Source organism: Oncorhynchus mykiss, chromosome 6 (genome assembly GCF_013265735.2).
Source record: "Oncorhynchus mykiss isolate Arlee chromosome 6, USDA_OmykA_1.1, whole genome shotgun sequence".
Classification (NCBI taxonomy): Eukaryota; Metazoa; Chordata; class Actinopteri; order Salmoniformes; family Salmonidae; genus Oncorhynchus; species Oncorhynchus mykiss.
This window is the reverse complement of record NC_048570.1, coordinates 2,125,011-2,269,189: the sequence shown is the minus strand read 5'-3', so window position 1 is coordinate 2,269,189 and position 144,179 is coordinate 2,125,011. Positions and strand designations below refer to the sequence as shown.

General features: G+C 43.2%; 1 protein-coding gene across 3 annotated transcripts; it reads right to left on the bottom strand.

The window, feature by feature from the left end:
* Nucleotides 1-69,295: 69,295 nt before the first annotated feature.
* LOC110525063 (atrial natriuretic peptide receptor 3) lies at nt 69,296-119,950 on the bottom strand. 3 transcript variants are annotated; one of them, XM_036979198.1, is made up of 9 exons: nt 119,795-119,950; nt 118,354-118,741; nt 99,637-99,759; nt 98,903-99,078; nt 77,908-78,043; nt 76,412-76,506; nt 74,302-74,422; nt 72,228-72,312; nt 69,296-70,194 (listed from the first exon to the last, which is right to left on the bottom strand). In XM_036979198.1, the coding sequence occupies exons 2-9, from the start codon at nt 118,682-118,684 to the stop codon at nt 70,083-70,085; spliced, it is 1,179 nt and encodes a 392-aa protein (XP_036835093.1). In that variant the 5' UTR covers nt 118,685-118,741; nt 119,795-119,950; the 3' UTR covers nt 69,296-70,082. The 3 variants fall into 3 exon arrangements, with proteins under 3 accessions (XP_036835093.1, XP_036835092.1, XP_036835094.1); XM_036979197.1 differs by lacking the exon at nt 119,795-119,950 and having other exon boundaries at nt 118,354-119,358; XM_036979199.1 differs by lacking the exons at nt 118,354-118,741; nt 119,795-119,950 and adding an exon at nt 106,455-106,641.
* Nucleotides 119,951-144,179: the final 24,229 nt, after the last annotated feature.

Below are 144,179 nucleotides of genomic sequence, written 5' to 3'. Positions count from 1 at the left end.
TGATAGTCTGGTTCAGGCATGAGACACACAAACAAGAATCCGACAAAGACAGGAGCAGAAACAGAGAGAGATATAGGGACCTAATCAGAGGGAAAAAGGGAACAGGTGGGAAAAGGGGTGAATGAGGTAGTCAGAGAAGACAAGGAACAGCTGGGGGAAAGAGGTAACCGGTAACCTAGTACGACCAGCAGAGGGAGACAGGGTGAAAGGAAAGGACAGAAACAAGACACAACATGACAGTACATGACAGTACCCCCCCACTCACCGAGCGCCTCCTGGCGCACTCGAGGAGGAAGCCTGGCGGCAACGGAGGAAATCATCGATCAGCGCACGGTCCAGCACGTCCCGAGAGGGAACCCAACTCCTCTCCTCAGGACCGTACCCCTCCCAATCTACGAGGTACTGGTGACCACGGCCCCGAGGACGCATGTCCAAAATCCTACGGACCCTGTAGATGGGTGCGCCCTCGACAAGGATGGGGGGGGGGGGGGGAGACGAGCGGGGGCGCGAAGAACGGGCTTGATACAGGAGACATGGAAGACCGGGTGGACGCGACGAAGGTATCGCGGAAGAAGAAGTCGAACTGCGACAGGATTAATGACCCGAGAAATACGGAACGGACCAATGAACCGCGGGGTCAACTTGCGAGAAGCCGTCTTAAGGGGAAGGTTCTGAGTGGAGAGCCAAACTCTCTGACCGCGACAATATCTAGGACTCTTAGTTCTACGCTTATTAGCAGCCCTCACAGTCTGCGTCCTATAACGGCAAAGTGCAGACCTGACCCTCTTCCAGGTGCGCTCGCAACGTTGGACAAAAGCCTGAGCGGAGGGGACGCTGGACTCGGCGAACTGAGATGAGAACAGCGGAGGCTGGTACCCGAGGCTACTCTGAAAAGGAGATAGCCCGGTCGCAGACGAAGGAAGCGAGTTGTGGGCGTATTCTGCCCAGGGGAGCTGTTCTGACCAAGACGCAGGGTTGCGAAAAGAAAGACTGCGTAAGATGCGACCAATAGTCTGATTGGCCCGTTCTGCTTGACCGTTAGACTGGGGGTGAAAGCCGGAAGAGAGACTGACGGAAGCCCCAATCAAACGGCAAAACTCCCTCCAAAATTGAGACGTGAATTGCGGACCTCTGTCCGAAACGACGTCTGATGGAAGGCCATGAATTCTGAAAACATTCTCGATGATGATTTGTGCCGTCTCTTTAGCAGAAGGAAGCTTAGCAAGGGGAATGAAATGAGCCGCCTTAGAGAACCTATCGACAACCGTAAGAATAACAGTCTTCCCCGCTGACGATGGCAGTCCGGTGACAAAATCTAAGGCGATGTGAGACCACGGTCGAGAGGGAATGGGAAGCGGCCTGAGACGGCCGGCAGGAGGGGAGTTACCGGACTTAGTCTGCGCGCAGACCGAACAAGCAGCCACGAAACGACGCGTGTCATGCTCCCGGGTGGGCCACCAAAAACGCTGGCGAATGGAAGCAAGCGTACCCCGAACGCCAGGGTGGCCGGCTAACTTGGCAGAGTGAGCCCACTGAAGAACGGCCAGACGAGTAGGAACGGGAACGAAAAGAAGGTTCCTAGGACAAGCGCGCGGCGACGGAGTGTGAGTGAGCGCTTGCTTTACCTGCCTCTCAATTCCCCAGACAGTCAACCCGACAACACGCCCCTCAGGGAGAATCCCCTCGGGGTCAGTGGAGGCTACTGAAGAACTGAAGAGACGAGATAAAGCATCAGGCTTGGTGTTCTTAGAGCCCGGGCGATAAGAAATCACGAACTCGAAACGAGCGAAAAACAGCGCCCAACGCGCCTGACGCGCATTAAGTCGTTTGGCAGAACGGATGTACTCAAGGTTCCTATGGTCAGTCCAAACGACAAAAGGAACGGTCGCCCCCTCCAACCACTGTCGCCATTCGCCTAGGGCTAACCGGATGGCGAGCAGTTCGCGGTTTCCCACATCATAGTTACGTTCCGACGGCGACAGGCGATGAGAAAAATACGCGCATGGGTGGACCTTGTCGTCAGAGAGGGAGCGCTGAGAAAGAATGGCTCCCACGCCCACCTCTGACGCGTCAACCTCGACAACGAACTGTCTAGTGACGTCAGGTGTAACAAGGATAGGTGCGGATGTAAAACGATTCTTGAGGAGATCAAAAGCTCCCTGGGCGGAAACGGACCACTTAAAGCACGTCTTGACAGAAGTAAGGGCTGTGAGAGGAGCTGCCACCTGACCGAAATTACGGATGAAACGACGATAGAAGTTCGCGAAGCCGAGAAAGCGCTGCAGCTCGACGCGTGACTTAGGGACGGGCCAATCAATGACAGCCTGGACCTTAGCGGGATCCATCTTAATGCCTTCAGCGGAAATAACAGAACCGAGAAATGTGACGGAGGAGGCATGAAAAGTGCACTTCTCAGCCTTCACAAAAAGACAATTCTCTAAAAGGCGCTGGAGGACACGTCGAACGTGCTGAACATGAATCTGGAGTGACGGTGAAAAAATCAGGATATCGTCAAGGTAAACGAAAACAAAGATGTTCAGCATGTCTCTCAGGACATCATTGACTAATGCCTGAAAGACAGCTGGAGCGTTAGCGAGGCCGAAAGGAAGAACCCGGTATTCAAAGTGCCCTAACGGAGTGTTAAACGCCGTCTTCCACTCGTCCCCCTCCCTGATGCGCACGAGATGGTAAGCGTTACGAAGGTCCAACTTAGTGAAAAACCTGGCTCCCTGCAGGATCTCGAAGGCTGAAGACATAAGAGGAAGCGGATAACGATTCTTCACTGTTATGTCATTCAGCCCTCGATAATCTATGCAGGGGCGCAGGGACCCGTCCTTCTTCTTAACAAAAAAAAACCCCGCTCCGGCGGGAGAGGAGGAGGGGACTATGGTACCGGCGGCAAGAGCTACAGACAAATAATCTTCGAGAGCCTTACGTTCGGGAGCCGACAGAGAGTATAGTCTACCCCGGGGGGGAGTGGTTCCCGGAAGGAGATCAATACTACAATCATACGACCGGTGTGGAGGAAGAGAGGTGGCCCTGGACCGACTGAACACCGTGCGCAGATCGTGATATTCCTCCAGCACCCCTGTCAAATCACCAGGCTCCTCCTGTGAAGAAGAGACAGAGGAAACAGGAGGGATAGCAGACATTAAACATTTCACATGACAAGAGACGTTCCAGGAGAGGATAGAATTACTCGACCAATTAATAGAAGGATTATGACAAACTAGCCAGGGATGGCCCAAAACAACAGGTGTAAAAGGTGAACGAAAAATTAAAAAAGAAATGGTTTCGCTATGATTACCAGAGACAGTGAGGGTTAAAGGTAGCGTCTCACGCTGAATCCTGGGGAGAGGACTACCATCCAAGGCGAACAAGGCCGTGGGCTCCCTTAACTGTCTGAGAGGAATGTCATGTTCCCGAGCCCAGGTCTCGTCCATAAAACAGCCCTCCGCCCCAGAGTCTATTAAGGCGCTGCAGGAAGCTGACGAACCGGTCCAGCGTAGATGGACCGACAAGGTAGTGCAGGATCTTGAAGGAGAGACAGGAGTAGTAGCGCTCACCAGTAGCCCTCCGCTTACTGATGAGCTCTGGCTTTTACTGGACATGAAGTGACAAAATGACCAGCGGAACCGCAATAGAGACAGAGGCGGTTGGTGATTCTCCGTTCCCTCTCCTTAGTCGAGATGCGGATACCTCCCAGCTGCATAGGCTCAGCACCCGAGCCGGCAGAGGAAGATGGTAGTGATGCGGAGAGGGGGGCAACGGAGAACGCGAGCTCCTTTCCACGAGCTCGGTGACGAAGATCAACCCGTCGCTCAATGCGAATAGCGAGTTCAATCAAGGAATCCACGCTGGAAGGAACCTCCCGGGAGAGAATCTCATCCTTTACCTCTGCGCGGAGACCCTCCAGAAAACGAGCGAGCAAAGCCGGCTCGTTCCAGCCACTGGAGGCAGCAAGAGTGCGAAACTCAATAGAGTAGTCTGTTATGGATCGATTACCTTGACATAGGGAAGACAGGGCCCTGGAAGCCTCCTCCCCAAAAACAGATCGATCAAAAACCCGTATCATCTCCTCCTTAAAGTCCTGATACTGGTTAGTACACTCAGCCCTTGCCTCCCAGATTGCCGTGCCCCACTCACGAGCCCGTCCAGTAAGGAGAGATATGACGTAGGCGACACGAGCAGTGCTCCTGGCGTAAGTGTTGGGCTGGAGAGAAAACACAATATCACACTGGGTGAGGAACGAGCGGCATTCAGTGGGCTCCCCAGAGTAACACGGCGGGTTATTGATTCTGGGCTCCGGAGATTCGAAAGCCCTGGAAGTGGCCGGTGGATCGAGGCGGAGATGGTGAACCTGTTCTGTGAGGTTGGAGACTTGGGTGGCCAGGGTCTCAACGGCATGTCGAGCAGCAGACAATTCCTGCTCGTGTCTGCCTAGCATCGCTCCCTGGATCTCGACGGCTGAGTGGAGAGGATCCGAAGTCGCTGGGTCCATTCTTGGTCGGATTCTTCTGTTAGGTGCATGAATGAGGACCCAAAAGCGAATTAACAAACAGAGTTTCTTTAATGATGAACACACGTGGGCTCAGATGGACAGGTAGATTCCGACAGGACAGGACAAGGTTGCAGCAAACACGATGATAGTCTGGTTCAGGCATGAGACACACAAACAAGAATCCGACAAAGACAGGAGCAGAAACAGAGAGAGATATAGGGACCTAATCAGAGGGAAAAAGGGAACAGGTGGGAAAAGGGGTGAATGAGGTAGTCAGAGAAGACAAGGAACAGCTGGGGGAAAGAGGGACAGAAACGGTAACCTAGTACGACCAGCAGAGGGAGACAGGGTGAAAGGAAAGGACAGAAACAAGACACAACATGACAGTACATGACAGTTGTTGAGTCAATAAGTATTCAGACCCTTTGTTTAAGCCTAAATTAGTTCAGGAGTACAATTCGACTTAACAGATCACATTATACATGTTACATGAACCCACTCTGTGGGAAATAATAGGGGTTGACATGATGTTTGAATGACTGAATAAATATTCCTCTGTCCCCCATCCATACAACATTTGTAAAGACCCTCAGACAAGTCTAGAATTTCAAACACAGATTCAACTACAAAGACCAGGGAAGCCTTTCGAAAGCTTCATTAAGAAGGCCAGTGAGTGGTAACAATATCAAATCCGACATTGAATATCTCTTTAAGTATGGTCAAGTTAATAATTATGCTGTGGATGATGTATTAAAACCACACAGACACATCAAAGATGGCCGTCCTTCTGTACTGAGCTGCAGGCCAGGAAGGAAACTGCTCAGGGATGTTACCATTGGTGATTTTAAAACAGTTACTTGGCTGTGACAGGAGGAAACTGAGCATGGATCAACAACATTGTAGTGAAAATAATAATACAAATGTACAGAATATAAATATTCAAAGTAATGCATCTTGTATGCAACAAGGCACTAAAGTAATACTACATACTACATCAACAAAAGTAAAGTGTTATGGTTGGGGGCAGATCCATAACTAAATCAGTAAGTGCCTTCTTACTGTCCAGCCTGGTGGTGGCTGCATCATGCTTGACATGGGCAAATGCCGGGGAGTTTTTCAGGATGAAAAGAAAACGTGATAGAGCTAAGCAAAAAATAGGTAAAATCCTAGAGAAACACCTGCTTCAGTCTACTTTCCAATCAGACACTGGGAGAGGAATTCACCTTTCAGCAGGACAATAACCTACAACAACAAGGCCGATTCTACACTGAAGTTGCTTATCAAGAAGACAGTGAATTTTCCTGAGTGTCCAAGTTACAGTTTTGACTTAAATCTGCTTGAAAAGCGTTGGCAAAACTGTGTAGCCATAAAAGCCCCAACATCTTGAAAACTGTGTAGCCATAAAAGCCCCAACATCTTGAAAACTGTGTAGCCATAAAAGCCCCAACATCTTGACAGAACAATGATTAAAATAAAAAACAGATAATACAATCCAGGTGTTTCTGAGAAATATACCATAATATATACTCCATGGATCTGTTGTGGCGGAATGCAAACTGTAGTGGGTCAAGGGTCAAGGGTCAAGGGTCAAGGGTCAAGGGTGTAGAGTGTCGGTGGAGCTGACATGATCCTAAGAAGACATGATCCTATGAAGACATGATCCTAAGAAGACATGATCCTAAGAAGACATGATCCTATGAAGACATGATCCTAAGAAGACATGATCCTAAGAAGACATGATCCTATGAAGACATGATCCTAAGAAGACATGATCCTAAGAAGACATGATCCTATGAAGACATGATCCTAAGAAGACATGATCCTAAGAAGACATGATCCTATGAAGACATGATCCTAAGAAGACATGATCCTAAGAAGACATGATCCTATGAAGACATGATCCTAAGAAGACATGATCCTAAGAAGACATGATCCTATGAAGACATGATCCTATGAAGACATGATCCTAAGAAGACATGATCCTAAGAAGCGGGTTTGAATGAATCCGTTTGCACTTCGACTTCGCTCCGGCCGATAATGTAGCGTTTCTCAATAAAAGTGCAAAACTGTAGGACTTGTAGTCATGCTGTCAACTTCAACAGCTGTTACGACACGTTGAGTAAAATGCCTTGAATAACTTCACTGATTACATATTTTCTTATTGCAACCCAATAGTTAAGAATTTGGTCAGTCAAATGATTAGTTTTGTACGTACTGAATTCAACATTCCTGTGTCGTCTCCCATTGGAGGCATTAGCATGGTTATGCTCTCATTTGACCTCATGCAGCTTGGTTGGTTCTGTTCAGATGAGACTAGACGGATTTACTCAGACCACACAGGAGAGAAGAGCCTGATCCCTTCAAGATGTTCCCCTCCCTCTCACGTCCATATCCAGCTACAACGTTTTCCATCTTGTTTTAGACTCTTTTCCACCCACCGGTAGCTGTGGAACATCTGTCAAAGCAGCAATAGGGTCTCGATAGTAAGGGGGCACAACGACAGATTTGTACCTTGTCAGCTCAGGGATTCAATCTTACAACCTTTCGGATACTAGTCCAATGCTCTGTAACCACTAGACTACGCTGCCCCCCAACAACAGAGGAGCTTCTTAAACGTTTACTGATTGTTATATTTACACTCTAGCTGACTGTGCTGGAAATACATTTAAATTCTGGAAAAGGGTTGTACTTCTTCTACTCTTCCTTTACCAATGAATGTAGAGTCTGGTCCTATTACTGATGACATTGATATAATGAATAAACATTTTATTTCTGCAGGTTCTCTCTTCGATAGAATTCAAAACCTAATCACTGTGACAATGTACTGGACGTTGATGGAAGAATTTTACTGAATCATTTTTGAAAATGTCGGTATTTCCCTTCTGCAATTCACAGACAGTGAAGTCCTTGATGTGTTGTTGGGGCCGACAATTTGGATCCAGGTCTTCTCAAGTGTACAGCGTCCCTTATTGTTGGTTCAATAACCCCCCACATCTTTAATGTAACATTTTTATCAGGAAATATTCCTAAAGTGTTGAAATCAGCTTATGTTTTTTGGCCAATACATAAGCGAGGTGATTGTTGTGATCTTGATAACCATCGTCCCACATCAAGGCGTTCTTGTCTAGCTAAGATTCTTGAATCCTTGGTGAATGTGCAACTTCATTATCTTTTTATCTGTGAACTGTATTTTTGAACGTACATCAATCAGAGTTTAAACCAGGGCACAGTACAGCAACCACGTCAGTCGTAAATTATATTGGATGTTTGAGATGAATTGTGCTGCCCTAGTTATAGATTTGTCAAAAGCTTTTGATACTGTTCTTAATCTTATTGATTAAGTTGTCTGCGTTAGTTGTCTGCGTTAGTTGTCTGCGTTGGTTGTCTGCGTTGGTTGTCTGCGTTGGTTGTCTGCGTTGGTTGTCTGCGTTGGTTGTCTGCGTTGGTTGTCTGCGTTGGTTGTCTAACTCCCCTCCTGCGTTGGTTGTCTGCGCAGGAGGGGAGTTACCGGACTTAGTCTGCGCGCAGACCGAACAAGCAGCCACGAAACGACGCGTGTCATGCTCCCGGGTGGGCCACCAAAAACGCTGGCGAATGGAAGCAAGCGTACCCCGAACGCCAGGGTGGCCGGCTAACTTGGCAGAGTGAGCCCACTGAAGAACGGCCAGACGAGTAGGAACGGGAACGAAAAGAAGGTTCCTAGGACAAGCGCGCGGCGACGGAGTGTGAGTGAGCGCTTGCTTTACCTGCCTCTCAATTCCCCAGACAGTCAACCCGACAACACGCCCCTCAGGGAGAATCCCCTCGGGGTCAGTGGAGGCTACTGAAGAACTGAAGAGACGAGATAAAGCATCAGGCTTGGTGTTCTTAGAGCCCGGGCGATAAGAAATCATGAACTCGAAACGAGCGAAAAACAGCGCCCAACGCGCCTGACGCGCATTAAGTCGTTTGGCAGAACGGATGTACTCAAGGTTCCTATGGTCAGTCCAAACGACAAAAGGAACGGTCGCCCCCTCCAACCACTGTCGCCATTCGCCTAGGGCTAACCGGATGGCGAGCAGTTCGCGGTTTCCCACATCATAGTTACGTTCCGACGGCGACAGGCGATGAGAAAAATACGCGCATGGGTGGACCTTGTCGTCAGAGAGGGAGCGCTGAGAAAGAATGGCTCCCACGCCCACCTCTGACGCGTCAACCTCGACAACGAACTGTCTAGTGACGTCAGGTGTAACAAGGATAGGTGCGGATGTAAAACGATTCTTGAGGAGATCAAAAGCTCCCTGGGCGGAAACGGACCACTTAAAGCACGTCTTGACAGAAGTAAGGGCTGTGAGAGGAGCTGCCACCTGACCGAAATTACGGATGAAACGACGATAGAAGTTCGCGAAGCCGAGAAAGCGCTGCAGCTCGACGCGTGACTTAGGGACGGGCCAATCAATGACAGCCTGGACCTTAGCGGGATCCATCTTAATGCCTTCAGCGGAAATAACAGAACCGAGAAATGTGACGGAGGAGGCATGAAAAGTGCACTTCTCAGCCTTCACAAAAAGACAATTCTCTAAAAGGCGCTGGAGGACACGTCGAACGTGCTGAACATGAATCTGGAGTGACGGTGAAAAAATCAGGATATCGTCAAGGTAAACGAAAACAAAGATGTTCAGCATGTCTCTCAGGACATCATTGACTAATGCCTGAAAGACAGCTGGAGCGTTAGCGAGGCCGAAAGGAAGAACCCGGTATTCAAAGTGCCCTAACGGAGTGTTAAACGCCGTCTTCCACTCGTCCCCCTCCCTGATGCGCACGAGATGGTAAGCGTTACGAAGGTCCAACTTAGTGAAAAACCTGGCTCCCTGCAGGATCTCGAAGGCTGAAGACATAAGAGGAAGCGGATAACGATTCTTCACTGTTATGTCATTCAGCCCTCGATAATCTATGCAGGGGCGCAGGGACCCGTCCTTCTTCTTAACAAAAAAAAACCCCGCTCCGGCGGGAGAGGAGGAGGGGACTATGGTACCGGCGGCAAGAGCTACAGACAAATAATCTTCGAGAGCCTTACGTTCGGGAGCCGACAGAGAGTATAGTCTACCCCGGGGGGGAGTGGTTCCCGGAAGGAGATCAATACTACAATCATACGACCGGTGTGGAGGAAGAGAGGTGGCCCTGGACCGACTGAACACCGTGCGCAGATCGTGATATTCCTCCGGCACCCCTGTCAAATCACCAGGCTCCTCCTGTGAAGAAGAGACAGAGGAAACAGGAGGGATAGCAGACATTAAACATTTCACATGACAAGAGACGTTCCAGGAGAGGATAGAATTACTAGACCAATTAATAGAAGGATTATGACAAACTAGCCAGGGATGGCCCAAAACAACAGGTGTAAAAGGTGAACGAAAAATTAAAAAAGAAATGGTTTCGCTATGATTACCAGAGACAGTGAGGGTTAAAGGTAGCGTCTCACGCTGAATCCTGGGGAGAGGACTACCATCCAAGGCGAACAAGGCCGTGGGCTCCCTTAACTGTCTGAGAGGAATGTCATGTTCCCGAGCCCAGGTCTCGTCCATAAAACAGCCCTCCGCCCCAGAGTCTATTAAGGCGCTGCAGGAAGCTGACGAACCGGTCCAGCGTAGATGGACCGACAAGGTAGTGCAGGATCTTGAAGGAGAGACAGGAGTAGTAGCGCTCACCAGTAGCCCTCCGCTTACTGATGAGCTCTGGCTTTTACTGGACATGAAGTGACAAAATGACCAGCGGAACCGCAATAGAGACAGAGGCGGTTGGTGATTCTCCGTTCCCTCTCCTTAGTCGAGATGCGGATACCTCCCAGCTGCATAGGCTCAGCACCCGAGCCGGCAGAGGAAGATGGTAGTGATGCGGAGAGGGGGGCAACGGAGAACGCGAGCTCCTTTCCACGAGCTCGGTGACGAAGATCAACCCGTCGCTCAATGCGAATAGCGAGTTCAATCAAGGAATCCACGCTGGAAGGAACCTCCCGGGAGAGAATCTCATCCTTTACCTCTGCGCGGAGACCCTCCAGAAAACGAGCGAGCAAAGCCGGCTCGTTCCAGCCACTGGAGGCAGCAAGAGTGCGAAACTCAATAGAGTAGTCTGTTATGGATCGATTACCTTGACATAGGGAAGACAGGGCCCTGGAAGCCTCCTCCCCAAAAACAGATCGATCAAAAACCCGTATCATCTCCTCCTTAAAGTCCTGATACTGGTTAGTACACTCAGCCCTTGCCTCCCAGATTGCCGTGCCCCACTCACGAGCCCGTCCAGTAAGGAGAGATATGACGTAGGCGACACGAGCAGTGCTCCTGGCGTAAGTGTTGGGCTGGAGAGAAAACACAATATCACACTGGGTGAGGAACGAGCGGCATTCAGTGGGCTCCCCAGAGTAACACGGCGGGTTATTGATTCTGGGCTCCGGAGATTCGAAAGCCCTGGAAGTGGCCGGTGGATCGAGGCGGAGATGGTGAACCTGTTCTGTGAGGTTGGAGACTTGGGTGGCCAGGGTCTCAACGGCATGTCGAGCAGCAGACAATTCCTGCTCGTGTCTGCCTAGCATCGCTCCCTGGATCTCGACGGCTGAGTGGAGAGGATCCGAAGTCGCTGGGTCCATTCTTGGTCGGATTCTTCTGTTAGGTGCATGAATGAGGACCCAAAAGCGAATTAACAAACAGAGTTTCTTTAATGATGAACACACGTGGGCTCAGATGGACAGGTAGATTCCGACAGGACAGGACAAGGTTGCAGCAAACACGATGATAGTCTGGTTCAGGCATGAGACACACAAACAAGAATCCGACAAAGACAGGAGCAGAAACAGAGAGAGATATAGGGACCTAATCAGAGGGAAAAAGGGAACAGGTGGGAAAAGGGGTGAATGAGGTAGTCAGAGAAGACAAGGAACAGCTGGGGGAAAGAGGGACAGAAACGGTAACCTAGTACGACCAGCAGAGGGAGACAGGGTGAAAGGAAAGGACAGAAACAAGACACAACATGACAGTACATGACAGTTGTTGAGTCAATAAGTATTCAGACCCTTTGTTTAAGCCTAAATTAGTTCAGGAGTACAATTCGACTTAACAGATCACATTATACATGTTACATGAACCCACTCTGTGGGAAATAATAGGGGTTGACATGATGTTTGAATGACTGAATAAATATTCCTCTGTCCCCCATCCATACAACATTTGTAAAGACCCTCAGACAAGTCTAGAATTTCAAACACAGATTCAACTACAAAGACCAGGGAAGCCTTTCGAAAGCTTCATTAAGAAGGCCAGTGAGTGGTAACAATATCAAATCCGACATTGAATATCTCTTTAAGTATGGTCAAGTTAATAATTATGCTGTGGATGATGTATTAAAACCACACAGACACATCAAAGATGGCCGTCCTTCTGTACTGAGCTGCAGGCCAGGAAGGAAACTGCTCAGGGATGTTACCATTGGTGATTTTAAAACAGTTACTTGGCTGTGACAGGAGGAAACTGAGCATGGATCAACAACATTGTAGTGAAAATAATAATACAAATGTACAGAATATAAATATTCAAAGTAATGCATCTTGTATGCAACAAGGCACTAAAGTAATACTACATACTACATCAACAAAAGTAAAGTGTTATGGTTGGGGGCAGATCCATAACTAAATCAGTAAGTGCCTTCTTACTGTCCAGCCTGGTGGTGGCTGCATCATGCTTGACATGGGCAAATGCCGGGGAGTTTTTCAGGATGAAAAGAAAACGTGATAGAGCTAAGCAAAAAATAGGTAAAATCCTAGAGAAACACCTGCTTCAGTCTACTTTCCAATCAGACACTGGGAGAGGAATTCACCTTTCAGCAGGACAATAACCTACAACAACAAGGCCGATTCTACACTGAAGTTGCTTATCAAGAAGACAGTGAATTTTCCTGAGTGTCCAAGTTACAGTTTTGACTTAAATCTGCTTGAAAAGCGTTGGCAAAACTGTGTAGCCATAAAAGCCCCAACATCTTGAAAACTGTGTAGCCATAAAAGCCCCAACATCTTGAAAACTGTGTAGCCATAAAAGCCCCAACATCTTGACAGAACAATGATTAAAATAAAAAACAGATAATACAATCCAGGTGTTTCTGAGAAATATACCATAATATATACTCCATGGATCTGTTGTGGCGGAATGCAAACTGTAGTGGGTCAAGGGTCAAGGGTCAAGGGTCAAGGGTCAAGGGTGTAGAGTGTCGGTGGAGCTGACATGATCCTAAGAAGACATGATCCTATGAAGACATGATCCTAAGAAGACATGATCCTAAGAAGACATGATCCTATGAAGACATGATCCTAAGAAGACATGATCCTAAGAAGACATGATCCTATGAAGACATGATCCTAAGAAGACATGATCCTAAGAAGACATGATCCTATGAAGACATGATCCTAAGAAGACATGATCCTAAGAAGACATGATCCTATGAAGACATGATCCTAAGAAGACATGATCCTAAGAAGACATGATCCTATGAAGACATGATCCTAAGAAGACATGATCCTAAGAAGACATGATCCTATGAAGACATGATCCTATGAAGACATGATCCTAAGAAGACATGATCCTAAGAAGCGGGTTTGAATGAATCCGTTTGCACTTCGACTTCGCTCCGGCCGATAATGTAGCGTTTCTCAATAAAAGTGCAAAACTGTAGGACTTGTAGTCATGCTGTCAACTTCAACAGCTGTTACGACACGTTGAGTAAAATGCCTTGAATAACTTCACTGATTACATATTTTCTTATTGCAACCCAATAGTTAAGAATTTGGTCAGTCAAATGATTAGTTTTGTACGTACTGAATTCAACATTCCTGTGTCGTCTCCCATTGGAGGCATTAGCATGGTTATGCTCTCATTTGACCTCATGCAGCTTGGTTGGTTCTGTTCAGATGAGACTAGACGGATTTACTCAGACCACACAGGAGAGAAGAGCCTGATCCCTTCAAGATGTTCCCCTCCCTCTCACGTCCATATCCAGCTACAACGTTTTCCATCTTGTTTTAGACTCTTTTCCACCCACCGGTAGCTGTGGAACATCTGTCAAAGCAGCAATAGGGTCTCGATAGTAAGGGGGCACAACGACAGATTTGTACCTTGTCAGCTCAGGGATTCAATCTTACAACCTTTCGGATACTAGTCCAATGCTCTGTAACCACTAGACTACGCTGCCCCCCAACAACAGAGGAGCTTCTTAAACGTTTACTGATTGTTATATTTACACTCTAGCTGACTGTGCTGGAAATACATTTAAATTCTGGAAAAGGGTTGTACTTCTTCTACTCTTCCTTTACCAATGAATGTAGAGTCTGGTCCTATTACTGATGACATTGATATAATGAATAAACATTTTATTTCTGCAGGTTCTCTCTTCGATAGAATTCAAAACCTAATCACTGTGACAATGTACTGGACGTTGATGGAAGAATTTTACTGAATCATTTTTGAAAATGTCGGTATTTCCCTTCTGCAATTCACAGACAGTGAAGTCCTTGATGTGTTGTTGGGGCCGACAATTTGGATCCAGGTCTTCTCAAGTGTACAGCGTCCCTTATTGTTGGTTCAATAACCCCCCACATCTTTAATGTAACATTTTTATCAGGAAATATTCCTAAAGTGTTGAAATCAGCTTATGTTTTTTGGCCAATACATAAGCGAGGTGATTGTTGTGATCTTGATAACCATCGTCCCACATCAAGGCGTTCTTGTCTAGCTAAGATTCTTGAATCCTTGGTGAATGTGCAACTTCATTATCTTTTTATCTGTGAACTGTATTTTTGAACGTACATCAATCAGAGTTTAAACCAGGGCACAGTACAGCAACCACGTCAGTCGTAAATTATATTGGATGTTTGAGATGAATTGTGCTGCCCTAGTTATAGATTTGTCAAAAGCTTTTGATACTGTTCTTAATCTTATTGATTAAGTTGTCTGCGTTAGTTGTCTGCGTTAGTTGTCTGCGTTGGTTGTCTGCGTTGGTTGTCTGCGTTGGTTGTCTGCGTTGGTTGTCTGCGTTGGTTGTCTGCGTTGGTTGTCTGCGTTGGTTGTCTGCGTTGGTTGTCTGCATTAGTTGTCTGCGTTGGTTGTCTGTGTTGGTTGTCTGCGTTGGTTGTCTGCGTTGGTTGTCTGCGTTGGTTGTCTGCATTAGTTGTCTGCGTTAGTTGTCTGTGTTAGGCCTTGGTACTGATGCCTGTTTGTGGTTTCACAATTATCTTAGTGACAAGCTATTTTGATAGATGGGGTTAAATCCGAATTTCTTGAAATACTTAAAGGGGTACACCAGGGTTTGATATTAGGGCCATTGTTGTTCACGTTGTATATAAATGACAATACTGTTAACATCTGTAACAGTCTACACAGATGACACAGTTATTTATTCCTGTGCCTCTTCAGTGCATTTGTGACTTTCAGCAGGATTTTGACTCAATACAAAAAAAAATCACTTACTGATGTTAAATTACAGTTAATTGCAAATTAAACCAAGTTCATGCTGTTCTGTAGGTTTTTAGAAATATTTGCAAATTTATAATAAAAAAAAAATAAACAGAAAAAACTGATTGAAATAAGTATTCAGACCCTTTGCTATGAGACTTGAAATTTAGTTTAGGTGCATCCTGTTTCCATTGAGATGTTTGTACAAGTTGATTGGAGTCCACCTTTGGTGAATTCAATTGATTGGACATGATTTGGAAAGGCACACACCTGTCTATATAAGGTCACACAGTTGATTGCGCATGTCAGAGCAAAAACCAAGCTATGAGGTCGAAGGAATTGCCGTAGAGCTCTGAGACTGGATTGTGTGAAGTAACAGATCTGGGGAAGGGTACCAAAACATTTCTGCAGCATTGAAGGTCCCCAAGAACAGAGTGGCCTTCATCATTCATAAATGGAAGAAGTTTGGAACCACCAAAACTCTTCATGGAGCCATACCGCCCGGCCAAACTGAGCCATCGGGGGAGAAGGGCCTTGGTCAGGGAGGTGACCAAGAACCTGATAGTCACTCTGACAGAGCTACAGAGTTCCTCTGTGGAGACTCCATCAATCAGGCCTTTATGGTAGAGTAGCCAGACGGAAGCCACTCCTCAGTAAAGGGCACCTAAAGATTCTTAGACCATGAGAAACCAGATTCTCTGGTCTGATGAATCCAATATTGAACTCTTTGGCCTGAATGCCAAGTGTCACATCTGGAGGAAACTTGGCACCATCCCAGCCTCATGCCGTGGGGATGTTTTTCAGCGTTAGGTACAGGGAGACTAGTCAGGATCGAGGGAAAGATGAACGAAGCAAAGCACAAAGAGATCATTGATAAAATCCTGTTCCAGAATGCTCCGGACTTCAGACTGGGGTGAAGGTTCACCTTCCAACAGGACAATGACCCTAAGCACACAGCTAAGACAATGCAGGAATGGCTTTGGGACAACTCTCTGAATGTCCTTGAGTGGCCCAGCCAGAGACCGGACTTGAACCCGATTGAACACCTCTGGAGAGAACTGAAAATAGCGGCGCAGCGACGCTCCCCATCCAACCTGACAGAGCTTGAGAGAATCTCCAGAGAAGAATGAGAGAAACTCCCCATCCAACCTGACAGAGCTTGAGAGGATCTCCAGAGAAGAATGAGAGAAACTCCCCATCCAACCTGACAGAGCTTGAGAGGATCTCCAGAGAAGAATGAGAGAAACTCCCCATCCAACCTGACAGAGCTTGAGAGGATCTCCAGAGAAGAATGGGAGAAACTCCCCATCCAACCTGACAGAGCTTGAGAGGATCTCCAGAGAAGAATGAGAGAAACTCCCCATCCAACCTGACAGAGCTTGAGAGGATCTCCAGAGAAGAATGGGAGAAACTCCCCATCCAACCTGACAGAGCTTGAGAGGATCTCCAGAGAAGAATGAGAGAAACTCCCCATCCAACCTGACAGAGCTTGAGAGGATCTCCAGAGAAGAATGGGAGAAACTCCCCATCCAACCTGACAGAGCTTGAGAGGATCTCCAGAGAAGAATGAGAGAAACTCCCCATCCAACCTGACAGAGCTTGAGAGGATCTCCAGAGAAGAATGGGAGAAACTCCCCATCCAACCTGACAGAGCTTGAGAGGATCTCCAGAGAAGAATGGGAGAAACTCCCCATCCAACCTGACAGAGCTTGAGAGGATCTCCAGAGAAGAATGGGAGAAACTCCCCATCCAACCTGACAGAGCTTGAGAGGATCTCCAGAGAAGAATGGGAGAAACTCCCCATCCAACCTGACAGAGCTTGAGAGGATCTCCAGAGAAGAATGAGAGAAACTCCCCAAATACAGGTGTGCCAAGCTTGTAGTGTCATACCCAAGAAGATTCAAGGCTGTAATCGCTGCCAAAGGTGCTTCGACAAAGTACTGAGTAAAGGGTCTGAATACTTATGTAAATGTAATTTTTTTTATATATATAAGCTAACATCTCTAAAACAGTTTTTGCTTAGTCATTATGGGGTATTGTGTGAAGATTGATTGAGGGAAAAAATAAATGTAATACATTTTAGAATATGGCTGTAACATAACAAAATGGGGAAAAAGTCAAGGGGTCTGAATACTTTCCGAATGCACTGTATATGTTTAATTATAGTAATATATAGTGTGTTTTATTATAGTGTATTTTATTATAGTGTGTTTTATTAGAGTGTGTTTTATTAGAGTGTGTTTTATTAGAGTGTGTTTTATTAGAGTGTGTTTTATTAGAGTGTGTTTTATTAGAGTGTGTTTTATTAGAGTGTCTTTTAATATAGTGTATTTTATTATAGTGTGTTTTCTTATAGCGTATTTTATTAGTATTGATTAGTCAGGTATTGGCTGCTAGGAGTGGTTTTAAACGGGTAGGTGGTTCAGTCAGTTACTGGCTGCTAGGAGTGGTTTTAAATGGGCAGGTGGTTCAGTCAGTTACTGGCTGGTAGCCGGCCGGAAAACTGATCCACAGAGGCAGTACTGAGTAGTGTTTCTGATTTCCCAAATTCCGAGATCCCACTTGATATGAGGGGATTTGACTGTTGCGTGCATTCCATGATGAAAAGGCAGGAAACATCTGGAGCACACATCTGAGTGGAAACAAGATGACAATCAGACAGGTTTCCCCTCAGAGAAATGCACCTGCTCTGCTCCCTCTGTCCATCCACCGCAAGCACACATAAATCCTTCCTACATTGGGTCCAGTTTCTTCTGAATGGTCATTAATAGGTCTGAGTAACTTTATCCCTCCACAAAGTTGTTTTCTGTCTCTTTCACCTTGAGTCTTGGTTCTGTTGGTCACTGTGAAAGCAGTCTCCTTTACCTTGAGGATTGGTTTTGTTGGTCACTGTGAAAGCAGTCTCGTATACCTTGAGGATTGGTTTTGTTGGTCACTGTGAAAGCAGTCTCCTTTACCTTGAGGATTGGTTTTGTTGGTCACTGTGAAAGCAGTCTCGTATACCTTGAGGATTGGTTTTGTTGGTCACTGTGAAAGCTATCGTATACCTTGAGGATTGGTTTTGTTGGTCACTGTGAAAGCAGTCTCCTTTACCTTGAGTCTTGGTTTTGTTGGTCACTTTGAAAGCAGTCTCCTTTACCTTGAGGATTGGTTTTGTTGGTCACTTTGAAAGCTTGTGTAAAGAGAGCAACATCTTACGAGTTCCAAACCAACTTTGCTATATAGTGACCTTCATCATGTTTATGTGTACTTTGTCTGTACAGAAAGATCATACTATTATCACATATGACCACCAATCACTTCTGGACATCAGATCGACAGTTACTAACCTCGATTTGAACTTCAACTTCAACCCTATTCCTTTGTTCCATGGTCTACCAAAACGCTGCAGGCGTAGACGCAGGAGGCGTCTACGCCAGGAGTCCTGGTGAATCTGAGGACGAAGAGAAAATCTAACAACGCTCCCCCTTCGTGCTTTTGGAAAATGTCCAGTCATTTGAGAATAACATGGATGAGCTTCATTTGAGAGTCTCCTATCAGAGAGACTTGAGCAGCTGCAGTATTATAGCTTACTGAAACGTGGCTGAATGTGCAGATAGCAGTTGGTGGATTCTCCAAGCAGTAGCAGGACCGGACAGCAGCTTCGGAGATGTCGAAAGGAGCTGAAACACGCTGTCGTACACGTCGATCCAGAGCATCCCGAACATGCTCAATGGGTGACATGTCTGGTGAGTATGCAGGCCATGGACGAATCTCGTCACAGTATCTCTGCGCATTCAAATTGGCAACAATAAAATGCAATTGTGTTCGTTGTCCGTAGCTTATGCCTGCCCCATACCATAACCCCACTGCCACCATGGGGCACTCTGTTCACAATGTTGACATCAACAAACCGCTCATACCCCCTGTACAGTTGAAACCAGTATTCACCTGTAAAGAGCACACCTCTCCAGCGTGCCAGTGGCCATCGAAGGTGAGCATTTGCCCACTGCCGAACTGCAGTCAGGTCAAGACCCGGGTGAGGACGACGATCACGCAGATGAGCTTCCCTGAGACAGTTTCTGACAGTTTGTGCAAAAATGATTCTGTTGTGCAAACCCACAGTTTCATCAGCTGTACGGGTGGCTGGTCCTGCAGGTGAAGAAGCAGGATGTGGAGGTCCTGGGCTGGCGTGGATACATGTGGTCAGCGGTTGTGAGGTCGGTTTGGACGTACTGCCAAATTCTCAAAAACGACATTGGAGGCAGCTTATGGTAAACAAATGAATATTAAATTCTCTGGCAACAGCTCTGGGGGACATTCTTGCAGAGAACATGGGGGTCATTTTAGCAGTAACTGTGTAAAGTTACCATGAAACCAAGGTAAATGAAAGCCATTTTTCTCAGTTCTACGCTATAAGCAGTGACTGCCTTTTTGCTGGGTAGGGCAGTGTAGTAGTATAGTATAGTATAGTATAGTATAGTATAGTATAGTATGAGGGTACAGTATAGTATTGTATAGTATAGTATTATAATAGAGTATAATATAGTATAGTATAGTAGTATAGTACAGTAGAATATGAGGGTATAGTGTAGTATTGCATACTATTATAATATAGTATAATATAGTATGGTGTAGTATAGTATAGTATAATGTGGCACGGTATAGTAGCATAGTATAATATGATGGCATAGTATAGCATAGTGTAGTACGGGGGCATAGTTTTATAATATGGTTTGGTGTAGTATAGTAGAGTAGTGTAATATTGTACAATGGTATAGTACAGTAGTATAGTGTGGTGTAGTACAGCATAGTATAGTGTTGTATTCTATAGTATAATAGAATAGTATATGAGGTCTTATACTGTGATCTGTTCTGGATATTACAAAGACCTGTAACTTAACACAGATAATAGGCTGAATAGATAATAGTATAGTATAGCAACGTTGACATCAACAAACCAGTATAGTATAGTAGTATTGTATAGTTCGAGGGTATAGTGTAGCATAGTATAGTATAGTATTGTAGGGTGATATAGTAGTATAGTATAGTATTGTGGTATAGTATAGTATCATAGTATAGTGGTATAGTAGTATAGTATGGTGGTATAGTACAGAAGCATGGTATCGTACGGTGTAGTATAGTAGAGTAGTATAGTATGGTGGTATAGTACAGAAGCATGGTATCGTACGGTGTAGTATAGTAGAGTAGTATAGTATGGTGGTATAGTATATAATAGTATAGTATAGTAGCATGGCATAGTACAGTAGTGTAGTATGGCATAGTAGTATAGCATAGTATAGTATTGATAGTATAGTAGCGTGGTATAGTATAGTACCGTAGAGTATAGTAGTATAGTATAGTATATTAGTATAGTATGCTGGTGTAGTAGTATGGTAGCATAAGTGTAGTATAGTATAGTAGTATAGTATTGTGGTGTAGTATAGTATATAATAAAATGGTATAGTAGCATAGTATAGTGCTATAGTATGGTAGCATGGTATCGTAAAGTGTGGTAAAGTATAGTAGTATAGTAGCGAGGTATAGTATAGTATATAATAATATAGTATAGTAGCTAAGTATAGTGGTATAGTATGGTAGCATGGTATCGTAAAGTGTGGTATAGTATTGTAGTATAGTATATAATAATATATTATAGTAGTATGTCATCGTAAAGTGTAGTCTAGTATAGTAGTATAGTATTGTAGTATAGTATATAATAATACAGTATAGTAGTATGGCATCGTAAAGTGTAGTCTAGTATAGTATTGTAGTATAGTATATAATAATATAGTATAGTAGCTAAGTATAGTGGTATAGTATGGTAGCATGGTATCGTAGAGTGTGATATAGTATAGTATTGTAGTATAGTATATAATAATATAGCATAGTGGTATGGCACCGTAAAGTGCAGTATAGTATAGTAGTATAGTATTGTAGTAGAGTATATAATAATATAGTATAGTGGTATGGCATTGTAAAGTGTAGTATAGTATAGTATTGTAGTGTATTATATTATAATATAGTATAGTAGCATAGTGGATATCACTATAAGAGAGGACTAGTAAATTACAAAGACCTGTAATTAAACACAGATCATGTTCTGTATAGATAATAGTATAGCATAGTATATTATAGTAGTTTTGTATAGTAGCATAGTACATGATACACTATAGTATAGTAGTATAGCACAGTATAGTAGTATAGTATAGTAGTGTAGTATATGAGGATTTATAATCTGATCTGTTGTGGATATTACTATAAGAGAGAAATAGCAAGTTACAAAAACCTGGACCTAACACGTACCGCACACACACACACGCACGCACACACGCACACACACACGCACACACACACACGCACGCACACACGCACACACACACGCACACACACGCACACACACGCACGCACGCATGCACGCACGCACGCACGCAGGCACGCACACACACACACACACACACACACACACACACACACACACACACACACACACACACACACACAAACATGAGGGGCCCCTAAACTAAAATAACTGTCAATGAGTAACCTGATGTGCAGCTAGTTCCCAACCCAGTCATCTGGGTCTCTGCAACAGGTTGAGGATCTCACGGCAGGGGACCTCCATTTGGCATATTACTGCTGTGAACCATCCCGTGACATACTGCATTCAAACCAGCAATGACGAACGCTTGATTGAAGGAATTACAGAAAGGTTGTTTGGTGTGCAGCTCACACAGAGAGACTGCAGCTCGCACAGAGAGACTGCATCTCGCACAGAGAGACTGCAGCTCGCACAGAGAGACTGCAGCTCGCACAGAGAGACTGCAGCTCGCACAGAGAGACTGCAGCTCGCACAGAGAGACTGCATCTCGCACAGAGAGACAGCATCTCGCACAGAGAGACTGCATCTCGCACAGAGAGACTGCAGCTCGCACAGAGAGACTGCAGCTCGCACAGAGAGACTGCAGCTCGCACAGAGAGACAGCATCTCGCACAGATAGACTGCATCTCGCACAGAGAGACTGCAGCTCGCACAGAGAGACTGCAGCTCGCACAGAGAGACTGCAGCTCACACAGAGAGACTGCAACTCACACAGAGACATTGGGGTGTTCTGTGGAGCCGTCGCGGGGCAGCATCTGTCCACGAAACAAAAAGGATTTGAGGATCTAAGACACTTCTGACAGGGAGCTAATGAGTAATTGAAGTGAACTAATCCAATAATATATAAAATAGACCATTTAACTCACAAACTGAAAGCTCACTAAAGGGCTGGATGCCACATGGAATTGGAAACACACATTTTGACAATAGTGAGCAAAGGCAGGCTGAGGAGAAGAGAGGAGAGCGGTGCGGCCAGTCGGTGGCGGAAACCAGTTTGATCAATAATAAGTGGAGCAGAAGGAAACGCTACCTGTCCAATGCTGCATAATACAACTAACAGGCCGGACTCACTTGTTCCACTATTACGGTTTTCCCTCCGCAGGATGTAGCCACTTGGGTGGAGAGGTAAACACTAGTCTCCTGTTTACGTTCTAGTCTCTCTCCTCATGTTGTTTTCTAGCTTGTTGAACATTTGGTCACAAAGCAGCTCTAATGTGAATCAGAGGTCACATTTTGGGGAAATGACGGTATTGTTTTCATTTCCTACCGGTTTATGTTCTTAATCATCGCTCGCTCGTTACAAACTATTTTAACAATTATCCATCTCATTCTCATGGAAAAAGAGAGTTATATCTTACTGGAGAGTTAATGTGGTGCTTCAGGGGTCCAGCTGGCCAGGTAGTGTTGACCGGTTAATGTGGTGCTTCAGTGGTCCAGCTGGCCTGGTAGTGTTGAGTGGTTAATGTGGTGCTTCAGTGGTCCAGCTGGCCTGGTAGTGTTGAGTGGTTAATGTAGTGCTTCAGTGGTCCAGCTGGCCTGGTAGTGTTGACCGGTTAATGTGGTGCTTCCGTGGTTAAAATAGTTAAATTACGAGCCTAGTTTATTTAGCCACGGAAAAAGTTAGCAAACTTCCTGCTAGCCATGGCTGAGATAATGAGTGGGCTGGACATGTCGAGAAATTAGGTTGGATTGGTCTGCCATGTAGCACCTTCTGTTTATAACATGAGCTGGTCAGTATGTGTAGGTAATAATTTCTAACTCTGCATTATTGAAAGATATCACGTAGTAGATCTGCATAAGTGTTGCTCTCCACTTTCTGGAGGACCGAGTTTTGAAATCAGTGGAATTGGAGTATGACAGCTAAGGAGATGGAGAAAATCCTGGAGTGTGATTGTAAATATGCAGACGGGGCCGAAAAGAGAACACACAAAGAGAACACACAGTCTCCGGATTACATCTTCAAACTAAGGGCAACCATGGCATCCATGACAGAGAAGGAGAATTGTCCATCCATGTATTCGGGTAAGATGGTCTAGCTAGCTACATTTTCAGATTTGACATGTTGTCTAATTTTGTCTGAAAGTCGTTTTCATTGTACTGTTAGTTAGCTAGCTAATGTTAGCTGGCTGGCTCGCTAGCTAGCATTATGTATATGAGCTGTGCAGTATTATTATTTGTGTCTCAGAGCCATTTGCATTGCTAGTTATAGCCTAATGTTAGCTAGCTAACATTGAACCTGGTTGGTTAGCTACCTGCAGATTCATGCAGTGTAGTAACGTTATGAGTTGGGATTATGGTTCATTGTTTAGCTAGCTAGCTACATGTCTAAACAAAAGACTTCACTATGCAAGTAACCATTTCAATAGAATGTTCATGATGTCACTGCGACAACTGTTGATAGACGTAGCTGGTAAATTTGCTCTGGCTATCTGCTCTGATTTCAGAGCACTCTCATCTGAGTGTGCCAGAGCGCAGAATAATTTATGAATTTACGAACGCTCAACACCTGTTGTCATTAAATGTTGGCAAAAAAGCATAATTAAATTGTTGCCAGCAGCACAGTTGAAGTCACCAACGCTCTGGATAACATAAAAACAGTCCACCAGCTCTGCTAGTGCGAGTAAAATGGTTAGAGTGAGCTGTTCTCTCATTTGTACTGGAAGTAACCTAGCAAGCTAGCCAACGTTAGCCAGTTAGCTTCGGTGCTTGGCTGCTGTTGTTAGGTCAGAACGCTAGGATCAACCCTACCTTTCGGCCAGAGCATCCAGTGTCTGAACGCTCAGAGAGCAAAACACTCTGAATTCATGAAAGGACAATCTGACAACGCTCTGAGTTTATAAACGCCCAGAGCACACTCTGGCACTCCAGATTCAATTTACGAACACACCTGTAGCATAAATGTTCTTCAGGCTATGCTTCCCGCTAGCGGGACAACTTCCGGTGAAACTGGAGCGTGTGCAATTCAAATAAATAGTCATAAAAATTTTGGGATATTAAACATTTAGGAACATACAAGTGTCTTATATCGGTTAAAAGCTTAAATTCTTGTTAATCTAACTACACTGTCTGATTTACAATAGGCTTTACAGTGAAAGCATTCCATGTGATTGTTTGAGGACGGCGCCCCACATCAAAATATTTTTCCACCAGCACAGGTTTCATAAATTCACAAATAGCAAATAAATATTCACTTACTTTTTGAAAATCTTCCTCTGATTTGTCATCCAAAGGGTCCCAGCTACAACATGTACTGTTGTTTTGTTAGATAAAATCCTTCTTTATTTCCAAAAAAGTAAGTTTAGTTGGCGCCATCGATTTGAGTAATTCACTCGTTCAACATGCCAAGAAAGGAATCCAAAAAGCTACCGCTAAACTTTGTTACAACAGTTTTCAGCCGTGCTAACATAATTGCAAAAGGGTTTTCTAATGATCAATTAGCCTTTTAAAATGATAAACTTGGATTTGCTAACACAACGTGCCACTGGAACACAGGAGTGATGGTTGCTGATAATGGGCCTCTGTAAGCCTATGTAGATATTCCATGAAAAATAATCTGCATCCAGCTATAATAGTCATTTACAATACTAACAATGTCTACACTGTATTTCTGTTCAATTTGATGTTGTTATAATTGACAAAAAAAATAAAAATCTGGAAAAAAAAAAGAAGACATTTCTAAGTGACCCCAAACTTTTAAACGGTAGTGTATGTCCAACTAATTTGTCCATGTTAGTTTGAATGAGATTATTATTAGGCCCGATGACAACACGTTTCCTACGAGACACAAGGGAAAAGTCTATTTATGACTTGTTACCATGCAAATTGTAAATAGCGCTGTAAATATTTAAACAAAGAAGAACAAACAGACGATCTAACTGCTACCACAAAACGTTTCAGATGTCACACTAGATCCACTCACATTGATGTGATTTGGTTGTTGGTTTTAAAAGAGCATATGACGGAGGACGAACAGACCAACCCAGCTCTGTAATTTCAACCTCACAGATGGTGACAGGATAAATGTACAATTTATTTACTTTCAGGAAACAAAAAGTGTAATCTTGCCACATCGAGTTGCTATGTAATTAAGGATGAGTTATTGTTGATTCAAGCAAGTAAATGTTTGCTCCTCCATAAGTTCAAAAGACACGTCTTCGCCTTTATAGTTCCATCAGTCGACCAATCACAATTGACACTATATGCTAGACAAACCAGGCATCAAACTGTAATGCATTGAATCACACTGTAACTCGTTCATTTTGCACAAAGAACAATCCATGTAGGCCTGAGAATATTTAATATTGGGTAAGATTTGAATAAGAACGACCTGAATTAATTCATACTTTATTGTCCCGTAGGGACATTAGTCTGGTGTATACATGCATTAAACGCATGTAGTGCCTTATGTGGCTCATAGACAAACAGTCTTACCATCTGTAGTGCCTTATGTGGATCGTAGACAAACAGTCTTACTATCTGTAGTGCCTTATGTGGATCGTAGACAGACAGTCTTACCATCTGAAGTGCCTTATGTGGATCGTAGACAAACAGTCTTACCATCTGTAGTGCCTTATGTGGCAACAGCACAAAATGGTTTCAGCCTGCGTGTTGCTAGCGTTGTCCACCCGACAGCACTGTAGAGATCACAGCGGTGAGTTAGACTTCTTTGATTGGTGACAGAACAAACGGCTCCATGATATACACTGAGTCAAGAGCATTCAGTGTAGAGCTTGAGGTTTGCACATACATATAATCACCATAGTCCAACACAGAGAAAAGTACAAGGAATAAAACCTAATAAGCAACATGAACTTCCTGACAAGGTTCTCTACATGGGGAGGTGAAGCTCAACCACCCAAACTCCCAGATATTTGTACACTTTGCTCTATGTCCTACCGATGTAGTAATTCCATGGTTTTCAGTGTGTTTAGTATTGGAAAATACCATTTAATCTTGTACAGACTTTTGTTCAATGATGTTCAAGTTGTTTGAGCTTTTTCCAAATCCAAAGTCAAAACTGCTGTCCCTCGAATAGAGAACAGAGAACATCCACGTAGAAATGAACATCAGCTGTCTCAATATGGCTCCCAATGTTGTTACATAGTAAACTACAGGGGGAACTAAAATGGATCCTTGAGGAACTGCAGATCTATGATGTCAGACTTAACAACCGTCTGCCTTAACACTCTAGGTTCTACTTCACAAGTAGTTTACAAACCAGAGTATTACCAGTGATCCCAACACGCTCCAATCTCTGCACCAAGACAGTATGGTCCACAGTGTCTAGGAGTACAGATACACAATACTAGCTTCTTATCCAGTCTCTGCACCAAGACAGTATGGTCCACAGTGTCGATGAGTACAGATACACAAGACTAGCTTCTTGTCCAGCACTGCACCAAGACAGTATGGTCCACAGTGTCTATGAGTACAGATATACAAGACTAGCTTCTTGTCCAGCACTGCACCAAATAGGTTACGTTGGTACTTGTACTCGTTATACTTTTCTGAAGAGTCTTGTCACTTCCTAACCGCTCTGAGGATCTAAAGACTGGTAACTCTGCTCACTCAAAAGAAGCTTTCTGATGTGACTCTGCCAGAATGGAAACAGACAGTGTGAAAACCACTCAATGGGCACTACAGACCCTGACTCCTTCTGTGTTCTGTTTTAAATCCCTCCTACTTGCTGAGAAGTGCTGACACTAAAGACAGCGATAGGGGTTGGGGGTTCTCTTGACACTCACACCTCACCATTGTTACATGGTAAAATGTGTCTCTCCCCCCACCCTTCTCCCTTTGCTGCTACTTTCAGTTTTGCCCATTGAAAATATACATTTTGAAAGATGCTCAAACGTCTACGATATGAACATGTTTTTATTTTTCTAAGAATATGTCATACAAATAATAAAAATAGAACAACGACACGTCAAATTAAATAATAACAACAACGACACGTCAAATTAAATAATAACAACAACAACACGTCAAATTAAATAATAACAACAACAACACGTCAAATTAAATAATAAAATACAACAACAACACGTCAAATTAAATAATAACAACAACAACACGTCAAATTAAATAATAACAACAACAACAACAACACGTCAAATTAAATAATAAAATACAACAACGACACGTCAAATTAAATAATAACAACAACGACACGTCAAATTAAATAATAACAACAACGACACGTCAAATTAAATAATAACAACAACGACACGTCAAATTAAATAATAACAACAACGACACGTCAAATTAAATAATAATATGATTTTAAAAAGCATTAAAATTATAATCAGTAAAAACAATAACATAAGATGTAAGAAATATTCCCAAAACCCCCTTCCAAAAAAAAAATATTGAAAAAGTATTGAAAAAATGACAAATATAACAAATAAGCCAACTGCAATTTCAAATGTTAACAAACAGGTCATCAGGGGGTTATCGTCTACAACAGGTCATCAGTGGGTTATCAACTACAACAGGTCATCAGGGGGTTATCAACTACAACAGGTCATCAGTGGGTTATCGTCTACAACAGGTCATCAGTGGGTTATCGTCTACAACAGGTCATCAGTGGGTTATCAACTACAACAGGTCATCAGTGGGTTATCGTCTACAACAGGTCATCAGTGGGTTATCAACTACAACAGGTCATCAGTGGGTTATCGTCTACAACAGGTCATCAGTGGGTTATCAACTACAACAGGTCATCAGTGGGTTATCAACTACAACAGGTCATCAGTGGGTTATCGTCTACAACAGGTCATCAGTGGGTTATCAACTACAACAGGTCATCAGGGGGTTATTGTCTACAACAGGTCATCAGGGGGTTATTGTCTACAACAGGTCATCAGTGGGTTATCAACTACAACAAGTCATCAGGGGGTTATCGTCTACAACAGGTCATCAGGGGGTTATCGTCTACAACGGGTCATCAGGGGGATATCATCTACAACAGGTCATCAGTGGGTTATCAACTACAACAGGTCATCAGTGGGTTATCAACTACAACAGGTCATCAGTGGGTTATCAACTACAACAGGTCATCAGTGGGTTATTGTCTACAACAGGTCATCAGTGGGTTATTGTCTACAACAAGTCATCAGGGGGTTATCGTCTACAACAGGTCATCAGGGGGTTATTGTCTACAACAAGTCATCAGGGGGTTATCGTCTACAACAGGTCATCAGGGGGTTATCAACTACAACAGGTCATCAGTGGGTTATCGTCTACAACAGGTCATCAGTGGGTTATCAACTACAACAGGTCATCAGTGGGTTATCAACTACAACAGGTCATCAGTGGGTTATTGTCTACAACAGGTCATCAGTGGGTTATCGTCTACAACAGGTCATCAGTGGGTTATCAACTTCAATATGACATCAGAGGATTGATTACCTAGAAGCTAGCAAGCCAGCGAGGCAAAGTAAAATATCACAAATAGTGCTAGATAAAGCCAGAAGATTACGCTACTTTTTGATACAGCTATAGCCACCCACTGCAAAGTTTTTCAAGGTCCCGACATGAGTGTTAACTATTCTGCTCAGTGGTGTAAAGTAAATGTATAGAAGTATATATTACCCTGTATATCTGGCAAGGTGCAGGCGTCTTCTTTGTTTTAAGCCCATAGCCATGGGTGTGAGGTGTATACTTTTGTTTCAAAGTAGATATGTTTAAGAATACCAATAAACACTTTTTGTGACCCTGATTTAGCTCACTGCAGTAGAAGGTTAAAGAACTCTTTGTGACCCTGATTTAGCTCACTGCAGTAGAAGGTTAAAGAACTCTTTGTGACCCTGATTTAGCTCACTGCAGTAGAAGGTTAAAGAACTCTGTGTGACCCTGATTTAGCTCATTGCAGTAGAAGGTTGAAGAACTCTTTGTGACCCTGATTTAGCTCACTGCAGTAGAAGGTTAAAGAACTCTTTGTGACCCTGATTTAGCTCACTGCAGTAGAAGGTTAAATAACTCTGTGTGACCCTGATTTAGCTCACTGCAGTAGAAGGTTAAAGAACTCTGTGTGACCCTGATTTAGCCCACTGCAGTAGAAGGTTAAAGAACTCTGTGTGACCCTGATTTAGCCCACTGCAGTAGAAGGTTGAAGAACTCTTTGTGACCCTGATTTAGCTCACTGCAGTAGAAGGTTGAAGAACTCTTTGTGACCCTGATTTAGCTCACTGCAGTAGAAGGTTGAAGAACTCTTTGTGACTCTGATTTAGCTCACTGCAGTAGAAGGTTGAAGAACTCTTTGTGACCCTGATTTAGCTCACTGCAGTAGAAGGTTAAAGAACTCTTTGTGACTCTGATTTAGCTCACTGCAGTAGAAGGTTGAAGAACTCTTTGTGACCCTGATTTAGCTCACTGCAGTAGAAGGTTAAAGAACTCTTTGTGACCCTGATTTAGCCCACTGCAGTAGAAGGTTGAATAACTCTTTGTGACCCTGATTTAGCTCACTGCAGTAGAAGGTTGAAGAACTCTTTGTGACCCTGATTTAGCCCACTGCAGTAGAAGGTTGAAGAACTCTTTGTGACCCTGATTTAGCTCACTGCAGTAGAAGGTTGAAGAACTCTTTGTGACCCTGATTTAGCTCACTGCAGTAGAAGGTTGAAGAACTCTTTGTGACCCTGATTTAGCTCACTGCAGTAGAAGGTTAAAGAACTCTGTGTGACCCTGATTTAGCTCACTGCAGTAGAAGGTTAAAGAACTCTTTGTGACTCTGATTTAGCTCACTGCAGTAGAAGGTTGAAGAACTCTTTGTGACTCTGATTTAGCTCACTGCAGTAGAAGGTTGAAGAACTCTTTGTGACTCTGATTTAGCTCACTGCAGTAGAAGGTTAAAGAACTCTTTGTGACCCTGATTTAGCTCACTGCAGTAGAAGGTTAAAGAACTCTTTGTGACCCTGATTTAGCTCACTGCAGTAGAAGGTTGAAGAACTCTTTGTGACCCTGATTTAGCTCACTGCAGTAGAAGGTTAAAGAACTCTGTGTGACCCTGATTTAGCTCACTGCAGTAGAAGGTTGAAGAACTCTTTGTGACCCTGATTTAGCTCACTGCAGTAGAAGGTTGAAGAACTCTTTGTGACTCTGATTTAGCTCACTGCAGTAGAAGGTTGAAGAACTCTTTGTGACCCTGATTTAGCTCACTGCAGTAGAAGGTTAAAGAACTCTTTGTGACTCTGATTTAGCTCACTGCAGTAGAAGGTTGAAGAACTCTTTGTGACCCTGATTTAGCTCACTACAGTAGAAGGTTAAAGAACTCTTTGTGACCCTGATTTAGCCCACTGCAGTAGAAGGTTGAAGAACTCTTTGTGACCCTGATTTAGCTCACTGCAGTAGAAGGTTGAAGAACTCTTTGTGACCCTGATTTAGCCCACTGCAGTAGAAGGTTGAAGAACTCTTTGTGACCCTGATTTAGCTCACTGCAGTAGAAGGTTGAAGAACTCTTTGTGACCCTGATTTAGCTCACTGCATTAGAAGGTTAAAGAACTCTTTGTGACCCTGATTTAGCTCACTGCAGTAGAAGGTTGAAGAACTCTTTGTGACCCTGATTTAGCTCACTGCAGTAGAAGGTTAAAGAACTCTGTGTGACCCTGATTTAGCTCACTGCAGTAGAAGGTTGAAGAACTCTTTGTGACCCTGATTTAGCTCACTGCAGTAGACGGTTGAAGAACTCTTTGTGACTCTGATTTAGCTCACTGCAGTAGAAGGTTGAAGAACTCTTTGTGACTCTGATTTAGCTCACTGCAGTAGAAGGTTGAAGAACTCTTTGTGACTCTGATTTAGCTCACTGCAGTAGAAGGTTGAAGAACTCTTTGTGACTCTGATTTAGCTCACTGCATTAGAAGGTTAAAGAACTCTTTGTGACCCTGATTTAGCTCACTGCAGTAGAAGGTTAAACAACTCTTTGTGACCCTGATTTAGCTCACTGCAGTAGAAGGTTGAAGAACTCTTTGTGACCCTGATTTAGCTCACTGCAGTAGAAGGTTAAAGAACTCTGTGTGACCCTGATTTAGCTCACTGCAGTAGAAGGTTAAAGAACTCTTTGTGACTCTGATTTAGCTCACTGCAGTAGAAGGTTGAAGAACTCTTTGTGACCCTGATTTAGCTCACTGCAGTAGAAGGTTGAAGAACTCTTTGTGACTCTGATTTAGCTCACTGCAGTAGAAGGTTGAAGAACTCTTTGTGACCCTGATTTAGCTCACTGCAGTAGAAGGTTAAGACCAAATAAGGAGTGAACACAAATTGTTCCATTCTTGTGCATAGAAATGAGAAAACCCTGAATATATTTTAGCAGGTTGCTGTCTGCAGGGGCTTTCAGTGCATAAACTTTAAGCTTTTAAGCTTCAAGCTCTGTCAAGTTGATTGCTAGACAGACATTTTCAAGTTTTGCCATAGATTTTCAGTCCGATTTAAGTCAAGACTGTAACTCAGGAACATTCAATGTTGTCTTGTTAAGTAACTCCAGTTTACATCTGGCCTTGTGTTTTAGGTTGTTGTCCTGCTGAAAGGCGAAATAATCTCCCAGTGTCTGGTGGGATGAAGCAGAATGAACCAGCTTTTCTTCTAGGATGTTGCCAGTGCTTAGCTCCATTCGTTTTTTTTCTTTTTCTAAAAACCTAATGGATCCCCATTAGTTCCTGCCAAGGCAGCAGCTACTCTTTCTGGGGTTTATTATGGATCCCCATTAGTTCCTGCCAAGGCAGCAGCTACTCTTCCTGGGGTTTATTAAGGGTCCCCATTAGTTTCTGCCAAGGCAGCAGCTACTCTTCCTGGGGTTTATTAAGGGTCCCCATTAGTTTCTGCCGAGGCAGCAGCTACTCTTCCTGGGGTTTATTATGGATCCCCATTAGTTCCTGCCAAAGCAGCAGCTACTCTTCCTAGGGTTTATTATGGATGCCCATTAGTTTCTGCCGAGGCAGCAGCTACTCTTCCTGGGGTTTATTATGGATCCCCATTAGTTTCTGCCGAGGCAGCAGCTACTCTTCCTGGGGTTTATTATGGATGCCCATTAGTTCCTGCCAAGGCAGCAGCTACTCTTCCTGGGGTTTATTATGGATCCCCATTAATTCCTGCCGAGGCAGCAGCTACTCTTCCTGGGGTTTATTATGGATCCCCATTAGTTCCTGCCAAGGACTTACTCATTTCTTGACACCCATTCTGAAACTGACTGCAGCTCTTTGTTAAGTGATGCAGTGATTTCACTTGCTGTGGTAGCTGATGTGTGTAATGTTGAGTCATCAGCATACATAGACACACAGGCTTTACTCAAAGCCAGTGGCAGGTCAGTAGTAAAGATTGAAAAATGTAAGCTGCCCTGGGTAATGCCTGATTCTACCTGGATTATGTTGGAGAGACTTCCATTAAAGAACTCCCTCTGTGTTTTGTTAGACAGGTAACTCTCAATCCACAATATAGCAAGAAATATATTATACATTTCTCTCAGCCAATGATCAGTAATTTGTGTAAGTGCCGTACATGTTGAATGCCTTTCCCTAAAAGCATGCTGAAAATCTGTTGTCAATTTGTTTACTGTGAAATAACATTGTATCCGGTCAAACAATTTTTTTTCTCTAAGCTTTACAAAGGGTTGGTAACAGGCTGAATGGTCGGATTTTTGAGCCAGTAAAGGGTTCTTTGCTATTCTTGGGAAGCGGGATGACTTTTGCTTCCATCCAGGCCTGAGGGCACACACATTCCTGTAGGTTTAGATTGAAGAGATGGCCAATAGGAGTGGCAATATCATCTGTTATGATCCCCAGTTATTTTCCATCCAAGTCGTCAGACCCCGGTGGCTTGTCATTGTTGATAGACAACAATAATGTTTTCACCTCTTCCACACTCACTTTGAAGAATTCAGAATTGCAATGCTTCTCTTTCAGAATTTGATCAGTTATAAGTGTAGGTTCAGAAGTAGAAGAGAAAGTAGGTGGGCATGGATTACCCAGTAGCTTGTATGAGTTCACTACTTGTTGGGAGTGGATTCCCCAGTAGTTTGTGTAAGTTCACTACTTGTTGGGAGTGGATTCCCCAGTAGTTTGTGTAAATTCACTACTTGTTGGGAGTGGATTCCTCAGTAGTTTGTGTAAATTCGCTTCTTGTTGGCCGTGGTTTCCCCAGTAGTTTGTGTAAGTTCACTACTTGTTGGTTGTGGATTCCCCAGTAGTTTGTGTAAGTTCACTACTTGTTGGTAGTGGATTCCCCAGTAGTTTGTGTAAGTTCACTACTTGTTGGTTGTGGATTCCCCAGTAGTTTGTGTAAGTTCACTACTTGTTGGTAGTGGATTCCCCAGTAGTTTGTGTAAGTTCACTACTTGCTGGGCACGGATTCCAAAGTAGTTTGTGTAAGTTTTCTATTTGTCTGCTAAGAGTAGCCACTTCGCCCCTGTAATTCTCTGAAAGCAAACAGTTGCTATATTGAAAGTAAAGGATTAGTTTACAAACAAGTGTAAAGAGTGCGCTGAGAGTATGGAAGCAAGTACAGGGAGTGAGTGTTTAATAAATAAAAGGTCCATAAAACAAGAAATACAAACAGCGCAGTGACATGAAAACAGAGTCAATAACACCTGAGGAAAGAACCAAGGGGAGGGACAGATAGAGGGAAGATAATCAAGGAAGATGATGGAGTCCAGGTGAGTGTCGTGAGACAGAGGCAATAACACCCGTGGAAAGAACCAAGGGGAGGGACAGATAGAGGGAAGATAATCAAGGAGGTGATGGAGTCCAGGTGAGTGACAGATACAGAGAAGATAATCAAGGAGGTGATGGAGTCCAGGTGAGTGACAGATACAGAGAAGATAATCAAGGAGGTGATGGAGTCCAGGTGAGTGACAGATATAGGGAAGATAATCAAGGAGGTGATGGAGTCCAGGTGAGTGACAGATATAGGGAAGATAATCAAGGAGGTGATGGAGACCAGGTGAGTGACAGATACAGAGAAGATAATCAAGGAGGTGATGGAGTCCAGGTGAGTGACAGATACAGAGAAGATAATCAAGGAGGTGATGGAGTCCAGGTGAGTGACAGATACAGATAAGATAATCAAGGAGGTGATGGAGACCAGGTGAGTGACAGATATAGGGAAGATAATCAAGGAGGTGATGGAGTCCAGGTGAGTGACAGATACAGAGAAGATAATCAAGGAGGTGATGGAATCCAGGTGAGTGACAGATATAGGGAAGATAATCAAGGAGGTGATGGAGTCCAGGTGAGTGACAGATACAGAGAAGATAATCAAGGAGGTGATGGAGTCCAGGTGAGTGACAGATACAGAGAAGATAATCAAGGAGGTGATGAAGTCCAGGTGAGTGACAGATATAGGGAAGATAATCAAGGAGGTGATGGAGTCCAGGTGAGTGACAGATACAGAGAAGATAATCAAGGAGGTGATGGATTCCAGGTGAGTTACAGATATAGGAAAGATAATCAAGGAGGTGATGGAGTCCAGGTGAGTGACAGATATAGGGAAGATAATCAAGGAGGTGATGGAGTCCAGGTGAGTGACAGATATAGGGAAGATAATCAAGGAGGTGATGGAGTCCAGGTGAGTGACAGATACAGAGAAGATAATCAAGGAGGTGATGGAGTCCAGGTGAGTGACAGATATAGGGAAGATAATCAAGGAGGTGATGGAGTCCAGGTGAGTGTCACGAGACAGAGTCAATAACACCTGAGGAAATAGCCAAGGGGAGTGACAGATATAGGGAAGATAATCAAGGAGGTAATGGAGTCCAGGTGAGTGTGATGAGGCGCTGGTGTGCGTGATGATGGTGACAGGTGTGCGCAATAATCAGCAGCCAATAGGCCGGAGAAGGAGCACACGTGACAGCGAGCAGCTTGAACGAGCAGCATAGAGAACAAAATGTCCAAACGTTCATTACAGGGATAGGTAGCTAGCATCCAAATTCACTGTAATAACTGATCTCTTTAAGTTAGCTATATTCCGTTTCTTTATGTCCTTAAAAACTCCCTAGTCCTTCCCTGTGACAAGCATACCCATAACATGATGCAGCCATCACCATGCTTAAAAATATGAAGAGTGGTATTCATAGATGTGTTGTGTTGGATTTGCCCCAAACATGTTCAGTACAAAAAAGTACATTTCTTTGCCACATGTTTTGCAGTATTACTTAAGTTCCTTGTTGCAAACAGGATCCATGTTTTGGAATATTTGTATTCTGAACAGGCTTCCTTCTTATCACTCTGAAAATTAGGTTAGTATTGTGGAGTAACTACAATGTTGTTGATCCATCCTCCGTTGTCTTCTATCACAGTCATTAAACTCTGTAACTGTTTGAAAGTCACCACTGGCCTCATGGTGAAACCTCTGAGCGGTTTGCTTCCTCTCTGGGAACTGAGTTAGGAAGGACGCCTGTATGTTTGTAGTGACTGGGTGTACACCATCCAAAGCATAATTAATGGCTTCACCATGATCAGCGTCTGCTTTATTTTTATTCATTTATTATTACAGATCTACCAATAGCATGACTAGCAAAGATTTCAGAATGAAGATCATATTTTAAGGTTGTAAAAACAGTCGCAGCTGAGAGCACTCAGACACCAAGCGTCTCCTCTATCAAATCAGGTTAGGGTGAACATGATGTTCTCATCTGCTTTTCAGGAACTGTGTTTCAATATGAAAACAAAATAGTGATGTAATACTCGAAGGATTTCTGTATGAGCAGACGATTAATAACACATTTTGTTGTTCTGTGATTGTCACTGTATTTAGGGAAACTAGCAGAAGGACCTCTGGAACTGTTGTAACTTAAGACATATTTCATAACCGTTTTCCAGTTTCTGACACTTTGGACTGGATTGAATCAATTGAATATACTACAGTGCCTTCAGAAAGTATTCACACACCTTGACTTTTTCCACATTTTGGTGTGTTACAAAGTAGGATTCAAATGGAGTTAATTAAAACATTTCTGTCAACAATCTACACAAAATACTGTGTAATGTCAAAGTGGAAGAACAATGCTAAAATTTAAAATAATAATAATAATAATATATATTATATAAATATTAAACTCCATGAGTCAATACACGTTAGAGTTACCTTTACAGCTGTGAGGCTTTCTGGGTAAGACTCTAAGAGTTTTTCACACCTGGATTGTGGAACATTTGCCCATTATTCTTTTCAAAATTATTCAAGCTCTGTCAAATTGGTTGTTGATCATTGCTGGACAACCATTTCCAGGTCTTCCCATAGATTTTCAAGCAGATTTAAGTCAAAACTGTAACTTGGACTTTTAAGCAACTCCAGTGTAGATTTGGTCTTGTAGATTTGGTCTTGTCCTGCTGAAAGGTGAATTAATCTCCCAGTGTCTGGTGGAAACCCGAATTAACCAGCCTTTCCTCAAGGATTTTGCTTAGCTCCATTCCGTTTCTGTTTAACCTGAAATCCTCCCCAGTTCTTAAAACCCAAAGTCTTGTGAAATCCCTGAGCCATTTCCTTCCTCTCCGGTAACTGAGTTAGGAAGGACACCAGTATCTTTGTAGTGTCTGGGTGTATAAATACACCATCAAAAGTGTAATTAATAACTTCCCCATGCTCAAAGGGATATTCAATGTCTACTTAAAAAAAAAGTCCAATCTACCAATAGGTGCCCTTATTTGCGAGGCATTGGAAAACCTCCTTGGCCTTTCTGGTTGAATCTGTGTTTAAAATTCACTGCTCGACTGAGGAACCTTACAGATAATCATTCAAATATCATATTAAACACTATTACTGCAGAGCGAGTCCATGAAACTTCTTATGTTACTTGTAAGACACATAAGACACACATATTTGGGCTTGCGTTATTGACACGTTTCAGACATTTCAGCTTTTCGTTTTTGATTAGTTTGTAAAAATGTTAAAATACATCATTCCACTTTGACATTATGGGGTATTGTGTGTAGGCCAGTGACAAACAATCTCTGCTTAAATTCAAATGAAGGGATGTGAATACTTTCTGTATCTTTCTGTATCTCCTGCATCAGGAGAGTTAGAGGGTATAATCGTCATTCAGGCGGTTATGATCGTTAGTCTGCTCAAGATGTTGTTCCTGGAGGTAAATTAACGCTGTCCAATCAAAAGTTGATTAGACCAGGTACAAGGAAGAGGACGATACGTTTTTAAGATGAACAGATTAAGAATAGTAAGTCTGGTCTCTCAGTCATGCCATCCTCAAAGTGTTTTTGCTTTAACATAATTTAAAAATCAAATCAAATGTTATTAGTCACATACAACAGATGTTGACCTTACAGTGAAATGCTTCCTTACGAGCCCCTGACCAACAATGCAGTAAAAAAAAATACAGATAACAATAAGAGATAAAAGTAACAAGTAATTAAAGAGCAGCAGTGAAATAACAATAGTGAGGCTATATACAGGGGGTTACGGTACAGAGTCAATGTGCGGGGGCACCGGTATTTTAGGAAGTATGTACATTTAGGTAGAGTTATTAAAGTGACTATGCATAGATGACAAGGGAGAGTAGCAGTGGTGTAAAGAGGGGGGGGGACTGCAAATAGTCTGGGTAGCCATTTGATTAGATGTTCAGGAGCCTTATGGCTTGGGGTTAGAAGCTGTTAGAAGCCTCTTGGACCTAGATTTGGCGCTCCGGTACCGCTTGCGTGCGGTAGCAAAGAGAACACAGTATGACTAGGCAGGCTGGAGTCTTTGACAATTTTTAGGGCCTTCCTCTGACACCGCCTGGTATAGAGGTCCTAGATGGCAGGAAGCTTGGCCGCAGTGATGTACTGGGCCGTTCGCACTACCCTCTGTAGTGCCTTGCGGTCAGAGTCTGAGCAGTTGCCATACCAGGCAGTTGCCATACCAGCATAGAAGTAGTTGAGCTCGTCTGGTAGGCTCGTGTCACTGGGCAGCTCTCGGCTGTGCTTCCTTTTGTAGTCCGTAATGGTTTGCCAGGTCTGCCACATCCGACGAGCATCCGAGCTGATGTAGTACGATTCGATCTTAGTCCTGTATTGATGCTTTGCCTGTTTGATGGTTTGTCGGAGGGCATAGCAGATTTCTTATAAGCTTCCGGGTTAGAGTCCCGCTCCTTGAAAGCAGCAGCTCTAGCCTTTAGCTTAGTGCGGATGCTGCCTGTAATCCATGGCTTCTGGTTGTGGTATGTACGTACAGTCACTGTGGGGACGACATCATCGATGCACTTATTGATGAAGCCAATGACTGATGTGGTGTACTCTTCAATGTCATCGGTGTACTCTTCAATGTGGTGTACTCTTCAATGTCATCGGAGGAATCCCTGAACATATTCCAGCAAGACAGTCCTGTAGTTTAGCATCTGCTTCATCTGACCACTTTTTTATTGATCTAGGCACTGGTGCTTCCTGCTTTAATTTTTTGCTTGTAAGCAGGAATCAGGAGGATAGAATTAGGATCAGATTTGCCAAATGGAGGGCGGAGGAGAGCTTTGTATGTGTCTCTGTGTGTGGAGTAAAGGTGGTCCAGAGTTGTTTTTCCCTCTGGTTGCACATTTAACATGCTGATAGAAATTACGTTTCTGTAATGGGATTCTTCCTGGGAAGGAGAGGCGGACCAAAACACAGCATGGTTACTTATAAACATCTTTAATAAAGATGATACTTGAACAATGTATAATACATAATAAGAAACGTGGAAAACCGAAACAGCCCTATCTGGTGCAACAAACACAAAGACAGGAACAACCACCCACAAGAGACCTAAAGAATATGGCTGCCTAAATATGGTTCCCAATCAGAGACAACGATAAACACCTGCCTCTGATTGAGAACCACTCTAAGCAACCATAGACTTACCTAGAATACTTAACTAAACACAATCCCATAAACTACAAAAGCCCCAGACAAAACACACCACATAAATCACCCATGTCATACCCTGGCCTAACCAAAATAATAAAGAGAACACAGAATACTAAGACCAGGGCATGACAGTTTCCCTGCATTAAAGTCCCAGGCTACTAGGAGTGCTGCCACTATGTGAGCGTTTTCTTATTGGCTTGTGGTGTAATACAACTCATTTAATGCTGTCTTAGACAGCCTTTGACTGTGATGGTATGTAAACAGCTACAATAAATACAGATGAAAACTCTCTCAGTAGGTAGTGTGGTCTACAGTTTATCATGAGATACTCTACCTCAGGCGAGCAATAGCTTGAGACTTCCTTAGTTATCATGCACCAGCTGTTATTTACAAAAATACATAGACCGCCGCCCCTTGTCTTAACAGAAGCCGCTGTTCTATCCTGGCGGTACATCATATAACCAGCCAGCTGTATGTTGATGTTGTCATCGTTCAGCCACGACTCCGTGAAGCATAAGATGTTACAGTTTTTAATGGCCCGTTGGTAGTTTAATCTTCCTTGTAACTCGACAATTTTATTGTCCAAAGATTGCACGTTTGCTTGCAGAATGGGTGGAAGTGGGGGTTTATTTGATTGCCTACAAATTCTCAGAATGCAGCCCGCCCTTCACCCCCTCTCTCTCCGCCTCCTCTTCACGCAGATCACAGGGATCGGGCCTTTTCCCGAGGAAGCAGTATATCCTTCGCGTCGGGCTCGTCAGAGTCATGAAAGGAAAAAGAGGATTCTGCTAGTCTGTGGTGAGTAATCGCAGTCCTGATGTCATTTTTGGCCTTTCCTTTTAGATCTCAGTGATGTCCGTTATTAATCGTATGCTGCTGTCACAATCTATTCTGGTCCAACAGCTCTGCTTCCCTCCTTCCCCCATCAGCCTTAGAAGGCTAATTTTTAAAACTACTTACACATCTTGTGTGGCCTGCATTTCTCACAGCCTCTCTGGTTACTCTGGTTACGGGCTCCAGTGCTGGGAGTACCTAGAGGGAATGGGAAAAACAGCTGAGAACCTCTGTGGTTTGACAGCCGTCCAGATCCTCTCAGTCTCACTGTCCGCCGGCCAAATTTAAGTACAACAGTTTGCTTTCGTAATGTACCTAGGGCCACACTTTTAAAATGTTTCATATTCAGCCGAGTCAAGCGCCGACGTGAGAATGTTTTTCCGACCAAAATGGGGGGGGGGGTTAAATGTTTTTCTGAAACGTGTGTTCATTTGGTTAAAATTATTAAGAATGTAAATGACACTGGGTAAATGTTTTCATGAAACGTGTGTTCATTTGGTCTGTTAAAAGGAATTTTACCCTGGTGGAATCTGGGCTTGTTTTCATCATGTCCGAGGGGAATTTTACCCTGGTCAGGCCCTCACACGCTGAACGATACACCCTATGACAGCTTCCGGTGTACTGATGGGGGTGGGCGGAGATCTGATAATAAATGTAGTTCTACTTCCTACCGAGAAGGATGTGATACTGATCACTATATGTTTTTCCATTGGATGTCTTTAAGCGATGTTCCTATAGGCAGGTTCATTGCTAACAATACAAACAGACCAAGCTTGTGTGGGGCTGTGCTTTGTGCTCTGGCCCCTCCCTCAAGGTGGGCTTTAAAAAAAGTGATGTGGACACTAAAAACACAATCCTTATTGGCAAAACTGAAAGAACTGACCAGAATGCAGTGGGTTCAAGTCAACACAAATTCGACAATGGAGCATTTTTTGATGTTTTATGTCTGATGTTTTATTTTCTACATGGTGACATTCAACATGTTTCAACTGGATAATTATTATAATTATTATAATAATTATTATTAATAAACCTTTATTTTGACAGGGAAGTCTTACTGACTAGGGTCTCTCTTTTTTCAGATGGGCCCTGCATAAATATCCAAAACAATATATACAATATACAGTATAGAAAATTACAAAAACATATTAAGAAAAACAGACACATTTATCAACATAGAGGTCTCTGATCATTACTCTGAACTGAACAAATGGGACCAGATTTAAGAGATCTCTGTGGACCAGAACATCTAATTTCAGAGATCTCTGTGGACCAGAATATCTAATTTCAGAGATCTCTGTGGACCAGAACATCTAATCTCAGAGATCTCTGTGGACCAGAACATCTAATCTCAGAGATCTTTGTGGACCAGAACATCTAATCTCAGAGATCTCTGTGGACCAGAACATCTAATCTCAGAGATCTCTGTGGACCAGAACATCTCATTTCAGAGATCTCTGTGGACCAGAACATCTAATTTCAGAGATCTCTGTGGACCAGAACATCTAATCTCAGAGATCTCTGTGGACCAGAACATCTAATCTCAGAGATCTCTGTGGACCAGAACATCTAATCTCAGAGATCTCTGTGGACCAGAACATCTAATTTCAGAGATCTCTGTGGACCAGAACATCTAATCTCAGAGATCTCTGTGGACCAGAACATCTAATCTCAGAGATCTCTGTGGACCAGAACATCTAATCTCAGAGATCCACATAAAGGATGTTACCTTTTACAGCTTCTGGTAAACAGTTGTGGCCAATTCGTCTCAAATTTGCGTCAATCTCATATTTTCACATGCAAATTAGTTTTGTGGCAAACTGTTGTGGTAAATTTACGACAAGTTCATATTTTTTTTTATTGCAAATGTGTCATTTGGCAAACTGTTGTGGGAACTTTGCAGCAACTTGTGAACTTCTGGCAAACAATTCTGGGAAAACTTGTGGCAAACATTCTGTTTTCTGCAAATTTGCTAGACATTGAATATGCAAATTAATGAAATGTAATTAAAAACCAAATCACATAAGTTTAGATGAACTTACTTCTCAGAGAAAAAAAACTAAACCATTAAAATGAGTAAATATACTAAACATGTATTCAATGTCTTGACAGATAAAATTAAATAGTTTATGTAATCTTTTCATGTTGCTACAACATTTCTATAAGAGAAATGTGTTCATGGGGATGTTGACCTTAGGATGTTTAAAGGGGCAAGTGGAGAATTATTTACATGAGCCAAGTGATAACTGAGCAATAGATTTCAACCACTGGAAGTTTAAAAGATAATTAAATAATTTTTAATAATTTAAACAAAAACTGAATCAAAACCAGTTAAGAACTATTGGCTGAGGGAACTTTGGAGATGGCTTGTTGAATGAAAGCACTGAAACAATCTGAAAATTCGGATAGAGAAAACATTTTATTTTGGCATCTTGAACAAAGGTAGAAATAAAAGTTAACATTTGTATTTAAAATAAATTGTTGTGATAGAATGAAAGTGCAGCGGAACCCTTTAGCCCAGCTTTTCCCAAAAATGTCATATTTTATATATATGTATATATATACAGTGCCTTGCGAAAGTATTCGGCCCCCCTGAACTTTGCGACCTTTTGCCACATTTCAGGCTTCAAACATAAAGATATAAAACTGTATTTTTTTGTGAAGAATCAACAACAAGTGGGACACAATCATGAAGTGGAACGACATTTATTGGATATTTCAAACTTTTTTAACAAATCAAAAACTGAAAAATTGGGCGTGCAAAATTATTCAGCCCCTTTACTTTCAGTGCAGCAAACTCTCTCCAGAAGTTCAGTGAGGATCTCTGAATGATCCAATGTTGACCTAAATGACTAATGATGATAAATACAATCCACCTGTGTGTAATCAAGTCTCTGTATAAATGCACCTGCACTGTGATAGTCTCAGAGGTCCGTTAAAAGCGCAGAGAGCATCATGAAGAACAAGGAACACACCAGGCAGGTCCGAGATACTGTTGTGAAGAAGTTTAAAGCCGGATTTGAATACAAAAAGATTTCCCAAGCTTTAAACATCCCAAGGAGCACTGTGCAAGCGATAATATTGAAATGGAAGGAGTATCAGACCACTGCAAATCTACCAAGACCTGGCCGTCCCTCTAAACTTTCAGCTCATACAAGGAGAAGACTGATCAGAGATGCAGCCAAGAGGCCCATAATCACTCTGGATGAACTGCAGAGATCTACAGCTGAGGTGGGAGACTCTGTCCATAGGACAACAATCAGTCGTATATTGCACAAATCTGACCTTTATGGAAGAGTGGCAAGAAGAAAGCCATTTCTTAAAGATATCCATAAAAAGTGTAGTTTAAAGTTTGCCACAAGCCACCTGGGAGACACACCAAACATGGTGGAAGAAGGTGCTCTGGTCAGATGAAACCAAAATTGAACTTTTTGGCAACAATGCAAAACGTTATGTTTGGCGTAAAAGCAACACAGCTGAACACACCATCCCCACTGTCAAACATGGTGGTGGCAGCATCATGGTTTGGGCCTGCTTTTCTTCAGCAGGGACAGGGAAGATGGTTAAAATTGATGGGAAGATGGATGGAGCCAAATACAGGACCATTCTGGAAGAAAACCTGATGGAGTCTGCAAAAGACCTGAGACTGGGACAGAGATTTGTCTTCCAACAAGACAATGATCCAAAACATAAAGCAAAATCTACAATGGAATGGTTCAATAATAAACATATCCAGGTGTTAGAATGGCCAAGTCAAAGTCCAGACCTGAATCCAATCGAGAATCTGTGGAAAGAACTGAAAACTGCTGTTCACAAATGCTCTCCATCCAACCTCACTGAGCTCGAGCTGTTTTGCAAGGAGGAATGGGAAAAAATGTCAGTCTCTCGATGTGCAAAACTGATAGAGACATACCCCAAGCGACTTACAGCTGTAATCGCAGCAAAAGGTGGCGCTACAAAGTATTAACTTAAGGGGGCTGAATAATTTTGCACGCCCAATTTTTCAGTTTTTGATTTGTTAAAAAAGTTTGAAATATCCAATAAATGTCGTTCCACTTCATGATTGTGTCCCACTTGTTGTTGATTCTTCACAAAAAAATACAGTTTTATATCTTTATGTTTGAAGCCTGAAATGTGGCAAAAGGTTGCAAAGTTCAAGGGGGCCGAATACTTTCGCAAGGCACTGTATATATTAATCAAACAAATAAAGTATATAAAGATTTATGTGCAACAGTAGTTGAACTAAAGGCAATCAAGCACACACCATACAGTAGGCACAAATCAGGCAGAAAATGCATTAAAACAAACTTAAAGTCCCATTTAGCAGAGCTATAAATAAGAGACTTAATTAAGGGCATAATTAGCATTGGAATATGAATGGGAAAGGTGAATACCTCCTCAGTTGTACAACTGGTTACATTCAACTGAAATGTGCCTTCCGCATTTAACCCAACCCCTCTGAATCAGAGAGGTGTGTCTTCCACATTTAACCCAACCCCTCTGAATCAGAGAGTTGTGTCTTCCACGTTTAACCCAACCCCTCTGAATCAGAGAGGTGTGTCTCCACATTTAACCCAACCCCTCTGAATCAGAGAGGTGTGTCTTCCACGTTTAACCCAACCCCTCTGAATCAGAGAGGTTTGTCTTCCACGTTTAACCCAACCCCTCTGAATCAGAGAGGTGTGTCTTCCACATTTAACCCAACCCCTCTGAATCAGAGAGGTGTGTCTTCCACATTTAACCCCTCTGAATCAGAGAGGTGTGTCTCCACGTTTAACCCAACCCCTCTGAAACCCCTCTTTAACCCAACCCCTCTGAATCAGAGAGGTGTGTCTTCCACATTTAACCCAACCCCTCTGAATCAGAGAGGTGTGTCTTCCACATTTAACCCAACCCCTCTGAATCAGAGAGGTGTGTCTTCCACATTTAACCCAACCCCTCTGAATCAGAGAGGTGTGTCTTCCACATTTAACCCAACCCCTCTGAATCAGAGAGGTGTGTCTTCCACATTTAACCCAACCCCTCTGAATCAGAGAGGTGTGTCTTCCACATTTAACCCAACCCCTCTGAATCAGAGAGGTGTGTCTTCCACATTTAACCCCTCTGAGTCAGAGAGGTGTGTCTTCCACATTTAACCCAACCCCTCTGAATCAGAGAGGTGTGTCTTCCACATTTAACCCAACCCCTCTGAATCAGAGAGACACTCACGGCTCATCCATCCATTGATCTATTACTTCACAGGAACACAAACACTGTGCTTCATCCTGTCACTTCTCACACCACATAAACAAACAGATACTTATTCACTATTGTTCATTTGGAAATAAAATACATGTTCGCAACGGTCGTACTGCGGGGGATTCTGTCCCTGGCGGCTGATACACCTTGGTCTGTAGGAAAGTCGATATCAACACACATAATAGGACTAGAAGCACACATCTAGTACACCAAGCAGTGTACCTCGCTGCAATGCCCGCGAATGGCAGCAGCAGTCTAAGGCACTGTATCTCAGTGAGGTGTCACTACAGACCCTGGTTCGATTCCAGGCTGTATCACAACCGACCGTTGATTGGGAGTCCCATAAGGACTAGGGTTAGGGTTTGGCCGGGGTAGGTTTTGGTCGGGGTAGGGTTTGGCCAGGGTAGGCCATAATTGTAAATAAGAATTTGTTCTTAACTGACTTGCCTGGAGTAAATTAAACATTAAAAAAAGAAAAAGCCTGTTCAGTAAAACAACTGTAAACAACTATGAGTCCCCAACAGCCAACACAAATGGGCCGGGTCTGGTCACCTCCATTGGTTGGCACCAACCATGTTGGTGTTAGATAGAAATCATTCGATTTTAGAATATGAGGTCTAGTGCAAAGCATGGAGGCACACTGACAATGACGTCACACACAATTTATTTTGTATACTATAAAGACGTTTATATCGATATTAAACACACCCAACACCAAGATTATTTATCCTTGAAGCCCTCGATCCAGTTCTCGGTCAGGGTTTAAAATAGAGAAGTCCTGAGCAATCTGTAGTAAAGCAACCATGACTTTTCCATTACAGTTACTCATTAGTCTGGCTAACACCTTAACTCTCAAAGTAATCCTGACACCATTCTGGAATGTCTCTTCGATGTTGTCGGCACAATGTGTCAATAATGAAGGGGGCTGTGCTTTTCCTGGTTGGCTCTCCTGTGTCTTTCTCACTCAAACAGCCACAAGATTCAACCCAATGATTTTTGTTGTTGTTGTTGTTGTTGTTGTTGAGAGAACCAATCAAGCCCTTTCGCATAATTTATGAGCAAATCTTGCATTAATCACAGGAAACAGAATCAAATTCATGTTTTTGTAAACAATTTAACAGCAGACACAGATACTCTCGGACTATCTAGACTGTCTTGGCCCCATTCTGTCTGGTCCACTGAGCCCTCTGGATCGCGGTCTCCTTCAACAGACTTGCAGTTGTTGCTGGGGGTTAACTGCCTTGCTCAAAGGCAGAATGGCAGATTTTTCCACCTTGCTGGAATCTCTGTATACTACCTACTGCCGTTGTGCCCTTGAGCAAGCCTCTTTACCCCTAAGGAGCTGCTTGAAGCCTGTGATGTGTCAGGTTGGTCACTCAAATCAAATTTAATTTGTCCCATACACATGGTTAGCAGATGTTGTTGCGAGTGTAGTGACATTCCTGTGCTTCTAGTCCCGGCATTATTATCTGGTAATCTAAGAAATTCACAACAACTACCTCATACACACAAATGTAAAGGGATAAATAACAATATGCACATATAAATATATGGATGAGCAATGGCCGTGCGGCATAGTCAAGATGCAGTAGATGGTGTAGAATACAGTATATACATATGAGATGAGTAATGTAGGGTATGTAAACATGATTAAAGTGGCGAATTTTAGCAGTAATAAAGCACTAATAAATTCATGAACTTCTTTGAGGAAAAGATCATGATCATTAGAAAGCAAATTAGGGACTCCTCTTTAAGTCTGCTTATTCCTTCAAAGCTCAGTTGTCCTGAGTCTGCACAACTCTGCCAGGACCTAGGATCAAGAGAGACGCTCAAGTGTTTTAGTACTATATCTCTTGACACAATGATGAAAATAATCATGGCCTCTAAACCTTCAAGCTGCATACTGGACCCTATTCCAACTAAACTACTGAAAGAGCTGCTTCCTGTGCTTGGCCCTCCTATGTTGAACATAATAAACGGCTCTCTATCCACCGGATGTGTACCAAACTCACTAAAAGTGACAGTAATAAAGCCTCTCTTGAAAAAGCCAAACCTTGACCCAGAAAATATAAAAAACTATCGGCCTATAACGAATTTCCCATTCTTCTCAAAATGTTTTGAAAAAGCTGTTGCGCAGCAACTCACTGCCTTCCTGAAGACAAACAATGTATACGAAATGCTTCAGTCTGGTTTTCGACCCCATCATAGCACTGAGACGGCACTTGTGAAGATGGTAAATGACCTTTTAATGGCGTGAGACCGAGGCTCTGTGTCTGTCCTCGTGCACCTAGACCTTAGTGCTGCTTTTGATACCATCGATCACCACATTCTTTTGGAGAGATTGGAAACCCAAATTGGTCTACACAGAGAAGTTCTGGCCTGGTTTAGATCTTATCTGTCGGAAAGATATCAGTTTGTCTCTGTGAATGGTTTGTCCTCTGACAAATCAACTAATAATTTCGGTGTTCCTCAAGGTTCCGTTTTAGGACCACTATTGTTTTCACTATATATTTTAACTCTTGGGAATTTCATTCAAAAAAATTATGTTAACTTTCACTGCTAGGCGGATGATGACACACAGCTGTACATTTGGATTTAACATGGTGAAGCCCCAAAATTGCCCTTGCTGGAAGCCTGTGTTTCAGACATAAGGAAGTGGATGGCTGCAAACGTTTTACTTTTGAACTCGGAGAAAACAGAGATGTTTTTTCTAGGTCCCGAGAAACAAAGAGATCTTCTGTTGAATCTGACAATTCATCTTAATGGTTGTACAGTCGTCTCAAATAAAACTGTGAAGGACCTCGGCGTTACTCTGGACCCTGAACTCTCATTTGACGAACATATCAAGACTATTTCAAGGACAGCTTTTTTCCATTTACGTAACATTGCAAAAATCTGAAATGTTCTGTCCAAACATGATGCAGAAAAATGTATCCATGCTTTTGTTACTTCTAGGTTAGACTACTGTAATACTCTACTTTCCGGCTACCTGGATAAAGCACTACTGCTAGAGTCCTGACTAGAGCCAAAGAATTTGATCATTTTACTTCAGTGCTTCCCTACACTGGCTTCCTGTAAAGGCAAGGGCTGATTTCAATGTTTTACTGCTAACCTACAAAGCATTACCTGGGCTTGATCCTACCTATCTTTCAGATTTGGTCCTGCTGTACATACCTACACGTACGCTACGGTCACAAGACACAGGCCTCCTAATTGTCCCTAGAATATCTAAGCCAACAGCTGGAGGCAGGTCTTTCTCCTATAGACCTCCATTTTTTATGGAATGGTCTGCCTACCCATGTGAGAGACGCAGACTCGGTCTCAACCTTTAAGTCTTTATTGAAGACTCATCTCTTCAGTAGGTCCTATGATTGAGTGTAGTCTGGCCCAGGAGTGTGAAGGTGAACGGAAAGGCACTGGAGCAACGAACCGCCCTTGCTGTTTCTGCCTGGCCGGTTAACCCTCTCTCCACTGGGATTCTCTGCCTCTAACCCTATTACAGGGGCTGAGTCACTGGCTTACTGGTGCTCTTTAATGCTGTCCCTATGAGGGGTGCGTCACTTGAGTGGGTTGAGTAACTGATGTGATCTTCCTGTCTGGGTTGGCACCCCCACTTGAGTTGTGCCATGGCGGAGATCTTTGTGGGCTATACTCGGCCTTGTCTCAGGATGGTAAGTTGGTGGTTGAAGATATCCCTCTAGTGGTGTGGGGGCTGTGCTTTGTCAAAGTGGGCGGGGTTATATCCTTGCTGTTTGGCCCTGTCCGGGAGTGTCATCGGATGGGGCCACAGTGTCTCCTGACCCCTCCTGTCTCAGCCTCCAGTATTTATGCTGCAGTAGTTTATGTGTCGGGGGGCTAGGGTCAGTTTGTTATATCTGGAGTACTTCTCATGTCCTATCCGGTGTCCTGTGTGAATTTAAGTATGCTCTCTCTAATTCTCTCTTTCTTTCTCTCTCTCGGAGGACCTGAGCCCTAGGACCATGCCTCAGGACTACCTGTTATGATGACAGTCCCCAGTCCACCTGTCCGTGCTGCTGCTCCAGTTTCAACTGTTCTGCCTGTGATTATTATTATTTGACCATGCTGGTCATTTATGAACATTTGAACATCTTGGCCATGTTCTGTTATAATCTCCACCCGGCACAGCCAGAAGAGGACTGGCCACCCCACATAGCCTGGTTCCTCTCTAGGTTTCTTCCTAGGTTTTGGCCTTTCTAGGGAGATTTTCCTAGCCACCTTGCTTCTACACCTGCATTGCTTGCTGTTTGGGGTTTTAGGCTGGGTTTCTGTACAGCACTTTGAGATATCAGCTGATGCACGAAGGGCTATATAATTTGACTCTCTCCTAACACACGTTGCCATACGTTGCTGCTACTATTTATCTTGCTACTCAGCCATCTTGCTACTTAGCCACTTTACCCCTGATTGTATGCATATCCTCATCATCTCATCACCTCATCTATCACCGGTATCACTGATATGGGTATTCATATTGTTCTTGTACATACTGTATATTCTGTATCTACTGGTATTGAAATTTTTTTGGTTCTTGTTTTAATTTTATTTTGACACTTTCTAATTTTGAAATTGCTACTATGCAAATATGCAAGCCAGAATTTCACTGCACCGTGTACACTTTTTGTATCCTCTGCATGTGACATATAAACGTAGATTTGTATTTAATATAACTTGAATTTGTCAGAGACAGTAATGTGAAGAACAACATGACCTGCACCAAAGTCAGATTAGGATAAAGGTGAAGGACGAGATAAAGTGTATTTTTACCTGGAGGTTTCCCTTATTGTAGGTTACTACTTTCAACACTTTTAGTCTTTAAATCTTTGGTTGTTTACTACACTACTCACTCTGTTTAGCACATGGCCTCACATGTGAATCCTTAAAAGAGATGGGCGGGGCTAAGGCTTAAGAGGGTGTGAACGATGCTGAATGGGGTGTAGACAAAGAGGAGCTCTTCACTAGCTGTACCAAAACATTCAAGGGCCATTTTCTCAAAAGTGGCGCGATCTACATCACGTGATCGGGTCTTTCTCACAGGCTACAAGTGAAGACAGACACAGCTGGGACGCGACTGCAGTGGTCCTTATCCAATTTGAGGTGCATATTGAAGTTATTTGAACTGTCCACATTTACTTTTCGTCAGCCAACAAGATGAGCAGGCCTAACGAAACAGTAAAGGCACTAGCCTATGTCAATCTACTATCTCCCATAGTACAAACCTCAGCACCACTCATTGTAGAGGGCTAATCAATATACTATATCAGCAAGATGAATACAGAGATCCGTTCGTCAACACCAGTGTGCAGAGTAGTGACACATTGTAATGGAATCCATAGATATCTAAGACCAACCAGCACTTTGACAGTTGTTGGTGCTTCGCGTGATGTATTGGTGTCTCTACCTTCTTGGACTTTGTATTGGTGTCTCTACCTTCTTGGCCTTTGTATTGTTGTCTCCTCTACCTTCTTGGCCTTTGTATTGTTGTCTCTACCTTCTTGGCCTTTGTATTGTTGTCTCTACCTTCTTGGCCTTTTGTATTGTTGTCTCTACCTTCTTGGCCTTTTGTATTGTTGTCTTCTCTACCTTCTTGGCCTTTGTATTGTTGTCTCCTCTACCTTCTTGGACTTTGTATTGTTGTCTCTACCTTCTTGGCCTTTGTATTGTTGTCTCCTCTACCTTCTTGGCCTTTGTATTGTTGTCTCTACCTTCTTGGCCTTCGTATTGTTGTCTCTACCTTCTTGACCTTTGTATTGTTGTCTCTACCTTCTTGGACTTTGTATTGTTGTCTCTACCTTCTTGACCTTTGTATTGTTGTCTCTACCTTCTTGACCTTTGTATTGTTGTCTCTACCTTCTTGACCTTTGTATTGTTGTCTCTACCTTCTTGGCCTTTGTATTGTTGTCTCTACCTTCTTGACCTTTGTATTGTTGTCTGTGCCCCAAAAACGTTGTACCATGTTTTGTGCTGCTACCAAGTTGTGTTGCTGCCAAGTTGTGTTGCTGCCATGTTGTGTTGCTGCCATGTTGTGTTGCTGCCATGTTGTGTTGCTGCCATGTTGTGTTGCTACCATGTTGTCATATTGTGTTGCTGCCATGTTGTGTTGCTACCATGTTGTCATATTGTGTTGCTGCCATGTTGTGTTGCTACCATGTTGTCATATTGTGTTGCTGCCATGTTGTGGTGCTGCCATGTTCTGTTGCTGCCATGTTGTGTTGCTACCATGTTGTCATATTGTGTTGCTGCCATGTTGTGTTGCTGCCATGTTGTCATATTGTGTTGCTACCACGTTGTGTCGCTACCTTGTTGTCATATTGTGTTGCTGCCATGTTGTGTTGCTGCCATGGTGTGTTGCTGCCATGTTGTGTCGCTACCATGTTGTCATATTGTGTTGCTACCATGTTATGTTGTTGTCTTAGGTCTCTCTTTATGTTGTGTGGTCTCTCTTGTCGTAATGTATGTTTTGTCCTATATTTATTTTTAATTGTTAATCCAAGCCCCTCGTCCCCGCAGGAGGCCTTCTGCCTTTTGGTAGACCATTGTAAATAAGAATTTGTTCTTAACTGACTTGTTAAATAAAGATTAAATAAAACACAAACAAAAAAAATACTTTACTACCGAAGGACGAAAAGTTTAACAGCAATATTTAATTTAACACCCAATAACTATTTTAATATAACACCCAATAACTCTGTTTTTGATATAACACCCAATAACTATTTTAATATAACACCCAATAACTATTTTAATATAGCACCCAATAACTCTGTTTTTGATATACCACCCAATAACTCTGTTTTTGATATAACACCCAACCACTCTTCATATACAGTATACTTTGAAATCACATAGTGAGATAGAGAGTGCCTGGTAACTCCAGTGGGGGCCATGGCAGATTCTAAGGGCCTCGTTTGGTTTGCAGTATTCAATCGTTCAAGAGGAACAACTGACAGGAAGAACGTTCAAGAGGAACAACTGACAGGAAGAACGTTCAAGAGGAACGACGTATAGAAACATCATTCAAGAGGAACAACTGACGGGAAGAATGTACAAGAGGAATGATGGACAAGAAGAACGTTCAAGAGGAACAACTGACAGGAAGAACGTTAAAGAGGAATGATGGACAAGAAGAACGTTCAAGAGGAACAACTGACAGGAAGAACGTTCAAGAGGAATGATGGACAAGAAGAACGTTCAAGAGGAACAACTGACAGGAAGAACGTTCAAGAGGAATGATGGACAAGAAGAATGTTCAAGAGGAACAACTGACAGGAAGAACGTTCAAGAGGAACAACGGACAGGAAGAACGTTCAAGAGGAATGATGGACAAGAAGAACGTTCAAGAGGAACAACTGACAGGAAGAACGTTCAAGAGGAATGATGGACAAGAAGAATGTTCAAGAGGAACAACGGACAGGAAGAACATTCAAGAGGAACAACGGACAGAAACAACAAACTCCCAAATAGTTCTAAAATGTGTTTATTTAATCGCGCAATTGGCAAAGGGTTTAAACAAGTGTGCTATGATGAAGTGCTCACACTTGGTGCGTTCAACGATTTCATTATCTCAGGAAGTTTATTCGGGGCTGTATAAATTTCACACTTAATATGTATTCTCTCTCTCTGTGACAATTCCCTATTGATCTTGAGGCTGACTTTCATTTTCAAACCTGCAAAGCCAAATATTTTACAAAGGATATGTACATTTATAAGGAAGACATTATCATCTCTTGGGTAATTCTCATATTCATATAATGTTTTTGCGAATACACCAAAGTATGTGGACACCTGCTCGTCGAACATCTCATTAAAAAATCATGGGCATTAAGATGGAGTTGGTCTCCCCTTTGCTGCTATAACAGCCTCCACTCTTCTGGGAAGGCTTTAATATGGAGTTGGTCCCCCCTTTGCTGCTATAACAGCCTCCACTCTTCTGGGAAGATTTTCCACTAGATGTTGGATCATTGCTGCGGGGACTTCCTTCCATTCAGCCACAAGAGCATTAGTGAGGTTGGGCACTGATGTTGGGCGATTAGGTCTGGCTTGCAGTCGGTGTTCCAATTCATCCCAAAGGTGTTCGATGAGGTTGAGGTCAGGGCTCTGTGCAGGCCAGTCAAGTTCTTCCACACAGGCCTCAACAAACCATTTCTGTATGGACCTCGCTTTGTGCACAGGGGAATTGTTATGCTGAAACAGGAAAGGGCCTTCCCCAAACTGTTGCCACAAAGTTGGAAGTTCAGAAAAGTCCAGAAGGTCATTGTCTGCTGTAGCGTTAAGATTTCCCCTCACTAGAACTAAGGGGCCTGAACCATGAAAAACAGCCCCAGATTCCTCCTCCGCCAAAATTTACAGGTAGTACTATTCGGGCAGGTAGTTTTCTCCTGGCATCCGTCAAACCCAGATTCATCCGTTGCACTGCCAGATGGTGAAGCGTGATTCATCACTCCAGAGAACGCGTTTCCACTGCTCCAGAGTCCATTGGCTGCGAGCTTTACACCACTCCAGCCAACGCTTGGCAATGCGCATTGTGATCTTAGGCTTGTGTGTGGCTGCTCAGCCATGGAAACCCATTTCATGAAGCTCCTGATGAACAGTTTATTGTGCTGACCTTGCTTTCAGAGGCAGTTTGGAACTCGGTAATGAGTGTTGCAACTGACGACAGACAATTTTTCAGCACTCTGCAGTCCAGTTCTGTGAGCTTGTGTGGCCTACCTCTTCATGGCTGAGCAGTTATTGCTCCTAGACGTTTTGACTTCACAATAACAGCGCTTACAGTTTTCCCGGGGCAGCTCTAGCAGGGCTGAAATTTGACGAACTGACTTGGAAAGGTGGCTTGGAAAAGGTGACATCCTATGATGGTGCCATGTTGAAAGTCACTGAGCTCTTCAGTACGGGCCATTCTACTGCCAATGTTTGTTTATGGCGATTGCATGGCTGTGTACACTATTTGATACATCTTTCAACACAGGTGTGGCTGAAATTAGCCGAATCCACAAATTTGAAGGGGTGTCCACATACTTTTGGCCGTGCAGTGTAGGTGATCCTTCAATTGCAGTAATTCAAGTTCTGTATCGAAGCACAACACAGCCCTAAAAAAAATGTCAAAAATGTGTCTGTTGGCTGCCAGCCAAGGCAAAGGATGTATAACTAATGCAAGATGTATGGGAGTCCAAGAGCTCTGCAAGCCTTCAAATGAACAGGGATATTTACCCTGTCAGAGAACAGAGACCCATAGCTATCTCAGGTTTCATCTTATCGTTTTGTTGCCCATTATCATTCCACTACTGCACGCATAAGAGGTTGGCAGTCTCAAAGTTAGAGAAGCGGGCTGGTAATCAGAAGGTTGCCTTTTCAAATCCCAGGACTGACTGTATCGGAATGTAACAACAATTAGATGTTTTGAAGGACAGCAAAGTCATCTATTAATTCATATAATTTATGTCTCTGTCTGACCAGAAGCTGAGAGGAGTCAATAGAAGGCCACGCTAAGACCCACTGTCAGTGCATTAGCATATTTCTGAGAGGAGTCAATAGAAGGCCATGCTAAGACCCACTGTCAATGCATTAGCATATTTCTGAGAGGAGTCAATAGAAGGCCATGCTAAGACCCACTGTCAATGCATTAGCATATTTCTGAGAGGGGTCAATAGAAGGCCATGCTAAGACCCACTGTCAATGCATTAGCATATTTCTGAGAGGAGTCAATAGAAGGCCATGCTAAGAGCCACCGTCAGTGCATTAGCATATTTCTGAGAGGAGTCAATAGAAGGCCATGCTAAGACCCACTGTCAATGCATTAGCATATTTCTGAGAGGAGTCAATAGAAGGCCATGCTAAGAGCCACCGTCAGTGCATTGGCATATTTCTGAGAGGGGTCAATAGAAGGCCATGCTAAGAGCCACCGTCAGTGCATTGGCATATTTCTGAGAGGGGTCAATAGAAGGCCATGCTAAGAGCCACCGTCAGTGCATTAGCATATTTCTGAGAGGAGTCAATAGAAGGCCATGCTAAGAGCCACCGTCAGTGCATTGGCATATTTATGAGAGGAGTCAATAGAAGGCCATGCTAAGAGCCACCGTCAGTGCATTGGCATATTTATGAGAGGAGTCAATAGAAGGCCATGCTAAGAGCCACCGTCAGTGCATTAGCATATTTCTGAGAGGAGTCAATAGAAGGCCATGCTAAGAGCCACCGTCAGTGCATTAGCATATTTCTGAGAGGGGTCAATAGAAGGCCGCGCTAAGAGCCACCGTCAGTGCATTAGCATATTTCTGAGAGGAGTCAATAGAAGGCCATGCTAAGAGCCACCGTCAGGCATTAGCATATTTCTGAGAGGAGTCAATAGAAGGCCATGCTAAGAGCCACCGTCAGTGCATTAGCATATTTCTGAGAGGAGTCAATAGAAGGCCATGCTAAGAGCCACCGTCAGTGCATTAGCATATTTATGAGAGGAGTCAATAGAAGGCCATGCTAAGAGCCACCGTCAGTGCATTAGCATATTTCTGAGAGGAGTCAATAGAAGGCCATGCTAAGAGCCACCGTCAGTGCATTAGCATATTTCTGAGAGGAGTCAATAGAAGGCCATGCTAAGAGCCACCGTCAGTGCATTAGCATATTTCTGAGAGGAGTCAATAGAAGGCCATGCTAAGAGCCACTGTCAGTGCTTTAGCATATTTCTGAGAGGAGTCAATAGAAGGCCATGCTAAGACCCACTGTCAATGCATTAGCATATTTCTGAGAGGAGTCAATAGAAGGCCATGCTAAGACCCACTGTCAGTGCATTAGCATATTTCTGAGAGGAGTCAATAGAAGGCCATGCTAAGAGCCACCGTCAGTGCATTAGCATATTTCTGAGAGGAGTCAATAGAAGGCCATGCTAAGAGCCACTGTCAGTGCTTTAGCATATTTCTGAGAGGAGTCAATAGAAGGCCATGCTAAGAGCCACCGTCAGTGCATTGGCATATTTCTGAGAGGAGTCAATAGAAGGCCATGCTAAGACCCACCGTCAGTGCATTGGCATATTTCTGAGAGGAGTCAATAGAAGGCCATGCTAAGACCCACCGTCAGTGCATTAGCATATTTCTGAGAGGAGTCAATAGAAGGCCATGCTAAGAGCCACCGTCAGTGCATTAGCATATTTCTGAGAGGAGTCAATAGAAGGCCATGCTAAGAGCCACCGTCAGTGCATTAGCATATTTCTGAGAGGAGTCAATAGAAGGCCATGCTAAGAGCCACCGTCAGTGCATTAGCATATTTATGAGAGGAGTCAATAGAAGGCCATGCTAAGACCCACTGTCAGTGCATTAGCATATTTCTGAGAGGAGTCAATAGAAGGCCGCGCTAAGAGCCACCGTCAGTGCATTAGCATATTTCTGACAGACACCGGTGGCCTACCAGTCAGACAGTAGACATAAAAGCTTGTAGTCAGTCATTTACAATGTTTCCAGACCCTTTTCCAACCAGCGGTGAACAAATTAGTAGAATCCTCCTCTGGCTTTCACTTTCAATGACAGAGAACCAGTCACTCTCTTCCAATATCCACAGCAGAATAAAAACACGGCTGAGGTTCTTTTTTTAGTTTTCTTTCAGTGTTTACAAGGTGTTCTCAATAAAAAAGAGACCCTCATTATAGAGTGAACTGGGTACTAATGGACTAATGGAAATGTTTCCAGTAGCTACATTAACACTGGGAAAGGCATTGTTCATCAGCGATGAATAGGAATACAAGAGCACTGCTATCGTCAAGATAGCTCCTTCAGACAAGCTACATGACACAATATTGTATATTCCTTCTCTTCTATTTTATTTTCGGAGACAGACAAGGTAACAACTCAACCTCCACTGTTGTGATTTTTTGGGGTAATTTAACACAAAGATAATGATTAGCATTACAAGAGAGAAGATTTCCAACAATAGCTCTTATATCGCTTTTCAACCACATGGTGACTCTTCTATGTTAGCTTCCCCTGAGGTGTCACTGCCGTCAAAAGTGACGTTATGTTACCTCACATGGAGCTTTAACTGACAGTGTTTGTCTATGGAGATTGCATGGCTGTGTGCTCGGTTTTATACACCTGTCAACAACGGGTGTGGTTGAATTAGCCGAATTCACTGATTTGAAGGGGTGTCCATATATTTTTGTATAAATAGTGTATGTGGAAACGGAACAATGACAAGCATCCAAACACCCCTTTGACAGCTATATACAATGGCCAAGTGATAACCAATTATCATGGTATTTCCTGTTCTTAAGTTCCTCCAACAAGAGGAGAAATGCCAGAGTCCTAAAATGAACGGTCACTCACTCTGCATTGTAAAACCGTCGACTGTAAGGTACAGGAATGTCCATGTTAAAGACGTACTCTGCTGTTTGTGGCCTAGGAATTCGAACAGCCCAGGTCACTACTCGGTCCAGGCTGAAACACAGCTGCCGAAACACAGCGAACAGGTTCAACCTCATAGTTCGCAGTCCTTTGATTAAAAAGAATCCAAGGAATTTTTCCATCGAGGTTTGTTACCATTGCCAGATGTGAAATGAAAAGGGTGACTTTGAATGGGCTGGGCTTTTACATGCCTTGGAAGGAAAGACCACTGAGCTACAGGCTGTTGTGAGGACAGAAGATCTGAAGGGCCTGTAGACGTTGACTTTGATTCTCTGATCGTTTACAGCATGTTGTCGTCAGCCTGCCCTTTCCTCAATACAAGCCTGTCCTTTCCTCAATACAAGCCTGTCCTTTCCTCAATACAAGCCTGTCCTTTCCTCAATACAAGCCTGTCCTTTCCTCAATACAAGCCTGTCCTTTTCTATAGAAAGACAGACAAGAGTAAAACAGGGACAGTCAACATATACAGTAGTTGAACATGTAGCTCAGACATACATACCACACATACAGTATTTCCAGTTCTAGACATTCTCCATGTTCAGAAAATAAAAAATAAAACAGCTCCTATACAGTAAATTGGCACTGTGGCTGAATAGTCACCTGACTAAATAGTCTAGACAGAATGGTCACCTGACTAAATAGTCTAGACAGAATGGTCACCTGACTAAATAGTCTAGACAGAATGGTCACCTGACTAAATAGTCTAGACAGAATAGTCACCTGACTAAATAGTCTAGACAGAATAGTCACCTGACTAAATAGTCTAGACAGAATAGTCACCTGACTAAATAGTCTAGACAGAATAGTCACCTGACTAAATAGTCTAGACAGAATAGTCACCTGACTAAATAGTCTAGACAGAATAGTCACCTGACTAAATAGTCTAGACAGAATAGTCACCTGACTAAGTACAGTAATCTGAATAGTCAAAACATGGGAGCATTTAACATTAGCTATTATAGTGTCATTTCACTACAACACCAAGGTGATCCAACAGCTTCATTGTGGATGGATTGATAGACTGGCGTGATTATGAGCACAACTCTCCCTGATGGACTCCTGACAGTCACAGTATCGTGAGAGTCTCTGTTATCCCCCTGTTTGTTTAACTAACGTGTCCTGCTTGCCCAGCAATTTCAGCCTTGCGTTTATTTTCCAAAGGGTATCGGGAGACTTCTTGTGGGGTAAGATCTGGCCCCAACGAGTGCCTGGGGAGGCTTCTTCCTCAGATCAGAGAGATCAACAGAAGATGCATTTGGCTGATATGCCTAGAATATGATAGTCTAATGTGGAATGCTGCAGGACACAGAGCAGAGGATATCTGATGCAGAGGGGGATGTAGACAGTGAAATCAAAGCATCCAGGCTAGGTCTACTAAACCTAACGTTGAGAAAAAATAATGGTTTTGGAACTATGTCAACAGTACCTAGGTTTGATCCTGTAGGTTCCTTAGTTGAGATGCATTAAAGTTGATTCTAAAATTGTAAGACATAAGACATAGGTTGTTATCCATCTAGTCTGTTGTATACCATGACCACGTGTTCCGTCAAGCACGGATTGTTGTCCTCAGACTCTTAAACCAAAAAAAAAGGAGAATGAACAGATCCAGTCTGTGACATTAGTTACTCAGAAGAGCTGCCCTGCAATTAAACTGTAAACTTCTACATTACCCGTGCCATGATGCAATTTGTTTTTGGAAAAAAATGTTCTTTAAAAAAAAGTGTTCTAGAACAAGTTTAAAGTTTAAGACTCCCTCCTCCTCCAATGCCCCATACCTACAGCTTCCTCCTCCTCTAATGCCCCCTGCCTATAGCTTCCTCCTCCTCTAATGCCCCTACCTACAGCTTCCTCCTCCTCCAATGCCCCCTACCTACAGCTTCCTCCTCCTCTAATGCCCCCCTACCTACATCTTCCTCCTCCTCTAATGCCCCCTATCTACAGCTTCCTCCTCCTCTAATGCCCCCTACCTACAGCTTCCTCCTCCTCTAATGCCCCCCTACCTACATCTTCCTCCTCCTCTAATGCCCCCCTACCTACATCTTCCTCCTCCTCTAATGCCCCCTATCTACAGCTTCCTCCTCCTCCAATGCCCCCTACCTACAGCTTCCTCCTCCTCCAATGCCACCTCCTCTAATGCCCCCTACCTACAGCTTCCACCTCCTCCAATGCCCCCTACCTACAGTTTCCACCTCCTCTAATGCCCCCTACCTACAGTATCCACCTCCTCTAATGCCCCCTACCTACATCTTCCTCCTCCTCTAATGCCCAATATCTACAGCTTCCTCCTCCTCTAATGCCCCCTACCTACAGCTTCCTCCTCCTCTAATGCCCCCCTACCTACATCTTCCTCCTCCTCTAATGCCCCCTATCTACAGCTTCCTCCTCCTCTAATGCCCCCTACCTACAGCTTCCTCCTCCTCTAATGCCCCCCTACCTACATCTTCCTCCTCCTCCAATGCCCCCTACCTACAGCTTCCTCCTCCTCTAATGCCCCCCTACCTACAGTTTCCACCTCCTCTAATGCCCCCTACCTACAGCTTCCACCTCCTCCAATGCCCCCTACCTACAGTTTCCACCTCCTCTAATGCCCCCTACCTACAGTTTCCTCCTCCTCTAATGCCCCCTACCTACAGTTTCCACCTCCTCTAATGCCCCCTACCTACAGCTTCCTCCTCCTCCAATGCCCCCTACCTACATCTTCCTCCTCCTCCAATGCCCCCTACCTACAGCTTCCTCCTCCTCCAATGCCCCCTACCTACAGCTTCCTCCTCCTCCAATGCCCCCTACCTACAGCTTCCTCCTCCTCTAATGCCCCTACCTACAGCTTCCTCCTCCTCCAATGCCCCCTACCTACAGTTTCCACCTCCTCTAATGCCCCTACCTACAGTTTCCACCTCCTCCAATGCCCCCTACCTACAGTTTCCACCTCCTCCAATGCCCCCTACCTACATCTTCCTCCTCCTCTAATGCCCCCTACCTACAGTTTCCACCTCCTCTAATGCCCCCTACCTACATCTTCCTCCTCCTCTAATGCCCCTACCTACAGTTTCCACCTCCTCCAATGCCCCCTACCTACATCTTCCTCCTCCTCCAATGCCCCCTACCTACAGTATACTATTATAACAAAGTGTAGAGAAGAGAACCCACTAACTTGTAAGCATCCTGTTGGATAGTCCAGCTATGATTTAGTGAACAAATGTTTTGTATTAAACAGGAAATAACCCAGCAAAACTGTGACACAACTTCCTGGCGTTCTAGGCACGTTCTAGGCACGTCCTAAAGACACATCTTTGTTTTGTAGGGTACATGTCTGTTTTTAACGGTAATTAACAACATGTAAATTGTAAATCCAATCCAATCACCACAGTAACTCTTCACGCTAAGTGGCTCGTAAAACCTGTACAATAATTATTGTAATTGTTACAAGATATAACTTTAGTAAGCGCCTCGTAATGGAAATGAGTGTCTTATCACTGAAGAACATCATTAATTTGTTCATCTCCATTGCATGCTGTTAAAAGGCAATTACGGAACAACAATGTAGGACACTTAAAAAACACAATGGAAAGTGTTACCAAATCAAATGTTATTGGTCACATACACATCGTTAGCAGATGTTAATGCGAGTGTAGCGAGAATGCTACGTACGTACTGGGTACATACAGGATACCAATGTGCAGAAAAGCAGATAAGTGCAGTGTTGTGATTGACAGAAGCTACAGTTACTCTAACATGCAGAAACTAACAGCTCTGCTAGTCCCCAGATGGTAGGCGTTAGCTGAAGACGCTACTATGGGGATTCAATGGGAATTGTCCATCGGAGAACGCATTGTGTGTATATATGTGTTGTGCATGTGTTAATTAATCACTCCTCTGTGCAGTGAAAGGGATAATAAAATGTCCACTTTCATCTGCAGCGAAATATTTAATACTCATACTTAAGGCCAAAGGAAGTATTTGTGGGACAGATGACACAAGGCTGTACGTACAGAGAAAGCACGGTTCATTTTAGGATTATTTTCATACTTTGCAATTGAGCCTCAATGTCCTGTGGTTCATGTGATGCTGTGGGGGGTGCATATCAGGGCAACCCTAGAAGCGCTGCCATGCCAACGTGGACATTCCAATAGGTAGATGTTCTCTGACCCTTATAATGCACAACATAAGTCTTATCGTTTAAGATACATTCATTTCTTTACTATAAGTAACTTATATCATGAGGATGTCATTACAAATGTAATTTGTTTAAAATGCTGTTAACAAAAGGAACTGTAGTGGTCTGGGTGTAGCTGGTGCAGAGGAGTCAGGCGCAGGACAGCAGAGATGAGTAACACAAGTAACTTTACTCAAATATTCCAATAACATGTCGTAATACCGAGCCCACAATAACGGACCGAACATACATAAAACAATCACGCACAAAAACCACGGGGAAAACAGATGGTTAAATAATGAACATGTAATGGGGGAATAGAAACCAGGTGTGTAAGACAAAGACAAAACAAATGGAAAATGAAAAGTGGATCGGCGATGGCCAGAAGGCCGGTGACGTAGACCGCCGAACGCCGCCCGAACAAGGAGAGGGACCGACTTCGGCAGAAGTCGTGACACGAACATTAATTTACTGTTTGCTTATGACATGACTACAATAGTTCAATCCTGTACGGCACCTTTATTTGAATTTCTAGTAGGAAATATAGGAAATATTATGTTGACCATTCTGTCATTACCTAATATTATGTTGACCATTCTGTCATTACCTAATATTATGTTGACCATTCTGTCATTACCCAATATTATGTTGACCATTCTGTCATTACCTAATATTATGTTGACCATTCTGTCATTACCTAATATTATGTTGACCATTCTGTCATTACCTAATATTATGTTGACCATTCTGTCATTACCTAATATTATGTTGACCATTCTGTCATTACCTAATATTATGTTGACCATTCTGTCATTACCTAATATTATGTTGACCATTCTGTCATTACCTAATATTATGTTGACCATTCTGTCATTACCTAATATTATGTTGACCATTCTGTCATTACCTAATATTATGTTGACCATTCTGTCATTACCTAATATTATGTTGACCATTCTGTCATTACCTAATATTATGTTGACCATTCTGTCATTACCTAATATTATGTTGACCATTCTGTCATTACCTAATATTATGTTGACCATTCTGTCATTACCCAATATTATGTTGACCATTCTGTCATTACCCAATATTATGTTGACAATTCTGTCATTACCTAATATTATGTTGACCATTCTGTCATTACCTAATATTATGTTGACCATTCTGTCATTACCTAATATTATGTTGACCATTCTGTCATTACCTAATATTATGTTGACCATTCTGTCATTACTATAGTACTATTATGTTGACCATTCTGTCATTACCTAATATTATGTTGACCATTCTGTCATTACTATAGTACTAATATGTTGACCATTCTGTCATTACTATAGTACTACTATGTTGACCATTCTGTCATTACCTAATATTATGTTGACCATTCTGTCATTACTATAGTACTACAATGTTGACCATTCTGTCATTACTATAGTACTATCATGTTGACCATTCTGTCATTACTATAGTACTATCATGTTGACCATTCTGTCATTAATACAGTACTATTATGTTGACCATTGTCATAACCTAATATTATGTTGACCATTCTGTCATTACTATAGTACTATTATGTTGACCATTCTGTCATTACTATAGTACTTTTATGTTGACCATTCTGTCATTAATATTGTACTATTATGTTGACCATTCTGTCATTACTATAGTACTATTATGTTGACCATTCTGTCATTACTATAGTACTATTATGTTGACCATTCTGTCATTACCTAATATTATGTTGACCATTCTGTCATTACTATAGTACTATTATGTTGACCATTCTGTCATTACTATAGTACTATTCTGTTGACCATTCTGTCATTACTATAGTACTATTATGTTGACCATTCTGTCATTACTATAGTACTATTATGTTGACCATTCTGTCAATACTATAGTACTATTATGTTGACCATTCTGTCATTACTATAGTACTATTATGTACTATCATCTTGTTTTTATAAGACACTAACACACAGTCAACTTACACACAGCTCTGGCACACACACTTATCCCATCTAACCACTAGGCTACCTGACGTTGTTGCAGTGAGTGGGATGGGTTCCACTCCAATAGAAGGCTTATCATTTAACTACTGTAGGTTTAAAAGTTCCTATCAGCATTATATAATTTGAATCACCCAGTATTGGCCCTGGTTCAGCAGCAGACTGCCAATAATCTGTGTGGATGTATTTGCCTTCTGCAAGGCCTGCAGTGACTAGCCTCTGTGTTCCCCCAATTACTTTTTTGGCTGGTCTGTTTCGGGATTTTTCAAATTATGATTTGAAACTGACATTACATTTTGTCATTGAAATGTCCCTAGGTCATTTAACACTAAACAGCCACCAAAGTTAGATGTTTGGAGGGAATGAGGGGGATTTCAACGTCTGTCAATTGGATGTTTGGAGGGAATGAGGGTGATTTTCAATGTCTGTCAAAGTCTGCTTTGAAAAACAGAAACCTGTTAGATAATCTCCAAATTGGAAAAACTACAGGAATTATATTCAAATTAGTTATAATAGAGTATCAAAATCATACAACCTTATTTCACTTGTTCAAACACCTTCAGAATTATACTAGACTCCCTGAAGCTCCAGTAAAATTCTCTTGACAACACCTGGCCTTCGAAGTAAAAATAGACTCCCTGAAGCGTCGCTCGTCAGATACATTTATTTTCTGTGTCATCACCTCTCATGGGTTTGAATGTATTCACACGACTGATAATTGAAGAGACAAGCAGAAGATTCATTTCAAAATAGTTTTACACGCTTTTCATTCTCACCAAACTGTTGCTAAGAAATTGGCGATGAATGTAATTGATTGAGCGGATGCTTTACCGCAGAGCGGATGCTTTACCGCAGAGCGGATGCTTTACCGCAGAGCGGATGATTTACCGCAGAGCGGATGCTTTACCGCAGAGCGGATGATTTACAGCAGAGCGGATGCTTTACAGCAGAGCGTATGCTTTACAGCAGAGCGGATGCTTTACCGCAGAGCGGATGCTTTACCGCAGAGCGGATGCTTTACCGCAGAGCGGATGCTTTACAGCAGAGCGGATGCTTTACCGCAGAGCGTATGCTTTACAGCAGAGCGGATGCTTTACAGCAGAGCGGATGCTTTACCGCAGAGCGGATGCTTTACCGCAGAGCGGATGCTTTACCGCAGAGCGGATGCTTTACCGCAGAGCGGATGCTTTACCGCAGAGCGGATGCTTTACAGCAGAGCGGATGCTTTACCGCAGAGCGGATGCTTTACCGCAGAGCGGATGCTTTACAGCAGAGCGGATGCTTTACAGCAGAGCGGATGCTTTACCGCAGAGCGGATGCTTTACCGCAGAGCGGATGCTTTACTGCAGAGCGCAGAGCGGATGCTTTACCGCAGAGCGGATGCTTTACCGCAGAGCGGATGCTTTACCGTAGAGCGGATGCTTTACCGCAGAGCGGATGCTTTACCGCAGAGCGGATGGTTTACCGCAGAGCGGATGCTTTACAGCAGAGCGGATGCTTTACCGCAGAGCGGATGCTTTACCGCAGAGCGGATGCTTTACCGTAGAGCGGATGCTTTACCGTAGAGCGGATGCTTTACCGCAGAGCGGATGCTTTACATGGTAGAAGAATAATAATACCATAAAATACATAATTGCATCATATGGCCAATGAGAATCTCCTGCTGCCCATGAATAGGAGAAGATAAAGTCATCATACTGAGTGGCTTCAGAAAGTATTCACAACCCTTGACCTTTTCCACATTTTGTTGTTACAGCCGGACTTTAAAATAAATTAAATTGAGATGCTGTGTCACTGGCCTACTCACACTACCCCATAATATCAAAGTGGAATTATGTTTTTAGACATTTTTTTTTAAACAAATTAATAAAACATGAAAAGGATGAAATGTCTTGAGTCAGTCTAAGTGTTCAACCCCTTTGTTATGGGAAGCCTAAAATAGTTCAGGAGTAAAAATGTGCTTAACAAGTCACATAATAAATTGGACTCACTCTGTGTGCAATAATAGTGTTTAACTTGATTGTTGAATGACTCCTCTCCCCCACACATACAATTATCTGTACGATCCCTCAGTCGAGCAGTGAATTTCAAACACCGATTCAACCACAAAGACAAGGGTGGTTTTCCAACACCTATTAGTAGATGGATTAAAAAAAGCAGACATTGAGTCACTTTCAGCATGGTGAAGTTAATTACACGTTGGATGGTGTATCAATACACCTGTATCTTTGTGGTGACTGAGTGTATCTTCTAACTCAGTTGCCGGAGAGGAAGGAAACCGCTCAGGGATTTCACAAACAGTTAGAGTTTAATGGTTGTGATAGGAGAACTGAGGATGGATCAACAACATTGTAGTTACTCCACAATACTAACCTAAATGACAGTGACAAGAAGGAAGCCTGTACAGAATACAAATGTTCCAAAACATGCATCATGTTTGCAATAAGGCACTAAAGGAAAACTGCTAAAAAATGTGGCAAAGAAATTAACTTTACATCCTGAACACAAAGTGTTATGTTTGGGGCAAATCCAATACAACACATCACTGAGTACCCCTCTTCATATTTCAAGCATGGTGATGGCTGCATCACGTTATGGGTGTGCTTGTCATCAGCATTTCGGATACAAGCAAATGGAATAGAGCTAAGCACAGGCAAAATCCTGGAGGAAAATCTGTTTTAGTCTGATTTCCAATAGACACAGAGACTAATTCAGCAGGTCAATAAACTAAAACACAAGGCCAAATCTACACTGGAGTTGCTTACCAAGATGACATTGAATGTTCCTGAGTGGCCTAGTTACAGTTGACTTAAATCAGCTTAAATGGCTATTTAGCAATGATCAACAACCAACTTGACAGAGCTTGAAGAATTAAAAATAATAATGTGCAAATATTGTAATATTTAGGTGTGCAAAGCTCTTAGAGACTCACCCAGAAAGACATCTGTAATCACTCTTACAGACTTACCCAGAAAGACTCACATCTGTAATCGCTGGCAAAGGCTTTTTTATTTAAATAGTCAAGTCAGTTAAGAACAACTTATTTTCGTTGACGGCCTAGGAACAGTGGGCGACAGATTTCTACCTTGTCAGCTCGGGGATTCGATCTTGCAATTATTAGTCCAACGCTTATTAGTCCAACGCTCTAACCACTAGGCTACCTGCTGCCCCAAAGGTGATTTGCTGCCAAAGGTGATTCTAACATGTATTGACCCAGGGTTGTGAATACTTATGTATATTAGATTTTTTTATTTTATTTCATTTGCAAAAAAAGCTACAAACAAGTTTTCACTTTGTCTTTATGAGGTATCGTGTGTAGATGGGTGAGAAACCAATCTCAATTGAATCCATTTGAATTCAGGCTGTAACACAACACAATGTGTAATAAGTCAAGGTGTAATGAATACTATCTGGAAGTTTCCCTAATCATGAAACTGCACAGTTTCTTCATATCAGAAGTGTTAACTATATGTTTTATGTTGTATTTCTATTATTACTTACAATGGGCCTCAGGATGGTATCTCTGTGCATTCAATTTGCCGTCGGTAAAATAACATGCCATTGTGTTCGTTGTCCGTAGCTCATACCATAACCCCACCGCCACCATGGGGCGCTCTGTTCACAACGCTGACATCAACAAACCGCTCCCCCACATGACGCAATACACATGGTCTGCGGTTGTGAGGCCAGTTGGAAGTTCAGCCAAATTCTCTGAAACGACATTGGAGGCGGCTTATGGTTGAGAAATGAACGTTAAATTCTCTGGCAACAGCTCTGGTGGACATTCCTGCAGTCAGCATGCCAATTGCACGTTCCCTCAAAACTTGAGACATCTGTGGTATTGTGTTGTGTGAAAACTACACATTTTAGAGTGGCATTTTATTGTCCCCATCACAAGGTGCACCTGTGTAACGAGCATGCTGTTAAATCAGCTTCTTGATATGCCACACCTGTCAGGTGGATGGATAATTTTGACAAAGGAGAAATGCTCACTAACAGGGATGTAAAAAAATGTGTACACAACATTTTAGAGAAATAAGCTTTTTGTGCATATGAAAAATTCAGCTCAAGAAACATGGGACCAACACTTTACATGTTGTGTTTATATTTTGTGCACAGTATCAGTCAAAATGTTGGACACACCTACTCATTCAAGGGTTTTTCTATATTTTTTACAACTTTCTACATTTTAGAATAATAGTGAAGACATAAACTATGAAACAACACATATGGAATCGCGTAGCAACCAGAAAAGTGTGAAACAAATCAAAAAATATTTGAGATTCTTCAAAGTAGCCACCCTTTTGCCTTGATGACAGCTTTGCACACTGTTGGTATTTTCTCAACCAGCTTCATGAGGTAGTCACCTGGAATTCATTTTAATTAACACGTGTGCCGTGCTAAAAGTTAATTAGGGGTGGCATACAGAAGATAGCCATATTTGGTAAAAGACAAAGTCCATATTATGGCATGAACAGCTCAAATAAGCAAAGAGAAACTACAGTCCGTCAATACGGAAAATGTGAAGAACTTTGAAAGTTTCTTCAAGTTCAGTCGCAAAAACCATCAAGCACTATGATGAAACTGGCTCTCGTAAGGACCGCCACAGGAAAGGAAGACACAGAGTTACCTCTGCTGCAGAGGATAAGTTCATTAGAGTTACCAGCCTCAGAAATTGCAGCCAAAATAAATGCTTCACAGAGTTCAAGTAACAGACACATCTAAACATCAACTGATCAGAGGAGACTGCGTGAATCAGGCCTTCATTGTAGCGGGTGCGTAATTGGCAGCAGAGAAGTCAGGCGCAGGAGAGCAGAACTGGGTGATAACCGGAGATTTATTAAACAAAACCAACGGCATCCAGAACAAGCTAAATAGGCTCAAAAATAACCCGTCGTGCGCTCACGGGGAACATGCACAAGCACTACAATAAACAATCCCACACAAAGACATAGGGGTAACAGAGGGTTAAATATACAACAAGTAATTGAGGGAATTGAAACCAGGTGTGAGGAAAAACAAGACAAAACAAATGGAAAATGAAAAGTGGATTGATGATGGCTAGAAGACCGACGACGCCGAGCGCTGACCGAACAAGGAGAGGACCCGACTTCGGCGGAAGTTGTGACATTCATGGTCGAATATCTGCAAAGAAACCACTTCTAAAGGACACCAATAAAAAGAACAGACTTACTTGGGCCAAGAAACAAGTGAACGGATGATCTCCGCATGTGTGGTTCCCACCGTGAAGCATGGAGGAGGAGGTGTTATGGTGTGGGGGTGCTTTTCTCATGACACTGTCAGTGATTTATTTAGAATTTAAGGCACACTTAACCAGCATGGCTACCACAGCATTCTGTAGTGACACGCCATCCCATCTGGTTTGTGATTAGTGGGACTATCATTTGTTTTTCAACAGGACAATGACCCAGCACACCTTCAGGCTGTGTAAGGGCCATTTGACCAAGAAGAAGAGAGACGGAGTGCTGCATCAGATGACCTGGCCTCCACAATCACCCGACCTCAACCCAATTGAGATGGTTTGGGATGAGTTGGACCGCAGAGTGAAGGAAAAGCAGCCAACATGTGCCCAGGATATGTGGGAACTCGCATGCTGGAAAAGATTTCCAGGTGAAGCTGGTTGAGAGAAGAGTGTGCAAAGCTGTCATCAAGGCAAAGGGCGGATACTTTGAAGCATCTCAAATATAAAATATATTTAGATTTGTTTAACACTTTTTTGTTTACTTCATGATTCCATATGTGTTATTTCATAGTTTTGATGTCTTCACTGTTATTCTAGTTACCTCTGATCTGACCAATACCAGTCCTCTCAGGTTTGACTAAAACACAGCAGGGTGGAGAGCAAATGTTTTTTTCTGACAAACAGGCCAAAACATTTTCAAAGTCTCATGACACAAGAGCGTCCATTATCTGAATACATTCACACCCACGATCCTGTACATTAACAACTACGCAGTGTTATACTACTAAGGTCTTGATAATTACTAAAAGCAATTTGCACAGACTATAAATGCTGCCGTGCTGGCCCTCTTAAGGGGAGAATACACACCTATATCCTTCTACAGAGACGAGATGCAAGTGGTGCTTTGTGACGGCTAACTTTCCTGAGAAAAATGAAATTCCAAAACGTTAAAACACCAAACAATTAAAAACACAAAACAATGACATGATGTCTTTCTTTAAATAGCATGAGTACTCTGACAGCAGTCGAGTCTTTGGTCACATTCCCATGATGCTTGGAAGGGAACGGAAACGTCAGGAGCCACAGACGAACTCAGTGATGCTCTACGCCGCCGAGAAGGTAGATCTGACAGAATCTTCTCGTAACTGACGATGTTTCCCGATGTCATGTTCATCCCTGGCGGCGCGTCTCTCAATGGTTATAGTGTAGTTCTTCCTGTTAGGAACAACAACAAAAAAGCTTTGAGTTCATATTCATTACAATTTTATTTAGAACAGGCAAGTAATGTATGTATACTGTGATGCTTAATGTACAGATGTCATGTCTGTATTCCTATAGCTGTCATGTCTGTATTCCCCCTATAGATGTCTGTATTCCCCCTATAGATGTCATGTCTGTTTTCCCCCTATAGATGTCTGTATTCCCCCTATAGATGTCATGTCTGTATTCCTATAGATGTCATGTCTGTTTTCCCCCTATAGATGGCATGTCTGTATTCCTATATATGTCATGTCTGTATTCCCCCTATAGATGTCATGTCTGTATTCCCCCTATAGCTGTCATGTCTGTATTCCCCCTATAGCTGTCATGTCTGTATTCCCCCTATAGATGTCATGTCTGTATTCCCCCTATAGGTCATGTCTGTATTCCCCCTATAGATGTCATGTCTGTATTCCCCCTATAGGTCATGTCTGTATTCCTATAGATGTCATGTCTGTATTCCCCCTATAGGTCATGTCTGTATTCCTATAGATGTCATGTCTGTATTCCCCCTATAGATGTCATGTCTGTATTCCCCCTATAGATGTCATGTCTGTATTCCCCCTATAGGTCATGTCTGTATTCCCCCTATAGGTCATGTCTGTATTCCTATAGATGTCATGTCGGTATTCCCCCTATAGATGTCATGTCCGTATTCCCACTATAGCTGTCATGTCCGTATTCCCCCTATAGATGTCATGTATGTGTTCCCCCTATAGATGTCATGTCTGTATTCCCACTATAGCTGTCATGTCTGTATTCCCACTATAGCCTGTCATGTCTGTATTCCCCCTATAGATGTCATGTCTGTATTCCCCCTATAGATGTCATGTCTGTATTCCCCCTATAGATGTCATGTCTGTATTCCCCCTATAGATGTCATGTCTGTATTCCCCCTATAGCCTGTCATGTCTGTATTCCCCCTATAGCCTGTCATGTCTGTATTCCCCCTATAGCCTGTCATGTCTGTATTCCCCCTATAGCCTGTCATGTCTGTATTCCCCCTATAGCCTGTCATGTCTGTATTCCCCCTATAGCCTGTCATGTCTGTATTCCCCCTATAGCTGTCATGTCTGTATTCCCCCTATAGCTGTCATGTCTGTATTCCCCCTATAGATGTCATGTCTGTATTCCCACTATAGCCTGTCATGTCTGTATTCCCCCTATAGATGTCATGTCTGTATTCCCCCTATAGATGTCATGTCTGTATTCCCCCTATAGATGTCATGTCTGTATTCCCCCTATAGATGTCATGTCTGTATTCTCCCTATAGCCTGTCATGTCTGTATTCCCCCTATAGCCTGTCATGTCTGTATTCCCCCTATAGCCTGTCATGTCTGTATTCCCCCTATAGCCTGTCATGTCTGTATTCCCCCTATAGATGTCATGTCTGTATTCCCCCTATAGCCTGTCATGTCTGTATTCCCCCTATAGATGTCATGTCTGTATTCCCCCTATAGCCTGTCATGTCTGTATTCCCCCTATAGCCTGTCATGTCTGTATTCCCCCTATAGATGTCATGTCTGTATTCCCCCTATAGCCTGTCATGTCTGTATTCCCCATATAGCCTGTCATGTCTGTATTCCCCCTATAGCCTGTCATGTCTGTATTCCCCCTATAGCCTGTCATGTCTGTATTCCCCCTATAGATGTCATGTCTGTATTCCCCCTATAGATGTCATGTCTGTATTCCCCCTATAGATGTCATGTCTGTATTCCCCCTATAGATGTCATGTCTGTATTCCCCCTATAGCTGTCATGTCTGTATTCCCCCTATAGATGTCATGTCTGTATTCCCCCTATAGCCTGTCATGTCTGTATTTCCCCTATAGATGTCATGTCTGTATTCCCCCTATAGCTGTCAGTCATTATGCTTTTCCTGTAGATCAGTGCTGTCTTTGAGGTTAAAATGAAGCTCGAATCCAGTTGAAATGTGCCAAACACCACTGAACGTAACTTTCAGTTTAAGCGGTTGAAATTCTGTTTTACCTGATGAAGTAGAAGGCTATGAGCAGTGCAGTCCCCAGCAGAGCTCCCACTATGATCCCAGTAACAGCAGATACTCCTAGTCCACCTGCTCGGAGAGGAAGACGGAGGCTATTAGTTAGGCTAACGACACCTCTGCTACACACCCGTGTTACACTATATTTTCTTAACTTGATTGTCTAGAGTGCCAGATAGGTGGGGTGTGCAGGTATTCAGCCCTTCGGGGACTACCTCAGACAAGCTCATCGTGTGGAGGATGATTTCAAATGTATATCGAAAACCGGAGATGAATACCTGCAGGCTAGATCTGAATACCTGCATGCTAGAGCTGTATACCTGCATGCTAGATCTGAATACCTGCATGTTAGAGCTGAATACCTGCATGCTAGAGCTGAATACCTGCATGCTAGAGCTGAATACCTGCAGGCTAGAGCTGAATACCTGCAGGCTAGAGCTGAATACCTGCAGGCTAGAGCTGAATACCTGCATGCTAGAGCTGAATACCTGCATGCTAGATCTGAATACCTGCATGCTAGATCTGAATACCTGCATGCTAGATCTGAATACCTGCATGCTAGATCTGAATACCTGCATGCTAGATCTGAATACCTGCATGCTAGATCTGAATACCTGCATGTTAGAGCTGAATACCTGCATGCTAGAGCTGAATACCTGCATGCTAGAGCTCAATACCTGCATGCTAGAGCTGAATACCTGCATGCTAGATCTGAATACCTGCAGGCTAGAGCTGAATACCTGCATGCTAGAGCTGAATACCTGCATGCTAGATCTGAATACCTGCATGCTAGATCTGAATACCTGCATGCTAGAGCTGAATACCTGCATGCTAGAGCTGAATACCTGCATGCTAGAGCTGAATACCTGCATGCTAGAGCTGAATACCTGCAGGCTAGAGCTGAATACCTGCAGGCTAGAGCTGAATACCTGCAGGCTAGAGCTGAATACCTGCATGCTAGAGCTGAATACCTGCATGCTAGAGCTGAATACCTGCATGCTAGAGCTGAATACCTGCAGGCTTGAGCTGAATACCTGCAGGCTTGAGCTGAATACCTGCAGGCTAGAGCTTCTGTTTCCTTTATTAGCTCTAAAGTATTGTAGAGCTCCTGCATCTAAATATATACAGTACTGTCGAGTCTCATGTCAAGCACTGAACCCCTACATTAAACATCTGCACTGAGCCCCTACATTAAACATCTGCACTGAGCCCCTACATTAAACATCTGAGACAAAACTTGGGGTGTTTCAATCTCATGGTTTGATGTGTGGAGACAGAGACAGAAGCTGTGGAGATAATTTACATGATGTGTCAGACAGGTCTGTGTTTGTTGGTGGAGACAGAGAGAACAGGACAGGTCTGTTTGTTAGTGGAGACAGAGAGAACAGGACAGGTCTGTTTGTTAGTGGAGACAGAGAACAGGACAGGTCTGTTTGTTAGTGGAGACAGAGAACAGGACAGGTCTGTTTGTTAGTGGAGACAGAGACAACAGGACAGGTCTGTTTGTTAGTGGAGACAGAGACAACAGGACAGGTCTGTTTGTTAGTGGAGACAGAGACAGAGAGAACAGGACAGGTCTGTTTGTTAGTGGAGACAGAGAGAACAGGACAGGTCTGTTTGTTAGTGGAGACAGAGAACAGGACAGGTTTGTTTGTTAGTGGAGACAGAGAGAACAGGACAGGTCTGTTTGTTAGTGGAGACAGAGACAACAGGACAGGTCTGTTTGTTAGTGGAGACAGAGAGAACAGGACAGGTATGTTTATTAGTGGAGACAGAGACAACAGGACAGGTCTGTTTGTTAGTTGAGACAGAGACAACAGGACAGGTCTGTTTGTTAGTGGAGACAGAGAGAACAGAACAGGTCTGTTTGTTGGTGAGTGTAGTGGTGGAGACATACACAATAATTTGTGTCTTATTAGTTTAAGCACACTGTGTTTTTGTCTATTTTTGTGACTAAGATGAAGGTCAGATCAAATTTTATGACCAATTTATGCAGAAATCCCGGTAATTCCAAAAGGTTCACATAGTTTTTCTTGTCCCTGTATATTAGAGATAATTTACATGATTTGTCTGGCAGGTCTGTGTGGTGCACTCTGTGCCGTCCTTTCAGTGTGAAGAGTTCAGGGTTGAACACCGGAAGCATCTGGAAACTCTCGTTCACACCAAAGTAGTTACACACCGTCTGAAAACACAAACACCAAAGAGGTTAGCTACAGACCTCTGAAACAAGGACAGTCAATCTCATACTCTGTTAGCATTTTCCTGCTGGCTGCAACTCAAAAAAAGGTCCATAAATATAAAGATCATTAAGATCATATTACAGAATCAGTAACAATAAACACAGCACGCAAAGAAACTGAAAGAAGTGATCCCATCCCAGTCCCCCAGCATCCCATCCCATTCCCCCAACGTCTCATCCCATTCCCCCCAGGGTCCCATCCCATTCCCCCCAGGGTCCCATCCCATTCTTCCAACGCCCCATCCCATTCTTCCAACGCCCCATCCCATTTCCCCCAACGTCCCATCCCAGTCCCCCAACCCCTCATCCCAGTCCCCCAACCCCGCCATTCCCCCAGCGTCCCATCCCATTCCCCCAACGTCCCATCTAAGTCCCCCAACCCCTCATCCCATTTCCCCCAACCCCTCATCCCATTTCCCCCAACCCCTCATCCAATTTCCCCCAACCCCTCATCCCATTCCCCCCAACCCCTCATCCCATTCCCCCCAACCCCTCATCCCATTCCCCCCAACCCCTCATCCCATTCCCCCCAACCCCTCATCCCATTCCCCCAACGCTCCATCCCATTCCAAGGTCATATTTTTCCATATTCTGTTCCAATCAGGCTTCTACTGCAGTGGGCTAAATCAGGGTCACACAGAGTTCTTTAACCTTCTACTGCAGTGGACTAAATCAGGGTCACACAGAGTTCTTTAGCCTTCTACTGCAGTGGGCTAAATCAGGGTCACAGTGTTTCTTGGTAGTCTTAAACAAATCACCTTATACACCTCACACACATGGTTCTGGGCTTAACAAAAAGAAGACGCCTGCACTATGTCAGATATAGAGTTGAAATGTATTACATTTTGAGTTTGCATCCCAATAGTATGCTTTATATACGTCACAGAAGACTGAAATATAACACACCTGTTCGACATAGAAACACTGGCAAGTTTTTGGGGAAATTATCTTTATTAACTATGAAATTATGAAAAACATGAATAACATTCCACTCGCTTTTGAGCATTGACTCCAGGAAAAGTGCTACAGGGTTTCTCAGGTTCCCTTAGATCTGTAGACCATACTTTTTTAATGGCTAGCTCAGAATATGAGCATTCCAAAAGGTGTTTATATGCTATGGAGATCAGTCCTTTCGGAAGCCCAGATCATTTATTTATAAATTCCATCATTAGATGGTTCGGTAGTTGGCTTTCCCAAGGGACTCCAGAGGCCAGCATTGCTGACCTAAGTTGGAAATCTAGAAAAAAAAGGAGTTGCCTGGTCATGTGTATTTCAAATCTAAATGTAATATCTTGGAATTTATTTCAAACCATTACTATCTATGACATGGATAGGGTACGGATTACACATTTGGAACATAGGGGGATGCAAAAGACGGCCCTCGCGATTGCCAAGCATTATTGTGAAATATTGGAGTATTTGCATACCAATTTGATTCCCAGTTACATTGTTTTTCAATGTACAGTCCTTTATGAAGATAATCTATAAGGGGGCATTTGACAAGACAAATGGCAGTATATGGTTTAAACCCGTCGGATCACTGGGGAGGCAGGAGGTTACAGGATTAGGTTGAAGTTATCTGTTCTTACATCATAGGTATTGGGTCGGTTTGCTTTTTAGATTATTATTATTAATACAATCACATAGACAGGTGGGACCTGATCCTAGATTACCACTCCTACTGAGAGACTCTTCATGACCTGATCCTAGATTAACACTCCTACTGAGAGACTCTTCATGACCTGATCCTAGATCACCACTCCTACTGAGAGACTCTTCATGACCTGATCCTAGATCACCACTCCTACTGAGACTCTTTCTGACCTGATCCTAGATCACCACTCCTTCTCTGGGATGCTCGGCCCTCTGAATGACGGCCCTGATCAAGAGCCATGCAGGAGGTTCAGGATTAGGTTGAGGCCCTGTTCTTACCTCATAGGTGCCTGCCTCTGTGTTGGTCATGCTCATCACAGAGAAGTCTCCGTATCTGTCCCCGTTGAAGTCCATAGACACCTGACCTGCGATGCCTGCCCAGCGACCAGAGGACCAGCGGCATGTAAAGAATGGCAGAATTAATTAGCTACAAGAGCCCAACATTCCAAGGAAAACAGAGAACAGAGAGCGGAGTGGAGAAATTCCAGCACCGGCCAATATAACAGGAAATCCCATCTCTCCTCCCGCCGTTTGTGTTGGCAGGCCCTAGTAGAATTGTAATTTCATCCCTCCGCCTGTGTTCCCAAATGTTTGGCATTTAAAAAATATTATTTCTATTAACAAGAAAATATGACCCTGTTCTTGACAATTCCTACTGACGAAAACATCGTTATTTAAGAGCTGGCAATGTGGCGGTTTGGCCTCTTAACCGTTTTGTCCAGTGGACATGTGCTCTGCGACTGCAATCTAATCATTGCCGATGAAAGGCAACACTGTAGTCAGCGTTGCCTCTGACTCATCCCCCTCCAAATTAGACAACACATTAATTGTAGTTTAGCTTTCATATTCTGTTGTCTTGAGGAGATATTCTGGTGCTGCAATCCTACACACATTCTGCAAAGGAAATCTGGGGGATTTCAACAGTTTTCTGGTTAACAGGTCTGGGGATATGACTTTCTGGTTAACAGGTCTGGGGATATGACTTTTTGGTTAACAGGTCTGGGGATATGACTTTTTGGTTAACAGGTCTGGGGATATGACTTTTTGGTTAACAGGTCTGGAGAGACAGAATGCTGCACTAGCTGCTCACTCTACTCTATATTACACTGAGACAGAATCCCTGTGTAAGGAATAGGGTGCCATTGGGACACGTATCTCACTGTGTAAGGAATAGGGTGCCATTGGGACACGTATCTCACTGTGTAAGGAATAGGGTGACATTGGGACACGTATCTCACTGTGTAAGGAATAGGGTGCCATTGGGACACGTATCTCACTGTGTAAGGAATAGGGTGACATTGGGACACGTATCTCACTGTGTAAGGAATAGGGTGACATTGGGACACGTACCTCCCTGTGTAAGGAATAGGGTGACATTGGGACACGTACCTCCCTGTGTAAGGAATAGGGTGACATTGGGACACGTACCTCCCTGTGTAAGGAATAGGGTGACATTGGGACACGTACCTCCCTGTGTAAGGAATAGGGTGCCATTGGGACACGTACCTCACTGTGTAAGGAATAGGGTGACATTGGGACACGTATCTCACCGTGTAAGGAATAGGGTGCCATTGGGACACGTATCTCACTGTGTAAGGAATAGGGTGCCATTGGGACACGTATCTCACTGTTTAAGGAATAGGGTGACATTGGGACACGTATCTCACTGTGTAAGGAATAGGGTGACATTGGGACACGTATCTCACTGTGTAAGGAATAGGGTGCCGTTGGGACATAGGTTTAATAATGAGCAGAGGGTTTTTTGTTTTTTTTACCTTCAAATGTTCTGTTCCACATGCGATAGGTGATCTCTGCTCCGTCCTTCTTGGTGAGGCCGTTCCTGATGGCTTCGTGCAGCGCCAGGGCGTACAGCAGCAATGCATCATGGAACCCTTCCACGAACATGTTGATCTGGAGGGGGAGACAACAGACAGGAATATTAGAATCACAATAATACATGAAGATAGGGATGAAACTAATGAATGAATGACAGATTCATCACTTTAAAAAAGGAACCAAAAACAGATAGTTCTTTCATACTGTTACAAGGTGTTGTCTTGCAGTGGGTCTCTGGCATTCAAATACTTTAGAGTGATTAATGAGAAGAAAACATTGGACCCAGATGCAAAAGTCTGTTAGATGGATCCGTTCCTCTTTACTCAGGTTGTCAAGGCAACTGCCAACAACTAATTTGGCAATTTATTGAAGGGAGGGAGGGAGGGAGGGAGGGGGGGATGATGGGAGGAAGGAGAGCTGATAACAGAGGATGGTAGGGTAAGGTACAGAAGAGGTCGTCCCCGCCCCAGTCTGGTGATGGCAGGGGAAACACTGAATTCCAATGCATACGTAACATCTCAGAATGATGATTCAAATCAAATCAAACTTTATTTGTCACGTGCGCTGAATACAACAGGAGTGGTGGGTTGGAATCAGGCGCAGAGAGCAGGGTTCAGTAAATCGTGATTTATTTTCCGACCAAAAAACGGTCACGCCAACATACAGGGCGCATAGAACAGACCAGCCCAAACACAGGACCAAACAGTCCGGAGAATACACACATGAAACCACAACCAACAGAGTAACAAAAAACACACCAGCACAAAACAAGGGCGGGTCAAACTACTACATATAGGGAAGCTAATTAAACTAAAATACACACAGGTGAAACTAATAAGACAAAACCAACAGACAAACGAAAAAGGGATCGGTAGTGGCTAGTAGGACGGTGACGACGACCGCCCCGAGCACCGCCCGAACAGGCAGGAGAGCCAACTTCGGCGGAAGTCGTGACACCTTACTGTGAAATGCTGACTTACAAGCCCTTAACCAACAGCGCAGTTGAGTTAAGAAAATATTTACCAAATAAAGTTTAAAAAATAATTAAAAGTAACACAATAACAAGGCTATATAGAGGGGGTATAGGTTAGTAATGTCTAGTATCATATAGTTGTATGATCTTCTACGTCATTAACAAAGTAACACTGTGAATATTTCAGCCTGATTTGTGTTTTGTGTTTGTGGAAACACAATGCCCACTGCTTACCATATCAGTCATGAAACACCACAGAAAATCACAGCCATAATTTTCTTTTCACTGGCAATTTACAACCTAAGTACTAGAAAAATAATGAGTTACTCCGCATACACAGTCTCTTACTAAACAAACAATTTGGTCTATGTTTGTTTTCACAAAAAAAAAAAAAAAAAAAAGATATTGAAATGTTTCCCATTCCACTTAGACACAGTGCGTCATTGTGTGTGATTACCCATCTCATAGCGTGGTCCTGTAGAAGACCTGTATGCTGCGTTCTAATGGGGCACAACAACATGCTCTACCTCGTTCTACGTGGTCTCCTCTAAGCCAGATGATTCATGGAGGAACCAAGGTTCATCTCACCTCCATTTTCCAACACAGTAATCAGTTTTCTAAAACAATGTTCTCTTTAATCAACTGTAACTATGTGTCTTTACTTCCTTTCAGTAATATATATTAATATATATATTAATGGAATGGGAGTGATGTTGGGGGCTGCAGGGCCTGGGTTAACCTCTACATCACCAGAGGAAAAAAGGAGGAATAGGATAAGGGTAAGGCTAAAGGCTAAAAGAACTGGTCGTCTAGTGTGTTCGGAACAGAGAGAAAAGGTAGCAGATTTCTGGGCGCAGAAGAATAGATTCAAGGCATATTGTACAGACAAGGGTATGGTAGGATGTGAGTACAGTGCAGGTAAACCTAGGCATTGAGTGACGATGAGAGAGGTTTTGTCTCTAGAGACATCATTTAGAGCAGGTGAGGTCACCGCACGTGTGGGAGGTGAAACAAAAGGTCTAGCTAAGGCATATTGAGCAGGGCTGGAGGTTCTACAGTGAAATAAGATAATCATAATCACTAACCAAATCAGCAATAGTCAAGGCATATTGACATTACGGAGAGGCATGTGTAGCCGAGTGATCATAGGGTCCAGTGAGTAGCTAGGCGAGCTGGAGGCACGGCAATTCAGACAGCTAGCAGGCCGGGGCTGGCAGATGGGCCTCAGAGGGACGTCGCAACGGGAGAGCCTGTTGAAACCCCCTCGGACAGTTACGTCGGCAGACCTGTCGTGATGGATCGGCGGGGCTCCGTATCGGCAGCAGAGGGTACGGGCCAATTGGCAAAAGAGATATTGAAGCCCAGGAATTGTCTGATGGATCTCTTCGGCTAGCCGGGAGATGGGCCTAGCTCGAGGCTAACTCCAGGCTAACTGGTGCTTGCTTCGGGACAGAGACGTTAGCCAGGAGTAGCCACTCGGATAGCAGACCTGCGATGATCCGGAGTAAAGATTCAGAGCTTGCGGTAGGAATCACGATATTTCTACTGCAATCCGGAGAGAAAAAGCAGTCCGATATTCTCTGGATTGATATCACGCTGTGCAGACTGGCAGGAATTGACCGGGCTGAGGCTGGCTGATGTCCGAGTTAACGGTGATGTGGCTAACTGACTACTATCTAGTAGCTAGTTAGCTGGCTGGCACTGAAGAAAGTTATGGTTCTAAAGTATAACAAATAGCGGATCCATACCGCATTGGGTGAGGCGGGTTGCAGGAGAGTATGTTCAGTCCGTAGATTTGAGATTAAAAATACAAAAAATACAGACGAAGAAAAAAAACTGTAAAAACACGTATATACATGAAGAAAATCAACCAAACATGGATGAAGGTGCCTTTCAGGAATGATAAAGATCAACCAAACATGGATGAAGGTGCCTTTCAGGAATGATGAAGATCAACCAAACATGGATGAAGGTGCCTCCTACTCAATCCCCTTCACAAGACAATTATCTGTGTGCTGCCGATGACAAACACTAATAGTTGATAAACCCTAAGAGCTGTGGATACTGTTAGACTGACAATAATAGTTGATACACCCTAAGAGCTGTGGATCCTGTTAGACTGACACTAATAGTTGATACCCTAAGACCTGTGGATACTGTTAGACTGACACTAATAGTTGATACACCCTAAGAGCTGTGGATACTGTTAGACTGACAATAATAGTTGATACCCTAAGAGCTGTGGATCCTGTTAGACTGACACTAATAGTTGATACCCTAAGACCTGTGGATACTGTTAGACTGACACTAATAGTTGATACACCCTAAGAGATGTGGATACTGTTAGACTGACAATAATAGTTGATACCCTAAGAGCTGTGGATTCTGTTAGACTGACACCCTAAGAGCTGTGGATACTGTTAGACTGACACCCTAAGAGCTATGGATACTGTTAGACTGACAATAGTAGTTAATACCCTAAGAGCTGTGGATCCTGTTAGACTGACACTAATAGTTGATACACCCTAAGAGCTGTGGATCCTGTTAGACTGACACTAATAGTTGATACCCTAAGAGCTGTGGATACTGTTAGACTGGCACTAATAGTTGATACACCCTAAGAGCTGTGGATACTGTTAGACTGGCACTAATAGTTGATACCCCCTAATGGCTGTGGATCCTGTTAGACTGACACCCTAAGAGCTGTGGATCCTGTTAGACTGACACTAATAGTTGATACCCTAAGAGCTGTGGATACTGTTAGACTGACACTAATAGTTGATACCCTAAGAGCTGTGGATACTGTTAGACTGGCACTAATAGTTGATACCCTAAGAGCTGTGGATACTGTTAGACTGACACTAATAGTTGATACCCTAAGAGCTGTGGATCCTGTTAGACTGACACTAATAGTTGATACCCTAAGAGCTGTGGATACTGTTAGACTGACACTAATAGTTGGAAGGGATACGGCTTTTGTCAAAATGGACTTTTCGTAGCAGATTTGGTGAACTTACGCAGTAGGTTAGGAGAATTAGGTTAAGATTAGGAGAAGGATTAGGGTTAGCTAAAAATGCCCCAAAATATATATTTTTCACGTCAAATTGGTCATAAGCTGACCCACGAGGCTGATACTATGCACAGAGGGCTGTGGTTTCATATCTCAGAGTGCGTTTGCTTTCTCAACGCTGATAACACAAGCAGTTGACGTACTTTCCCCCGTTCCAAATATATGGTTCAATTGTTTCAGAGGGAATTACACAGTTCCAAAAATACCCACACACAGAGCTAAGATTTATCAGAGAACATTTTTGCAGAACAAAAATGCTGACCTGATCTATTCTGAAGAAATTATATAGGAGCCAAGGTTTCAGTCTACAGTACATGACATCCTGCTTCCACTTAACAATGAGCACCTTCAAAACCCATGTATGTTACAGAAGTTATATAAGTAGGTACAGCGGATTGTAAGCAGAATACACACTGTTACACCTGTTACATAGTACTGCTGTTACATAGTACTGCTGTATGACCTATTACATAGTACTGCTGTTACATAGTACTGCTGTAGGACCTGTTACATAGTACTGCTGTTACATAGTACTGCTGTAGGACCTGTTACATAGTACTGCTGTTACATAGTACTGCTGTAGGACCTGTTACATAGTACTGCTGTTACATAGTACTGCTGTAGGATCTGTTATATAGTACTGCTGTAGGACCTGTTGCATAGTACTGCTGTAGGAACTGTTACATAGTACATAGTACTGCTGTAGGACCTGTTACATAGTACTGCTGTAGGACCTGTTACATAGTACTGCTGTAGGACCTGTTACATTGTACTGCTGTAGGACCTGTTACATAGTACTGCTGTAGGACCTGTTACATAGTACTGCTGTAGGACCTGTTACATAGTACTGCTGTAGGACATGTTACATAGTACATAGTACTGCTGTAGGACCTGTTACATAGTACTGCTGTAGGACCTGTTACATAGTACTGCTGTAGGACCTGTTACATAGTACTGCTGTAGGACCTGTTACATAGTACTGCTGTAGGACCTGTTACATAGTACTGCTGTAGGACCTGTTACATAGTACTGCTGTAGGACCTGTTACATAGTACTGCTGTAGGACCTGTTACATTGTACTGCTGTAGGGCCTGTTACATTGTACTGCTGTAGGGCCTGTTACATTGTACTGCTGTAGGGCCTGTTACATAGTACTGCTGTAGGGCCTGTTACATAGTACTGCTGTAGGACCTGTTACATAGTACTGCTGTTACATAGTACATAGTCCTGCTGTAGGACCTGTTACATAGTACTGCTGTATGGACCTGTTACATAGTACTGCTGTAGGACCTGTTACATAGTACTGCTGTAGGACCTGTTACATAGTACATAGTACTGTTGTAGGACCTGTTACATAGTCCTGCTGTAGGAACTATTACATAGTACTGCTGTAGGAGATGTTACATAGTACTGCTGTAGGAACTGTTACATAGTACATTGCACTGCTGTAGGACCTGTTACATAGTACTGCTGTAGGACCTGTTACATAGTACTGCTGTAGGACCTGTTACATAGTACTGCTGTAGGACCTGTTACATAGTACTGCTGTAGGAACTATTACATAGTACATAGTACTGCTGTAGGACCTGTTACATAGTACTGCTGTAGGAGATGTTACATAGTACTGCTGTAGGAGATGTTACATAGTACTGCTGTAGGAGCTGTTACATAGTACTGCTGTATGGACCTGTTACATAGTACTGCTGTAGGACCTGTTACTTAGTACTGCTGTAGGACCTGTTACATAGTACTGCTGTAGGACCTGTTACATAGTATTGCTGTAGGACCTGTTACATAGTACTGCTGTAGGAACTATTACATAGTACATAGTACTGCTGTAGGACCTGTTACATAGTACTGCTGTAGGAGATGTTACATAGTACTGCTGTAGGAGATGTTACATAGTACTGCTGTATGGACCTGTTACATAGTACTGCTGTATGGACCTGTTACATAGTACTGCTGTAGGACCTGTTACATAGTACTGCTGTAGGAACTATTACATAGTACATAGTACTGCTGTAGGACCTGTTACATAGTACTGCTGTAGGACCTGTTACATAGTACTGCTGTAGGACCTGTTACATAGTATTGCTGTTACATAGTACTGCTGTAGGACCTGTTACATAGTACTGCTGTAGGAGATGTTACATAGTACTGCTGTAGGAGATGTTACATAGTACTGCTGTATGGACCTGTTACATAGTACTGCTGTATGGACCTGTTACATAGTACTGCTGTAGGACCTGTTACATAGTACTGCTGTAGGAACTGTTACATAGTACTGCTGTAGGACCTGTTACATAGTACTGCTGTAGGACCTGTTACATAGTACTGCTGTAGGACCTGTTACATAGTATTGCTGTTACATAGTACTGCTGTAGGAACTGTTACATAGTACTGCTGTAGGACCTGTTACATAGTACTGCTGTAGGACCTGTTACATAGTACTGCTGTAGGAACTATTACATAGTACTGCTGTTACATAGTATTGCCTTGTCTTGTCTTGAGGATATTCTGATCCTGCAGCCGTTGAACCAGAAGAGACGGTTGAATTAGTTGAAAATGTGAACGACCATAAGACTTCACAGCACAAACACTTTTGGGACGAGGCTAGAGAGTCGAATGGCAACTGGTCAGAATAATGGGACAACTGAACAGTAAGGTGGTTTATATGCCGTTGAGGCAATGGAGGTCTGGTCTGTTGGTGGCAACCTCTACCGACCGGTATCTCTCCCAACTGAACAGTAAGGTGGTTTATATGCCGTTGAGGCAATGGAGGTCTGGTATGTTGGTGGCAACCTCTACCGACCGTTATCTCTCCCAACAGGACAGTGTGGATGGTGATATCTGCTGGGAACAAGGAGCCTGGAGAGCGACTGAAATAGTTATCTCCCTCCCACAGAAGGTCGAGCCGCAGCCTTCCCCTGTCCTCCAGTCTGGAGTTCCAAATAGCACTCTATTCTCTACATAGTGAAATACGTTTGACCAGAGTTTTATGTGTCCTGGTCCAAAGTAGTGCTCTGCAAAGGGGAGACTTGGAGTGACACAGGAGTGACTCTACTGCACAGCCCAATCTGACAGGGCACAGAGAAACAGACTGGGGCCTTTGTCTAGTTGCTCTGCACTGAATAACTGGGCCAGAATGTAGTGTGTGATAGTGAGAATGGCTGGGTGGGTTCGCTGGTTAGTTATCTTGACCACAATACAACATCTCTGGAACACACATACCGGACCAATCAGCTTCCTACCCGAGATGGTCATATTCTGCAATTAGAGTTTGTGTTGTGTAGCCTCAGTTGTATAGTCAGTCTGTTAAAGCGGTTCTGTTGTATAGTCAGTCTGTTAAAGAGGTCCTGTTGTATAGTCAGTCTGTTAAAGAGGTTCAGTTGTATAGTCAGTCTGTTAAGAGGTTCTGTTGTATAGTCAGTCTGTTAACGAGGTTCAGTTGTATAGTCAGTCTGTTAAAGAGGTCCTGTTGTATAGTCAGTCTGTTAAAGAGGTTCAGTTGTATAGTCAGTCTGTTAAAAGAGGTTATGTTGTATAGTCAGTCTGGTAAAAGAGGTTCTGTTGTATAGTCAGTCTGTTAACAGAGGTTCTGTTGTATAGTCAGTCTGTTAACGAGGTTCAGTTGTATAGTCAGTCTGGTAAAAGAGGTTCTGTTGTATAGTCAGTCTGTTAACGAGGTTCTGTTGTATAGTCAGTCTGTTAACGAGGTTCAGTTGTATAGTCAGTCTGTTAAAAGAGGTTATGTTGTATAGTCAGTCTGGTAAAAGAGGTTGTTGTATAGTCAGTCTGTTAACGAGGTTCTGTTGTATAGTCAGTCTGTTAACGAGGTTCAGTTGTATAGTCAGTCTGTTAAAAGAGGTTATGTTGTATAGTCAGTCTGGTAAAAGAGGTTGTTGTATAGTCAGTCTGTTAACGAGGTTCTGTTGTATAGTCAGTCTGTTAACGAGGTTCAGTTGTATAGTCAGTCTGTTAAAGAGGTCCTGTTGTATAGTCAGTCTGTTAAAGAGGTTCAGTTGTATAGTCAGTCTGTTAAAAGAGGTTCAGTTGTATAGTCAGTCTGTTAAAAGAGGTTCAGTTGTATAGTTAGTCTGTTAAAAGAGGTTATTTTGTATAGTCAGTCTGTTAAAAGAGGTTCAGTTGTATAGTCAGTCTGTAACTTGTTATGGCTGGGGGCAGTATTGAGTAGCTTGGATGAATAAGGTGCCCAGAGTAAACCGCCTGCTACTCAGGCCCAGTTGCTAATATATGCATATTATTAGTAGATTTGGATAGAAAACACTCTGAAGTTTCTAAAACTATTTGAATGATGTCTGTGAGCATAACATAACTCATATGGCAGGCAAAAACCTGAGAAAAAGTCCAACCAGGAAGTGGGAAATTTGATGTTTGTAGTTTTTCAAGTCATTGCCTATCGAATATACAGTGTCTATGGGGTCATATTGCACTTGCTAAGGCTTCCACTAGATGTCAACAGTCTTTAGAACCTTGTTTGATGCTTCTACTGTGAAGGAGGGGGGAATGGGAGCTGAATGAGTCAGAGGTCTGCGAGAGTGGCATGAGCTGATCACGAGCGCTCACGTGAGAGTTAGCTTGCGTTCCATTGCATTTCTACAGACAAAGGAATTCTCCGGTTGGAACATTATTGAAGATTTATGATAAAAACATCCTAAAGATTGATTCTATACTTCGTTTGACATGTTTCTACGAACTGTAATATGACTTTGTCTGAACTTTCTTCTAGACTTGCCCACACATCGTGAGTTTGGATTGTGTACTAAAACGCGCAAACAAAAAGGAGGTATTTGGACATAAATTATGGACTTTATCGAACAAATCAAACATTTATTGTGGAACTGAGATTCCTGGGAGTGCATTCTGATGAAGATCATCAAAGGTAAGGGAATATTTATAATGGATTTCTGACTTCTGTTGACTCCACAACATGGCGGATATCTGTATGGCTTGTTTTGTTGTCTGAGCGCAGTACTCATCATTGCATGGTGTGCTTTTTCCGTAAAGCTTCTTTGAAATCTGACACAGCGGTTGCATTAAGGAGAAGTTTATCTAAAGTTCCATACATAACACTTGTATTTTCATCAACATTTATGATGAGTATTTCTGTAAATTGATGTGGCTCTCTGCAAAATTACTGGATGTTTTGGAACTACTGAACATAACGCACCTGTAAACTCTTTTTTTCATAACACTTTTTGTATATAAATATGAACTTTATCGAACAAAACATACATGTATTGTGTAACATGAAGTCCTATGAGTGTCATCTGATGAAGATCATCAAAGGTTAGTGACTAATTCTATCTCTATTTCTGCTTTTTGTGACTGGAAAAATTTGTTTTTCTGTGACTAGGTACTGACCTAACATAATCGTTTGGTGTGCTTTCGTCGTAAAGCCTTTTTGAAATCGGACACTGTCGTGGGATTAACAACACGTTTATCTTTAAAATGGTGTAAAATACTTCTATGTTTGAGGAATTTTAAATTATGGGATTTCTGTTGTTTTGAATTTGGCGCCCTGCACTTTCACTGGCTGTTGTCAAATCGATCCCGTTAGCGGGATCTAAGCCATAAGAAGAGGTTGTCATATTTATTACCCCCAGCGGACTAGCCACGGTTATTACCCCCAGCGGACTAGACACGGTTATTACCCCCAGCGGACTAGACACGGTTATTACCCCCAGCGGACTAGACACAGTTATTACCCCCAGCGGACTAGACACGGTTATTACCCCCAGCGGACTAGACACGGTTATTACCCCCAGCGGACTAGCCACGGTTATTACCCCCAGCGGACTAGCCACGGTTATTACCCCCAGTGGACTAGCCATGGTTATTACCCCCAGTGGACTAGCCACGGTTATTACCCCCAGCGGACTAGACACGGTTATTACCCCCAGCGGACTAGACACGGTTATTACCCCCAGCGGACTAGACACGGTTATTACCCCCAGCGGACTAGTCACGGTTATTACCCCCAGCGGACTAGCCACGGTTATTACCCCCAGTGGACTAGCCACGGTTATTACCCCCAGTGGACTAGACATGGTTATTACCCCCAGTGGACTAGCCACGGTTATTACCCCCAGCGGACTAGACACGGTTATTACCCCCAGCGGACTAGACACGGTTATTACCCCCAGCGGACTAGACACGGTTATTACCCCCAGCGGACTAGCCACGGTTATTACCCCCAGCGGACTAGCCACGGTTATTACCCCCAGCGGACTAGCCACAGTTACTACCCCCAGCGGACTAGACATGGTTATTACCCCCAGTGGACTAGACATGGTTATTACACAGATATTACCCCCAGTGGACTAGACATGGTTATTACACAGTTATTACCCCCAGTGGACTAGACATGGTTATTACCCCCAGTGGACTAGACATGGTTATTACACAGATATTACCCCCAGCAGACTAGACATGGTTATTACACAGTTATTACCCCCAGCAGACTAGACATGGTTATTACACAGTTATTACCCCCAGCAGACTAGACATGGTTATTACCCCCAGTGGACTAGACATGTTATTACACAGTTATTACCCCCATCAGACTAGCCCCAGAAGCCAGTCTCTATGCATGCAGAGACAAAAGGAAGTCTACATTTATCTGCTGACTAGTGAAGTGTACTGGGATGTAATGTGACTCTACAGGGGGTTTCTTCAAAGAGCTGGTTCCACTCTGTTGGGCCTCAAGACAAGACCATTCACTTATTTATTATTTATCGTCTCCTATTGCCTTATATTGCATGCTTGGCCATGTCTTGCCTCTTAATGACACTTTCCTTTGTTTAAACGATGGTTAAATATGAATTACACATAACATTCAAAATAAATCTGGCCTTTTCATAGAATGTTTTTTGGTCTTGTTTGCTAGTTGGTAATGTAGCCCTCTGCGACACGCATATGCAAGCCAGCTATAATGCTATGAAGGAATGGACAAGTGCTATTCGCTTCCTCAGTCCTTTTGCGTAAATCGATCGGCTTGAAGGTAGGATTAAAATCTGCTCTGACAGTCTGTCAGGAATGACAACGTTTCTCTTAATAACTTACCACTGAGGGGGCTGCTTCAAGTACAGACCTGACGCCCTGTCTCTCCCTGACACACGGTAGATATTAGAGAGACCGCACACACACACACACACACACACATACATACACGCACAATCAACAACACAATAAGGCATGTGTACACACACACACACACTGATACCTGCATGAAGACCATAACAGCCTGCTTCCTGAATAAAGACCATAACAGCCTGCTTCCTGAATAAAGACCATAACAGCCTGCTGCCTGAATAAAGACCATAACAGCCTGCTTCCTGAATAAAGACCATAACAGCCTGCTTCCTGAATAAAGACCATAACAGCCTGCTTCCTGAATAAAGACCATAACAGCCTGCTGCCTGAATAAAGACCATAACAGCCTGCTTCCTGAATAAAGACCATAACAGCCTGCTTCCTGAATAAAGACCATAACAGCCTGCTTCCTGAATAAAGACCATAACAGCCTGCTTCCTGAATAAAGACCATAACAGCCTGCTTCCTGAATAAAGACCATAACAGCCTGCTGCCTGAATAAAGACCATAACAGCCTGCTTCCTGAATAAAGACCATAACAGCCTGCTTCCTGAATAAAGACCATAACAGCCTGCTGCCTGAATAAAGACCATAACAGCCTGCTTCCTGAATAAAGACCATAACAGCCTGCTTCCTGAATAAAGACCATAACAGCCTGCTGCCTGAATAAAGACCATAACAGCCTGCTTCCTGAATAAAGACCATGACAGCCTGCTTCCTGAATAAAGACCATAACAGCCTGCTGCCTGAATAAAGACCATAACAGCCTGCGACGAGCGGTTTGCTGATGTCAACGTTGTGAACAGAGTGCCCCATGGTGGCAGTGGGGTTATAGTATGGGCATGCATAAGCTACGGACAACGAACACAACTGCATTCTAGCAATGCCAATGTGAATGCACAGAGATACCGTGACAAGATCCTGAGGCCCATTGTTGTGCCATTCATCTGCTGCCGTCACCTCATGTTTCAGCATGATAATGCACGGCCCCATGTAGCAAGGATCTGTACACAATTCCTGGATGCTGAAAATGTCACCGTTCCTCCGTGGCCTGCACATTCACCAGACATGTCACCCATTGAGCATGTTTGGGATGCTCTGGATCGACACGTACAACAGCGTGTTCCAGTTCCCACCAATATCCAGCAACTTCACCCAGCCATTGAAGAGGAGTGGGACACCATTCAACAGGCCACAATCAACAGCCTGCTTATCTGTATTCCCAGTCATGTTAAATGCATAGATTAGGACCTAATGAATTCATTTAATTTGACTGATTTCCTTATATGAACTGTAACTTAGTAAAATCGTTTGAAATTGTTGCATTTATATTTTTGTTGAGTATAAATAAGAGGATTTTAAAAAAATACAAAATGACAAAGCTGTAAAACATTCTTCTAAATATAAACCATCAACTTGAGGGTTTCCAAATGACACATCCTATTACTGTGTCAGTATGTAGTTACACATCCTATTACTGTGTCAGTATGTAGTTACACATCCTATTACTGTGTCAGTATGTAGTTACACATCCTATTACTGTGTCAGTATGTAGTGACACATCCTTTTACTGTGTCAGTATGTAGTGACACATCCTATTACTGTGTCAGTATGTAGTTACACATCCTATTACTGTGTCAGTATGTAGTTACACATCCTTTTACTGTGTCAGTATGTAGTTACACATCCTATTACTGTGTCAGTATGTAGTTACACATCCTATTACTGTGTCAGTATGTAGTTACACATCCTATTACTGTGTCAGTATGTAGTTACACATCCTATTACTGTGTCAGTATGTAGTTACACATCCTATTACTGTGTCAGTATGTAGTTACACATCCTATTACTGTGTCAGTATGTAGTTACACATCCTATTACTGTGTCAGTATGTAGTTACACATCCTATTACTGTGTCAGTATGTAGTTACACATCCTATTACTGTGTCAGTATGTAGTTACACATCCTATTACTGTGTCAGTATGTAGTTACACATCCTTTTACTGTGTCAGTATGTAGTTACACATCCTATTACTGTGTCAGTATGTAGTTACACATCCTATTACTGTGTCAGTATGTAGTTACACATCCTTTTACTGTGTCAGTATGTAGTTACACATCCTATTACTGTGTCAGTATGTAGTTACACATCCTATTACTGTGTCAGTATGTAGTTACACATCCTATTACTGTGTCAGTATGTAGTTACACATCCTATTACTGTGTCAGTATGTAGTTACACATCCTATTACTGTGTCAGTATGTAGTTACACATCCTATTACTGTGTCAGTGTGTAGTTACACATCCTATTACTGTGTCAGTATGTAGTTACACATCCTATTACTGTGTCAGTATGTAGTTACACATCCTATTACTGTGTCAGTATGTAGTTACACATCCTTTTACTGTGTCAGTATGTAGTTACACATCCTATTACTGTGTCAGTATGTAGTTACACATCCTATTACTGTGTCAGTATGTAGTTACACATCCTATTACTGTGTCAGTATGTAGTTACACATCCTATTACTGTGTCAGTATGTAGTTACACATCCTATTACTGTGTCAGTGTGTAGTTACACATCCTATTACTGTGTCAGTGTGTAGTTACACATCCTATTACTGTGTCAGTATGTAGTTACACATCCTATTACTGTGTCAGTATGTAGTTACACGTCCTATTACTGTGTCAGTATGTAGTTACACATCCTTTTACTGTGTCAGTATGTAGTTACACATCCTATTACTGTGTCAGTATGTAGTTACACATCCTATTACTGTGTCAGTATGTAGTTACACATCCTATTACTGTGTCAGTGTGTAGTTACACATCCTATTACTGTGTCAGTATGTAGTTACACATCCTATTACTGTGTCAGTATGTAGTTACACGTCCTATTACTGTGTCAGTATGTAGTTACACATCCTATTACTGTGTCAGTATGTAGTTACACAGCCTATTACTGTGTCAGTATGTAGTTACACATCCTATTACTGTGTCAGTATGTAGTTACACATCCTATTACTGTGTCAGTATGTAGTTACACATCCTATTACTATGTCAGTATGTAGTTACACATCCTATTACTATGTCAGTATGTAGTTACACATCCTATTACTGTGTCAGTATGTAGTTACACATCATATTACTGTGTCAGTATGTAGTTACACATCCTATTACTGTGTCAGTATGTAGTGACACATCCTTTTACTGTGTCAGTATGTAGTTACACATCCTATTACTGTCAGTATGTAGTTACACATCATTTTACTGTCAGTATGTAGTTACACATCCTTTTACTGTGTCAGTATGTAGTTACACATCCTATTACTGTGTCAGTATGTAGTGACACATCCTTTTACTGTCAGTATGTAGTTACACATCCTATTACTGTGTCAGTATGTAGTGACACATCCTTTTACTGTGTCAGTATGTAGTTACACATCCTATTACTGTGTCAGTATGTAGTGACACATCCTTTTACTGTCAGTATGTAGTTACACATCCTATTACTGTGTCAGTGTGTAGTTACACATCCTATTACTGTGTCAGTATGTAGTTACACATCCTATTACTGTGTCAGTATGTAGTTACACATCCTATTACTGTGTCAGTATGTAGTTACACATCCTATTACTGTGTCAGTATGTAGTTACACATCCTATTACTGTGTCAGTATGTAGTGACACATCCTTTTACTGTCAGTATGTAGTTACACATCCTATTACTGTGTCAGTATGTATTGACACATCCTTTTACTGTCAGTATGTAGTTTTGGCGCCAAACTGGTGGCAGTTGTGAAAAAAGTGAAGACCCATAAGAGTTGTAGAGGTAATTGAAAATAATGCCATTGTTCATTAAATGCTTTTTTTCATTAATTAGACTTCTTCCACTTAAACAGAATGGTCTATCTACTAGAAACTCAATATGTAATAAAAACAATATGGACTCAGATATAAAAAAAAAAAAACTAAATATATAGGAATACTTAAAAAAAAAAAATTGAGTGAAAATTACCAAAGTTAAGATAGATTTTCTGTTAATTGCCAAGATTACTGAGGAATCCGGTAAAGTTAGTAAATTTCCGCTTGCTCCACGGCAGATAGGGTGATCTTTCTAAAATATTATTTGATGGATCCAGGGAATAGAACAGGATTTGCTTTAAGTGCTTCTTGCACGACAAGGTCAGGGAGAATGCCCTCTTGTAAAACCTTTTACTTGAGCTCTCAGAACAACTCAACAAAACATGGAGAAGTAACATTCAGAGCCGTTGGTCAGGGCTGAATGTGTGTTGGAGCCGTTGGTCAGGGCTGAATGTGTGTTTGGAGCAGTTGGTCAGGGCTGAATGTGTTGGAGCCGTTGGTCAGGGCTGAATGTGTGTTGGAGCCGTTGGTCAGGGCTGAATGTGTGTTTGGAGCAGTTGGTCAGGGCTGAATGTGTTGGAGCCGTTGGTCAGGGCTGAATGTGTGTTGGAGCCGTTGGTCAGGGCTGAATGCGTTTGGAGCCGTTGGTCAGGGCTGAATGTGTTGGAGCTGTTGGTCAGGGCTGAATGTGTTGGAGCCGTTGGTCAGGGCTGAATGTGTTGGAGCCGTTGGTCAGGGCTGAATGTGTGTTGGGGCTGTTGGTCAGGGCTGAATGTGTTGGAGCCGTTGGTCAGGGCTGAATGTGTGTTGGAGCCGTTGGTCAGGGCTGAATGTGTTGGAGCCGTTGGTCAGGGCTGAATGTGTTTGGAGCCGTTGGTCAGGGCTGAATGTGTTGGAGCCGTTGGTCAGGGCTGAATGTGTTGGAGCCGTTGGTCAGGGCTGAATGTGTTGGAGCCGTTGGTCAGGGCTGAATGTGTTGGAGCCGTTGGTCAGGGCTGAATGTGTTTGGAGCAGTTGGTCAGGGCTGAATGTGTTTGGAGCAGTTGGTCAGGGCTGAATGTGTTTGGAGCTGTTGAAAAGCATCACTCTGTTCTGGACGTTCAGGGTCTGTTCTTGTTTTGATTCCTGACACAAATCAAATGATTCATGCCTGGTCCTTTTACCAACGTACTGTGTGTCACGTTAGTGAAAGTAAAAACAGAGCTTTAACGCAACACACCCACCTACTGGTTGTGATTGGATAGAAATATTGGAGTTATGGTCATCCACTTAAAGCCTCTCTCTCTCTCTCTCTCTCCGCTCTCTCTCTCTCCGCTCTCTCTCTCTCCGCTCTCTCTCTCTCCGCTCTCTCTCTCTCCGCTCTCGCTCTCTCCGCTCTCGCTCTCTCCGCTCTCGCTCTCGCTCTTCTCTCTCCGCTCTCTCTCTCTCCGCTCTTCTCTCTCCGCTCTCTCTCTCTCCGCTCTCTCTCTCTCCGCTCTCTCTCTCTCCGCTCTCTCTCTCTCCGCTCTCTCTCTCTCTCTCTCTCTCTCTCTCTCTCTCTCTCCGCTCTCTCTCTCACAAGAGGATGTTTTGGCATTGGAAACATATGTTTACATTGCCAAAGCAAGTATATTTGTCTATATAAAATGTTGTAACGATGTGCAAATAGTTAAAGTACAAAAGGGAAAATAAATAAACATAAACTGTTTGTATTTACAATGGTATTTGTTCTTCAACTGGTTGCCCTATTTTTGTGGTAACAGGTCACACATCTTGCTGCTGTGATGGCACACTGATATTTCAGCCAATATATATATGTGAGTTTATCAAAATTGATTTTGTTTTCAAATTCTTGTGTGTCTGTGTAAGCTGAGGGAAATATGTGTCTCTAATATGGTCATACATTTGGCAGGAGGTTAGGAAGTGCAGCTCAGTTTCCACCTCATTTTGTGAGCACTGTGCACATAGCCGGTCTTCTCGAGAGCCATGTCTGCCTACGGCAACCTTTCTCAATAGCAAGGCTATGCTCACTGAGTCTGCACGTAGTCAAAGCTTTCCTTTAGTTTGGGTCAGTCACAGTGGTCAAGTATTCTGCCACTGTGTACTCTCAGTTTAGGGACAAATAGCATTCTAGTTTACTCTGTTTTTTTGCGAATTCTTTCCAATGTGTCAAGTAATTATATTTTTGTTTTCTCATGAATTGGTTGGGTCTAATTGTGTTGCTGTCCCTGTGCTCTGTCGGGTCTGTTTGTAACCAGAGCCCCAGGATCAGGCCAGGTGCTGCAGACTGTTATTGTGCCCTCTCCAATTTGTTGATATATACAGTTGAAGTCGGAAGTTTACATACACCTTAGCCAAATAAATGTAAACTATTTTTTTCACAAATCCTGACATTTAATCCAAGTAAAAATTCCCTGTCTTGGGTCAGTTAGGATCACCACTTTATTTTAAGAATGTGAAATATCAGAATAATAGTAGAGAATTATTTATTTCAGCTTTTATTTATTTCATTCCCAGTGGGTCAGAAGTTTGCATTAACTCAATATGTATTTGGTAGCATTGCCTTTAAAATTGTTTAACTTGGTCAAACGTTTCAGGTAGCCTTCCACAAGCTTCCCACAATAAGTTGGGTGAATTTTGGCCCATTCCTCCTGACAGAGCTGGAGTAACTGAGTCAGGTTTGTAGGCCACCTTGCTCACACACGCTTTTTCAGTTCTGCCCACAAATTTTCTATGGGATTGAGGTCAGGGCTTTGCCATGGCCACTCCAATACCTTGACTTTGTGGTCCTTAAGCCATTTTGCCACAACTTTGGAAGTATGCTTGGGGTCATTGTTAATTTGGAAGACCCATTTGCGACCAAGCTTTAGACTGATGTCTTGAGATGTTCCTTCAATATATACACACGTAATTTTCCAGCCTCATGATGCCATCTATTTTGTGAAGTGCACCAGTCCCTCCTGCAGCAAAGCACCCCCACAACATGACGCTGCCACCCCCGTGCTTCACGGTTGGGATGGTGTTCTTCGGCTTGCAAGCCTCCCCCTTTTTCCTCCAAACATAACAATGGCCGTTGAGGCCAAACAGTTCTATTTTTCAGACCAGAGGACATTTCTCAAAAAAGTACGATCTTTGTCCCCATGTGCAGTTGCAAACCGTAGTCTGGCTTTTCATGGCAGTTTTGGAGCAGTGGCTTCTTTCTTGCTGAGCGGCCTTTCAGGTTATGTCGGACTCGTTTTACTGTGAATATAGATACTTTTGTACCGGTTTCCTCCAGCATCTTCACAAGGTCCTTTGCTGTTGTTCTGGGATTGATTTGCACTTTTCGCACCAAAGTATGTTCATTTCTAGGAGACAGAACCCGTCTCCTTCCTGAGCGGTATGATGGCTGCGTGGTCCCATGGTGCTTATACTTGCATACTATTGTTTGTACAGATGAACGTGGTACCTTCAGGCATTTGGAAATTGCTCCCAAAGATGAACCAGACTTGTGGAGGTTTACCATTTATTTTCTGAGGTCTTGGCTGATTTCTTTTGATTTTCCCATGATGTCAAGCAAAGAGGCACTGAGTCTGAAGGTAGACCTTGAAATGCATCCACAGGGACACCTCCAATTGACTCAAATGATGTCAATTAGCCGATCAGAAGCTTCTAAAGCCATGACATAATTTTCTGGAATTTTCCAAGCTGTTTAAAGGCACAGTCAACTTAGTGTATGCAAACTTCTGACCCACTGGAATCGTGATACAGTAAATTATAAGTAAAATAATCTGTCTGTAAACAATTGTTGGAAAAATTGCTTGTGTCATGCACAAAGTAGATGTCCTAACCGACTTGCCAAAACTATATTTTGTTAACAAGAAATTTGTGGAGTGGTTGAAAAACGAGTTTTAATGACTGCAACCTAAGTGTATCTAAACTTCCGACTTCAACTGCATGTTAAAGAAGGTGGGGCTTAAGCTGCATCCCTGTCTCAACCCACGGCCATGTGAAAAGAAATCTTTCTCTCCCTCTCTCCCTCTTTCCCTCCTCCTGCAGAGCCCTAGCTGAACGGCTTGTTGACAATGAAGTCTCTTGTGATGGTTGTGGCTGGCGTGTCTAATTTACATATATCTGACGAGCAGCCTAGGAATTAGCGGTGCTGAGTTCCCCCATGAATAACGCCTCCTTTCTCCCTCCCAGACATCCCCCTGATCCTCTCTGCCATAGTGAAAGAACTTCACATTACCTCAGCTTGGGGCACCAGCTAACTAGCTAACAACTGGTCCAACCAGGCCAGAGAGTTTGGTGTGTTATGTTTATATTTCAGTATAGGGAATCCTAAAATATATGGGGAGTAGGGGGTGGTACTGGTAAAATATGACCCTATCCTCTCCCCCGTATCGTCCCCCCTCATCCTCTCTGGGATGAAGAACCATTTTGGAATCCTTTTTCTAAGAGCGTATGGCCCAGTCCGTTTCTAGGCCCAGTCCGTTTCTAGGCCCAGTCTGTTATGTTGTTTACCTTGACTCAACTACAGACTAACTGGAGAGGTTTCCCAGCCGCTGGGTCTAGCATAGCACAGATATGTAGTACACACACGCACACACACGCGCACACACACCCCCACCCCCCCAGCCATTGGGCCTAGCATAGCACAGACATGTAGTACACACACGCACAGTTGTGTTGTGGCAAGGTAGGGTTGGCATACAGAAGATAGCCCTAGTCCATATTATGGCAAGAACAGCTCAATTAAGCAAAGAGAAACTACAGTCCATCATTACTTTAAGACAATTTCAAGGACTTTGAAAGTTCCTTCAAGTGCAGTCGCAAAAAAAACAAGAGCTATGATGAAACTGTCTCTCATGAGGACCGCTACAGGAAAGGAAGACCCAGAGTTACCTCTGCTCTAGAGGATAAGTTCAGAGTAACCAGCCTCAGAAATTTCAGTCCAAATAAATGCTTCACAGAGTTCAAGAAACTGACACATCTCAACATCAACTGTTCAGAGGAGACTGTGTGAATCAGGCCTTCATGGTTGAATTGCTGCAAAGAAACCACTACTAAAGGACACCAATAAGAAGAAGACTCTTGCTTGGGCCAAGAAACACGAGCAATGGACATTTAGACTGGTGGAAATCTGTCCTTTGGTCTGATGAGTCCAAATTTGAGATGTTTGATTCCAACCGTCGTGTCTTTGTGAGACGCTGTGTAGGTGAACGGATGATCTCCGAATTTGTATTTCCCACCATAAAGCATGGAGAAAGAAGTGTGATGGTGTGGGGGTGCTTTGCTGGTGACACTGTCTGATTTATTTAGAATTCAAGGCACACTTAACCAGCATGGCTACCACAGCATTCCGCAGCGATACGCCATCCCATCTGGTTTGTGCTTAGTGGGACTATCATTTGTTTTTCCACAGGACAATGACCCAACACACCTCCAGGCTGTATAAGGGTTATTTTACCAAGAAGGAGAGTGATGAAATGCTGCATCAGATGACCTGGCCTCCACAATCACCCGACCGAAAACCCAGTTGAGATGGTTTTGGATGAGTCAGACCGCCGAGTGAAGGAAAAGCAGCCAACAATTGCTCAGCATATGTGGGAACTCCTTCAAGACTGTTGGAAAAGCATTCCAGGTGAAGCTGGTTGAGAGAATGCCAAGAGTGTGCAAAGCTGTCATCAAGGCAAAGGGTGGCTACTTTGAAGAATCCAAAATATATTTTGATTTGTTTAACACTTTTTTGGTTACTACATGATTCCATATGTGTTATATCATAGTTTTGAGGTCTTCACTATTATTCTACAATGTAGAAAATAGTAAAAACAAAGAAAAACCCTTGAATGAGTAGGTGTATCCAAACTTTTGACTGGTACTGTATAAACATGATCACAGTCTTCACAGTTAACAGTTGGTTTAGAGTTTAGGATGCCAGACGTACGTACATTGTCACAGTCGTCACAGTCCGGTAGTCCAGCCTTCTGAATTGATCTCTTGACCTCCAGGGAGAAGTTGTCAAACTCTGGTTTGACCGTCCGGAGCAGCGTGACCGTGTTGAGGGCAGAGTACGCCTGTCGCGCCTCACTGTCGTACCTATCCCCTCGCTTCCACGAGCCGTTGCCTAGGAAACCAAACAGGGAGAGATGAAAAAGAGGTGACATTTTTGACATGTTGAAAAGTTTCTGTCTATAACTATGTAGTGCAGCCCTCGGCATGGAGATGTGCATAGTGGGAAGGTCTTTACAAGCATTACAACATGGCCAAGCATTACAACATGGCTGTATATATGTAGGGCTGGGAACAACAGAGTATATATGTAGGGCTGGGAACAACAGAGTATATATGTAGGGCTGGGAACAACAGAGTATATATGTAGGGCTGGGAACAACAGAGTGTATATGTAGGGCTGGGAACAACAGAGTATATATGTAGGGCTGGGAACAACAGAGTATATATGTAGGGCTGGGAACAACAGAGTGTATATGTAGGGCTGGGAACAACAGAGTGTATATGTAGGGCTGGGAACAACAGAGTATATATGTAGGGCTGGGAACAACAGAGTGTATATGTAGGGCTGGGAACAACAGAGTATATATGTTGGGGACAACAGAGTATATATGTAGGGAACAACAGAGTATATATTTAGGGCTGGGAACGTTGTGCTGATGTGTATTTTTACCGTAGGACGAGGAGTTGAAGAGTTCGATGTTGAAGAAGATGTAGCTGCCGTTGGTGAGCCTCCTTCTGTGAACCGCTAGCATGATGTCTCGGACAACGTCTGCTCCCGCACACATGATAACAACTGCAAGGAAACGACATGGAGGAAACAGTGTTACAACTCAACCCAGCAACAACAACAAGACGAGAAGACATGGAGGAAACAGTGTTGCAACTCAACCCAGCAACAACAAGACAAGAAGACATGGAGGAAACAGTGTTACAACTCAACCCAGCAACAACAAGACGAGAAGACATGGAGGAAACAGTGTTACAACTCAACCCAGCAACAACAAGACGAGAAGACATGGAGGAAACAGTGTTACAACTCAACCCAGCTTCAACAAGACGAGAAGACATGGAGGAAACAGTGTTACAACTCAACCCAGCTTCAACAAGACGAGAAGTACATACAAGATATAGTGTAGGAGACTGTTTCAGAAAACAATGTTCACAGTACAATTGACAAATTCCTTTTCTTGAAGCTGTAATGGAAAGGATGCCTGTATTCTCGCTACAGGTTTAATACACCACCCCATCCTCATTTGTCTGGTCTTAAAAGACAAAGCATCTTTGAATGAGCCATCGAAGCACAAAAAAAATAAAAATAATGATCCTGGTGCGATTTAAATTCAAACCCTCCTGCCCTACATGTCTGGTCTGATGCAGTCTTAGGTTACATCCCAAATGGCAATATACTCCCATAGGGCTCTGATCAAAAGAAGTGCACTATGGGGATGAGGTAGGTAGATAGATGGGCTGTTTACAGGTGCAGTGATCTGTGAGCTGCTCTGACAGCTGGTGCTTAAAGCTAGTGAGGGAGATGTGAATCTCCAGCTTCAGAGATTTTTGCAATTCGTTCCAGTCATGGGCAGCAGAGAACTGGAAGGAAAGACGACCAAAGGAGGAATTGGCTTTGGGGGTGACCAGTGAGATATACCTGCTGGAGCGCGTGCTACGAGTGGGTGCTGCTATGGTGACCAGTGAGCTGAGATAAGGTGGGGCTTTACCTAGCAGAGACTTGTAGATAACCTGTAGCCAGTGGGTTTGGCGACAAGTATGAAGCGAGGGCCAACCAACGAGAGCGTACAGGTCGCAATGGTGGGTAGTGTATGGGGCTTTGGTGACAAAACGGATGGCACTGTGATAGACTGCATCCAGTTTGTTGAGTAGAGTGTTGGAGGCTATTTTATAGATGACATCACCGAAGTCGAGGATCGGTAGGATGGTCAGTTTTACGAGGGTATGTTTGGCAGCATGAGTGAAGGATGCTTTGTTGCGATATAGGAAGCCGATTCTAGATTTAATTTTGGATTGGAGATGCTTAATGTGAGTCTGGAAGGAGAGTTTACAGTCTAACCAGACACCCAGGTATTTGTATTTGTCCACGTATTCATTTAGTTCATGCATTTAGTTTTACTTGCGCTTAAGAGCAGTTGGAGGCCACGGAAGGAGAGTTGTATGGCATTGAAGCTCTTCTGGAGGTTAGTTAACACAGTGTCCAAGAAGGGGCCAGAAGTATACAGAATGGTGTCGTCTGCTTCGAGGTGGATCAGAGAATCACCAGCAGCAAGAGCAACATCATTGATATATAGAGAGAAAAGAGTTGGCCCGAGAATTGAACCCTGTGGCACACCCATAGAGACTGTCAGAGGTCCAGACAACAGGCCCTCCAATTTGACACACTGAACTCTATCAGAGAAGTAGTTGGTAAACCAGGAGAGGCAGTCATTTGAGAAACCAAGGCTGTCGAGTCTGCCAATAAGAATGTTGTGATTGACAGAGTCGAAAGCCTTGGCCAGGTCGATGAATGCGGCTGCACAGCAATGTCACACATCGATGGCGGTTATGTCGTCGTTTAGAACCTTGAGCGTGGATGAGGTGCACCCATGACCAGCTCTGAAACCAGATTGCATAGCGGAGAAGGTATGGTGGGATTCGAAATGGTCAGTAATCTGTTTGTTAACTTGGCTTTCGAAGACCTTAGAAAGACAGGGTAGGATAGATATAGGTCTGTAGCAGTTTGGGTCTAGAGTGTCACCCCCTTTGAAGAGGGGGATGACCGCGGCAGCTTTCCAATCTTTGGGAATCTCAGACGATACAAAAGAGAGGTTGAACAGGCTAGTAATAGGGGTTGCAACAATTTCGGCAGATCATTTTAGAAAGAGAGGGTCCAGATTGTCTAGCCCGGCTGATTTGTAGGGGTCCAGATTTTGCAGCTCTTTCAGAACATCGGCTATCTGGATTTGGGTAAAGGAGAAATGGTGGGGGCTTTGGCGGGTTGCTGTGGAGGGTGCCGGGCAGTTGACCCGGGTAGGGGTAGCGATGTGGAAAGCATGGCCAGCCGTAGAGAAATGCTTATTAAAATTCTCAATTATAGCGGATTTATCGGTGGTGACAATGTTTCCTAGCCTCAGAGCAGTGGGCAGCTGGGAGGAGGTGCTCTTATTCTCCATGGACTTTAGAACTTTTTTGAGTTAGTACTACAAGATGCAAATTTCTGTTTGAAAAAGCTTGCCTTAGCTTTTCTAACTGCCTGTGTATATTCGATGCTAATGCAGAACGCCACAGGATGTTTTTGTGCTGGTCAAGGGTAGACAGGTCTGGCGTAAACCAAGGACTATACCTATTCCTAGTTCTAAATTTTTTGAGATGGGCATGCTTATTTAAGATGGTGAGGAAGGCACTTTTAAAGAATAGCCAGGCATCATCTACCGACAGGATGAGGTCAATGTCATTCCAGGATACCCTGGCCAGGTCGATTAGAAATGCCTGCTCGCAGAAGTGTTTCAGGGAGCGTTTGACATTGATGAGGGGTGGTCGTTTGGTCGCAGACCCATTACGGATACAAGCAATGAGGCAGTGATCGCTGAGATCTGGATTGAAAACAGCAGAGGTGTATTTGGAGGGTGAATTAGTTAGGATGACATCTATGAGGGTGCCCGTGTTTACTGATTTGGGGTTGTACCTGGTAGGTTCATTGATAATTTGTGTGAGATTGAGGGCATCAAGCTTAGTTTGTAGGATGGCCGGGGTGTTAAGCATGTCCCAGTTTAGGTCACCTAGTAGCACGAGCTCAGAAGATAGATGGGGGGCAATCAGTTCACATATAGTATCAAGGGCACAGCTTGGGGCAGAGGGAGGTCTATAGCAAGCAGCAACAGTGAGAGACTTGTTTCTGGAAGCTCAAATTGTTTGGGTAGAGTTCTGTATTACTTTCGATCTTTGCAGTAAATTGCAACACCACCCCCTTTGGCAGTTCTATCTTGGCGGAAAAAGTTATAGTTAGCAATGGAGATTTCAGGGTTTTTGGTGGTTTTCCTAAGCCAGGATTCAGACATGGCTAAGACAAATGTCCAGGTAGAGTTCATGATGCCTTTGACCCCATTACATCAAACGTTACACCACCATATTTCTCAGTAGGTATGGGGCTCAGGTGGAACTAACTTATTTCCATGTATGTGCCATGTGTCACGGGAGGCTGGTGACGGGAGGACGGCTCATTATAATAGCTGGAATGGAGAGACTGGAATGGTATCGAAACGATGTGTTTGATACCCGTTCCATTTATTCCATTCCAGCTATTATAATGAGCCCGTATTCCTCAATTAATTAATTCATTAATGTGCCTGTTCTGTGTGTGTATGTTTTGTTTTATTAATTTAACCTTTTATTTAACTAAGCAAGTCAGTTAAGAACAAATTCTTATTAAGAATGACAGCCTAACAAAAGGTTAAATTAAAAATAAAAATAAACTGGAATTAAAAATAATAATACATTAAATAAGAAAATAGGACAAAACATACATCACGACAAGAGAGACAACACAACACTACATATTAGAGACCTAGACAACAACATATCAAGGCAGCAACACATGCCAACACAGCATGGTAGCAACACAACATAACATCAACATGGTAGCAACAAAACATGGTAGCAACACAACATAACATCAACATGGTAGCAACAAAACATGGTAGCAACACAACATAACATCAACATGGTAGCAACAAAACATGGTAGCAACACAACATAACATCAACATGGTAGCAACAAAACATGGTAGCAACACAACATAACATCAACATGGTAGCAACAAAACATGGTAGCAGCACAACATAACATCAACATGGTAGCAACAAAACATGGTAGCAGCACAACATAACATCAACACGGTAGCAACAAAACATGGTAGCAACACAACATAACATCAACACGGTAGCAACAAAACATGGTAGCAGCACAAAACAGGGTACAAACATTATTGGGCGCAGACAACAACAAATAAAATCAATCAGAAGCTGAGCAAGCGGGACAATGAGGTGATGAAGAGAAACCGATGTCACAGCTAGAGGCATGAGCCTCCCGCACAGTTGCAATAGTATTATGTGCTGATCATGTAAATGTAACTACATAGTGGACCTACCTACTTCTAGGTGACGATCACGAGGAAAAAGAAGTCAAGTCTTCCCTGGAGACATACAGTGCCTTGCGAAAGTATTCGGCCCCCTTGAACTTTGCGACCTTTTGCCACATTTCAGGCTTCAAACATAAATATATAAAACTGTATTTTTTTGTGAAGAATCAACAACAAGTGGGACACAATCATGAAGTGGAACGACATTTATTGGATATTTCAAACTTTTTTAACAAATCAAAAACTGAAAAATTGGGCGTGCAAAATTATTCAGCCCCCTTAAGTTAATACTTTGTAGCGCCACCTTTTGCTGCGATTACAGCTGTAAGTCGCTTGGGGTATGTCTCTATCAGTTTTGCACATCGAGAGACTGACATTTTTTCCCATTCCTCCTTGCAAAACAGCTCGAGCTCAGTGAGGTTGGATGGAGAGCATTTGTGAACAGCAGTTTTCAGTTCTTTCCACAGATTCTCGATTGGATTCAGGTCTGGATTTTGACTTGGCCATTCTAACACCTGGATATGTTTATTTTTGAACCATTCCATTGTAGATTTTGCTTTATGTTTTGGATCATTGTCTTGTTGGAAGACAAATCTCCGTCCCAGTCTCAGGTCTTTTGCAGACTCCATCAGGTTCTTCCAGAATGGTCCTGTATTTGGCTCCATCCATCTTCCCATCAATTTTAACCATCTTCCCTGTCCCTGCTGAAGAAAAGCAGGCCCAAACCATGATGCTGCCACCACCATGTTTGACAGTGGGGATGGTGTGTTCAGCTGTGTTGCTTTTACGCCAAACATAACGTTTGCATTGTTGCCAGAAAGTTCCATTTTGGTTTCATCTGACCAGAGCACCTTCTTCCACGTTTGGTGTGTCTCCCAGGTGGCTTGTGGCAAACTTTAAACAACACTTTTTACGACTGATTGTTGTCCTATGGACAGAGTCTCCCACCTCAGCTGTAGATCTCTGCAGTTCATCCAGAGTGATCATGGGCCTCTTGGCTGCATCTCTGATCAGTCTTCTCCTTGTATGAGCTGAAAGTTTAGAGGGACGGCCAGGTCTTGGTAGATTTGCAGTGGTCTGATACTCCTTCCATTTCAATATTATCGCTTGCACAGTGCTCCTTGGGATGTTTAAAGCTTGGGAAATGTTTTTGTATCCAAATCCGGCTTTAAACTTCTTCACAACAGTATCTCGGACCTGCCTGGTGTGTTCCTTGTTCTTCATGATGCTCTCTGCGCTTTTGACGGACCTCTGAGACTATCACAGTGCAGGTGCATTTATACGGAGACTTAAATACAATCAACCTGTGTGTAATCATCATCATTAGTCATTTAGGTCAACATTGGATCATTCAGAACTTCTGGAGAGAGTTTGCTGCACTGAAAGTAAAGGGGCTGAATAATTTTGCACGCCCAATTTTTCAGTTTTTGATTTGTTAAAAAAGTTTGAAATATCCAATAAATGTCGTTCCACTTCATGATTGTGTCCCACTTGTTGTTGATTCTTCAAAAAAAAAATACAGTTTTATATCTTTATGTTTGAAGCCTGAAATGTGGCAAAAGGTCGCAAAGTTCAAGGGGGCCGAATACTTTCGCAAGGCACTGTACCAAGTACCGCAGGCTAAGTAGCCCCACAGTAGCTTCAACCAATTGTCCCTACAAGTACTAAGATTCCATTAATGGCAACACTACACATCACAGCCAGGGGATACCTGTCCTTAGGCTGGTCCCAGATCTGTCAATGGCAACACTAACAACATAGTTCACAGGGTAACAACATAGTTCACAGGGTAACAACATAGTTCACAGGGTAACAACATAGTTCACAGGGTAACAACGTGTCAAGTTAAATATCTATGGGTGAGGTGGTTATCTCCACTGTAAAAACAGCTGATTCCGAGGTGAATTGAAAACGGTTGATTCCGAGGTGAATTGAAACGGCTGATTCCGAGGTGAATTGAAAACGGCTGATTCCGAGGTGAATTGAAAACGGCTGATTCCGAGGTGAATTGAAAACATCTGATTCTGAAGTGAATTGAAAACAGCTGATTCCGAAGTGAATTGAAAACGGCTGATTCCGAAGTGAATTGAAACGGCTGATTCCGAAGTGAATTGAAACGGCTGATTCTGAGGTGAATTGAAAACGGCTGATTCCGAGGTGAATTGAAAACGGCTGATTCCAAGGTGAATTGAAACCGGCTGATTCCGAAGTGAATTGAAACGGCTGATTCCGAGGTGAATTGAAAACGGCTGATTCCGAAGTGAATTGAAAACAGCTGATTCTGAAAGTGAATTGAAAACAGCTGATTCCGAAAGTGAATTGAAACGGCTGATTCTGAAATTGAATTTGTGATACTGTACCTAGTTGAAATATACGCCAGGTTAGGCAACAGCTCATAGCAGCGTACAGTAGAGAAGGTAGTCCCAGCTCCAACAAACAGAAAACCTGTGCACTAGTTACAGTACATAAGTAAGATACAGTAGGGGACAGTCAGAGAGGGGCTCGGCAGCCCTAGTCCTGACCCAAACATCAACAGAAAACCTGTCTGGTTACTATGGAGCGAGGTTAAAAATACAACCCAACAAAACAGGCACACAAACAAACAACAGGGAGAGGCCAAGGGGGCATTTGGAAAAGGTTTGGAAATAACTCGGGGAGTGTCCCAGCGTTGACCAGCCGTGGTTAATAGGGTTGAGCATCAAATGGCATCCAATCCCCTATATAGTGCACTACTTTGACCAGGGCCCATAGGACTCTATATAAAAGGATAGGGGTCAAAGTAGTGCACTAAATAAGAAATCGGCGGGCCATTTGGAACACAACCAGAGTCTGCTGAAACATTCCCCTGTCACTGTAGCGCCCGGCTGGTCAAGGGGGGTCCAGAGAGGGGACACACTTCACCTCAGTCCTGCTGACAGCATTACTGGGACAGAGACAACAATACCAGCTCTGTGTCCCCCTGCGTCTGTCTGTCCCCCTGCGTCTGTCTGTCTCCATGTGTCTCCCTGCGACTGTCTGTCTCCATCTGTCTGTCTCCATGTGTCTCCCTGCGTCTGTCTGTCTATGTGTCTCCCTGCGTCTGTCTGTCTATGTGTCTCCCTGCGTCTGTCTGTCTATGTGTCTCCCTGCGACTGTGCGTCGGTGTCTTCCTGTGTCTGCCTGTCTGCATCCCTGCCTATGTCTGTCTGTCTGTCTGTCTGTCTGTCTGTCTGTCTGTCTGTCTCTCGCTGCCTGTCTGTCTGCATCTCCCTGTCTGTCTGCATCTCCCTGTCTGTCTGCATCTCCCTGTCTGTCTGCATATCCCTGTCTGTCTGCATATCCCTGTCTGTCTGCATATCCCTGTCTATCTGTCTGTCTGTGCCTGCCTGCCTGCCTAGGGAGCACTGAGCTCAGGAATGCAGAGAAGGGGCGCTACACACGGGCTCTACTTATCGTGGCTCACAGGACATTTTATGTGTCTCCTTGGCTCATTATAAACATGGTGTTGTGTGAGTGCATTATGCAAATAGGGGAACGACGTTGTGCAAATCTGTAACGCTGCCTGCCTGTCTGTCTGCCTGCCTGCCTGCCTGCCTGCCTGTCTGTTACTACTGAGATGCTGAGAATGCTGCTGTGGGCAGAGGCGAGGAGAGAACAAGTATAGGAGGAGAGAAGGAGTGGAGGAGAGAGTGGAGTGAAGAGGAGGAGAGAAGGAGTGGATGAGAGAGTGGAGTGAGGAGGAGGAGAGAAGGAGTGGAGGAGAGAGTGGAGTGAGGAGGAGGAGAGAAGGAGTGGACGAGAGAGTGGAGTGAGGAGGAAGAGAGAAGGAGTGGAGGAGAGAGTGGAGTGAGGAAGAGAAGTGTGGTTTTACACCTTCCAGAGACCGAGGGTGGTTTTACACCTTCCAGAGACCGAGGGTGGTTTTACACCTTCCTAAGACTGAGACTGGGGTGGTTTTAACGTTCCAGACACTGAGGGTGGTTTTAACGTTTCAGAGACCGAGGGTAGTTTTAATATTCCAGACACTGAGGGTGGTTTTAACGTTCCTAAGACTGAGGGTGGTTTTAACGTTCCAGACATGTAATTGTATCAACTCACCACCCAGGTATTATACTTACGACAAAGAGGAACAATGGGTACATATTGAAGATGCTCATGCTCATCCCCAGAATATTTTTACGTGTCTGTTTTCACAGGATAAAGCTGAGAACATTAACAACTTAATAGGTCAGAAAATTATAACAATAATGAAGAAAATGAAACTTATTCTACAAGAACCAATATCACTCCCTAGAAACACAACCATATGGAACCATTATTGTCAGAATTCACCGATAAATTGTTCCACGTGGAAAACTAAAGGCATAGAAACTGTAAATGACTTGGTAACGGGGGATACATTATTTCCATGAAAGAATTCATTTTGGACTGACTAATCTAGATGGTTTCAAAATACATACAACTTTTTTTTTTTTAAGTTACATATCACAAAATTTCAATGTGAAATCTTTTGAACATCAGAGCAACCTTGAGGGAATCTTATTTGAGTCAGACACAGGATGTTCATACGATACATCAGATTTAAAAATAACCGATGTAGGGACAAGATGGAGGGGAAGTTGGAGCGTAACAAACAAAATGACAATTTATGAAAATGTAAACTAATGTATTATACAAGATACAAAATTCAGACCCACAGAATGGGTCATATGGACACCAACACATTGAGACATTATTTCACTATATTAGAGGATAAGTTAACCATTCTAACGATACCTGTCAAGCCCTGACCATAGACAGCCTTTGAGAGTAGGTCAGGGCGTGACTGGGGGGAGTATTCTAGTTTATTATTATTGCTATGTGGGGTTCTAGGTTTAATTTTCTATGTTGGTGATTTGTATGATTCCCAATTAGAGGCAGCTGATAATCGTTGTATCTAATTGGGGATCATATTTTGGTAGCATTTGTCCCACCTGTGTTTGTGGGATATTATTTTGTTTTGTGCACCACATAGTCACGTTTCGTTGTTAGTTTATTGATTTATTGTTTTTTGCTAGGTTTGACTTTAATAAATATTATGTGGAACTCAACATCCACTGTGCCTTGGTCCGTCTCTCCACACGTACGTGACAATACCGTTTTACAGTATCTCTCAACTCTACTAAAAACGGGAGTATCAGTGAACACTGATTCTGAAAATGAATGCTCAGTTTGTTGTGCACGGCCTTGAGCAAGAACCACTATCAGCATTGTAGCCAAAGACTGTTATACCAGCTGTCTAGTCTGTTGTGTTTTATAAAAAATGTGCAATAAGCATAAAACACAATTATATAAGGAATACACTGCATTTCAAATAATCAGCAATAATCTAATGAATTCAGGGCTTGTGCTATTATATTGAGGCTGAATATAAGCCTTCCACAACCATCGGGGCGGCAGGGTAGCCTAGTGGTTAGAGCGTTGGACTAGTAACCGGAAGGTTGCAAGTTCTTATCCCCGAGCTGACAAGGTACAAATCTGTTGTTCTGCCCCTGAACAGGTAGTTAACCCACTGTTCCTAGGCCTTCATTGAAAATAAGAATTTGTTCTTAACTGACTTGCCTAGTAAAATAAAGGTGAAATAAAAAATAAAAATAAGACCCACTAATAATTGAATTAGTTTATTTAAAAAACATATATGTTTCATCGAGATACAGTATAGTGTGAATCAGCCATCATTTTAAAAAAAAATCAAGATATGTTTTTAGGCCAAATCGCCCTAAAACGACGTACTGCAAAAACCTGAGAACTTTAAACAAATGCCACTTTAAATAATGCCACATTAAATAATGCCACTTTAAATAATGCCACTTTAAACAAATGGCACTTTAAATAATGCCACATGAATAATGTTTACAAATCTTTCATTACTCATAACACATGTATATACTGTATTTTATACCATCTACTGCACCTTGCCGATGCCGCTCGGCCATCGCTCATCCATATACTTAAATGTACATATTCTCATTCACCCCTTTAGATTTGTGTGTATAAAGTAGTTGTTGGGGAATTGTTAGATTACCTGATAGATATTACTGCACCGTTGGAACTAGAAGCACAAGCATTTCGCTACCCTCACATTAACATCTGCTAACCATGTGTATGTGACCAATACAATTTGATTTGAATTCCAAGTCATCAGGCTACATGATTTAAGGTGATGCTACTGTGCATCTGGAATCATGAAGTAACCAAAAAGAAGTGTTAAACAAATCCAAATATGTTACATTTGAGACTCTTCAAATAGCCTTTGCCTTGATGACAGCTTAGAACACACCATTCTCTCAACCAGCTTCACCTGGAATGCTTTTCCTACAGTCTTGAAGGAGTTCCCACATATGCTGAGCACTTGTTGGCTGCTTTTCCTTCAATCTGCGGTCCAACTCATCCCAAACCATCTCAATTGGGTTGAGGTCGGGTGATTGTGGAGGCCAGGTCATCTGATGCAGCACTCCGTCTCTCTTCTTCTTGGTCGAATGGCCCTTACACAGCCTGGGGGTGTGTTGGGTCATTGTCCTGTTGAAAAATAAATGATAGTCCTACTAAGCCCAAACCAGATGGGATGGTGTATCTCTGCTGAATGCTGTGGTAGCCATGCTGGTTAAGTGTGCCTTGAATTCTAAATAAATCACAGACAGTATCACCAGCAAAGCACCCCCACACCATCATACCTCCTCTTCCATGCTTCACGGTGGGAAATACACATGCAGAGATCATCCAATCACCCACACAATGTCTCACAAAGACACGGCGGTTGGAACTAAAAATCTTAAATATGGACTCATCAGACCAAAGGACAGAACTGCAGAATGCTGTGGTAGTCATGCTGGTTAAGTGTGCCTTGAATTCTAAATAAAACACTGACAGTGTCACCAGCAGATCAAAGGACAGATTTCCACCGGTCTAATGTCCATTGCTCGTGTTTCTTGGCCCAAGCAAGTCTCTTCTTATTGGTGTCCTTTAGTAGTGGTTTCTTTACAGAAATTCGACCATGAAGGCCTGATTCACGCAGTCTCCTCGGAACAGGTGATGTTGAGATGTGTCTGTTACTTGAACTCTATTTGGGCTGCAATTTCTGAGGCTGGTAACTCTAATGAACTTATCCTCTGCAGCAGAGGTAACTCTGGGTCTTCCTTTCCTGTGGCTGTCCTCATGAGAGCCAGTTTCAACATAGTGCTTGGTGGTTTTTGAGACTGCACTTGAAGAAACTTTCAAAGTTCTCCGTATTGACTGACCTTCATGTCTTAAAGTAATGGACTGTCATTTCTCTTTGCTTATTTGAGCTATCTTCTGTATACCACCCCTACCTTGTCACAACATAACTGATTGGCTCATACAAAAATAAGAAATTCAACAAGTTAACTTAAGAAGGCACACTTGTTAATTGAAATGCATTCCAGGTGACTACCTAATGAAGCTGGTTGTGAGAATGTCAAGAATGTGCAATGCTGTCATAAAGGCAAAGACATTCAAATGTACTTGTCCTCTTGCTTAGTTATGCACCGGGGCCTCCCACTCCTCTTCTATTCTAGTTAGAGCCAGTTTGTGCTGTTCTGTGGTGAAGGGAGTAGTACACAGCGTTGTACGAGATCTTCTGTTTCTTGGCAATTTCTTGCATGGAATAGCCTTCATTTCTCAGAAGAAGACCAGACTGACGAGTTTCAGAAGAAAGGTCTTTGTTTGTGGCCATTTTGAGCCTGTAATCAAATCCACAAATGCTGATGCTCCAGATACTCAACTAGTCTAAAGAAGGCTAGTTTTATTGCTTCTTTAAAATCAGTACAACAGTTTTCAGCTGTACTAACATAATTGCAAAAGGGTTTTCTAGTGATCAATTAGCCTTTTAAAATGATAGACTTGGATTAGCTAACACAATGTGTCATTGGAACACAGGAGTGATGGTTGCTGATAAATGGGCCTCTGTACACCTATGTAGATATTTTTTAAATCAGCCGTTTCCAGCTACAATAGTCATTTACAACATTAACAATGTCTACACTGTATTTCTGATCAATTTTATGTTATTTTAAATGGACAAAAAAAAAGTGTTTTTCTTTCAAAAACAAGGACATTTCTAAGTGGCCCCAAACTGTTGAACGGTATATTTGATTAAAACACATAGGATGTGTCTATATATGGAAAAATACACGTTTAAAAATGTTAAAGACGACTCTTGGTCGAACAAGATTATTATTTTTTGTCGGGGACAGCCCTGATAAGACAACATAGAACCGTCCGTCCGTCCAACCATCCAGCTATCCACCCATCTACCCAGCTCTCCACCCTTCTGCCCATCCCTCTGCCCAGTGCCAATGAAATGAGATCTGACTGAATAGTGATTATTTTTCAGAACAGAGGAGGGTGGAATGGCTGGCCATCTCCCAGAGCTCTGCAGCAGAGAGACAATGGATCGTTTTGACAGCAGGCAGATATGTTGACACCTGGGCTGTTCCAAAGGAAACAGTGGGCACAGCCACTGACGGAGCTGAGGGGAGCTGCCATTGGGAGAGAGTGGGGCAGGCAGGCGGGCAGGGGGCACAGGAGGGCAGGTGTTGTCTTTGGCAAAGAGTGATGGGGGAGAGTTTCACCACAGCATAATGTGATTGGCAGTGGAGAAATAGAATATTTGTGTGTATAGCTCCAACAGTATTGGGACAGTGACACGTTTTGTTGTTTTGGCTCAGTACTCCAGCACTTTGGATTTGAGATTATACAATGACTAGGAGGTTAAAGTGCAGACTGTCAGCTTCAGTGGCAATTCCAGTATGTAAATCTTGGTGGTGCAAAAAAATGATGTAGCTGCATGCCAACAAAGCCACTACACAACACTAAATAATACATTAATTGCACTATAACGGTGACAAACGGTGCCCACAAACTGTTAGGGCCTACATAAAGCTGTCCCAACAGCAGAGTCCCAACAGCAGTCCCAACACCTTACCACTGCTACACCTGGCTATCAGCAGAGCCTAGTCTGGCAGCCAACAGTTAACTCAGCCTCATTTACTTTCTTAAAAAAAAAACATGGCTGATATTGGCGGATGGACAAACTATGGCATAAGGGGACGACAAGCGGATAAGAGACAATCAGTAATTTAGACTAAGACATTAATAAGCGAGCTAGGAGGGACGTAGTCAATATAACTGTTTGTTTAGCAGTTTTGAAACGTAGAGCGACAGAATTCAGAACATGGGCCATTCTTACAGTGTTCTCCCTGTACACCAAGTCAGACCTGTAAGATAAATAAAGAGGGCATATAAGCAGACAATGAAAGCTCTTACAATATTCAATGATTACATTTCTCAAAAACAGGTTATAGGCTACATGTGCACCACCAAGTCAGAACAGTAGGCTAAGTTATGAGAGGGGAAAGTTTAATTGTCAGAATAATATTAGAGAGAATTATTTATTTCAACTTTACATTTCTTTCATCACATTCCCAGTGGGTCAGAAGTTTACATACACTCAATTAGTAATTGGTAGCATTGCCTGAAATTGTTTCACTTGGGTCAAACATTAAGGGTAGCCTTCCACAAGCTTCCCACAATAAGTTGAGTGAATTTTGGCCCATTCCTCCTGACAGAGCTGGTGTAACTGAGTCAGGATTGTAGGCCTCCATGCTCGCACGCACTCTTTCAGTTCTGCCCATACATTTTCTATAGGATTGAGGTCAGGGCCTTGTGATGGCCCCTCCAATACCTTGAATTTGTTGTCCTTAAGCCATTTTGCCTCAACCCATTTGTGACCAGCCTTTAACTTCCTGACTGATGTCTTGAAATGTTGCTTCAATATATCCACATAATTTCCTATACTCATGATGCCATCTATTTTGTGAAGTGCACCAGTCCCTCCTGCAGCAAAGCACCCCCACAACATGATGCTGCCACCCCCGTGCTTCACGGTTGGGATGGTGTTCTTTGGCTTGCAAGCCTCCCCCTTTTTCCTCCAAACATAACGATGGTAATTATGGCCAAACAGTTCTGTTTTTGTTTCATCAGACCAGAGGACATTTCTCAGAAAAGTACGATCTTTGTCACCATGTGCATTTGCAAACTGTAGTCTGGTTTTTATGGAGGTTTTGTAGCAGTGGCTTCTTCCTTGCTGAGCGGCCTTTCAGGTTATGTCGATATAGGCCTCGTTTTACTGTGGATATAGACACTTGTGTACCTGTTTCCTCCAGCATCTTCACAAAGTCCTTTGCTGTTGTTCTGGGATTGATTTGCACTTTTCGCACCAAAGTACGTTCATCTCTAGGAGACAGAACGCGTCTCCTTCCTGAGTGGTATGATGGCTGCGTGGTCCCATGTTGTTTATACTTGCGTACTATTGTTTGTACAGATGAACGTGGTACCTTCAGGCGTTTGGAAATTGCTCCCAGGGATGAACCAAACTTGTGGAGGTCTACAATTTATTTTCTGTGGTCTTGGCCGATTTCTTTTGATTTTCCCATGATGTCAAGCAAAGAGGCACTGAGTTTGAAGGTAGGCCTTGAAATAAATCCACAGGTACACCTCCAATGGACTCAAATGATGTCAATTAGCCTATCAGAAGCTTTTAAAAGCCATGACATAATTTTCTGGAATTTTCAAAGCTGTTTAAAGGCACAGTCAACTTAGTGTATGTAAACTTCTGACCCACTGGAATTGTGATACAGTGAATGATAAGTGAAATAATCTGTCTGAAAACAATTGTTGGAAAAATTACTTGTGTCATGCACACAGAAGATGTCCTAACCAACTTGCCAAAACTATAGAAATTTGTGAAGTGGTTGAAAAATTAGTTTTAATGACTCCATTAAGATTAGATTCTTTAACGATTATGTAAACTTCAGACAATAACTGCATGTATGCACATGTATGTATGCATGTGTGCATGTGTGTGTGGGCATTAGTTAGGGGCATGAAGTGTTCCAGCTATAAAGGGAGGGAGGGAGGAACAGCCAACTGAAAAGGAGGGAAAACCCATCTCACCCCTCTGTGACAACATACAGAGCAGGAGGGAGGGAGGAAGGAACAGCCATCTGAAAAGGAGGGAAAACCCATCTCACCCCTCTGTGACAACATACAGAGCAGGAGGGAGGGAGGGAGGGAGGGAGGAACAGCCATCTGAAAAGGAGGGGAAACCCATCTCACCCCTCTGTGACAACACACAGAGGGGGAGGGAGGGAGGAACAGCCATCTGAAAAGGAGGGGAAACCCATCTCACCCCTCTGTGACAACACACAGAGGGGGAGGGAGGGAGGAACAGCCATCTGAAAAGGAGGGGAAACCCATCTCACCCCTCTGTGACAACATACAGAGCAGGAGGGAGGGAGGAACAGCCATCTGAAAAGGAGGGAAGACCCATTTCACCCCTCTGTGACAACACACAGAGGGGGAGGGAGATCACTCTCTCCTCATATCACAGCAACAGTGTCCTGAGACAAAGGCCACTCTCCACACAGTACAGTGGAAGCTAAATCATGTAGTAATTCAATAGTAGCAAGAATGGACCCATCATGGGTTTGAGTAGGCCCAGTACTGTTGGCCCAGTAGCCTATTGTAAATAGTGCAGTAGGCCCAGCAGCCTATTATACATAGCAGTCGGCCCAGTGCAGTCGGCCCAGAGCAGTTGGCCCAGTAGCCTATTGTAAATAGTGCAGTAGGCCCAGCAGCCTATTATACATGGCAGTCAGCCCAGTGCAGTCGGCCCAGTGCAGTTGGCCCAGTAGCCTATTGTAAATAGTACAGTAGGCCCAGCAGCCTATTATACATAGCAGTCGGCCCAGTGCAGTCGGCCCAGTGCAGTTGGCCCAGTGCAGTTGGCCCAGCAGCCTACAGCATTATGTGCTATTGAAGTAAGCAAGAAGTAAATTCCACAAACACTTTAATTTATACTAGATTTAACATGTTGGAGATAATGTATTCTTCACATAGCTGTAAATATTTGGCATATTTCCGCCCATATTCTGAATAACTTCCTCCCATATTGGACATTGGGCAGCAGAAAAGCCATTCAGAGGCTTCAGAAAGTCTTCATACCCATTGACATATTACACATTTTGTTCTATTATTATTTTGTTGTATTACATCCTTAATTCACCCATCTTTTTCCTCTCACAAAGTCAAAATATGTTTTTAGATTTGTAGTAAATCTATTGAAAATTACATACAGAAAAATCCAATTTACAAAATGATTCACACCCCTTAGTCAATACTTTGTAGAAGCACCTTTGGCAGCGATTACAGCTGTGAGTCTTTCTGGGTAAGTCTCTAAGAGCTGTGAGTCTTTCTGGGTAAGTCTCTAAGAGCGATTACAGCTGTGAGTCTTTCTGGGTAAGTCTCTAAGAGCTGTGAGTCTTTCTGGGTAAGTCTCTAAGAGCGATTACAGCTGTGAGGCTTTCTGGGTAAGTCTCTAAGAGCTGTGAGTCTTTCTGGGTAAGTCTCTAAGAGTGATTACAGCTGTGAGTCTTTCTGGGTAAGTCTCTAAGAGTTGTGAGTCTTTCTGGGTAAGTCTCTATGAGTGATTACAGCTGTGAGTCTTTCTGGGTAAGTCTCTAAGAGCTGTGAGTCTTTCTGGGTAAGTCTCTATGAGTGATTACAGCTGTGAGTCTTTCTGGGTAAGTCTCTAAGAGTGATTACAGCTGTGAGTCTTTCTGGGTAAGTCTCTAAGATCTGTGAGTCTTTCTGGGTAAGTCTCTATGAGTGATTACAGCTGTGAGTCTTTCTGGGTAAGTCTCTATGAGTGATTACAGCTGTGAGTCTTTCTGGGTAAGTCTCTAAGAGTGATTACAGCTGTGAATCTTTCTGGGTAAGTCTCTAAGAGCTTTGCACACCTGGATTGTACAATATTCTGACATTCTTTTCAAAATTCATCGAGCTCTGTAAAGTTGGATGTTGATCATTGCTAGACAGCCATTTTCAAGTCTTGCCATAAATTTTCACTCCAATTTAAGTCAAAACTGTAACTAGGCCACTCGGGAACGTTCAATGTCATCTCTGTAAACAACTCCATTGTATAGTTGGTCTTGTGTTTTAGGTTATTGTCCTGCTAAAAGGTGAATTAGTCTCCCAGTGTCTGTTGGAAAGCAGACTGAACCAGGTTTTACTCTCTGATTTTTCCCATCTTAGCTCAATTCCGTTTATTTTTATCCTAAAATACTCCCTTGTTATTCCCAATGACAAGCATACCCATAACATGACGCAGCCACCGCCGTGCTTGAAGATATGAAGAGTGGTACTCAGTGATGTGTTGTGTTGGATTTGCCCCAAGTATAACACTTTGTGTTCAGAACATAAAGTTAATTTCTTTGCCACATTTTTTCCCGGTAATACTTTAGTGCCTTATTGCAAACAGGATGCATGTTTTGGAATATTTCTATTCTGTACAGGTTTCCTTCTTTTCACTCTGTCAATTAGGTTAGTATTGTGGAGTAACTACAATGTTGTTGATCCATCCTCAGTTTTCTATCACAGCCATTAAACTCTGTAACAGTTTTAAAGTCATCATTGGCCCAATGGTCAAATCCCTGAGTGATTTTCTTCCTCTCCGGCAACTGAGTTGAAGGACTGAAGGACACCGGAAGGAAACCTGTATCTTTGTAGTGACTGGGTGTATTGATACACCATCCAAAGTGTCATTAATAACTTCACAATGCTCAAAGGGATATTCAATGTCTGTTTTCTTCTCAATTTTTACCCATCTACCAATAGGTGCCCTTCTTTGTGAGGCATTGGAAAACCTCCCTGGTCTTTGTGGTTGAATCTGTGTTTGAAATGCACTGGTCGACTGACTGACCTTACAGATAATTGAATGTGTGTGGTACAGAGATGAGGTAGTCATTCAAAAGTCATGTTAAACACTATTATTGTACACGGAGTGAGTCCATGCAACTTATTAGGCAACTTGTTAAGCATATTTTTACTCCTGAACGTATTTAGGCTTACCATAACAAAGGGGTTGAATACTTATTGACTCATTACATTTCAGCTTTTCATTTTGAATACATTTGTAAAAAATGTCTTAAACATAATATGGGGTATTGTGACTCAATCTCAATTTCATCAATTGTATTTTCAGGCGGTAACAACAAAATGTGGAAAAAAATAAACGGGTGTGAACGAACGCGAACATTTTAAGTGCAATAAGTATAATGAGTGTGTAGGCAGCGTGTGTAGATGGGGCTCCAGTTGAACATTTCTGCCATTTACGCTATACAATGGGACAGTGTACAGACTTTTCTCAGTACAGTAGCCTACCTTCACTCTCGTAGATGTAGTTGATGATGTCATCTGCGTTCAGGCCCTCTTCTTTAGTGTTGATCGCTATGTGTACGGTCTGATATTCCTCCATGAGTTTGAGGTGCACCCCTTCCAGAGTGAAGTAACAATTTCTCTCCTCTTTGTCGTCATCGAAGATCAGCAGCGCGTCTTTCCAGTTGAAGTGACGGAACATCGCCGAGAATGTTTCTGCCATTTTCAGGTAAGACGGGGAGATTCGGGTCAGGTGAGAGTATTCTTTCTCCTTGTCACTAAAACCGCTGGCCAGAGCACCTGTCGATATTACCGGGATGTTCCAGTGAGATGCCATCCTTACCACCGGCGCCGCGGCGTATTCACACACCGGACCGAGAACCAAGTCCGGCTTCTTCTCGCAGGAGCGGTCCACCAGGGAGAAGAGCGCATCATTGCCACAGTTAGAATCCTCATAGCGCAAATTAAAGTTAAATCCGGAATACACACCGCCTCCGATTTTCAACCTCTGCTTTGCATACTCTATTGCCGGGGCCACTCTTGCTATTGAGAACATATAAGAGTTATTTTTTGGCAACATCACCAATACTTCGATGTCCTCAATCACTGTTGCACTTGTCCGGCCAGGTAACAACCCCAGCCAAATGTACAAACACACTGAAATGTAACATGGCATGATGCAACTTTAAAAGTTATGCTTTGTCTATAATCATGAATAAATGTTTATCTCGCTCTCCAAGTCAACTGCGTCCCTGGAACCGCAGACTTCCGAGTACACAGGTAAATAGGCAAATACCAATGTGGAGTCTTCCAAAATAAATAATCTAAATTAAGTAACCTTTTTCTTTGAATGAATGAAATAAAAATTCTAAATGTATGAAGTGTATGCTCCTGCACAGAGAGTCTCCTGCAACCTCCTCAACTGATGGAAGTATCCCCTCTGTTTTGCTAACTAATTCTCCTGTTTCTCTGGTCATTCCTCTTGTTTAAATATGGTAACTGCCCAGACAGCTACCACACACGCTGGCTGAGGGGGGGGGAGGGATTTCGAAGCATCTTTTCATTATTATTCCTGCGTCATCCCTGTACAACACACCTCTTTCTTAAAGCTACAGGTCCTTATTTTTTTTATTTTTATAATTAGAGAAAATAATTGTTCGTTTTGCCACGTTGGCAGAGACTGAATGCAGTGGGATGCATTGCCTCATATACAATAAACGGTGTGCAATTATTATTATTTTTAATTTAAAGAGAAAGATAAATAAATTTGATTTGATTTGATAAATAAAACTGTAGGGAAAGTTTCAAGAACAATGTTTTCTTTTGCTATTTAAAAAAAAACACGAGTCTAAGCTGTTTTGAGCTACACAGTGCAATATAATATACAGTATAGTAGAGTGTAGCGCATATATATCTTGTATTAATAGACTAAATACCTTTAACTTACCTGATCAATTTACCTTTAAGCATACGGCACATGAATAGGCCAACTGAACATTATACAGATCCACATGTTTGATTCATTTTGCTTTTAGACACCCCACTAAACATATTCTGTACTAGAATCTTGCCGAGTGTTCCAAAGTGAACGACAGCAGCCAGAATGAACGATCAACCTCTAGTTCTGCGTGAGGATGCTCTGCATGGGAGGGGGAGAAAAAAACCTGCTATAGACTGCCACCTAGTGGCCACAGCCAACATAGACTGTTCTATAGTAAAGAAGTAGGCCTGTTGAGGAGGGTTTTAGTTCACTATATATTAATGCCTATACTGTGCAGGCGATTTTAAGCAAAAAAATGATCTGTTCAATAACACTAGACTGTACCTAGTAAACCTAGCTCACTGATTTGTTTAATAACACTAGACTGTACCTAGTAAACCTAGCTCACTGATTTGTTTAATAACACTAGACTGTACCTAGTAAACCTAGCTCACTGATTTGTTTAATAACACTAGACTGTACCTAGTAAACCTAGCTCACTGATTTGTTTAATAACACTAGACTGTACCTAGTAAACCTAGCTCACTGATTTGTTTAATAACACTAGACTGTACCTAGTAAACCTAGCTCACTGATTTGTTTAATAACACTAGACTGTACCTAGTAAACCTAGCTCACTGATTTGTTTAATAACACTAGACTGTACCTAGTAAACCTAGCTCACTGATTTGTTTAATAACACTAGACTGTACCTAGTAAACCTAGCTCACTGATTTGTTTAATAACACTAGACTGTACCTAGTAAACCTAGCTCACTGATTTGTTTAATAACACTAGACTGTACCTAGTAAACCTAGCTCACTGATTTGTTTAATAACAATAGACTGTACCTAGTAAACCTAGCTCACTGATTTGTTTAATAACACTAGACTGTACCTAGTAAACCTAGCTCACTGATTTGTTTAATAACACTAGACTGTACCTAGTAAACCTAGCTCACTGATTTGTTTAATAACACTAGACTGTACCTAGTAAACCTAGCTCACTGATTTGTTTAATAACACTAGACTGTACCTAGTAAACCTAGCTCACTGATTTGTTTAATAACACTAGACTGTACCTAGTAAACCTAGCTCACTGATTTGTTTAATAACACTAGACTGTACCTAGTAAACCTAGCTCACTGATTTGTTTAATAACAATAGACTGTACCTAGTAAACCTAGCTCACTGATTTGTTTAATAACACTAGACTGTACCTAGTAAACCTAGCTCACTGATTTGTTTAATAACACTAGACTGTACCTAGTAAACCTAGCTCACTGATTTGTTTAATAACACTAGACTGTACCTAGTAAACCTAGCTCACTGATTTGTTTAATAACACTAGACTGTACCTAGTAAACCTAGCTCACTGATTTGTTTAATAACACTAGACTGTACCTAGTAAACCTAGCTCACTGATTTGTTTAATAACACTAGACTGTACCTAGTAAACCTAGCTCACTGATTTGTTTAATAACACTAGACTGTACCTAGTAAACCTAGCTCACTGATTTGTTTAATAACACTAGACTGTACCTAGTAAACCTAGCTCACTGATTTGTTTAATAACACTAGACTGTACCTAGTAAACCTAGCTCACTGATTTGTTTAATAACACTAGACTGTACCTAGTAAACCTAGCTCACTGATTTGTTTAATAACACTAGACTGTACCTAGTAAACCTAGCTCACTGATTTGTTTAATAACACTAGACTGTACCTAGTAAACCTAGCTCACTGATTTGTTTAATAACACTAGACTGTACCTAGTAAACCTAGCTCACTGATTTGTTTAATAACACTAGACTGTACCTAGTAAACCTAGCTCACTGATTTGTTTAATAACACTAGACTGTACCTAGTAAACCTAGCTCACTGATTTGTTTAATAACACTAGACTGTACCTAGTAAACCTAGCTCACTGATTTGTTTAATAACACTAGACTGTACCTAGTAAACCTAGCTCACTGATTTGTTTAATAACACTAGACTGTACCTAGTAAACCTAGCTCACTGATTTGTTTAATAACACTAGACTGTACCTAGTAAACCTAGCTCACTGATTTGTTTAATAACACTATACTGTACCTAGTAAACCTAGCTCACTGATTTGTTTAATAACACTAGACTGTACCTAGTAAACCTAGCTCACTGATTTGTTTAATAACACTAGACTGTACCTAGTAAACCTAGCTCACTGATTTGTTTAATAACACTAGACTGTACCTAGTAAACCTAGCTCACTGATTTGTTTAATAACACTAGACTGTACCTAGTAAACCTAGCTCACTGATTTGTTTAATAACACTAGACTGTACCTAGTAAACCTAGCTCACTGATTTGTTTAATAACACTAGACTGTACCTAGTAAACCTAGCTCACTGATTTGTTTAATAACACTAGACTGTACCTAGTAAACCTAGCTCACTGATTTGTTTAATAACACTAGACTGTACCTAGTAAACCTAGCTCACTGATTTGTTTAATAACACTAGACTGTACCTAGTAAACCTAGCTCACTGATTTGTTTAATAACACTAGACTGTACCTAGTAAACCTAGCTCACTGATTTGTTTAATAACACTAGACTGTACCTAGTAAACCTAGCTCACTGATTTGTTTAATAACACTAGACTGTACCTAGTAAACCTAGCTCACTGATTTGTGTTGGTCTATTGGGAAACAATGGTATCTTGCTCCTGAGTGGCGCAGCGGTCTAAGGCACTGCATCTCAGTGCTAGAGGCGTCACTACAGACCCTGGTTTGATTCCAGGCTGTATCACAACCGGCTGTGATGGGGAGTCCCATAGGGCGGTGCACAATTGGCCCAGCATTGTCCGGGTTTGGCCGGAGTAAGCCGTCATTGTAAATAAGAATTTGTTCTTTACTGACTTGCCTAGTTAAATAAAAATCTCCTGTGTTGTGTTGGATAGATATCAACAGTTGAGTACTAAATGTTGGATGTTAAATAAGGAGAAGAGGCAATCCCAGCCTGGGTATATTTCTCATGCCCCATTAAATGTCGGGCCTGAAAAATGAGTCACCTAACAAGTTCCCTAGACATATGAGTAACAACCTCTCATTCATGACACATTTAAATGGGCCACATGGTTTTGTGGCTGGCGTAATTCATTGACATATAGGGGGACACGTTCTCCAGAAGTCTCATTATAATAATGACAGGGGTTTTGTGGCTGGCGTAATTCATTGACATATAGGGGGACACGTTCTCCAGAAGTCTCATTATAATAATGACAGGGGTTTTGAGGTACTGTTTGGTCTCTAGTCTGTGATATCTTTAGACACTCCCCTTATCCTGATTACACCAATGAGCGCAATTTGAAGCTGCTATTTGGAGTCATTCTGCTTAACTAACAGGACACCTTGTTGTTTAATTGTACAACATCCTGTAGCTACAGATGCCGCATATTACTTTGACCCAGTTTCTCACCACAAAAAAAATAATTCAGCAGCAACACGAAAAATGAAATATTATATGGGTTTGATCCTTTTTTTCATTAGGGCAAATCAAGTCTTACATTTTTCTTTACAGGCACTGGTACAACCTTCTTAAGGAACTAACTTTCACATATACTTGGAGATAGAGGTCACTTCATTCCATGTGTTGCTACCATGTTGTGTTGTCATGTTGTGATGCTACCATGTTGTGTTGTCATGTTGTGATGCTACCATGTTGTATTGCTACCATGTTGATGTTATACTGTGTTGCTACCATGTTGTTGTCATGTTGTGTTGCTACCATGTTGTGTTGTCATGTTGTGTTGCTACCATGTTGTGTTGTCATGTTGTGTTGCTACCATGTTGTGTTGTCATGTTGTGATGCTACCATGTTGTATTGCTGCCATGTTGATGTTATGTTGTGTTGCTACCATGTTGTTGTCATGTTGTGTTGCTACCATGTTGTTGTCATGTTGTGTTGCTACCATGTTGTATTGCTACCATGTTGATGTTATGCTGTGTTGCTACCATGTTGTTGTCATGTTGTGTTGCTACCATGTTGTATTGCTACCATGTTGTTGTCATGTTGTGATGCTACCATGTTGTATTGCTACCATGTTGATGTTATGCTGTGTTGCTACCATGTTGTTGTCATGTTGTATTGCTACCATGTTGTTGTCATGTTGTGTTGCTACCATGTTGTTGACATGTTGTATTGCGACCATGTTGTGGTGCTGCCATGTTGTGTTGCTACCATGTTGTGTTGTCATGTTGTGTTGCTACCATGTTGTGTTGTCATGTTGTAATGCTACCATGTTGTGTTGCTACCATGTTGTGTTGTCATGTTGTATTGCTACCATGTTGTGTTGTCATGTTGTGTTGTCATGTTGTGTTTTCATGTTGTATTGATACCATGTTGTGTTGTCATGTTGTGTTGCTACCATGTTGTTGTCATGTTGTGTTGTCATGTTGTGTTGCTACCATGTTGTATTGCTACCATGTTGTGTTGTCATGTTGTACTGCTACCATGTTGTGTTGCTACCATGTTGTGTTGTCATGTTGTGTTGCTACCATGTTGTTGTCATGTTGTGTTGCTACCATGTTGTGTTGTCATGTTGTATTGCTACCATGTTGTTGTCATGTTGTGTTGCTACCATGTTGTGTTGTCATGTTGTATTGCTACCATGTTGATGTTATGTTGTGTTGCTACCATGTTGTTGTCATGTTGTGTTGCTACCATGTTGTGTTGTCATGTTGTATTGCTACCATGTTGTTGTCATGTTGTGTTGCTACCATGTTGTTGTCATGTTGTGTTGCTACCATGTTGTGTTGTCATGTTGTATTGCTACCATGTTGTTGTCATGTTGTGTTGCGTCCATGTTGTGTTGTCATGTTGTGTTGCGTCCATGTTGTTGTCATGTTGTGTTGCTACCATGCTGTGTTTTCATGTGTTGCTGCCTTGCTATGTTGTCTTAGGTCTCTCTTTATGTAGTGTTGTGGTGTCTCTCTTGTCGTGATGTGTGTTTTGTCCTATATTTGTAAAAATTTAATTTACTTTATATTTAATCCCCCGTCCCCATGCAGTAGACCTGTTGCCTTCTGGTAGGCCGTCATTGTAAAATAAGAATTTGTTCTTAACTGACTAGTTAAATAAAAATACAAATGAATGGTATATGATGCAGCCTGCCTGGCTGGCTAGGTCTGGTTGATGCCCAGTGCGTGTGTGTGTGTTGTATAATTGTCCAGACAGACCATACTGCAGGGCAGGTTGTTAGTTGATCTAATAAGGGTTCTGGTTTATGACCACACATCTCTTTATAAATCTATTATAGGGTTCATGTAATCAAGGCCATCTGTCAGAGCTACGACAGGGTGTGTTTTATATTAATGCTGTATACTTGTTTAATGTCCCCCGCTTGTGTGTGTGTGTGTGTGTGTGTGTGTGTGTGTGTGTGTGTGTGTGTGTGTGTGTGTGTGTTTGACAGAGAGAGAGAGGTAGGCTAACGTTCCCCTAACGTTCCCCTAACGTGCCCCTAACGTTCCCCTAACGTGCCCCTCATCACTAGCTACAAAGCAGAGAGAAGATATCCCCCAAGACCTCAATCTATAGACAGCACTGTTGTAAGTGAAGCTATACACTGAGTGTACAAAACATTAAGAACGCCTGCTCTTTCTATGACACAGACTGACCAGGTGAATCCAGGTGAAAGCTTTAATCCCTAATTGATGTTACTTGTTAAATCCACTTCAATCAGTGTACATTAAGGGGAGGAGACAGGATAAAGAATAATTTTTTAAAGCCTTGAGACAATTGAGACATGGATTGTGTATGTGTGTCATTCAGAGGGTGAATGGGCAAGACAAAATATTTAAGTGCCTTTGAACAGGGTATGGTCAGGGGTATGGTAGTAGGTGCCTTTGAACAGGGTATGGTAGTAGGTGCCTTTGAACAGGGTATGGTTGTAGGTGTCTTTGAACAGGGTATGGTAGTAGGTGCCTTTGAACAGGGTATGGTAGTAGGTGCCTTTGAACAGGGAATGGTAGTAGGTGCCTTTGAACAGGGTATGGTTGTAGGTGTCTTTGAACAGGGTATGGTAGTAGGTGCCTTTGAACAGGGTATGGTAGTAGGTGTCTTTGAACAGGGGTATGGTAGTAGGTACCTTTGAACAGGGTATGGTAGTAGGTGCCTTTGAACAGGGTATGGTAGTAGGTGCCTTTGAACAGGGTATGGTAGTAGGTGCCTTTGAACAGGGTATGGTAGTAGGTGTCTTTGAACAGGGGTATGGTAGTAGGTGCTTTGAACAGGATATGGTAGTAGATGTCTTTGAACAGGGTATGGTAGTAGGTGCCTTTGAACAGGGTATGGTAGTAGGTGCCTTTGAACAGGGTATGGTAGTAGGTGCTTTGAACAGGATATGGTAGTAGATGTCTTTGAACAGGGTAGTAGGTGTCTTTGAACAGGGGTATGGTAGTAGGTGCCTTTGAACAGGGTATGGTAGTAGGTACCTTTGAACAGGGTATGGTAGTAGGTGCCTTTGAACAGGGTATGGTAGTAGGTGCTTTGAACAGGATATGGTAGTAGGTGTCTTTGAACAGGGTATGGTAGTAGGTGCCTTTGAACAGGGTATGGTAGTAGGCGCCTTTGAACAGGGTATGGTAGTAGGTGCCTTTGAACAGGGTATGGTAGTAGGTGCCTTTGAACAGGGGTATGGTAGTAGGTGCCTTTGAACAGGGTATGGTAGTAGGTGCTTTGAACAGGATATGGTAGTAGATGCCTTTGAACAGGGTATGGTAGTAGGTGCCTTTGAACAGGGTGTGGTAGTAGGTGCCTTTGAACAGGGTATGGTAGTAGGTGCCTTTTAACAGGGTAGTAGGTGTCTTTGAACAGGGATATGGTAGTAGGTGCCTTTGAACAGGGTATGGTAGTAGGTGCCTTTGAACAGGGTGTGGTAGTAGGTGCCTTTGAACAGGGTATGGTAGTAGGTGCCTTTGAACAGGGTAGTAGGTGTCTTTGAACAGGGTATGGCAGTAGGTGCCTTTGAACAGGGTATGGTAGTAGGTGTCTTTGAACAGGGTATGGTAGTAGGTGCCTTTGAACAGGGTATGGTAGTAGGTGCCTTTAAACAGGGGTATGGTAGTAGGTGCCTTTGAACAGGGTATGGTAGTAGGTGCCTTTGAACAGGGGTATGTAGTAGGTGCCTTTGAACAGGCTGTGGTAGTAGGTGCCTTTGAACAGGGTATGGTCGTAGGTGCCTTTGAACAGGTAATGGTAGTAGGTGCCTTTGAACAGGGGTATGGTAGTAGGTGCCTTTGAACGGGGTATGGTAGTAGGTGCCTTTGAACAGGGTATGGTAGTAGGTGCCTTTGAACAGGGTATGGTAGTAGGCGCCTTTGAACAGGGTATGGTAGTAGGTGCCTTTGAACAGGGTATGGTAGTAGGTGCCTTTGAACAGGGGTATGGTAGTAGGTGCCTTTGAACAGGGTATGGTAGTAGGTGCTTTGAACAGGATATGGTAGTAGGTGCCTTTGAACAGGGTATGGTAGTAGGTGCCTTTGAACAGGGTGTGGTAGTAGGTGCCTTTGAACAGGGTATGGTAGTAGGTGCCTTTGAACAGGGTAGTAGGTGTCTTTGAACAGGGATATAGTAGTAGGTGCCTTTGAACAGGGTATGGTAGTAGGTGCCTTTGAACAGGGTGTGGTAGTAGGTGCCTTTGAACAGGGTATGGAAGTAGGTGCCTTTGAACAGGGTAGTAGGTGTCTTTGAACAGGGTATGGCAGTAGGTGCCTTTGAACAGGGTATGGTAGTAGGTGTCTTTGAACAGGGTATGGTAGTAGGTGCCTTTGAACAGGGTATGGTAGTAGGTGCCTTTAAACAGGGGTATGGTAGTAGGTGCCTTTGAACAGGGTATGGTAGTAGGTGCCTTTGAACAGGGGTATGTAGTAGGTGCCTTTGAACAGGCTGTGGTAGTAGGTGCCTTTGAACAGGGTATGGTCGTAGGTGCCTTTGAACAGGGTATGGTAGTAGGTGCCTTTGAACAGGGGTATGGTAGTAGGTGCCTTTGAACAGGGTATGGTAGTAGGTGCCTTTGAACAGGGTATGGTAGTAGGTGCCTTTGAACAGGGTATGGTAGTAGGTGCCTTTGAACAGGGTATGGTAGTAGGTGCCTTTGAACAGGGGTATGGTAGTAGGTACCTTTGAACAGGGGTATGGTAGTAGGTGCCTTTGAACAGGGGTATGGTAGTAGGTGCCTTTGAACAGGGGTATGGTAGTACGTGCCTTTGAACAGGGTATGGTAGTAGGTGCCTTTGAACAGGGTATGGTAGTAGGTGCCTTTGAACAGGGTAGTAGGTGTCTTTGAACAGGGTATGGCAGTAGGTGCCTTTGAACAGGGTATGGTAGTAGGTGTCTTTGAACAGGGTATGGTAGTAGGTGCCTTTGAACAGGGTATGGTAGTAGGTGCCTTTAAACAGGGGTATGGTAGTAGGTGCCTTTGAACAGGGTATGGTAGTAGGTGCCTTTGAACAGGGGTATGTAGTAGGTGCCTTTGAACAGGCTGTGGTAGTAGGTGCCTTTGAACAGGGTATGGTAGTAGGTGCCTTTGAACAGGGTCTGGTAGTAGGTGCATTTGAACAGGATATGGTAGTAGGTGCCTTTGAACAGGGTATGGTAGTAGGTGCCTTTGAACAGGGTGTGGTAGTAGGTGCCTTTGAACAGGGTATGGTAGTAGGTGCCTTTTAACAGGGTATGGTAGTAGGTGCCTTTGAACAGGGTATGGTAGTAGGTGCCTTTGAACAGGGTATGGTAGTAGGTGCCTTTGAACAAGGGTATGGTAGTAGGTGCCTTTGAACAGGGTGTGGTAGTAGGTGCCTTTGAACAGGGTATGGTAGTAGGTGCCTTTGAACAGGGTATGGTAGTAGGTGCCTTTGAACAGGGTATGGTAGTAGGTGCCTTTGAACAAGGGTATGGTAGTAGGTGCCTTTGAACAGGGTGTGGTAGTAGGTGCCTTTGAACAGGGTATGGTAGTAGGTGCCTTTGAACAGGGGTATGGTAGTAGGTGCCTTTGAACAGGGGTATGTAGTAGGTGCCTTTGAACAGGGTATGGTGGTAGGTGCCTTTGAACAGGGTTTGGTAGTAGGTGCCTTTGAACAGGGGTATGGTAGTAGGTGCCTTTGAACAGGGGTATGTAGTAGGTTCCTTTGAACAGGGTATGGTAGTAGGTGCCTTTGAACAGGGTATGGTAGTAGGTGCCTTTGAACAGGGTATGATAGTAGGTGCCTTTGAACAGGGCATGGTAGTAGGCGCCTTTGAACAGGGTATGGTAGTAGGTGCCTTTGAACAGGGTATGGTAGTAGGTGCCTTTGAACAGGGTATGGGGCCAGCATCCCTGTGGAACGCTCTCGACACCTTGTAGAGTCCCATACCCCTTATGAATTGAGTCCCATACTCCTGATGAATTGAGTCCCATACCCTGATGAATTGAGTCCCATACCCCTGATGAATTGAGTCCCATACCCCTGATGAATTGAGTCCAATACCCCTGATGAATTGAGTCCCATACCCCTGATGAATTGAGTCTCATACCCCTGATGAATTGAGTCCCATACCCCTGATGAATTGAGTCCCATAGCCCTGATGAATTGAGTCCCATACCCCTGATGAATTGAGTCCCATACCCCTGATGAATTGAGTCCCATACCCCTGATGAATTGAGTAGAATACCCCTGATGAATTGAGTCCCATACCCCTGATGAATTGAGTCCCATACCCCTGATGAATTGAGTCCCATACCCCTGATGAATTGAGTCCCATAGCCCTGATGAATTGAGTCCCATAGCCCTGATGAATTGAGTCCCATACCCCTGATGAATCAAGTCCCATAGCGCTGATGAATTGAGTCCCATACCCTGATGAATTGAGTCCCATACCCCTGATGAATTGAGTCCCATTCCCCTGATGAATTGAGTCCCATACCCCTGATGAATTGAGTCCAATACCCCTGATGAATTGAGTCCCATACCCCTGATGAATTGAGTCCCATACCCCTGATGAATTGAGTCCCATAGCCCTGATGAATTGAGTCCCATAGCCCTGATGAATTGAGTCCCATACCCTGATGAATTGAGTCCCATACCCCTGATGAATTGAGTCCCATACCCCTGATGAATTGAGTCCAATACCCCTGATGAATTGAGTCCCATACCCCTGATGAATTGAGTCCCATACCCCTGATGAAGTGAGTCCCATACCCCTGATGAATTGAGTCCCATACCCCTGATGAATTGAGTCCCATACCCCTGATGAATTGAGTAGAATACCCCTGATGAATTGAGTCCCATAGCCCTGATGAATTGAGTCCCATACCCCTGATGAATTGAGTCCCATACCCCTGATGAATTGAGTCCCATAGCCCTGATGAATTGAGTCCCATAGCCCTGATGAATTGAGTCCCATACCCCTGATGAATTAAGTCCCATAGCCCTGATGAATTGAGTCACATACCCCTGATGAATTGAGTCCCATAGCCCTGATGAATTGAGTCCCATAGCCCTGATGAATTGAGTCCCATAGCCCTGATGAATTGAGTCCCATACCCTGATGAATTGAGTCCCATACCATGATGAATTGAGTCCCATACCCCTGATGAATTGAGTCCCATACCCCTGATGAATTGAGTCCCATACCCCTGATGAATTGAGTCCCATACCCCTAGATTCCGTCACAGTTGAAATGTACCTATGATAAAAATTACAGACCTCTACATGCTTTGTAAGTAGGAAAACCTGCAAAATCGGCCGTGTATCAAATACTTGTCCTCCTCCATGTATATATTATTTGAAAAGCAGGACACTGTAAAGTCCATTAGTCCTCTGAAGGGTATGAATTACTTGGCATAATATTCTGTCACGCTGCTTGGTTAAAATATTGGTTAAAAAAATAACAATTATTAGGCTTTTTGAGAACTTAGTACATAACTACATTAGTAGGTCAAAACTTTGTGCTCTAAAACCTTGGTATGGCATGGGTGCAGTAGGAATTGTGGTGCTCTAAAACCTTGGTAGAGCATGGGTGGAGTAGGAATTGTGGTGCTGTAAAACCTTGGTAGAGCATGGGTGGAGTAGGAATTGTGGTGCTGTAAAACCTTGGTAGAGCATGGGTGGAGTAGGCATTGTGGTGCTGTAAAACCTTGGTAGAGCATGGGTGGAGTAGGCATTGTGGTGCTCTAAAACCTTGGTATGGCATGGGTGCAGTAGGAATTGTGGTGCTGTAAAACCTTGGTAGGGCATGGGTGGAGTAGGCATTGTGGTGCTGTAAAACCTTGGTAGAGCATGGGTGGAGTAGGCATTGTGGTGCTGTAAAACCTTGGTAGGGCATGGGTGGAGTAGGCATTGTGGTGCTGTAAAACCTTGGTAGAGCATGGGTGGAGTAGGAATTGTGGTGCTGTAAAACCTTGGTAGAGCATGGGTGGAGTAGGCATTGTGGTGCTGTAAAACCTTGGTAGAGCATGGGTGGAGTAGGAATTGTGGTGCTGTAAAACCTTGGTAGAGCATGGGTGGAGTAGGAATTGTGGTGCTGTAAAACCTTGGTAGAGCATGGGTGGAGTAGGCATTGTGGTGCTGTAAAACCTTGGTAGAGCATGGGTGGAGTAGGCATTGTGGTGCTGTAAAACCTTGGTAGAGCATGGGTGGAGTAGGCATTGTGGTGCTGTAAAACCTTGGTAGAGCATGGGTGCAGTAGGCATTGTGGTGCTGTAAAACCTTGGTAGAGCATGGGTGGAGTAGGCATTGTGGTGCTGTAAAACCTTGGTATGGCATGGGTGCAGTAGGCATTGTGGTGCTGTAAAACCTTGGTATGGCATGGGTGCAGTAGGCATTGTGGTGCTGTAAAACCTTGGTAGAGCATGGGTGCAGTAGGCATTGTGGTGCTCGTGAATTTCCTTTCTTTTTCAGCTTCAGAACAATGCCTACTTGTCACGAAAAACATAGTTATTTGTTTCTAATATAAACTAATCTGAACAACAGCATATACACCTATTTCACTTTTGCATAAAAAAAAAACAATAGAAAATATTACACAAAAAAACAAAATACAATCACACACACTCAATTACACGCTCTCATACACAAACACTTTATCTCTCTCTTCTCTCTCTCTCTCTCTCCTCTCCATCTCTTGTCTCCATCTTCTCCTCTGCTTCTCTCTCTCTCTCTCTCTCTCTCTCTCTCTCTCTCTCTCTCTCCTCTCCATCTCTTGTCTCCATCTTCTCCTCTGCTTCTCTCTCTCTCTCTCTCTCTCTCTCTCCCTCTCTCTCTCTCTCTCCCTCTCTCTCCTCTCCTCTCCTCTCCATCTCTTGTCTCCATCTTCTCCTCTGCTTCTCTCTCTCTCTCTCTCTCCCTCTCTCTCCTCTCCTCTCCTCTCCATCTCTTGTCTCCATCTTCTCCTCTGCTTCTCTCTCTCTCTCTCTCTCTCTCTCTCTCTCTCTCCTCTCCTCTCCTCTCCATCTCTTGTCTCCATCTTCTCCTCTGCTTCTCTCTCTCTCTCTCTCTCTCTCTCTCTCTCTCTCTCTCTCTCCTCTCCTCTCCTCTCCATCTCTTGTCTCCATCTTCTCCTCTGCTTCTCTCTCTCTCTCTCTATTGTCAAGAACTTTCAGTATGTTTCCTGTTTGTCTATCTTTTGTATGTCTTTGTCTACATGTTTATCAATGTTCACAACAAGCAATAGGAAGATATCAGAACAGGGACGTTGGGGAATAACAACATCTTGTACGGGATACATTTGTACGGCTGTGAATCCGTCTCTAGATTAAAGCAACATCTCTCTTTCATAAATATGTGAAATGTCAATTACTATGAAAATGCTGGCATGTGTTTTTATATCAATATGTTGTTTAAATGCAACTATGATGTTGATACTATATGGATTACAATTATCATTCTGAAAATTAAGGCTATACTCACTTCCTGTTACACACACACACACACACACAGACACTCAATCAAACTGTCTGTGATATTCTTAATTTAGACATCACACATTAAAGTCTTACTCTTATCCAGACAGCATACTAAATCACATCCAATATCACATGAATCAACTCAGATCTACTACACACATAATATCATGACTGAATGTTCTACCGTCTGTGGCATTGGCTCACAGGCAAACAGGCAAAGGGAGAAAACAACAAAACGCCAACAAGAAGAACATGACAGCGCCAGTTGCTTTGTGCATAATGATAGAAACCTGTTTCTTTAATTCTAAACATTAGACGTTTGAAATGTCTGTTTTTGGCCGGCATGACTACATCTTACGGCAGTAGTTATACTAGTTATGGACAATTTAAATCAAATCAAATGTATTTATAAAGCCATTCTTTCATCAGCTGATATCTCAAAGTGCTGTACAGAAACCCAGCCTAAAACCCCAAACAGCAAGCAATGCAGGTGTAGAAGCACGGTGGCTAGGAAAAACTCCCTAGAAAGGCCAGAACCTAGGAAGAAACCTAGAGAGGAACCAGGCTGTGTGTCTAGTTATGGTAAATGTAGACTGAGAATAGTATTTAGTTATGGTAAATGTAGACTGAGAATAGTATTTAGTTATGGTAAATGTAGACTGAGAATAGTATTTAGTTATGGTAAATGTAGACTGAGAATAGTATTTAGTTATGGTAAATGTAGACTGAGAATAGTATTTAGTTATGGTAAATGTAGACTGAGAATAGTATCCAGTTATGGTAAATGTAGACTGAGAATAGTATTTAGTTATGGTAAATGTAGACTGAGAATAGTATTTAGTTATGATAAGGGGTGAAATACGTATAGCCAGTTGTAAGGGCTTAGTAGATTGTATTTTCTTAAAATCAGTCTTTACATGGTGAAAATAAAAAGAGTGTAACATGTAGGATGAATTAAAGGAGTATAATATGCAGGATGAATTAAAGGAGTAACATGTAGGATGAATTAAAGGAGTAACATGTAGGATGAATTAAAGGAGTAACATGTAGGATTAATTAAAGGAGTATAATATGCAGGATGAATTAAAGGAGTAACATGTAGGATGAATTAAAGGAGTATAATATGTAGGATGAATTAAAGGAGTAACATGTAGGATGAATTAAAGGAGTAACATGTAGGATGAATTAAAGGAGTAACGACCAGTTGACAGTTCCTACAGCTTCCACACGATGTCGCCAGTACTGGCAATTTCATTGGATTTAATCCTTGGTGGAATGAGAAATAGGCACTTCCTGTCATCCAGTAAACATGAAGAGGCTTATGGGAGAGAGACAATGGACAATGATTTCAAGAGTAGCTGCTATTGAATACAGATCGCCCCGTGATCAATTTGATCGATTATTAACGTTTACAAATACCTAAAGTTGGGTTACAAAAGTAGTTTGAAGTGTTTTGTCAAAGTTTATAGGCAACTTTTTTAATTAAAAAAAATGACGTTGCGTTTTGGAAAGCTGTTTTTTCCTGGATCAGACGGGCTATATAAATGGACATTTTGGCACCTCTGGCAGTCTCTATGGGGGTGCCACAGGGTTCAATTCTCGGGCTGACTCTTTTCTCTGTATACATCAATGATGTCGCTCTTGCTGCTGGTGATTCTCTGATCCACTTCTATGCAGACGACACCATTCTGTATACTTCTGGCCCTTCTTTGGACAATGTGTTAATAACTAACCTCCAGACGAGCTTCAATGCCAATGCACCCCACTATCTCTACCTGCACATCCTCATCTGCACATCTATCACTCCAGTGTTTAATCGCACTGCTTTGCTTTATCTTGGCCATATCGCAATGGTAAATGAGAACTTGTTCTCAACTAGCGTACCTGGTTAAATAAAGGTGAAATGAAAAATAAAAAATTTCAAATATTATTTTTTTACTTGTAATATCTGAAATTATAGCTAGCTAGACTATCTTACCCATATACATCATGTATGGATGCCTCTCTCTGTCATATATTGTAACGTTTTTTTCTTCCTATTTATATTTATAAACATCTTTAATGAAAGATGAAAAACGTGAGAACACTATACAAAAAATAAAAATAATAAGAAAACCCGAAACAGTCCTAACTGATGAAAAACACAGAGACCGGAACAACCACCCACCAAATACTCAAAGAATATGGCTGCTTAAATATGGTTCCCAATCAGAGACAACGATAAACACCTGCCTCTGATTGAGAACCACTCTAGGCAACCATAGACTCACCTAGACAACTACACTGAACACAACCCATAAAACTAACAAAACCCCTAGACAAAACAAGACACATAAATCACCCATGTCACACCCTGGCCTAACCAACACCCCCCCCCCCCCCCCCCCCCCCCCAAAGGTGCGGACCCCCGGCTGCACACCTAAACCCATAGGGGAGGCGTCTGTCCACGGTGGCGGCTCTGGCGCGGGAGGGGTTCCCCACTCCAACACAGTCTTAGTCCACTTACTCGGGACTGAGGGGTAGCTCGGGACTGAGGGGTAGTTCAAGACTGAGTGGTAGCTCAAGACTGAGGGGTAGCTCAAGAATGAGGGGTAGCTGAAGACTGAGAGGTAGCTCAGGACTGATAGGTAGCTCAGGACTGAGAGGTAGCCCAAGACTAAGAGATAACTCAGGCAGGTTGACGGCTCTGGCAGATCCTGGCTGAATGGCGGCTCTGGCAGATCCTGGCTGACTGGCGGCTCTGGCAGATCCTGGCTGACTGGCGGCTCTGGCTGCTCCATGCTGACTGGCGGCTCTGGCTGCTCCATGCTGACTGGCGGCTCTGGCGGCTCCTTGCAGACTGGCGGCTCCTTGCAGACGGGAGACTGTGGCGGCTCATGACAGACGGGAGACTGTGGCGGCTCATGACAGACAGGAGACTCTGGCGGCTCATGACTAATACATAACTAATACATAACATAACTAATACATTCTGACAGAAAAAGTAATCTTGACAAAAGCCTCTTTGCTAGACTGGTTGCTATGCAACATAACCGCAGGGTAGCTGGCAAGCTAACATTAAATGTAACCCTAACCCATTAAATGTATGGCTTGCCAGTGTTATCGTCTGTTGTTGGCTTGCCCATGTTATCGTCTGTTGTTGGCTTGCCCATGTTATCGTCTGTTGTTGGCTTGCCCATGTTATCGTCTGTTGTTGGCTTGCCCGTGTTATCTTCTGTTGTTGGCTTGCTCGTGTTATCGTCTGTTGTTGGCTTGCCCATGTTATCGTCTGTTGTTGGCTTGCCCATGTTATCGTCTGTTGTTGGCTTGCTCGTGTTATCGTCTGTTGTTGGCTTGCCCATGTTATCGTCTGTTGTTGGCTTGCTCGTGTTATCGTCTGTTGTTGGCTTGCCCATGTTATCGTCTGTTGTTGGCTTGCCCATGTTATCGTCTATAACCTAATGCCCCAGGGTAGTGATTGGAGACATTGCTCTGTGTTGGGTGGCATTGTTCGGATGGGACATTAAATGGGTGTCTTGAATCTCTGTGGTCACTAAAGATCCCATGGCACTTATCGTAAGAGTAGGGGTGTTAACCCCGGTGTCCTGGCTAAATTCCCATTCTGGCCTTCATACCATCACGGTCACCTAATCATCCCCAGTTTACAATTGGCTCATTCATCCCCCTTCTCTCCCCTATAACTATTCCCCAGGTTGTTGCTGTAAATGAGAATGTGTTCTCAGTCAACTTACCTGGTAAAATAACGGAGAAATAAAATAAATAAATAAAAAGCTATAACTGAAAACATTTTATTGGTTACATACACGTGCTTTGCAGATGTTATTGCGGGTGTAGCGAAACGCTTGTGTTTCTAGCTCCAACAGTGCAGTACATATGTAAACATTATTAAAGTGACTAGTGTTTCATTATTAAAGTGGCCAATGATTTCATAGCGTTAGCACAAAGGATACTTCAATAGGCAGATATCTATGAATAGGGAAGCAGCCTCTAATGTGCTAGTGATGGCTATTTAACAGTCTGATGAACTTGAGATAGAAGATGTTTTTCAGTCTCTTGGTCCCAGCTTTCATGCACCTGTACTAACCTCCCCTTCTGGATGATAGCAAGGTGAACAGGCAGTAGCGGGTGGTTGTTGTCCTTGATGATCTTTTTGGCATCGGATGCTGTAGGTGTCCTGGAGTGCAGATAGTTTGCCCCCGGGGATTTGTAAGGGCAGACCCCACCACCCTCTGGAGAGCACTGCGGTTGCGGGCGGTACAATTGTTGTACCAGGCGGGGATACAGCCTGACAGGATGCTCTCAATTGTGCATCTGTAAAAGTTTGTGAGGGTTTTAGATGCCAAGCCAAATTTCTTCAGCCTCCTGAGGTTGAAGAGGTTCTGTTGCTGTTTGGGGCTTTGGGCTGGGCTTCTGTACAGTACTTTGTGACATCAGCTGATGTAAGAATAAATACATTTGATTGATTGATTGTTGCGCCTTCTTCACCGCACTGTCTGTGTGGGTGGACAATTTTGGTTTGTCAAGCCAACAACAAATGATAACATGGGCAAGCCAACAACAAACGATAACACGAGCAAGACAACAACAAACAATAACACGGGCAAGCCAACAACAAACAATAACACGAGCAAGCCAACAACAAACAATAACACGGGCAAGCCAACAACAAACAATAACACGAGCAAGCCAACAACAAACAATAACATGGTCAAGCCAACAACAAACAATAACACGGGCAAGCCAACAACAAACAATAACACCGGCAAGCCAACAACAGACGATAACACGGGGAAGCCAACAACAAACAATAACACCGGCAAGCCAACAACAAACGATAACACGAGCAAGCCAACAACAAACAATAACACGGGCAAGCCAACAACAAACAATAACACGAGCAAGCCAACAACAAACAATAACACGGGCAAGCCAACAACAAACAATAACACGAGCAAGCCAACAACAAACAATAACATGGGCAAGCCAACAACAAACAATAACACGGGCAAGCCAACAACAAACAATAACACCGGCAAGCCAACAACAGACGATAACACGGGGAAGCCAACAACAATAACACGGGCAAGCCAACAACAGACGATAACACGGGGAAGCCAACAACAAACAATAACACGGGCAAGCCAACAACAGACGATAACACGGGGAAGCCAACAACAAACAATAACACGGGCAAGCCAACAACAGACGATAACACGGGGAAGCCAACAACAAACAATAACACGGGCAAGCCAACAACAAACAATAACACGAACAAGCCAACAACAAACAATAACATGGGCAAGCCAACAACAAACAATAACACGAGCAAGCCAACAACAAACAATAACATGGGCAAGCCAACAACAAACAATAACACGAGCAAGCCAACAACAAACAATAACATGGGCAAGCCAACAACAAACAATAACATGGGCAAGCCAACAACAAACAATAACATGGGCAAACCAACAACAGACGATAACACGGGGAAGCCAACAACAATAACACGGGCAAGCCAACAACAGACGATAACACGGGGAAGCCAACAACAAACAATAACACGGGCAAGCCAACAACAGACGATAACACGGGGAAGCCAACAACAAACAATAACACGGGCAAGCCAACAACAGACGATAACACGGGGAAGCCAACAACAAACAATAACACGGGCAAGCCAACAACAAACAATAACACGAACAAGCCAACAACAAACAATAACATGGGCAAGCCAACAACAAACAATAACACGAGCAAGCCAACAACAAACAATAACATGGGCAAGCCAACAACAAACAATAACACGAGCAAGCCAACAACAAACAATAACATGGGCAAGCCAACAACAAACAATAACATGGGCAAGCCAACAACAAACAATAACATGGGCAAACCATACATCTAATGGGTTAAGGTTACATTTAATGTTAGCTTGCTAGCTACCCTGCGGTTATGTTGCATAGCAACCAGTCTAGCAAAGAGGCTTTTGTCAAGATTACTTTTTCTGTCAGAATGTATTAGTTATGCATTTATTTATTAAAGCAACATTTTCAATTTAGATGTGTAGTTCTTTGCCTTGCTGTGTTGGCAACCGATTTATAAAAGCAATAAGGCACTTCGGGGGTTAGTGTTATATGGCCGACATACCACGGCTAAGGGCTGTGTCCAGGCAATCGACGTTGCGCCTGAGAACCCTTAACCGTGGTATACAGGCCATATACCACACCTCCTCAGGCCTTATACCACACCTCCTCAGGCCACATACCACACCTCCTCAGGCCATATACCACACCTCCTCAGGCCACATACCACACCTCCTCAGGCCTTATACCACACCTCCTCAGGCCACATACCACACCTCCTCAGGCCATATACCACACCTCCTCAGGCCACATACCACACCTCCTCAGGCCATATACCACACCTCCTCAGGCCACATACCACACCTCCTCAGGCCATATACCACACCTCCTCAGGCCACATACCACACCTCCTCAGGCCATATACCACACCTCCTCAGGCCACATACCACACCTCCTCAGGCCATATACCACACCTCCTCAGGCCATATACCACACCTCCTCAGGCCATGTACCACACCTCCTCAGGCCTTATACCACACCTCCTCAGGCCACATACCACACCTCCTCAGGCCTTATACCACACCTCCTCAGGCCATATACCACACCTCCTCAGGCCATATACCACACCTCCTCAGGCCTTATACCACACCTCCTCAGGCCAAATACCACACCTCCTCAGGCCACATACCACACCTCCACAGGCCACATACCACACCTCCTCAGGCCATATACCACACCTCCTCAGGCCACATACCACACCTCCTCAGGCCATATACCACACCTCCTCAGGCCATATACCACACCTCCTCAGGCCATGTACCACACCTCCTCAGGCCTTATACCACACCTCCTCAGGCCATATACCACACCTCCTCAGGCCTTATACCACACCTCCTCAGGCCTACATACAACTATATGAACAGATCAGCAACATTTAGCCTTGGGGTCGTGGAGAGGAGGCGGGGAGACGTTGATGGTGGGGGGTAAGGGAGGGGTAATGGGTGTCAGGGTTGAGCTAAAGACCTGAATGTCAGGAATATAAAAACCAACGGCATAAGTGTGTGTGTGTGCGTGTGTGTGTGTGTGTGTGTGTGTGTGTGTGTGTGTGTGTGTGTGTGTGTGTGTGTGTGTGTGTGTGTGTGTGTGTTGATGTTGATGTTCAATAACACAGACCATAAAGCAAATCAGGGGGAGACAAATAGGTTCATTCAAAGAGGATAAATCATAGATGTTCATTCTCCCCTGTCCTCAGTGATTCTCTCCTCAGAACAAAGAGACAGGATGTAGTTTTATAACCCACCCCTAGCCTGTGGATGACCAATTAGAATTAATTGCAATAAAACTGGACCAAAGGCCAAATAACAAGTATCCTATTTCACACTCAATGTATAGACAAATTCCTCCCGTGTCTCTGACCCATTGATCGTTAATTCCCTCTTGACCTTTAGTCTCTTGACCTTTAGTCTCTTGACCTTTAGTCCACTACATTATGTATTCATCTTCAAATATTCTTACTGTAGGAAGGTCGTCAGATAGACCTACTGTCATCCAGACCAGACAGACAGATAGACCTACTAGCCTGGTCTAACTGGCTAGCTTAATTTCCATCTCTGGTTTCACTTCAGTTTAGGCTCTCCATAGTTAGATTGCATCCAGTCATCTGCATGTGTTGTAGGATGACAGTACAGTACAGCCGATACAGTTTGACTGAACCTGAACAATATGATTTGTCACATGATGATTTCAGATGTTTTGAGGTTAACTCTACAAAGCTTTGTCCATCATGACCATTGATTGATTGTTTGTGAGGAAAATAGCTCCAGCATCCACACCACTCTGTCTCCCCAGTCCCAGTCCCAGTCCCAGTCCCATCCCCAGTCCCAGCCTCAGTCTAAGTCCCAGTCCCATCCCCAGTCCCAGTCCCAGTCCCATCCCCAGTCCCATCCCCAGTCCCAGTCCCATCCCCAGTCCCAGTCCCATCCCCAGTCCCAGCCCCAGTCCCAGCCCCAGCCCCAGTCCCAGTCCCAGCCCCAGTCCCAGTCCCATCCCCATCCCCAGTCCCAGTCCCATCCCCAGTCCCATCCCCAGTCCCAGTCCCAGTCCCATCCCCAGTCCCAGTCCCAGTCCCAGTCCCAGTCCCAGTCCCAGTCCCAGCCCCATCCCCAGTCCCATCCCCAGTCCCAGTCCCATCCCAGTCCCAGTCCCAGTCCCAGTCCCAGTCCCAGTCCCATCCCCAGTCCCATCCCAAGTCCCAGTCCCAGTAAAGTGCCATGAAAGTACGTTAGTATGAATGAAACTGTGAATACTGTCATTAATACTAATAGAATGTTCCACTGTGTTGTATTCAGCGACATTATGGAAATGTCCGTCTCCTAGGTGATGGGATGCTGTGTTCTGTGTTTGGTAGGGGGTTTATTATTCAGTGATTATGTTGGGAGGGAAACATCCACGCCCTTTCAGATTTTCAGCAGGTTGTGATTCAAATGTTGTTTTTATTTGATTTCTGGAATTTGTTGATAATATTGTCTTGTTGTTAATCAATGGCTTTCTATTTCAACTGAGGCGAACATAGTAATCTCTTCCTTCCTACATGTTACAGCCACATCAAGGCCTGAGTTCCATTGCCACCACATTGATGCAGTGTGATGGTTTCGCCAGTAGGTAGCGCTGTTTGTACACGCTACAGCAGGGCTCTCCAACCAGGGTTGGAGTTAAACCCTACAGGAGGGTAGCTCTCCAGGAACAGGGTTGGAGTTAAACCCTACAGGAGGGTAGCTCTCCAGGAACAGGGTTGGAGTTAAACCCTACAGGAGGGTAGCTCTCCAGGAACAGGGTTGGAGTTAAAAGTTAGAGGAGGGTAGCTCTCCAGGAACATTGTCTGTATAGTTTTTTTGGCCTTTTCCCCCAGCATTGTCCCAGCCATATCCGTGGCAGCAGGAAGAATTACGTCCTCCACAAGAGTTTGGTGCTTGTCTGTCCAAGCCACTCCTCCACAAGAGTTTGGGGCTTGTCTATCCAAGCCACTCCTCCACAAGAGTTTGGGGCTTGTCTGTCCAAGCCACTCCTCCACAAGAGTTTGGGACTTGTCTGTCCAAGCCACTCCTCCACAATAGTATGGGGCTTGTCTGTCCAAGCCACTCCTCCACAAGAGTTTGGGGCTTGTCTGTCCAAGCCACTTCTCCACAAGAGTTTGGGGCTTGTCTGTCCTAGCCACTCCTCCACAAGAGTTTGGGGCTTGTCTGTCCAAGCCACTCCTCCACAATAGTATGGGGCTTGTCTGTCCAAGCCAGTCCTCCACAAGAGTTTGGGGCTTGTCTGTCCAAGCCACTCCTCCACAATAGTATGGGGCTTGTCTGTCCAAGCCAGTCCTCCACAAGAGTTTGGGGCTTGTCTGTCCAAGCCACTTCTCCACAAGAGTTTGGGGCTTGTCTGTCCTAGCCACTCCTCCACAAGAGTTTGGGGCTTGTCTGTCCAAGCCACTCCTCCACAATAGTATGGGGCTTGTCTGTCCAAGCCAGTCCTCCACAAGAGTTTGGGGCTTGTCTGTCCAAGCCACTCCTCCACAATAGTATGGGGCTTGTCTGTCCAAGCCAGTCCTCCACAAGAGTTTGGGGCTTGTCTGTCCAAGCCACTCCTCCACAATAGTATGGGGCTTGTCTGTCCAAGCCAGTCCTCCACAAGAGTTTGGGGCTTGTCTGTCCAAGCCACTCCTCCACAAGAGTTTCGAATATATATTTATGTAACAGTAATCCTCACATCGCTACTGTATATATCTCTCTCGCTCTGCCTCCTCTCTCTCTCTCTCTCTCTCTCTCTCTCTCTCTTTCTCTCTGTGTCTCTCTCTCTCTGTGTCTCTCTCTGTGTCTCTTTCTGTCTCTCTCTCTCTCGCTCTCTCTCTGTGTTAGAAAAGGTTCTCATTCGCTAGCATTCCACAAGTCCCACGCTCAGCTCAGCCACCCACTGACTGAATCGCTCACACTTCTCACATCTCAAGTGAACCAACATCTCGTTTGGGCAGCGACCCTGGTATTTAAGACTTAGGCCTTCTGACCGATTCAGAGGAGGCTGTTCCACTCCTGAAGCTCCATAAAAACAGTATACTACTGCCCCACTGTTGCCAAAGCAGCTACAGTTTTTTTGACAGAGTTAGGCAGTTAAAGAGGCACTACAGAATTTTTTTTAAAAATGATTCTCTGGGGAAAAAAGAAAGATTATTTTTTTTTTCTTCATATATTTTCTTCAGAATGCCTGGTGATAAATCTATCAGCTGTGTTACAGGTCGTCCTTTCAACTGCCTGGTGATAAATCTATCAGCTGTGTTACAGGTCGTCCTTTCAACTGCCTGGTGATAAATCTATCAGCTGTGTTACAGGTCGTCCTTTCAACTGCCTGGTGATAAATCTATCAGCTGTGTTACAGGTCGTCCTTTCAACTGCCTGGTGATAAATCTATCAGCTGTGTTACAGGTCGTCCTTTCAACTGCCTGGTGATAAATCTATCAGCTGTGTTACAGGTCGTCCTTTCAACTGCCTGGTGATAAATCTATCAGCTGTGTTACAGGTCGTCCTTTCAACTGCCTGGTGATAAATCTATCAGCTGTGTTACAGGTCGTCCTTTCAACTGCCTGGTGATAAATCTATCAGCTGTGTTACAGGTCGTCCTTTCAACTGCCTGGTGATAAATCTATCAGCTGTGTTACAGGTCGTCCTTTCAACTGCCTGGTGATAAATCTATCAGCTGTGTTACAGGTCGTCCTTTCAACTGCCTGGTGATAAATCTATCAGCTGTGTTACAGGTCGTCCTTTCAACTGCCTGGTGATAAATCTATCAGCTGTGTTACAGGTCGTCCTTTCAACTGCCTGGTGATAAATCTATCAGCTGTGTTACAGGTCGTCCTTTCATCAGCTGTATTGTTTACTCAGTGGTTCTCTCTGATGAAACGTGACTTCAAGGTTCATCATGTTCACCTGGACAGAAAGGTAGCCTAGTGGTTAACGCGTTGGACTGGTAACCGAAAGGTTGCAAGATCAAATAATGTTCTTAACTGACTTGCCTAGTTAAATAAAGGTAAAATAAATATATTATCGACATATACAGCTTATTATAGGTTACTGACAGCACACAGACATACTGTACTGTCCATCTCAGTAGTTATTATAGGTTACTGACAGCACACAGACATACTGTACTGTCCATTTCAGTAGTTATTATAGGTTACTGACAGCACACAGACATACTGTACTGTCCATCTCAGTAGTTATTATAGGTTACTGACAGCACACAGACATACTGTCCATCACAGTAGTTTTTATAGGTTACTGACAGCACACAGACATACTGTCCATCTCAGTAG

Excerpts from the sequence above, each read along its gene's own strand:
- LOC110525063 (XM_036979197.1), bottom strand. The coding sequence starts at position 119,023 with ATGCCATGTTACATTTCAGTGTGTTTGTACATTTGGCTGGGGTTGTTA. Across the intron at positions 74,423-76,411 it reads CAGAGGCAGGCACCTATGAG|ACGGTGTGTAACTACTTTGG; the intron begins GTAAGAACAGGG and ends TTGTGTTTTCAG. Across the intron at positions 72,313-74,301 it reads AGACCTGCCAGACAAATCAT|GTGGACTAGGAGTATCTGCT; the intron begins GTAAATTATCTC and ends CTCTCCGAGCAG.